Below are 141,305 nucleotides of genomic sequence, written 5' to 3'. Positions count from 1 at the left end.
TGTGCTGAGTCAGTTCCTGGGCGGGGGCCACAAGATCAGATGAGCCATTTAATCGATCTGAGTGGTGCCAGCTGATCCATCAAGTGCAGGGTCTGCAAAATGTCTCAAGCACTGATCTTAGGAGCAGGTTAGGGAGGGTCGGAATCTTGTAGCCTTCAGCTGCATGACTCCTAAACCATAATTTCTAATCTTGTGGCTAACTGGTCATTCCTACAAAGGCAGTCTAGTCCTCAGGCAAGAAGGAAGTTTCTTTTGGGAAAGGGCTGTTATCGTCTTTGTTTTAAACTATAAACTATAATAATCTCCTCCCAAAGTTAGTTCAGCCTGTGCCCGGGAATGAACAAGGACAACTCGGAGGCTAGAAGCAAGATGGAGTTGGTTAGGTCAAATTTCTTTCACTGTCTCAGTTACAATTTTGCGACAGCAGTTTCAACAGGGCCACTCTCCTTTCCTGGCAAGCACAAGGAGCCCAAATTTCCTGGCCCCCTGGGGTTGCCTGGGGTCATGTGACTAGTTCAGACCAATGAGATGTGAAGGAAAGTGACATCACTTCCAGGCTGGAGCATTTGATTGCCTGTTCAACGCCTTCCAGAATTCTCTCCATTTGCTGGTAACTGTGGAAACTCCGAGCTCCCCACTGATCCTCACAGAACATGTAGCATGAGCGGAAACCAAACTTTTGTCAAGCCATTGAGATCTCGGCATTGTTACTGCACCATAATCTAGCTGATCCTGACAACAAGGCGCATATGTGGAAATTGGCCCGTATTCAAATAAAATATCCAGTTCAAACCAGCGATTGGCAGCCATTCAAATGCAAAGATTATATAGAGTTAAAGGAAAACTCACGAAGTTAATTGACATTTTATTGAGTAAAAAACACCAGCAAGCTAAGAAAAACAACAACTTGTTTGTGTAACGTTTGGGTTGTTTATAAATTCAGGAGGCCTGCACAGAGCGTGGGCACAGTGAGTGCCCTTCTTCCCGCGCTGTGTGATAGGGGATTGGCTCTCCCAAAGTCATAGAGGGGCTTTTGTGTCCAACAATAGCATCTTGGGCCCCACGTGCTTTGCTTGTTCATCCACAATAACTTCTTTCTCTAGCAAGTTAGGGCTGGTGACTTTGGGTTTGGAATATGAAAACAAAATTATGAACCAACTAAAGAAGAAAAATTATACTGAATGATTATAAATATAAGGGTGTATTCCTCTTTGAGGAAGAGAAGCGTGAAATTCCAAACTAGATTAACCGGGTAAAGTGACCAGTGGTTGAAGGGAAACTTTTACAAAGAACTCCTTTAGCCCTAATTCCCCTGGTGCCCTGAAGTGTTTACTTACAGGTCCCGAAGTGCCCTCGGTAGTGGTGATGGCCAGAGAAATGTAAAGCTGGGATTCATGATCACTGAAGATCAATCACATGCAAAGATAAAGCCTTTTGTAGATGAATGCACAAGAGAGAAAAGTTAGATTTAACATTAATATAGTTGAAAAGTATCTATGGCTTAAATTTGAAGCCTTAAACAAAAAGTGAGACTGGGTGTGGTGGTTCACGTCTGTAATCCCAACACTTTGGGACGCCAAGGTGGGAGGATTGCTTGAGCCCAGGAGTTTGAGACCAGCCTGGGCAACATAGTGAGACATTGTCTCTAGAAAAATTAAAAAAAAAAATAGTAAAAAAAAAAAAAAAGTGAGGTACACTTCACCAGGAGAACTGTTTGTTAACGTGTTTTTTTTGGAACTGGTTCAGATGGAAACCCCTAGTGTTGATTCCCTTATTGCCCGACTACTAACTACCTGGTAGTTAGGATTAGTTAGGTAGTTAGTACTTTTGGATTCCCTTATTGCCCTTGCTTCTTACTAACTAGCTGGTATAACTGGGCAAAATGCTCACCTCTCTGCCCATTGCCTTGTTTGTAGAATGAGGGGAATAGAAGACCTGTAAGGGTCTTAGCTCTGAAAAATAACTATGATTCTTCAAGAAGCAGCATCCTGGAGAGAAGTATGAGCCCATCTTTTGTATTCAAATGATGCATTTCTGAGACAATCAGCCCCCAAATCTGACATTTTAAAATAAAAAATGACTTTCGCCTGGATAGGTTTGTTGCTGACAAAAGTCAGACTTGGCAGCTCCAAGGGTTCTGGTGCCTTAGAAGTGAATGCCTTGCAGGAAGGACTGATGGAGCCGGCGCTTGCTCTTGAAGACAGCAGCTGGATGGGGAGGTGAAGCAGGTCGAGTTCCCAAGGGCTCACCTGCCTGCGGAGGAGCCTGTCTTCACACACACCAAGGCCAGGCCATGGGCTTGTGAAAGGAAAGTTAAGTCTCGAGATCCCCAAGTCACTAAGCCAAAGGGAAAAGTCAAGCCAGGAAGTGTGTCAGTCAAACTGCCTCCCATTTAATTCCTAAATAAGATAGCTACAAATATTTTTTAAAAAAGCTCCATACTCCCCTCACAATTTGTCCACAGGAAATTCCTTGTGGGCCTCAAGATCTTGACTCTAAAACAGTTCTGTGGAATTTCACCCTGGCAACGTAAATTGATAGCTTATCTTCACAAGTCTGGGACAAAGGACAGAACTCAAAGTCATTCCTTTGCTCACCCAAGACAAACGCATATCCGATTGCTTCCTCTGCCCTGTTGTTGACGTAAAAATGCAGATTCACTGAGCCACATTAACTCATAAGGGACTATTCCTCTATCCCCTCTCACATGTAAATTGTGTATTTGGTGAAAGGCTGATCAAAGACCCCCCAAAATGCAACTTTTTATCTATTACCTACCTATGACCCGGAAGGCTCCCTGCTTTGAGTTGTCCCACCTCTGCAGACAGAACCAATGTACATTTTACACATGTTGATTGATGTCTCACGTATTCCTAAAATGTATAAAAGCAAGCTGTGCCCTGACCACCTGGGGCACGTGTTGTCAGGACCTCCTGAGGCTGTGTCATGGGTACTTCCTTAAACTTGGCTAAATAAACTTTTGAAATTGATTGAGACTTTTGGGTTCCCAGGCTGAACATGGGGCGGTGTGGACACCTGTTGTTATGTCTGCCTGGGACTCTTTTCCCCTTTCTAGAACATAGATGTCCTTGTGTTTAGGAGAAAGACCCCTACGTGGTTCTAGTCAGGGTCTTCTACTTTGGTATCCATCCCTCTGGCTGTGCAAGTGAGCCTGTGATCCAAGCTTGGCCGACCCGTGGGATTTTTCTAGTTGGAACTGGAGGAAGAGGCTCCTCTCCTCTCTGATGGCCAAGTTAGGAAGGAATGAACCCTCGCACTGCAGTGGCCGTGGTTCTAGCCTTCCAGAGAAAGCCCACCTGAGAGAAACAGAAGCAGGAGGGAGAGATGCCCAATGGGGGTTGAGTCATGGTTGGAGCTTTCCCTGCCCCTCCTCTTCTGCAGTTCGTCATGAACCAACAACACCCCCTCTACCCAAGCGAGTTGCACTTAACCATTTACATCTGGTGAGCGTTAAGCCCTTGGCTAGACTTGTGGGAAGAAGGAAGAGAGAGGAAGCCCTGCAAGCTGGTCTGGGAATTCGGCCTGTGGGAATCCAGCTGTGAGCAGGTGAGGGGCCCAGCCGTGGAAGGTGTGGCCAGGCTGAGAGACCACCGGAAAGGGTGGGCAGGATGAGCTACAACCGGCTGCCCCGGGGAAGAGGAATGGTTAAAGGATGGCACATCTCACACAGAAACATAGAGAGGGGAGGGAGAAAGGGAAATGGCCAAGAATCTTGGAAAGTTTAGGAAAAAGAGGATGGGTGGAAAACAATGGTTGAGAGAAAGAGAAAAACAGAGTAAAAGTGCAGAGGTGATATGTCATTGTGTGGAGAGAAATTTCTGAGAATACATTTGAGTTTCAGTGCAAGGCTCTGAGAAGAGGCGAGAACAGGAAACTCTATGCCTTAAGTGCATAGGGGCAGGGCAGTCCCACCCAGGAGAGAGTAAAACACTGTACTGCAGTGTCTGCTACTCCAACAGGAAACTCTCTCGAAAGAAATCCACTCTGGGCCTTCACCACTCTCAGAGCTCTGTATACCTCGAGATGACCCCCCGTGGCTTAAAGACTCCTTCTACCTTATGTTCCATACTCTAGCAAGATTTGGATCAGACTGAGTATTGGTTTTCATGATGTGTGGAGGCAGCTCAGCCCCACTCCTCATCTCCTACCCTCCTCCTTGAGCATTTCAAACCCTCCTGAGGCTGAACCCCTAACTCCTCACTCTGGTTCACAGGCCCTTTCTGATCCAGCCCTGCCCTTCTCTCCCACCTTTTTGTTACTCTGCACAATCAGGGAGGCCTCCCTGCTGAGGTGACCTTTAAGCTGAGCTATGCACGGTAAGAAGGAGCCAGCTATCTGAGGCTGTGGGAAGAGCTTGCCAGTGGAGGCGACCACAGGACAAAGGCCCTATGTCAGGAATGAGCTGGAAAGTTTGAGGAATAGAAGCCAGCTGGTTGGACCAGTGTGCTGCGGAGTGGGCAGGAGGAGTGTCGAAAGAGAGCAGCATAGGACACAACCTCAGCTTCATGGTGAAGAGAAAGTCGGAGCAGGAAGCAGCCTCTCGGGGGGCCCTGCCCCAACTCTATTTTAAAAACAAGAAAACTGCATGCTGGAGAAGATTAGTACCTGTTGGTGGCTCACCTGTAATCCCAGCATCTTAGGAGGCTGAGTTGGGGAGATTGCTTGAGCTCAGGAGTTTGAGACCAGCCTGGACAACATAGTAAAACCCTATCTCTGCAAGAAATACAAAAAAAATTAGTTGAGTGCAGTGGCACACACCTCCCAGCTACTCAGGAGGCTGAGGTGGGAGGATCACTTGAACCCAGGAGGTGGAGGCTGCAGTGAGCCATGATTGTGCCACTACACTCCAGCCTGGGCAACAGAGGGAGATCCTGTCTCAAAAAACAACAAATAAACAATCCCAAAACAACAACAACAACAAACACTGCACAAATAATACATGAAAGTCTTATTGTTAAAAATTTGAAGAATACAGAAAAAGTGAGTCTTCGTCATGGCCTCCACTTGTCCTATCTGTTCCAATCTCCAGTCCCACTGTCCTCTCCAGAGGGAACTCTGGCCAATGGGATGGAGGGGATCCTTCCTGACTTTGGGTGGGCACATACATTTGTATACAAACATTTAGAGATGTATGGCTTTATTTGTGCTTTTCCTTTACATCCATAAGATCATACCATATATATTGTTTTGCAACTTACTTTTTTGCTTTGGAAACCTTTGCATTTTTGCTCACATGACATATGGCATTCTTTCTACCTGCTGCATAGTAGTTCATGGTGAGATACGCTGTATCATTTAACCTTTCCCTGTGGGTGGTCATTTAGGTTGCTCCTGGCTATCACAAATACCCTTGGCTATGCCTCTCTGAATACAAGTGCAAGGATTTGGGGAGGGTGAACACCAAGTTGTGGAATTCCTGGGTCAAGGGGCACACACAGTGAAATGGTAATCCAAACTGCCAAAGTGCTCTCCAAAAAACTTGGTATCAGATGGGTAAACAGTTTTGCCTCTTTGTTGTTTTCTGTTATTGTTATTTATCTTTTCTTTTCTTTTTTAGTAGAGACGAGGTCTCACTATGTTGTCCAGGCTGGGTCTTGAACTCCTGGACTCAAGCAATCCTCCTGCCATGTCCTTCTGAAGTGCTGGGATTTTTTTACAGGTGTGAGCTACCGTGCCTGGCCTACCTTTTCATTTTGAAATAAGTTTAGACTTGCAGAAAAGTTGTAAAGACACAGTGTTCTCACACACCGTTTCCCCAGCTTTTCCTAATGTGAGCATCTTAGGTAACCACAATACAATTGAGAACTGAAGCCAGCTGAACTTCCTAGGTGAGTGGGGACTTGGAGAACTCTTCTGTCTTACAAGAGGATTGTAAAATGCACCAATCAGCACTCTGTAAAACACACCAATCAGCACTCTGTAAAACACACCAATCAGCACTCTGTAAAATGCACCAATCAGCAGGATCCTAAAAGTAACCAATCGCAGGGAGGATTGAAAAAAGGGCATTCTGATAGGACAGAAACAGAACATGGGAGGAGACAAATAAAGGAATAAAAGCTGGCCACCCCCGGCTGCACACCCTCTCCCAGCCAGCAGCGGCAAGCCACTAGGGTTAACTTCCATGCTGTGGAAGTTTTGTTCTTTTGACTTTCACTCTTCATAGTAAATCTTGCTGCTGTTTACTCTGGGTCTGTGTCATCTTTAAGAGCTGTTAACACCCACCGCGAGGGTCTGAGGCTTCATCCTGGAAGTCAGCGAGACCACAAACCCACAGGAAGGAACCGAGTCCCGACACAATGACCAAAACAAAGAAGTTAACACTGGGACGATGTTATTAACTAAACTATGGACTTTATTCACATGTCACTAATTTTTTCACTAGTGTTCTGGTTATTTTAAATTTTACTTCCTTAATGACTAGGAAGATTGAACATCTTTCCATATTTTTTTGACCATCTGTGTTTTTTATGTAAAATGCCTATTTGAATTCTTTGCCCATCATTTTCCGTCTTGGATTATTTGTTTTTTCTAACGATTGGTAGGGGTTCTTTTCGAACCTCTCCAAGCTTGCATAGCTAATTAGTAGCAGATCTGGGAAGATAACCCAGGTCTAACCTATTTACTTATTTCTGCCGTGACGCCCTGTCCTCAATTCTCCTTAACTCTCGGCTGCTTCTCTCTTCCCTGGGCCCATGTATAGCAGTCCCCAGCTGGACCATTCTTATCAGCATCTCTCAGAGAAGCACAGCAGGCCAGGGCTGCTCACCCCTCATTTCCCTCATTGTTGCTGAGCTAATGTTCTGGATGGATCTTGTCTGGACATAGCTTGCTTTCTGGAAAGTCTCATCCTCCTGGCACTGAGACGGGCAGCACAGAATGCTGGCTGCGGGACCCAAGAATGCGCCATTTGGCTGCTCGTCCCCTCCCTAATTGCCATCCTGGCAACCGTAAAACCTCCTGCACTTGCAGAACGGAAGCTGCAGAAGGGTGGTTGTGTGCGTCTCAGGATCACTGAGCGCTCTGCAAGTCCCATCCATCCAGGATGGGATGCTCTCCAGGATGCTCCGGCTCCCCGTGGGCCTTATGTCATCCTCCAGGCACAGCTCCAGAACCTGACAGGAGCTAGTGGGCAGGGGTAGGCACTGCCATAATGGGGTACAAATATGGCACCCCTCTTGGCAGCTCGGCTTCCATTGAACCATGGGTTCCTGGAGAAGAGGGGCCATGCCTTGTTTCTCAGATGTTCTTCTCGCTCTGGCTGTAGTATGGGGATGACCAGAAACCTTGTCCTTTGTAGTTCTGATTAGGATGAAGATGGAGTAAGGATACCATTTGTCCCTAGTCTGGTCCTGTGTGTTTGATGGGGAGGGTGGTGTAAGGGGTTGAATGGTGTGCCCCAACCACCAAATAAATGTCCGCAGAAAGCTGTGAATGTGCCCTTATTTGGAAAAAGGGTCTTGCAGATGTAATTAGTGAAGAGCCTCAAGATGACATCATCCTGGATCTCCAGGCAGGCCCTAAATCCAGAGACAAGTGCACCATGAGAGAAAGGCAGGGGGAGATTTGAAACGCGCTCAGGTGGGGAGAAGGTCACATATCAGTGGAGGTGGATATTGGAGCGATGTTGCCACAAGCCAAGGAGTGCCTGAAGTCGCCAGAGGCTGGGAGAGGAAACACACGACTCCTCCCAGAGCCTTCATGGGGAGTACAGCCCTGCACACACCTAAATTTCAGACTTCTGTGCTCCAGATGGGGAGAAAAGAAATTTCTGTTGTCTTAAGCCACCTGGTTTGTGAAAATTTGTTATACCAACCGTGGGACATGAACACAGGTAGGAACCAACCAGGGCACTGAAACTCATGATTCTTGAAAGGATCCAATCAGTCAACAACCCCAATTTTTCAATAGCTCGCCCTCGACAATCCCCTTAAAGACCTCGCCCAAAACTACTGTGGGAGATGGATTTGAGGGTCTCCATCTCCTCACTCGGTGCCCTGGGATCATTAAACTCTTTGTCTCTGTCAACCCTGCTGTCTCAGTTACTGGGTCTGTTAGCGCACAGTGGGCATACAAACCTGTTGTTCCTACAACACTTCCAACTCATCACCCATGCTTCTGAGCTGTGTTGGCCACCAGGCAGCCATGTGGGAGCTGTGGGCAGACTGGAGAGGTGAGCTCCCAATAAAGACAAGAAGAGCAAGTGTTAGATTCATGAAAGAACAAAGAGTTCTTTGAGGACAAGTCAAGCAGAAACCAAAAGTCCAGAAACTGTGGTCAGCCAAGACATGGCAGCAAAAATCAGGGTCCAGAAAGGGCCCAGACTTGCCTGAGAATCCTGCCTGCCACACGTGCCTGTTCTTTATTATCTATTGTTATGGCTGCTTAGGTGCTATGACAGCAGAGTTGAAGCCACCGAGTCTAAAGTATTTACCATCTAGCCCTTTAGAGGAAAGGCTTGTCAGTCCCTGCTTTAGGGCAATAGTTCTCAAACTTTGGTGCCCATCTGAGTCACCTGGAGGGCTGTGAAAACAAAGGGCTGAGCCCCACCCCTAGAGTTTCAGATTCAGGAGGTTTAAGATAGGGCTTCATAATCTGCATTTTTTTTTTTATTTGTTTCTTTTGTTTTTAGACAGGGTGTCACTCTGTCGCCCAGGCTGGAATGCAGTGGTGTGATCTTGGCTCACTGTAACCTCTGCCCCCCAGGTTCAAGCGATTCTCTTGCCTCAGCCTCCTGAGTAGCTGGGACTATAGGCACACGCCACCATGCCAGGCTGATTTTTTTGTATTTTTAGTAGAGACGGGTTTTCGCCATGTTGGCCAGGCTGGTCTCGAACCCCCGACCTCAGGTGATCCACCTGCCTCGCCCTCCGGAAGTGCTGGGATTAAAGGCATGAGCCATTGCACCCGGCCCATAATCTGCATTTCTAACAAGTTGCCCAGTGATGCAGAGGCTGCTGGATCAGGGACCACTCTTGGAGAACCACAGCTCCACAGCGGCACTTCTTACACTTTATTATTTTTATTTTCACTTATTTATTTATTTCTGAGACAGAGTCTCACTCAGTTGCCCAGAGTAGAGTGAGGTGGCACAATCTCAGCTTACTACAACTTCTGCCTACTGGGTTCAAGTGATTCTCCTGCCTCAGCCTTTCGAGTAGCTGGGATTACAGGCACATACCACCACTCCTGGGTAATTTTTGTATTTTTAGTAGAGACGGGTTTTGCCGTGTTATCCAGTCTGGTCTCGGACTCCTGACCTCAAGTGATCCTCCTGCCTTGGCCCAAAGTGCTGGGATTACAGGCATAAGCCACTGTGCCCAGCCTGCTTCTTACACTTTAATCTGCCCATGATTCACCCAGGGATCCTGATAAAATTCAGACTCTGATCTGGGAGAAGCAATCTCCGGGAAGAACAATCTTGTGCTCCAGCTGCCCCTGCCTTCCTCACCCTCCTTCTCCAGCCACAGCTGATTGGACCTGGAGTGGGCATCTGAGTCAGGGACCCATGGGCTCACCCACAGCCAGTGACAGGATGCCAAACAAATAGGGTCCCTAGCGAGTATGGAAGCCAGGTAGATTCTCTCTTGAGAGTCTGAAATGTGGCTGCATAGACACCATTGCCTATTGGTGGTGACCCCTGGGCTGAGAGGCAATGATGTGGAGTTGGGGGCCATGGACACAACGAGACAAGGGCAAAATGGGTGAACAGAGGCAATCAGCCCAGGGAGGGGAGGAGAGGAAGTGGAGGCCCAGAGATTGTGAATCTCGGCGAGGCAGAAAGCTTTCTAATTCCCAGTTCCCATGAGCCCTGACTGGGCTGTTTGCCCGTCTGTTTTGAGAAATTCCTGTGTCCCTCCAAATATGTTTCTCTTTTCGCTTAAGCTACTTTGAGCAATTTCTTTTTCTTCAAAGCCAAAAGGGTCTTAAAGAGAATGCAGCCATGACCCCCTCCCGCCATCATATCTTGCTTATGTTCATCTCCAGGACCTTGGACAGGGCCTGGCATAGGGGCCCTGGAATGTGGACTGTCTCAGTGAATTCTTGTGTATAGGAATTAGAGGAAGGTGGAAGAAGTTCATTCTAGGTGAGCAGAGGCATGGAGCGAGGGTGAGAAGAGCCACGTGAACAGGATGTATAGGGGCCAGTGGAGGGAAGGCCAGTCAGGAGGGAAGGCTGGATGCAGATGGCCTTAAACACCAGGCTGGGGAGTTGGGGTTGGTTTGACAAGTGGTAGGGAGGTGTCAAGTACTGCAGCTAGATGGACATGACAAAGAATAGTTGTGCCCTTTTCTTTAACAGGGATCCGGATGGCTTGGGTGACAGATGACATCTTGGGACTGAAATGAACAAATAATAAACCTATGCATAGAACTCTTAGAAGAAAACATCATACAAAAGCTCACCAACATCGAATTTGGCAATGATTTCTTAGATATGACACCAAAGGCACAGACAACAGACTTCATAAAAAAGAAAAACTAGACTTCATAAAAGTTAAAAAATTTTGTGCATTCTAAGACACTATCAACAGAGTAAAAAGGCAACCCACAGTATGGAAGAAAATATTTGCAAATTATGTATCTGATAAAGGATTAGTATTTAGAATATGTAGAGAACTTCTAAGACTCAACAAAAAAAAGACAAATAACTTGGTTCAAAAATGGACAAAGGTTTTAAAAAGACATTTCTCCATTTAAAAAGATAAATGGTCAATAACCACATGGAAAAATGCACATTAGAAAAATGCCCATTGAAACTATAATGAGATATTACCTCATACCCATTAAGAAGACTTCTATTAAAAAAAAGAAAAAACAAACAGAAAATTGGCTGGATGTGGTGGCTCATGCCTATAATCCCAGCACTTTGGAAGGCTGAGGTGGATGGATCACCTGAGGTCGGGAGTCTGAGACCAGCCTGGCCAAAATGGTGAAACCTCATCTCTACTAAAAATACAAAAATTAGCCGGGCGTGGTGGTGCACACTTGTAACCACAACTACTCGGGAGGCTGAGGCAGGAGAATGGCTTGGGCCCAGGAAGTGGAAGTTTCATGAGCCGAGATCATGCCACTGCACTCTAGCCTGGGCGACAAGAGTCAAACTCTTGTCAACCAACAAACAACAACAAAAACCCAAAACCAGAAAATAGGTATTGATGAAGATGTAGAGAAATTGGAACACGTGTGCACTGTTGGTGGGAATGTAAAATGCTATAGTCTCTGTGGAAAGAGTATGGCAATCTCTTAAAAAATTAAACGGAGGCTGGGCACTGTGGCTCACACCTGTGATCCCAGCACTTTGAGGGGGTGAGGCTGGAGGATGCATTGAACTCAGGAGCTCAAGACCAGCCTGAGTAACATAGTGAGACCACATCTCTACCAAAAAAAAAAACATTAGCCATGCATAGTGGTGTGCACCTGTGGTTCCAGCTACTTGGGGGACTGAAGTGGGAGGATTGCTTGAGCCTGTGAAGTCGGGGCTACAATGAGCAGTGATCGTGCCACTGCACTCCAGTCTGGATTACTGAGTAAGACCCTGTCTCAAACAAACAAACACCAGAAAGCCAGGTGCTCATGCCTGTAATCCCAGCTACTTGGGAGGTCGAGGGAGGATTGCTTGAGCCCAGGAGTTCAAGACCACCCTGAGCAATGTAGCAAGACCCCATTCCCAATAAATAAATCAATAAATCAATACACAAATAAACAAAAAGTTAAACATAGAATTACCATGTGATTCAGAAATTTCACGTCTGGATATATAACCCAAAGAATTAAAAACAGGGCCTCAGAGATATTGAAAGCAATGGCAAAAACCGCAACAACTTTTGCACCATCTAATATTTGCACACCAATGTTTACAGTAACTCAAGTGTCCACCAACAGAGGAATGAATGGCTAGGCAAAATGTGCTGCATACACACAGTGAATGTTGCCCATCCTTAAAAAGGAAAGGAATCCTGCAGTATGCTGCCACATGGATGAGCCTTAAGGCCATTAAGCTAAATGAAATGAGCCAGTCACAAAAAGACAAATTCTCTGATTCCACTTATATGAGGCACTTAGGGTAGTCAACATCATAGAGACAGGAAGTAGAATGGTGGTTGCCAGGAGCTGGGGAGAAAGGCATGGGAGTTGTTGTTTGTGGGTATGGAATTTTGTTTGACAAGATGAAGAGTTCTAGAAATGGATGGTGGTGCTGGTTGCACAACATCATAAGTGTATTTAATAATATTGCTGAACTGTATACTTTGATGAATTTTGTTATGTGTATTTTACCACAATTAAAAAAATAAAAACAAAACAAAACCCTTATACATGGGGGGAAAAAAATGACTGGATGGAAATAAACCAGAAGTTTATAGTAATTGTGGATTTTTTTTCTACTTTCCTGTGCTTTCCAATTTTCCTCTAGAGTACAATCAATAACAGTGGAAAGAAGTCCCTGGAGCCCAGTGCAGTGGCTGAACTCAGAATACACTCACTGACTGTTGCAACCAAGACTCCAGTTCTTACCTCTCTTTCCCTGACTCCCCATGCCCACCTCTCCCCTGCAGGAAAGAATACCCGGTGGGCTAGGGGGCTTTTGTTGTTGGGTTATGTCTTCATCTTGTCTACTCTGTGAGCCATTTACTTCTCAGGCACAGCTCTGGGTGCAAGGGCAGCCTGTGCCACAGATGTCTGTTGTACAGTGGATTCACATCTGTGGCTGCTGTAATAGATGACCTCACGCTTGATGGCTTCAAACAACAGAAATATATCCTCTCACGGCTCTGCGGGCCAGAAGTCTGGAATCAGGATCATTGGGCCGAAATCAAGGGGTTAGCAGGGCTGGGCTCCCTCCAAAAGTTCTAGGGGAAAATTCATTCCTTACCCCTTCCAACTCATGGTGGCTGCCAGCAGTCCTTGGCTTGTGGCCACGTCACTCCAATCTGCCTCCATCACCACATTGCCTTCTCCTCTTCCATGTGTGTAATCCTGCTCTCTCCTCTGTCTCTCTGTCTCTCTGTCTCTATTTATTTATTTATTTATTTATTTATTTATTTATTTATTTATTTTATTGAGACAGAGTATCGCTCTGTTGCCCAGGCTGGAGTGCAGTGGCACAATCTCAGCTTGCTGCAACCTCCACCTCCAGAGTTCAAGCAATTCTCCTGCCTCAGCCTCCCAAGTAGCTGGGATTACAGGCACCCACCACCACGCTCAGTTAATTTTTGTATTTTTAGTAGAGACGGGGTTTCACTATGGTGTCCAGGCTGGTCTCAAACTCCTGACCTCAGGTTATCCACCTGCCTTGGCTTCCCAAAGTCTGGGATTACAGGCATGAGCCACCGCACCCTGCCCTCTCTCTGTCTTTCTCTCTCTCTTTTTCTTTTTTTTAAATTGAGACGGAGTCTCACTCTGTCACCTGGGCCGGAGTGCAGTGATGCGATCTCCCCTCACTGCAACCTCCACCTCTGGGATTCAAGCGATTCTCTCCTGCCTCAGCCTCCCGAGTAGCTGGGATTACAGACATGCGCCACCATGCCTGGCTAATTTTTGTTTTTAGTAGAGACAGGGTTTCACTGTGTTGGCCAGTTTGGTCTCAAATTCCTGACTTCAAGTGATCTGCCTGCCTCGGGCTCCCAAAGTGCTGGAATTACAGGTGTAAGCCACTGTACCCAGCTTCTTCTCTCTCTCTCTCCCGCTCTCTCTCATAAGGGCCCATGTGTTTGCATTTAGGGCCCACTAGGATGATAGAGGATTATCTCCCCATCTCAGGATCCTTTGCTTAGTCACATCCGCAAAGTCCTTTCTCCTTTGCTCCCTTTCATGGACGGTAATGATCACAAGTTCCAGATTTTTTGGGGGGGACATTATTCAATGTGTCACAGCTGGCTTTAAGGATTAAGCAAGGTAGGTGGAGACCAGACCCCCTTGGCTCATGCTCTGGAGCTGCCCCAGGGGATGACCAGAAAGAGAACCTGGGCTGTGATGGATGAGGGTTCTCAGTTGTGGCCCCTCCTGCCTGAGTTCACTACAGTGTCTGAGTCAAGTCGGGAACTGCAGGCAGGGCCAAGCCTGGGTCCAGGCTGGACAAGGGACTGAGGGTTTCGCTCAGAGAAGTTCTTTTCTCTCTGGACCCAGGGGTCTCCTGCATTAAGAAGACCCAGTACGTGGGGGAATTTGGGGGCTGCACGAAGCAGCCTCTGAAAGGCAAACCAGAAAGTGTCTCCTGTTTACAAAAGGTTTCTGCGTTAGTTCCCAGGTTCTTGGTTGTCTTGGGTTTGTTACTGGGTCTGCTGTGTGACCTTGGGAAGGCTGCTTTCCCTCTCTGTCCTCAGTTCTGGACGGTCACTGGAGGCTTTGCCAACACCATTATTCAGACCTCATTGCCATCCCCCAAACCCCACCAATCTTTGCTGCCATTCAAGTCTTTGAGAGCCTGGGGAATACTACTTAAAGGCATTTCTTAAAACAAGGCTCAGTGGCTCACGCCTGTAATCCCAACACGTTGGGAGGCCAAGGCGGGAGGATTGTTTGAGCCTAGGAGACCAGCTTGGGCAACATGGCAAAACCCGATCTCTACAAAAAATACACAAAGATTAGCTGGGTGTGGTGGCACATGCCTGTAGTTCCAGCTACTGGGGAGGCTGAGGTGGAAGGATCACCTGAGCCTGGGAGGTTGAGGCTGCAGTGGGCTGTGATCATGCCACTGCACACCAGCCTTGGCAACAGAGCAAGACCCTGTCTCAAAAAACAAACAAACAAACCAAACCAAACCAAAAACAAAACCCCAAAACATCTCAAATTTTAGCAGCCCAAAGTTCTCCCAGCAGCAGCCCCAGCCATCTGCTTCCCTTCCAGGCCCCGTTCCAGAGGTGTCTCTGAGAATGCTTCCTGTCACCCTCCCCGGGGCCAGGAGGGAGGTGTTAAACCCGGATCTGACTTCCAGACCTGGAAGGGCTCTAGACAAGGTTCCAGCAGCTGCAAGTTGGGTCTGCAGAAGAGCGACCCCAAAGATAAAACTAAGTATCTGAAAAGTAAAGCAGTGGTGGGCAGGGTTTTGTTTACAAATACAGCGAACAGTGATGGCATTCATGTCCAGAACCTATTCTGTGTGTGTGGATGGGGAGGCAGGGTGCCTGCTGACCCACAGGGACAAGGACTGGGTCTGGACCTGGGGGTGGGGGTGGGGAGGATATGGGGAGTCTCCCCCTCCCTGGTACAAATAGTCCAGGAACTGAGGGGCCTGAGGACACTTATTCGTGGTGGTCTGATTCTATGGGGTGGGGTAAGTGTCAGGGCATGGACCATCTTCAGGCATTAAGGACATTCAGTGATGCTGTTTTGGGCTATTTCATTCCATAAAATATCAAAATACCCTCCTCCAGGGCACCTCACCCTTCTAACAACACAGATTCTAAAGTGTTAGTTACCCTTGAGCACAATAGGGGCTTCAGAACTCTGCTGATTGCTAGTTTATTATACATAATTTAAATATCATTCTAGATTATTCCCAAATTCCGTGTGCTCCGCTTGCTCTTATCTTCCTGGCCAGCAGGTGGCAGCACAGGAGCATTCAAAATTCAGGGTTGCAGGAAAAAAGGCGCAAAACGTTGGTGGTTCAGTTAAACTGCAGGGACCCCTCTTCCTGGCTCTGCGGTGGTGCCCTGCTTACCACCAGGCACCCACCCACATACCACATCCCAGTGAGCGTGGGCAGGGGAGACCAAGGGAAGAGGATGACTCCACCTCTGGGAGCTCATTTGGGGAAGACGGCATTTGGGGGTATGTCGAGTGCTGTCCCGGAAACTTTTTCCCCAAACCTGTGTCACATGTAATGAGATAATGCATTTTTCTGCCCTGCTGTAAGTGCTTAGCCAGTGTTAGCTGTTCATACACATACTTCACTTCATTTAATCCTTACGACAAACCATTAGGTGAGTCTTAGCAGTCCATTTTACAGATGAGAAAATTGAGGCTCAGAAGGTTGGCTTCTGTTGTCCAGCATCACATGACAAGAGAAAGCAATGTGGGGCTTTGAACCCAGGTCTCAAAGTCCGGCTATGTTCTCCTTCTAACTGGCAAGCGGATAGATGCTGAATCACAAACCTTTATCAAACAACACACACAGATACTTCTCAAGGAGAATGTGGGGCTATACCTCCCAAGGGGACACAGGGCACAGGAGTGGGTAGGCCCAGAGTTTTCCTGGGGGAGGTGTGATTTCAGAGGAACATGGATCAGAGACCAGGGTGTGTGGAGGGAGGGGAAGTTGAGGACGAGAGCTGGTCCCAGCTGCTGGGTTGGGAAGCAGGAGACCAGACTTGCATTTCGTTTCTACTGTCCCATTGCTGTGTGACCTTGGGCAGGTCCTGGCCCTCTCTGGGCTTTCCTTTCCTCATCTGTTGAGGACAGCATCTCATAGGTCCTTGCTGGTCCCCACCATCCCAGAAATCCAGAAGCTCCAGTAGCACCCTCTCACGAACAAAAGAGAACCAAGCCCATGCCTCATGAAGCTGGTGCTGGGATTAACCAAGGCCACGGACAGAAATGTCAGTTGGCCTGCGTAAAACAGCTCAGCCCTGAGGCTGGGCCACCTGGGGCCCTGGGGGCAGCCTCAAGGAGGCTATTCCTGCCCTGGTCCCATCTGACGGTTCACCTATCACAGGTGAGGCTGTCCAGGAAGCAGATGCTGTGGTGGTTAGCAGTGGAGTCAGGAAGAAGCAGCTTGCAGCATGGGGAGCCGGCAGCCTGGGACACAGGCCTGTGCTGCCTCTGCCAGCCCATGGGATCAGAGCAAAGACCACTCTGGGTGGAGATGGCCAGGGCCTGGGCCTCTGTCTTGCTCGGCCTCTAGTCGGCCCTTTGTGCCCCCTCCCCTGAAGAGTGTGAGTGAGCCGGGCTAGAAAGCTGAGGTGCCCTCAGGAGGTTGTCCTCGAACCACACTCCTCAGAGCAGCTGGGCAGTGAGTTCTGTCTCGAAGGGGGACCTGTCCCATCAGGAAAGGGGTAGGCCTGTGGGGGGCCTTGACCACCCTGTCTTCAGGGTGGGAAATCCAGGAATCAGCACCCCCACTCCCGTAGGCCCAGGAAAGGCCTGGTGGGGAAAGGCTGAATCTGTAGGGAACCACACGCAGCAGGTCAGAGCCCAGGGGTGTGTGTGTGTGTGTGTGTGTGTGTGCACGTGCTGGGTGTGCACAGGTGTGCACAAGGGCATGTGCACGTGTTCAGTACAGGTGCATGTGTGTGGATGTGCACATGGGTGTATGTGTGTGCAGGTATGGGGTGTGTAGGTGTGTGAAGTATGCAGCATGGGTGTGTGCCCATGTGTATGTGAATGGATGCATATGTGTGTGCATGCGTGTGTGCATACGCACACGTGCAGTATCCTGTGTCCCTCTGGCCTTCAGGCAGGGGCTTCCAGCTTTGGGCACCTCTGGCAGGTGGCAGCGTGGTCAAGCTGCCTGGAGTTGGCCCTGTCCTCTGGGAAGGGAACTGGCAGAGTAAGAGGAGTCTTCTGGGCAGGAGCAGGGACATTGGGCCATCAGAAGGTACAGCAGCAGCAGCAGGGCAAGATCTAGGAGACTTGACTCTGTGCCGGGCACTGGGCTTAGCTCCGCACCCATATGGCTTATTACTTACTGCAACCCCTGGGGCAGGCAGTGTTATTACGCCCACTTTATGGTAAGGAGACTTTTGCATCCTCAAAGTCACACAGTTAGTAAGGGGGACATTCATCCAGCCAGTGCATTCATACAACAGATGTTTTATTGAGTACCTACTATGTGCCGGGTCCAATGCGTGATGAACAAAACAGGACGAAGTCTGCCTCAGAGGACATGCAAGAGATGGGGATCAGGGGTTGAGAAGTGTGGTGGTAAGTGAAGTTTGTTGGTTGGTAAAGTTGCTTCAGTTTTTCCTGCCCCAGACCAGGATTGGCCAGGGGAGCAAGGTAGAGGTTGAGTCTCCGGGTGTAGTCAGGTGGGCCCAGGGCTCAGGGAGCGGAGCCGGCAGGGCCCCCAGCTGAATGTGTGTGTCAAGATTGGAGGCAGGACCTACCTTGGGCCCCCGGCACCTTGAAGCTTTGGTCTCCCTCTTCCCCACCTCCTCCTGGCCCTGCCAAGACAAGAGGCTGAAGCCAGACTCTAAAGGTGTTCAGCCTGGGGTGGGGGTGGGGTCCCTCAAAACGGCAGATGCCTGTTCCCACCTCAAACCTGTCAATTCAGAATCTGTGGGGCCGGGAATCCAGATGTTTGGCAGGTACTGCAGTGATTCTGACCTGCAGCCGTGCTTGGGTAGCTCTTTCTAAACCCTCAAGCTGCCTCTAGACCCAGAGTCCTTGCCCAGCCCCATCTGTGAAACGGGCAGAGTCGCTGCCGAGTGTTCTTGGGAGGAAGAAGAAAGGTCCTGCCCATCACCTGCCTCCAGCCCCATCCCCACACTCCTTTCCTGGGCAGGGCGGAAGAGCTTGGAGGAGGTAGGGGTGTGTGGGGGACTCACATAGTTTTTCCAGTTCACACGTAGAAGGCAGCTGTCCCTGTGTCTTAGCTTGGGCTCCCTGGGAATGAGCCTCAGGAGCATGCTGGGTGGGAGATGCTGGGTGGGAGGTGCTGGGCAGTGGTCTCAGGGGAGATGCCTGACAGGGAGTGAGGGCTGCAGGAGGGTAAGGATGAAGCCGGGCCTCAGGGCCAGTCGGCTGTGGCCCCAGTGAGCCCTCGGGAACTCTGGAGCTGGGGTGTCCTTCATAGACGTCCCCGACACTGGTCAGTCCTGGCTGTGGCCACACTGGGGAACCAGCATGGGGAGGGGGTGGTGAAACTTGGGTGACCAGGATGACTTCCCAGTGAGAAGCAGAGCTGAGAGCTACCTGGGCACCATGATGCCACTGCACCCTGGGCTGCTGTCCACCCCAGGCCTGGTCTTGGACCCTGGGAGCACCTCAGTTCGGCTGCCCAAGCACCGTGCAGCAAGCTGGGGGTTGGGGAAGAGGGGTGGAGGCAGCAGATCCAGGCCCTGTAGGCCCTCACCTCCCCATCAGGTCTGGATGCTGGGAAGGGGGAGGCCTCCCGACCCAGACTCTCCCTGAATCCCCTCTCCTTGGAGGCAGGCATTGGCCTCCCTGCAGGCCTGCGTCCGCAGAGCCCTCAGACTGCGGATTTCTGGGAAAGAGAAGTTTCTTCATCCTGACCTCCTGCCTTGGGGGATGTGGGGGCTGGGGGGCCAGGAGGCCTCGGCTCTGTCCAGCCCTTCCCCTCAGGCCTGGCAGAGGGTGCAGCTGCCCTCGGCAGGCCCTGTGACGCAGGCCAGCAGCAGGGAGGCTGCCCAGGCTGGGGCTGAGCCAGGGCCTGTGGAGGGCCCTCTGTCCAGGCCAGATGGCCTCTGCTCCAGTGGGAGGGGCTGCCAACACCTCCGCAGTGGCCTGGCCAGGTTCTCCAAGCTTCCCTTGTCCAGCGGGGCCTTCAGCTGCTGTGTACCGAGGGGCTGCGCTTCCTCCCCAGCATGTGGGGCTTTGAGATGCCCACCACCTGCACTGCCTCTCTGGGCCTCTCTCCCTACTCCAGAGCCCACCCAGGCCCACCAAGTCTCACATCAACACGGACCAAGGCCCTGCAGGAAGCCTGTGAGGTGGCCTGGGCAGCGGGGCCTTCCCTCATAGCATCCCCTCCTCTGCAGTTCAGGCTGGCCAACTCCTCATTCATTCATTCATCCATCCATTCATTCCTCCAGCAAATAAAGCAAGCACCTGTAACACTTCCGGACCTGTTCTGAGCCCTGAAACTACACAGACGAACAAGATGGGCAAGGCCCCGGCTTCCAAAGCTGACCCTCTACTGGGGAAGACTGGAATACTAAGAAACACGGTGCCTGGTCGTGTGATTGAGACAGGGTTGCTTTAGGCTGCAAAGAGGAAGAGCCAGCCAGGCCAAGTTCATGGGGCGTGGTAAGGAAGGGGCAGAAAGATAGTTCCAAGTAGAGGAAAAAGCACGGGGGGTGTGGTGGGTCTGGCGTGTGCTTGTGGCAGTAGGGGTTTGGAGGGGTGGAAGAGGGCTGTTGGACTGGAACCCCAAGGCCTTGTAGGAACTGGGTTTGATTCTGCAAGGCTTTCACTAGGAGAGCAACACAAACATAGCTCACGTGCAGGGAGCTCTTTGGACAGGCAGGGCATTGTGCCAATCTCCTGACATAGGCCAACTCATTCAAACTTCCCAAAAACCAGATGGTAGGTCCTGTTATCCCATTTCACAGACAAGAACACTGAGGCACTGAACAGGTAAGTCATTTGCTCAGTGAGATACTCCATGTCAGTGGTAGGGCTGGGATTTGTGATAGGCAGCCTGGCTGTAGAGCCCTAACCACTGAACCACACTGCCTCTGGGGATACACTTTCCTTCCCTCCAAAAATGCCTCCTCCAGGAAGCCTTCTCATCCCAGAGTTTGTCTGCTCTGATTAAGCAACACGTCAGCACCCTACCTGGCCTAAAAGCCTGTAGAGTCCCTAGGAGGTCATCTTGTCTATGCCCCTGCCTCCAGATGGACATGGTATTATAAGTCTCATTTTGCAGATGAGACTACAGAGACCAAAAGAGGTTTAAACATTACCTAGAGTCAGTGAGGGAGGCCATGGTCTCCTGAATTCTTCCACCCTGGCCCCAACTTCTCCGACCCCTCCTGCCCTCTTTGAGACAATTCTAAGGTTGTTTCTTGTCTGCCCACCCCTCCCCCAGCTAGACAGAGGCCTTCCCCGTGCCCACCACATGGCGGTGCACACCGTAGGGGCATACTCGATGTCTGAAGATGGAATGGGTGGTGCACACAGGAACGTGCCGGACTTGGTGCTGCTGCCTGGGAGTCTTGAGCAGAGACATTTTACAGAACGGATGCGAGCTGAGGAGGAAAGGATGCTTGGGAGTTTTCCAGTGAGTCGGGGAGCCAGGCTGGAGTGTTTCTGTCTGGAGAGGGAAGTGCATCCCAGCTGGAGGGAACAGCATATGCAGAGAGAGCAGGTGGGGAGGACAAAGAGTTCCGTCTGACCTGAGCATGGAGAGAAGATGGGCAATGAGCCTAGGGTGGGTGTCAGGGATGGCATGGGGGGCTGTGTGCCAGGCTAAGAAGCTGCCACTCTGGATTGGGAAGGGATTGGGCAGGCAGGTAGAGGGGAGTAGCTGCCCAGTGAGCCCTGGATGCAAATCCCAACCTTGCTGCTTGAACTTGTGCAAGTCATAGGCCCTCTTGGAGCCTCAGTTTTCCCCCTTCATTATTTGGGGGTGGTGCCCATTCCTAAGGACCCTCCGAGCCCTGTACACACTTATTCTGTGGTTGCTGCTCTCTTGCACTCCCAACAAACAGAGAGCCTCCTTGGGTAGATATGAAATCTCTTTAATGCCCTGATTTATTGTTGCCATGCATGGCTTTGCTCTGCAATGTTCCACCAGCCCTTTGAGAGGCGTGTGTCTCACGGCCTCCAGTTCACAAGGGAGCCTGGGTCGACATGCTCTTTCTTACTTTCAAACCCTTCCTCTTGTGGAGTCCTGCCCAGGACAGGCCAGTGTCGTGGGCCTGGGCCTGGGCATGGACGTGGCCTAGCTCTGAGGGCGGGGGCATCAGGGGCATGAGTGGGATCAGCATGGCCATTGGCATCAGTGGCATCAGCTCCTCCGAGGCCCCAGGGGGGATGAAGGGCAGCTCATTAGGATCCAGGTGGGCATCACTCCAGCCCTCGGAGCTATCACTGTGGTCCTCTGGATTGGTGGCTTCATTCTCAGACATGGTGACAATCTCAGTGGTGTCTTCTCCAGGGTTGCTGTCTAAGTCCCCTGCTCCTCGGTTGGTGCCTCTCTCAAGTGTGCTGGCTGTGTGGGCATCTGCTGCACCCTCCTGCTTCTGCCTAGAGCCGGCTGAAGGGGCACAGCAGAGCCCAAGCATCTTAGCTCTGCCCTGGCCGGTCCAGAAGAGGCTGAGCTCTTGGCGGCAGGCGGCCACAGCCAGGCTGGTGAGCAGGGTGCTGGACACTAGGTAGAGCAAGGCAGGTTGGCCCATCTGCATGAGGACCATGGCCATGAACGTGACCAGCAGGCCCACGGCATAGGCCACGGTGCAGGCCACGAAGTAGACCAGATGGGAGTGGACCTGCACATCAAAGCGGCAACAGTAAGCAACCAGGAAGCCAGGGACCACGATGTCACCGAAGCCAAGGATGGAGAAGGGCTGGCTGCACAGGGTCAAGGCGGAGACTCTTAGCCGGGGCACTTTGAGCACCATGGGCAGCTTCTCGTGGCTTGAAGACTCTGCAGGGCCTGAAGCGACCTGCGCCATGATGCTCTCACCAGTTTTGGTGAAGAAGGGGGTGACGAAGACAAAGAAGACGTCAAAGGCCAGCAGGGCCAGCAGGAAGGAGGAGCAGTTCTTGAGAGTGGGCAGCCGCACGCGGTGCAGGACGAACAGGCAGTAGGAAATGCCCAGTGCGTCCTGCAGGAGCCATGCCCAGCGGTCCTCGTTGCGGTAGACCACCCAGAAGATGATCACGGTTGCGCACAAGCTTGCCAGCAGCAGCAGGGGCAGCGGCAGAGAGGCCCAGAGGCCGTGTGGAGGGTTCTGGTATTGCCACAGGGGCAGGCGGCGCACCAGGGGTGACAGGCAGCTGTAGAGGCCAATGCCAGCACCCAGGCCAAAGATCCCGATGGTGACATAGACAAAGTGGTCGTAGAAGAAATAGAGCAGCAACATGAGCGAGCAGGACACGGTGACCACCACGCCCGTTATGGCCGGTGTGAAGTCCACTGGGATGTCCTCATTATCTTCCTTCTGGGCTCCCTCAGCTGCTGCTGCTTCCCGTGGCTGACGGTGACCACCAGGCCCCCCTCCTCTTCGGGCACGGCGTCGCTGTAGCCGGTTGGCTTCGGTCAGGCCGGCCCAGTAGCCACCTGCGGCCACCGTGCCCACAGCCAGGATGAAGATGACCAACATGTTGTAGTCGATGATGGGCTCAGGGGGCGCATACATGGCCACACGGACGATGGCCTCCCCATGAGTGTGGCTGAGGATGTCCAGCATGTCAGTGTAGTGGAGCATAGCCACAGGGATGGTGAGGTCTCCCAGGGGCTGGTGGGGATCCTGGGGCACCAGGGTGGTATCTGAGCACTGTTGGTCACTGACCCGGCCCACGATGAGCAGCCCGTGGGCACCTTGGCCCTGAGCCAGCCAGCCTTTCGTGTGGAAACTGCAGTTACCCGTCATGACCATGGCGGTGGTCTGGCGGAGGGGCCGCTGGCTGGGGGAGCTGAGCTGGGCCTGGTGGGGAGAATCCTCGCCTGGGCACCAGGGTGCCTTGGTGCCATCATACAGGGGAAGGAGTGGGGCGTGGTGCAGGTCCCGGGGGAGGGTGACGTAGTCGGAGCTGAACAGGATACAGTAGTCCTTGCTCCAATTCTCTGACACCACGTGGGCCACACCGTACTCTCCGTGGGCCATGGTGCTGATGATCAGGAGGAAGCCCACGGGGAGGAGGAAGCCCAGGCACGCCATCCTCAGCTCCTACTGCAGCATCCCCAGGGGGCAGCCCAATCCCCCTCCTAGGGGCGGGCGTGGCCCTTTGTCACAGAGCAGTCTGGACACCTGTCCTGGAAACCAGGGCCACACCTACTTAGTCATAAAGCTGTGTGGTCCCCAGCTGAGGACGCTGCTGTGGGGCACAGGGTCCCTCTAGAATGATGTCCTGCAACCCTGGGAGACCAGGGGAGAGGTCATCTGGACCCTGCTCTCTGCCCAGACCCTAGTGGGATTAGACCAGGTACTTTGAAATAAAAGGTGTGAGGACGGGGTCTGCAGGCCAGATAGGATTCTGAACCAACTTTTTTCCTTACCCATGGGGAACCCAGCCCAATGTCACTCCGCTCTAGGCCGTTTCTTTAGCTGTAAAGAAATAAGGACGTTGAGCCAGAGAGTTTCTAAGGTCCCTTGGAGCTCTGAGCTCAGTAACATTGAGTACTTTTACTGAGGGCTTACTAGGTGCCAGGTACCCTAGCTGTATCTATTGCACAGCTGCAAGGAGGTGTCATTATAACTGCTCAGCCTGAGGCTGTCCCTCAAAATCGGTCCCCATTTCTACCAGGTGCATGACCAGATTTCATCTCCAACTCCACTTGCAGCTGGGAACAGACAGGTGACTAAGGAAACTGAGCAAAAATGATGTGAACTCTTTACATCAGAGGCTTAGGCTGACAGACTGTGGGGCTCCTGGTTTACCCTCTCTTTCCCTTTTTCAGGAGTCAGAACAAGGACAGGCCTGTGATGTGTCTGTGACAAGGAGGACAATGTCCTAAGGAATGGAGAGGAAGAAAGTGAAGGGAGCCAGGTCCCTGGATGTCCATGTGAAACAGTAGCCCAGGATGTGCTCTGTGGACTGCTACAAGAAAGAGAGAGACTTGATCTTCCTTAAGGCATTGATTTATCATGGGTCTCTTTGTTGTAGCCACTTAACGTTACCTTAATACACCCACTTCATGGATAAGTAAAACTGAGGCTTGGAGAAGCTCACATTGACACAGCAAAGAAGGCTGGGACTCTTGTGCTGGTTAAATGGACCTTGATGTCTCCCAAATGTTTTCATGCTGGATGCTGAGCCACTCTGCTGGCTGCAACTCTGAGGCCGGGCAGACTTCCCGCTGGAAAGAGAACTTGAACACTGGTGAGAGGTGAATTTGAAGTCAGGAGCCCCAGGTTTTGGCTCTGCAGGTTTGCACCCAGCTCCGTGGTGTGTGCTCTCACAGGTCACCCAGGACCTCCTGTCCAGGCTTCTTCAGGCCACCCATGATGGAGTGGAGTTGAGGAATGAGGTTTTCAAAGCAGTTAGCGTGTGGGAGAGTAACCCTGGGGCCTCCAGAACCAGAAGGGAGGGATTTAGGGGCTGGAGCTTGGCAGTCCAGGTTCCATTGTCTTCATGTTCTCCCCACTGGCCTGGCCTGTTACTCCAGCCTCTGCATAGGTTGTCACATGGCATTCTCCCTGTGTGTCTCTGTGTCTCTTCTCTTCTTTATAAGGACATAGTCATAATGGATTAGGGCCCACCCTAATGACACCATCTTAACTTGATTATGTCTGCAAACACCCTACTTCCAAATAAGGTCACATCGACAGGTACTGGGGTTTAGGACTTCAACATGCCTTTTTGGGGGCACAATTATGGACAGCCCCACAACACACACGTAATTTTAACTTCTAAGGAGTCAGCATGCTTTATTTATTTATTTATTTATCTATCTATTTATTTATTTATTTATTGAGACAGGGTCTTGCTGTGTTGCTTAGGCTGGAGTGCAGTGCCATGATCTCAGCTCACTTCAACCTCCACCTCCTGGTTTCAAGCATTTCTCTCCCCTCAGCCTCCCGAGTAGCTGGGATTACAGGCCTGCGCCACCATGCCTGGCTAATTTTTGTATTTTTAGTACAGATGGTGTCTCACCATTTTGCCCAGGCTGGTCTTGAATTCCTGGCCTTAAGTGAATCGCCCACCTCGGCCTCCCAAGGTGCTGGGATTATAGGCATGAGCCACTGTGCCTGGCCAATCACTGGTCTTTCTCAAGGACTCTTCTTCTTCTTCTTCTTCTTCTTCTTCTTCTTCTTCTTCTTCTTCTCCTTCTTCTTCTTCTTCTTCTTCTTCTTCTTCTTCTTCTTCTTCTTCTTCTTCTTCTTCTTCTTCTTCTTCTTCCTCTTCTTCTTCCTCCTTCTTCCTCCTTCTTCCTCCTTCTTCCTCCTTCTTCCTCCTTCTTCTCCTTCTCCCTCCTTCTTCCTCCTTCTTCCTCCTTCTTCCTCTTCTTCTTCTCCCTCTTCCTCCTCTTCCTCTTCCTCCTCTTCTTCTTCTTCTTCTTCGACGGAGTCTCACTGTCCCCTAGGCAGCCTGGAGTACAGTGGCACAATCTTGGCTCGCTGCAACCTCCACCTCCCAAGTTCAAGCGATTCTCCTGCCTCAGCCTCGAAAGTAGCTGAGATTATAGGTGCCCGCCACCCCACCCGGCTAATTTTGTATTTTTAGTAGATATGGGGTTTCACCATGTTGGCCAGGCTGGTCTCAAATTCCTGACCCCAGGTGATCCGGCCACCTTGGTCTCCCAAGGTGCTGGGATTACAGGCGTGAGCCACCGTGCCTGTGAAGGCCTCTCCTTCTATTACAGGTCCGTCTCTTACAGTCCCACACTGCTTTCCTTGGGAAACCCACAGGGATGAAACATCATCTCCAACATCAGCTGTTGATTCTTTGAAGTGGAGGGTGAGTTTAAAGGGCCCTGTGAAGTGGTCAGCAAGTGGAACCCACCTGTGATTCTGACAATTCTCTCCCACCCAGTTATTTACACTCGTCTCACCCACACCTAATTTGCCAATATTTTTGGTGACTCAACTGTAAAGTATCTTTCGAAGCATTAGCCTGAATTTTCATAAGAAACATCTCTCCTTGTTAGTGCACTTCTGATTCATCAGTAATATAACATTTAGTTAGATTACAACAGTAATTACAATGACAAGTGAACTGTCAGAAACATGTTCGGGAACAAATGCAAGTGACTGGCAGACACTCCACCAGCCGGTGTGAGGAGAAGCAGGCAGAGCCCAGGGGAGGAGGCTGCCAGCTGTCCCTTCCGAGTGCTCCCATTTCAAAGGGGAGGTTGGCCAGGAGGGTGGTTAGGAGAGGGAGGCTCGCCCGTAGGGTTCTTATCACAGAGTACAGCAGTGTCTAAACTGGGCACACCTCTCTGAATCCGAGCACATAGATGCTGGGCACAGCAGGGCAGGAGGGCAGGCAGCCCCTGACAGAGGGCTGCGATAGTAAAAGCCTTTCTGGCCCCCCAGCAATGAATGAGCAACCTAGGCTTTCACTGGGGGCCCTGTTCTCCACCCAGGGAGTCGTGGATCTTTTAAAAAACAAGAACCAGCACATCCACTTTGTCACAAAACCCAGACAATCACAAGCTTTGTGGAGGATATAGGGAAGCTGGGACCCTCATACACTGCTGGTGTGTGGAAAATTGTGCCGCCGCTGCAGGAAACGGCTTGGCGGCTCCCAGATAAGTTAAACAAAGAGTTACCATATGACCTCACACTTCTACTCCTGGATATATATCCCAAAGAATTGAAATCAGGCCTTCAAACAAAAGCGTGCACATGCATGCTCACAGCAGGACCATTCATAATAACTTGGAATAGGTGGAGAGAACCCAAACGTCCATCCGCTGACGAATGGAGAAACTGCCGTCTCTCCACACAAGGGAATCGCGTTCAGCCATAGGAAGGAATGACGTTTTGATACCTGCTACCATGTGCATGGACCTTGAAAACATTATGCTAAGTGGAAACACATTATGCTAAATGAAGACGCCAGACACAAAGGGACACATATTGTACAATTAATTCTGCTTACATGAAACAGCCCAAACAGGCAGAGAGCAGATGCGTGGCGGGCAGGGGCTGGGGGAGGGGAGAATGAGGAGTGCCTGAGGGGTGTGGGGTTCCCATTTGGGGTGATGAAGAAGTTCCAGAACTTTTTCTCTCTCAGCGGTGACAGTTGCATGCCATTGTGTATTTAAAGTCACTGAATTGTGCACTAACATGGTTGAAATGGGACTTTTTTTGGGGATGGAATTTCGCTCTTGTCCCTCAGGCTGGAGTGCAGTGGCACAATCTCAGCTCACTGCAACCTCCACCTCCCAGGTTCAAGGGATTCTCCTGCCTCAGCCTCCTGAGTAGCTGGGATTACAGGCACGTGCCACCACGCCCGGCTGATTTTTGTATTTTTAGGAGAGACAGGGTTTCACCATGTAGGCCAGGCTGGTCTCAAACTCCTGACCTCAAGTGATCCACCCACCTTGGCCTCCCAAAGTGCTGGGATTACAGGTGTGAATCACTGTGCCCAGATGAAATGGAGCAACTCCAGTCCCCTCCAGCTGCTCTCTCCTCAGGACGGGTCTCATTTTAGTTCTTCCGGACTCCATCAGACCAGCACATGCCCCAATTTGGGGGTCTGCACAGACACCTCAAGCAGAGCTTGCTCCTGCCCCTTCTCCCAGATCTACCCGTGGATCTACCCAGGGCTCAGATAATTCTCGGAAGGCTCATTCCCTCCGAGACTCTGCCTGGGACTCCGCTCACAGAAGGCTTTCGTGGTATGTTTGATCACTGCTTCCCCAGGTCTCCCATCCCTGTGCCCACCCCCATCCATCAGCCCTGGAATCGCTCCTCTGGTGGCCACTTGGAGCCTTGGTCAGTGCCTTCACATGAGTGGCTGATGCTCCTTGAGGCTATGGCCCACTGCCAGGCTGAAATCCTGCTCCAAGACTTCAGCCCTGCCACCCTCCCCACCCCCACTGACCTCCAGATTCAACTCCTTTCCTGGAGGGCACCCCTTGCGTCTGCGACTTTGTTCCCCACAACTCCCCCTCCCTCCCTGCACCCTACTGCCCCCTCAGCTGTGGACTGGGCTCTCAGGGTGGCTGCCGAGAGCAGGCTGGGATAATGTCTCTGCTTTCTACTTGAGGACCTACGTACACCTGGAACATTTAACTTCACTACACAGGGCAGCAAGGGCAACAAACCCTGGGCAGCGGGTCTCAGGAAGGGTGGAAAAGGGCTTAGTTCACCTGGCCCCTCACCTGCCCCTGCTGCCCTGCCCAGCAGCTTCCCCACTGCATGTTCTAGAGTGGATTGCCGTCCACTCCCTCCCCCTTCCCCTGTATTGAGCGTGAGCCAGGCAGGCCCACTGGCTGCTGCCCCCATGCCCCTCACCCTAGCTGATGCCTGCTATGCCCCCAACCTGGGCTCCTTAGGCACCTAAGAGGCCCCCACCCCTTCTTCTGCCCCACTTGCCTTGGCCCAATGGGCAATGAGGCTGGGCAGCAGGGATCAGTCCAGGACCCCCTGGAGGGACGGAAGCTGGTAGGGCTGCTATCTGGTGGCCAAGGGTGGTCTCTGGCCTTATCTCCAAATAATGGTCTCCGTGTTCCCAACCCACTGAGAGTTTTGATAAATATATACAGCCCAGGTCTCTCTTGAGCCTGGTCTGCCAGCAGGACCTGCAGGGGCTGGTGAGCTGAGGGCAAGGGTGGGAGGTGACGCTCCGAGGTAGAGCTGGGATGGGGCTGGGGACGGGGGACTGGCAGCTGCAACTGGCTTGGAGGCCCGATTTGGGGAGTGGGCTGCCCGAGGCCCACGCTCTGCAGGCTCCAGTTCCTTCAGCTAGCTCATCTCTGAATGCTGTTTGACCACAGACAGGGGATGGAAGGATTTCCCTGGGGAGGGGATTGGAAGGGGCAGTGGGGCTGGGAGGACAGCCTTACTAAGAACTCCCACTGCATAGGGGTTAAGCTTCATGGAGGCCTAGTGTGGCCTCCCTGGCTTTTCATCCATCCGTGGGTGCCATCAGGCAGGTATCTTAACCTCTCTGGGCTTTATTTACCTTATCTGTTAAACAGAGGTAACAGTCCCTGGCTCATAGGGCAGTGTAAAGAGTCAATGGGATAAACATGTGAGGGGCTAAGCAGCACCCGATGCCCGGTAAACAATCAATAATGATCAGTGTGGCTGTTAGCAAATCGTAGAAAGCATTCCCCTCGGTTTGAAGCAAGTGTGGGCAGCTGAGTTTGAAGTCAGTTGGCAGTTTGGATGAGGTGGCTCTGAGATACCCCTGGGCTGGAGGCCAGTGGCACACTCCCTGACTGGTGTGTAGGGAGGCCCACTGTGGTTGATGGTGGCCCCGGCCGCACTGTTTGAAATGAAGCATCATTTTAAGGAGTGGGGGTGTGGAGGATGTCAGGAAGCTGGGGAAGGAGATGCTGGATCCACAGAACTCTTTTTGCTTCCACCCAGCTAGGCTCGGTGGCTGGACACTGGTGGGGCCATCTTTGGGAACGTCCCATCTTCACGTGGGGCACGTCCCAGATCAGTCCGAGACCCTGAGGCCTCCTTGCTGCCCTCTTGCCACAGAGCTCTTCATTGGCTCTGGCCTCCCAGAACCCAGGCCCCAAAGACTTCAGTTCACTGAGGGGTGAAAAAAGCCTTAGACTTGGAACCAGACCTTCAACCTCAGGGGAGCTACCAGGCCTCAGTTTCCCTGGCTGCAAAACAGGCGGGTTACTACCTCTGTGGGCTAGTGGAGGATTAGAAGACAAATGTTATAAGGACATTTGTGGATGGCAAAGTAATCTACAATACCCACAATGAAAGTATTAGTCTATGGATTCAAAACCCACCTCACCCGCTAACACATGGTTTTCCCAGTCTGACTCCCCTCCCAGTCCTGGTCCCAGGAGAGCTGAGCCATCAGTAGCAGGGGGCTAGAGAAGGAGGCCTGGAGGTGAAGCTGAGGACCTCTGGGCAGGGGCTGTGCTGTCACACTAAGGGACGGGGAGGGGGTGGCCTGAACTGGAAAAACAGTGGGGTTTTGCCTCCACTGCTGTTCTGTGCCCATGAGGGAGGATGTCAAGGAGAAATGGGCTTAGGTGGGGGTAGCATTAGGGGACCGCAGCCTTTGGGCATGGTGTGGAGAGAAATTCTTCTAGGCATGAGGTCTTTCGGGTCTTGGAGGGCCCCCAGTAGCTCCCCCAACTCTGTGTAGTCGCATGTGTGTTTTTCGGCTCATCACACCCTACTCACTCCCACAGGGGCCTCGCCACCCCAAGCTGCACCGGAGCGGAATGGCCCAGATGCCCGGTCTCAGGGATGCGTTCTCTGCGCTGAAGCCCAGAGCGCACGTCTGCCACGGGAGACAGAACTCTGGGCCTCTGGGCTGCAGGTTCTGAGGCTCAGATGTTTCTGGCTGTGCCCTGAAGCAGCCCCTTCACCCTCAGAATGGGAGGGGAGCCCCAGGCTCCATCTGCCTGCCCAGGGATTCCGCCTCCAGCTTCTCGGATGACCCCCAGACTTGTCTTGGAGCTGTCCTCTTGGTGGCCTTCCAGAGCCAGAGGCTCTGAGCTTTGTATTTTTTGGGGTACCGGGGGTCCCCCCTGGGGTGGCTGCTCATCTCCCTCTCACCCAAGGCCTAGCACAGTGCTAAGCACACAGTAGGTGCCCAGAAGGTGCCTGGCAGTGAGAGCTGCCAGGAAGCCCACGCAGGAAAGCGGGGTGCGGCCAGGCTGCGCTTACGCACACTTCCTGGTCTGTACCATCCCTTCCCTGTCTCCCCCCCACCCCCACCCTCTCAGCTCCTCCACCCCTGGGGTGCGCCCCCCATCCCATCCCCACCGGCATTGTCTCGGGAAAGCCTTGCCTTCTCATGTCTCTGCCTTCACTGGGTGAAGAGGCAGATTTGGGAAAGCCGTCTCCGTTGTGGCCATCAGAGACTCAGGTCACTTCTGGTCTCTCCAGGCAGCCAGGACCCTTTACTTGGCTTCTCTCCACTTCCCACAATACCCCCAAGTTGCTCCGGAAGCCTCCAGCCTGCCTCTGTCATGGTGCTCCCTGGGTCCTCCACCCCATCTCTCTACTTCAGGGCACAGAGCTTGGAGAATTGGCAGAGCAGAGTACCCCACAGGGCCTTCAAGGATATCCTTAGCTACCCCCGAGCTCAGGCCTTTCCCAGTGAAACCTGCCCTCCCTCAGCAGGTGCTGCGGGGCTCCTGGCACTGCGTTGACTTTGTCTGTTCCTGGTGTCCTGACGCTGCAAGCTCTTGTGTGCGCCTGGGTGCACAAGTGCACATGTGCATACATACGCCCCACCCATGGGCTCTCCTCCCTGGTTAGAGAGACCCAGAGACAAGGCCCGGGCTTCAGTGGGGCCCTGTGTCGAGTTCTGGTGTTCCACCCACACCCTCTGCCCCTCCAATGCAGCACACACTGGCTTCCACCCACCTGCGCGTTTCTGTGCCTGAGAACTCGCTCTGGCCCTCTGTAGCCTGATGTGGGAATGCAGAAGAGTTCATGTCCCCCTGGGAGCAGCCCTCAACCCACAGCTGATGGGAGATGGTGGATAAATACCCCAGCTCCCTCACCTGTTGGGTGGGATGAGGGAGGGCTTCCCCAGCGGAAGGGAGCTCCAGGCACCCGCAACAGTGTTGGAATGTTGGTTCGGCCCCAGAGGCCACCCAGGGCTACAAGCTCCAGCTCAGAGTTGGGGGCACTGAAGCCAGCAGGCAGGGGAGCCCAAGAGCGTGCTGCCCACATCAGAGCGGCACTGGCCAGGGCTGGGACATACCTGTCTCTTGCTCACAGGCTACTGTGTCCCTCTCTAGCCTCCCCCCTTTCCCCTGCCTTCCTTGCCTGGCTTCACTCCCTGTTGCCCTCTCTGTACTCCCCTTCCCTCGAGTTTGCACAAGAAACCTCAGGGTCTCAGGGATGGTCTCTTGTGGTGCCCAAGCGGAGATAGCTGCATTTCTGGCCTATCCGGTGGCCCAGCACCCTAATTCTGCTTCCCATTCCTCAGCTCAGCTCCTGCCCAGGGCTGGGACACACTCCTGTCTCCTTTGTTCCTTCCCCTGACCCATGGTGTCCCTCCTCTGCATCCTTAACCCTGGTCCTCCTCTCCCTCTACTTGACCTCCTCACAACAAGCTGTCCCTAACTAAGGGGGCCCTGGCCAGATCCACCTGTTCCTCGAAGCCCTCCCTTCTGCCCTCACCCCTCTCCTGGCCCTCGGGGGCTCTCCTGGCACCATCCTTGCCGGGGTGAGAGTGGGGTCAGGTTTCCCAGCAACATAGCAGCCCCTGAAAGCTGGGAAATGGCTCCCACTTCTGTGAGACACCCTCTCCATCCAGCCCCCTGTGGAATCCAGGCTTTCACAAATGCTGGTTGAAAAGATAAATATTATTATTTATACCAGCCACCCGCCTCACAGCCGATACCCTCATCTTCTAGTGCCCCCCAAAGCCCTGCTCTGGCTGTCCAGTCCCTCTGGACATGGGCAGGTCAGTGGGGGCTGTAGCCAGTCCACACCTAGAGTGTAAGCAGCATGTTGTCCCAAGAGCCACTTGGGCAGAAGCCTTCTCCTGGCTTGTTTAGCTAGTGGTCCTGCCCCAGAGGCCATCCGGGGCTACAAGCTCTGCCCCAGAGGCCAGGGCTGGGACACCCCTGGCTCTTGCTCACAGGCCACTCTGCCCCCTCCAGCCCCCTCTTCTCACAAAAGAGGAAAAGGGGCAGGAGGTGACTGGTGTGGGGTGAGGGTACTGCCTGTGGTTAAGTGAGGGGAAGCTGGCCTGGCCTGCAGGGTAGTAAATGTTCAGGATGAAGGCAGCGAGGCAGGGCATTGCTGGTGGCAGTGCCACAGTGTCAATGAGGTTCTGGAGGCCTGGGGGGTGACTCTAGTGCTGTGGCCACACGTCTGACGATGACACCTGACTTCTGTCTCCAGGGTTCCTGAGCGAGGGCCCTTGGTTCCCAGTGGTGTCGGAAGGCATCACCGAGGTCCAGAGGCGTCATCGTGGTGAGTCAGAGGCTGTCACGAGTTGCCCATGATGCCCCGGGGCAGCAAACGGCCTCCCCACAGTTGCCGAGGGCAGCCCCAGGTCCCAGTGGGCTGGACTTCTTGTGCTCTGGGAGAAGACAGCCTTGGAGGGACGCGCGTGCTGCTGTGGGTGTCTAGCAGCCCATTTCCATTCATTTCCACGTCCCTTCTCCACGGAGGACTGGGCAGGGAAGCCAGAGGCCCCGGGACTGGCCCAGTCCTGTAGATGACTTTCCACTCATGAGCTACAGTCCTGCACAGCTGCAGGGGGAGAGTGGCCCCCCAGGCTGTCAGTGCCAGCTGCTCCTGGGGGAGTGGGCATGAGACCTAACAGGTCGCCTCCACAGGCAGGGTGGTCAGGGAGCCTGGCCATCATCCCCCCAGCCACAGCTCTTTGGGGGCTGCTCCATGACCTGCCAGCTCAGACTGCTGTGGACTGCTTGATGCTGTGAAAGCTGACACGGGTGGGGGAGGTGGGGATGGACATGGCGCGGGCCACTCGGGCACGGATCGAGTGCTTGTCCTGCCACCGGTGCCATCTCTTCCGGATGGCAGAGCGGACCTGTGGGCACAGGAAGGAGCAGGACATCTGAGCCTGGGGCTCAGGACCCCCTCCCTCCCCTGGGTCGGCACGAGTAGCTGCGCAGGTAAGAGGCTGTGCAGGTCAGCTGAGTACACAGAAGTCCTCAGGAGGCGACGGCACTCAGCCTTAACATGGCTGCTTTGCATATTTGCCGGAACAGATTTCTCAAGTGTCCTGGGGAAGGGGCACCCTTTTCTAATCCACACGAAGGCACCATATGGCCTTTGCCATCAAGGCTTCCTGCTCTCAACCCACACATATCCCCTGCCCAGGGCTCAGCCCTTCCTGGTTGTCACAGGCTCATCAAAGATACTGGAGCTCTGGCTTCCAGCCTGGTGCCAGCGGCCTCTGAGAGCAAAGGAGAGAGCTGTCACTGTGGGAGTGGACAGGTGGGAGGGGCCGGCCTGGGGCTCCCAGCAGCATCCCCCTAGGGACCTAGGAGGAACAGGGAGGGAGAGAGCCAACCCTGGGAGGGGAGGAGAAGGCTCTAGACTATCGCCAGCCCCAACAGGCCTTGCAGCCCTGAGCCCCGCCGCGGGGCCCCCAGGTCCTCACCTCACTGTTGAGGAAACAGTAGAACACAGACACAAAGAAGCCCTGGGGAGGAGAGAGGAGGCGTCAAAGGTCGGTCACAGGTGTTGCCCACCCAGCCTCTGGGCTGCCCCTTGCTTCTCCCTGGCCTCCTACCCTCCAGGCGTCTGCTTGGGAGAATCCCCACCCAAGGAGGTGCCAGTGTGCCCCTCCAGGGCTGTACCTGGAAGGATTCCAGGAAGGAGTTGAAGTAGATGAAGACGACCCGGGAGACCTCATCCTCCCCGGGATTGACGAAGAACAGCATGTAGGTGATGCCCAGGAGGGGCAGCAGCACCAGAGTGGCTTTCACAGCCTTCCTGGGGTGGGGCAGGGGGGGAGGCTTGGAGTCACAGCCCACCCCAGGACTGGCTGCCCGCTGGCTCAGCAGAGGGCCAGGTCGGGGGAGGGAGTGGCAGGTCTCTGGCACGTGAGAGGCATGGGGAGCAGGGTTTCATCAGGGGGAGGCCTGGGGGAGGTGGTACCCGGTTACCTGTACTGAATGGTCTCAGACGTGGTGGATGCCCGGAGCTTGGTCATGAGGATGCGGACGATATTGAAAAGGAAGATGAAATTGATCTGCAATTTGAGCACACCAGCGGGCTGGAGTGTGCAAGAGGCTGGGGACCCAGGCTTCTCAGTTCTGGCCTCTCTGGCCTCAGTGCTCCTGCTGTTCTCCCTCCTCCTCAGGAGCAGCTGCACATCCCTGGCCCATGCCCCCTCCTTGGGTGGCCCCCACCTCTAGGCAGAGGGGTCCTTTCTGTCCACGGTTGGCATTGATCACCCCTCCCCACTGGGCCCTGTCTCCTGCCCCTACCCAGGTTCTTACCAGCAGGACCAGGATCATGGGGCCCTGGTAGATATAGTCAGTGTACACCCCAGGCCTTTTGCCAAACCAGCACCTAGAAGGCCACAGAGGAAAGGGGAGGAGTCATCATCTGCATCTGCCTCGGTGGCATGGGGAGGGACAGTGCTTGGCCAGGACAGGACTGGGGCTGGAAGCCAGGAGGTAGATGTCCCAATTCCAGCCCTGGCAGAAGGTCAAGTCACTTGATCCCACTGCCAAGCCTCAGTTGTCCCATCTGCAGAATGGACAGCATCCTCTGTGATGAGATGCAAAGTTGGAAGCAAGCATCGGGGCAGGAGGCAGACAGTGGGAAAGACTGAGTGGCCGGGAACGGGCGTGGGCTCAATACGCAAGCTGCATCCTTGGCTCCTCCTCATGGTCCCCTGGCTGTGGCTGAGGCCCAGCAAGTCCTCTGGGGGGCTGCTGGTGGGAGTGGCACCACACCTGTCACCCAGTGGGCACCCAGCAGTTCTCAATCTCAGCCTGAACCCGTCCAGTCGCAGCCCGAACGACCTTGAGAGGAACATCTGCACAGGTTCTACCTGCTGCAGGGCGTAATTGCTTTGCATTTTCCTGAGTGTCCCTCCAGCAAACTCCAGGGAGGCCTGGGGAGTGGGTGGGGACCAAACTGGAAGCCCTTATGTCCTCGTGGGTAAGAAGACCCCCAGTGGCTAGATCTCATAAGCCAGAAATTGAGATTTGTATACGAAACCTTTGGATTTTTTAAAGGTTGGCTACAAAATCGAGTTTCAAGAAAACACCCTGCCGGCCACACACAGCTTCTGTGGGCTGGGTCCAGTCCTTGAGCCTCTGGTCTGCAAGTTCGTTTCTGCTTTCTCACACCCAGATCCCCTCTGTTGCAGTGTTGAATTTTCACCACCAGGTGGGGCTTCAGAGCCGCTCAGACTCACTTTCTCCTTTAGCCCAAACAGTTTTTGTTTTGCTTTGTTTTTTGAGGCTTGTGGAGTCTCGCTCTGTTGCCCAGGCTGGAGAGCAGTGGCACGATCTTGGCTCACTGCAACCTCTGCCTCCTGGGTTCAAGAGAGTCTCTTGCCTCAGCCTTCCCAAGTAGCTGGCACTACAGGTGCGCACCACCACACCCAGCTAATTTTTGTATTTTTTTTTAGTAGATATGGGGTTTCACCATGTTGGCCAGCCTGGTCTCAAACTCCTGACCTCAAGTGATCCGCCCGCCTCGGCCTCCCAAGGCCTCAGCTAGCCTGAGTCAGGAGGGAGTCAACCTCATAAACATGCAAGATAATCTTCCAGGCTCCTTCGTCAGCCCAATGAAGCCATGCAGGCCCCCTCCGCTCCGTGGGGTGAGGAGAGGGCTTGTCACTGTGGTGGAGGCCACTTGGACGCCAGGTCAGTCAGATAGGTTCCTGGGAACACCTGTTTGGCAAACAAGGTCCTGGGGCTCCCCTGCCATCCACGTCCACCTTTTCTGCCCCCCTCTCTCTCAGTGGTTCTCAATCTTAGCTGCACATTAGAATCACCTGGGCAGTTTTCAAGAATTCTGGGTGCCAGGCCACACCCCAGACTAATTACACCTGACTCTCTGGCGGTGAAGCCTGGGCACTGGTACTTTTCGAAGCATCCCAGGTGATTCTAATGTGAGCCAAGGCTGAGCACCACTGCAGCAGAAATCAAGTTTCCAGGCACGACTGGAAACACCTGAGTCCGTTTCATAAAGAACCAAAGAACTTCAGAGCTGGAAGAAGCCTCTGGGATCATCTAGGTCCACTTCTGTTAAATTCACGGACTCTTCTATTAAGATGTCTTAATATTACGAGAACACATTTATACAGCATTTGCTCTATGTGCCAGGTCCGATTCTAAATGCTTAATATAGATGGACTGATATCACCCCACAACAGCCCTTTGAGGCAATATGTCCATTTTACAGATGAGGAAAGTGAGGCACGCTGCAGTAATCCGTCCAAGGTCACACAGCTATTTAATGATGGAGCCACGATTCTGAACCTGGGCAGTCTGGCTCCAGGCTGTTTCCTGTGTAAGCTCAAGGCAGATAAAGGAGGCTGGATCCTGCTTGTCCAGTCCCACCCAGGCAGAGCACAGGCAGGGACCCTCTGAATGAGTCCAACCCCCCAGATCCCTCCCTTTATAGATGCAGAAGCCATGGTCCTGAGGGGAAAGCCAGCATGGCCCAAGGCCCTTGGGAGTGTCACCAAGCTAGGCTGGGAGCCTAAACCTTGGGGGCAGGAAGGGAAAGGAGGTGACTTACTTCTCATTGTCGTAGTACAGCTTCCCAATGGCCCAGGCCACAATGATGGGGAAGGGCACACCTGGGGGAGAGATGGGCTGTCACAGAGCCCTCAGTGGGGGCTGGGGGATGTGGGCCTGGAGGACCCCAGTGCAGCCCAGGCTCCAGGCGGTCTAGGGTTACCCAGGGTGGATCTCAAACTCACACACCTCCTTCAAGGTGCTCCTGCTGCCCCCCACCCCCAAGAGGAGCAGAGGGCTATGGCGCACACCCCACTGCCCCAACCCGACCTCCATCCCTCAGGCCCCCCAGCCCTCTGGCCTGAGTCTGGGTGAGGAGACGGCAGCACGGTGGCTGCCACTGCCCAGGCTGGGGAGGTGGCTGCCCAGCTCACCCCAGCCGATGCAGATGAACATCCACTTGCGCAGCCGGTCGGTGGAGTAGGTGAGCACGATGGCTGTGTGCAGGTAGCAGCCCTCACCGAACATCCAGAAGAAGTTGGTCACATGGAAGTAGTTGTAGGCGGCGGTCACCAACCTGCACCAGCCCTGCCACCCCACCCCCAACCAAAGATGATGATGAGGGGCAGGGGCGGCACCAAACCCTGGCCCTGGGCCTCCCCCAGGCAGGACGGGGCACACCCTGGGATCCCACTCCTGTTCTGTGGGCTCCTCCTCTGCAGGACAGGCCCACCTGGGCCCCTTCTCTGACGTGGATTTGGCCTGACCTGCTCCCCGCTCCCCCGCCAGGACGCACCACGTTGCTCTGGTGGACCTCAGGGCTCATGGTTAGCTGCACCACGAACCAGGTGGCGTTGCGCAGGATGAAGGCGGAGATGAGGTTCCAGTGGATGATGTTTCGCAGGCACCGGATGCTCCTGGTGCAGCAGGGCAGGTGGATGATGGGAGCGACAGGAGAGAGAGGATAAGGGGCAGGCCACCCACATCACCCCAACCCAGATGTGTAGATGAGGAAACTGAGGCACAGGGTAGGGCTGACTGGCCAAGTCACACAGGGAAGTGACAGCAAGGCTCTCCTAATGCCCCATGGAGCCCTTCCTGCCTGCAACCCACCCAGACAAAAGCCCCAGGCTCTGCCTGGCACTCCATGGACCAGGGCAGCTGGCTTCCTGGGGATGCCTGCTTCCCCTGGGGGTGCCTTCCACTCCCTGCCATTCCAGGATGGACAGTCACAGGGGTCAGCCTTGCTCCCAGCCTCCAGCCCTGATGCTCGGCTCCTGATCCCAACCATCCCCATCCCTGGCTCTGCCACCTGCATCCTTGGCAGTAGTGCGGGGGCCCAGGTACTTTCGAACCTGAAATGGGGCACCACTCCATGGAGCCCCCACCTCCAGGGCTCCATCTGCCTGGTCACCCCAATGGGTGCAGCCCGTCCTGGGTGTGGGTGACATAAAACAAGCTTTGTCCCTCCCCACCATTCCAGCAGCTACTGGGGAGGGGGCAGAGCGGCTCTGCCAGAGGTTCCCGGAGACCTGAGACTCTCGGATAAGCCAGCCCCTGCCACCCTCTCCCAGCAACCCCCACCCCGACCTCGAGCTGCTCCTCTCACTTCTCCACCCTGCTCCTGCTCTAGGGCCCGGGGACAAGAGGACGAAGTGCTGGGGTCTTCTCACCTGAGCCGCAGGAAGAGGACAAAGGCCACCAGGAGGGCCACCAGGGAGATACAGTGGCCCAGGTAGTTGATGATGACTGCGACATGGTAGTGCACCTTGCTTTTTTTCTGGAGCAGGAGAGAGGGGCAGAGGTGAGCTTTCTGCACAGCCATGCCCTTGCGCCTGCTGGATGGGAGCCGCTCTATGAGGACATTGCCTGGGGGTGGCTGGGACGGAGCAGGTCATGATCTCAAGGGCCACTCCCCCTTCCTGAGTACCTGCTGTGGGTCAGGCCTCGCTGCAGAGCAATGCTGTCCAGTTTGAGGCTCTGTCTGTCCCTGAATCCCATGCTCTGTTCACTGCTCTGTGTTGTGTCTGAGTCTCCACATCACGTGGGATTCCCCACTCCACACGGACGCCCCCTCTGCACGCATAAGCGTGTGTGGCCGGCTCACAGGTGCGCCCTCACAGTCGCATCTGCCCATGCTGCCACCCGGTTGGAACACCAGGTGGACCTCTCAGCTGCAGAGACACCAACCTCCCGGGATTTATCTTCTCCACCCATTTCTGAACTGAGTCACCACCGTCTCGGCCGCCCTTGAATCCCTCCTGCTGCAACGCCGCCTGCTCCTGTGAGCGAGGAGGGGCCGGGCAGCTGCTGGGCTCTGGCATCCACAGAATCAGCCGAAACCATAGAAAAGTCTCCTTAGGCTCCATAACTCACTTTCCAGGGCCTTCCCCATCCCTGGCCCAAGGGGATCTGTGCAAAGTGAGCAGGATCCTCTCCCAGGACTGGAACACATTCCCCGGGTTTATTTCCTAATGAATTTAATATACTGATGGAGGTCACTGCCCTCCTCTTTACAGCAATCTTAAGTTCCAAGAGTGATGAAGCCTTCCCATTTACAGAGGATTTTCATATCTGTTATCGTCTTAAACCATCAGGGCAACCCCATAGGGGGAGCCGGAAGGGCTTCTGGGCTTTAGTTTGTAGGAAAACAGCACAGAGGTTATGTTGACGCACTGGAGGTCGCGCAACTTCAAAACCACCTCTTGCCTGCACGTGCAGATTGGCAAGGTACAAAGGCTGCAAACAGGTCCCCAGCCTATAATAGGGGACTGGCCAGTCCCCATGCCCAGCTCTCTGCAGACTCCTGCCCCAGAGCAAAGCCCCCATCCACACTTTTATAGGTCCCAAGAAGCAGGGCCTAGAAACCAAGAGCTTGACACGCAGTCGAACTCCGAAGCAGTGTGTGAGTGAAGGAAAGAAAGACAGGTGTTGAAAAGCAGGTGGCTTTGGGAAAGGAGGGGTCTCTGGCAGCACCTCCCTCCCTCCCCGTTTCCAGGCTCTGGGGTGGGGCTGAATGATCATGAGGCACAGAAGCGGGTGACATGCAAGCGCCGAGAAGTGGGGAGCTCACAACGGCCCTCATCATCCTCTCAGAGCCACCAAGGAGCTACTCCACAGGCCTTCCTGTTGGAATTACAGAACCTACACAAAACCAGAGGTCAAGTCCAGCCCTATCCACCAGGCATCCCAGGAGGAGCCAAGACCCTATGCCCAGTTCCGCCCGGCCACTAAGGCCCTTCTGAAGGGGCATCCTCATCGGGAACCTCTTAGGTCCAGAGGCTCCTACAGAAGCTCTGTTCTCAGAGCTGGTTTCCAGGCAGAGGCTTTCTGGAACATGGCAGGAAATTACATTAACAACTCCAGCCTCCAAAGGACTGGGATCCAGGGAGGTGTAAACAAAGGCAGGAGAGAGACAGAGGGGAGTGAGGAGAGGGGACCCATCACCCATGCAAGTGGGGGGGTCGCTAAGCGCCTGGCGGCAGATGCCCCAATCGGGAGGCTCCGGAAGAGATGCACGGATCACAGGCTGTCTGGAGCTGGTATTTAATATCCTTTTATTAAATTTTCCACAAATCCATGCTGAGAAGCCCCTGGGTAATGACAGCATGTGTGGAGCCGAGCATGGCATGACACCCCGGCCTTGTTCACAGGCCCAGGCTGGGCGGGAGGGCACAGTGTGCAGGCAGACCATTCACTGCCACCTGCCAGGCCCCACCTCGCTCCTGAGTCAGGCCGCACCAGGCCCTTGGGGTTGGAGTGGGGAGGAGTCATCTATTAAGCACCTGCTGTATGCTGAGCATTGTGCCAAGAGCTCTGCAGATGCCACTGCTTTTCTTTCCCACAGCTGCCCTTGGAGACTGCTCCTCTCATCCCAGTTCTTCCCGTCGAAGAGACTGAATAATTGGCCACGCCATGCAGCCGGCATCTGGAACCTGAGTCTGCCTGGCTTTGAAATCCCTCTCTTCCTGGTTTCCCAGGGACATTTCTTTTTTTGGGTGGGGGAGGGACGGAGTCTCACTCTGTCACCCAGTCTGGAGTTGTGCAGTGGCAGGATCTTGGCTCACTGCAGCCTCTGCTTCCTGGGTTCAAGTGATTCTCCTGCCTCAGCCTCCTGAGTAGCTGGGATCACAGGCATGCGCCACCACGCCCAGCTAATATTTTGTATTTTTTGGTAGAGATGGGGTTTCGCCATGTTGTCCAGGCTGGTCTCGAACTCCTGAGCTCAGGCAATCCACCTGCCTTGGCCTCCCAAAGTGCTGGGATTACAGGCGAGAGCCACCGTCCCCAGCCCCCTGGGAGATTTCTGGGAGGACAAGCAGGAATTGAAAGCAGAGGCACTCTCTGGGGTGGTCTCGCTCCATTTTGGGCCCAGGAGCCTCGGGGGACCTCCTGCCAGGAGGATAGCACCCATGAGGGCTTTTCCCCAAGAGCCTGAGAGGGAGAATCAGGCGAAACCATTCCCGGAGGACAGAGTCTCAGTGTGGCTCCCTGAGCAGTCGGGCCTGGGCCAGGTTCAAGCTCTCTCTCTTATTGGTCACATCAGCATGATGCAACCTGAGAAACAGCTTGAGAAGACAGCTGGAGAGACAGCCTGAGGGATGGCTGCCGATACCCTGAGACAAATACACCCTGCATCACCCAAACAGAAGCCAGTAACACTGTGACATTTCCAATAACAACCAGAGTTCTGGACAGCATTATTTAGAGAGACAGCAAGGCCTTAAAAGGCACCTAGAAACACCCTGAGAGGTGGCCAGTGACACCTGGAGAGGAGAGTCAGCAGCACCCCCAGGGACAGCCAGTCACACACCGACCGACAGCCACGATAACAGCAAAGCAGCTGGGATGTCCAAAGGACAAATGGGCACAGCTACCCCTGGGGCCCTGACCAGCACTCCCTCTCCGTCCAGTCTGGAGACCTGAGACCAGCAGGCACCCCGCCCTAAGGAGGGTGGCACAGCATGGTACTTGGCAGAGGCCACTCCGCTGTACCCTCAGTGACCTGAATTGAATAAGCAATTAGTGCGCGGCTGACTCTGACACTACCTCGTCCCAGGTGCTGCAGTGCCAGACCCGTCCCGATGCCTCTCTGGGATGGTGGCAATGAGACCTCCCTTCCAAGCTCCCGCCGGTGCCCACTCCATTCTGGCACCTCCTCTCCACTGAAGTTGCCAGAGCTACTCCTCTTACCCCACAGCGGGCACTCACTCCAGTCCCTCAGTCCTCAAAGGGCAGCCCCTGGCCCAGCAGCAGCACACAGAGGAGCTCGCAGAGATCTTGAGGAAAGTGGAATGTGTGCCCTACGCTAGGCCCACGGAATCGGAGCTTCGTTTTAGGAAAAAGCACCTATACAGTTCAGAAGCCCTGGTCCAACCATTGCCCACCTCTCCCCAGACGGTGAGCAATGAACCTTGGCCCACAAACCCAGATCCCAGATTCCGTTTCATGTCCCACCAGTGTGCCCTCCCAGACTGCGCTTGAGGCCCAAGCTCTTGTGCTCAGCAGAGTGTGGGGAAAGGGAATAGAGTGTGTGCAAGTGTCAGGTGGGTGGGGGAAGGTCGGACAGTGGGGAAGGGAGTGAACAGTAGTGGAGGGAGGTGGTGGGGGGAGGAGAGGGTGCTGATACGGGGAGCAGGTGTAGGGGTTGTAATGGGGGCTCAGTGCCATCCCCGGGCCAGCCATGCATGCAACAGGCTCCCCAGTTGCGGGCCTGTTCCCTGGTGGTGCTGGCTGCGGGCAGATCTCCTGGGGTGCCTGGCCTTGGGGTGCCCTCGCAAGTCCCATTTCACAGGCGGACTTCTGCGAATCCATTATCTGCAATACCCCAGGGCGCTGGAGCTTAATTAGGGCTTAGCCCAGGCCCAGAGCTGAGAAACCTACCACTCAATTAATTGGATACTTTCCTCTGCAGTTCTGGGAGGGGTCTGGCGAGGCTGGGGGCTGGCAGAAGGGAATGGCATTTTCACTAATTAAATTAATCGATTACCCAGAGTGCTAGGCACCAGGCCAGCAGGGGCTGCAGAGGAAAGAGGCGGCAGAGCCAGGCATGGATGGGCTGGGGGGTGGGGCAGGTCATTCCCCCAGGTGTACATTACAACCTCCCCTGACCTCACAGGGGAGATGAGAGACAGGGGGCGGCAGGTGAATGGAACATCTCCCGTAGGCCAAGACAGGCCAACACCACCCTTCCATCCCCTGAAGGCAGAGATCTGAATTCCTGGCCACCAGTTTCGGGAACTCGGGAACTCGGTGGGGTTAAGTTGCCTCCTCTAGGTCATGCAGCAGGTTCCCGTTGAAACCCAAACCCTAAGGTCTGTGCTATTCCCACTGCAATGCAAAGAGCGGGCTGATGAGACCGGGCTCCTGATCCTCTTCCTTGTCCTAACCCTGCTGGTGGAGAGAGGGAGAGACCCCTGTCCTGGCAGGGGTGGGCGTTGCAGGGCGGGCCAAGGGTGGCTAACCTACTGCCCTTGAGCCTTCGAAGGGTGCTGGGGAAAACGGGGGCTGCCGAGTGTCCCCATCAGCCAACTGAAAGGAAGGGGCTTACATTAGAGCAGGAGAGACAGGTGAAGACCCCGCCCTGATCCTCAGGAGGGTTGAGTGCAGGGCGTGAGGCTGGGACAGACAGTGCGGCCTGCAGCCTGACCTCGTGGCTTAGCTGTACCTCCTCAACACCATCCCTCTCTGGCATGGCGTATGGTCCTGAGTCGCTGACAGCACTGACCCGCTCTTTTGAGCACCAGCCCCGTTTCCTTTCCTCCCACCTCCTCTACTGTGTGCCAGGCTACGGATTCCCCACATCCCTGAACGGTCTTGCCCGCTGCCACTCCCCCAGCCAAGGCCATCTCCTCTGGCCCAACTAAGTCTCCTAACCTGGAACCCCACCTCCTTCCCTCAGTCCAGGAAGAGCCCTCCTCCCAATCCCAGGACTTCCCAGGTGGGCTCTCCGTGTTGGGGCTTAGTAAGCTGGGGGTGAAGGAAAGTGATTCTTTATCCTTAACTTTGTTTCACGCAGATACCTGGCAGTGGGCAAAGCAGAGCCTGAGCTCCGAAGCCCTGGGTTCCAGGCTCTGACTTACTCTGGCCATGTGATCTTGTGTGAATCAGTCCCCAATTCTGGGTCCCAGTCTGCCCATCTGTAATGTGAATGGGTTGCACTAGATTAGAGTTTCTCACTTTTGCCCCATCAGAAGGCTCCCCTGGGGCACTCATGAAAGACAGATTCCCAGGTCCTCCTTGGACGGTGTGATTTCTTAGGTGTTGGGTGTGGCCCTGGGACCTGTATTTGGACAGGTGCTCTGGGCGATTCCATATACTTTTTTTTTTTTTGAGACAGAGTCTTGCTCTGTCACCAGGCTGGAGTGCTGTGGTACAATCTCAGCTCACTGTAACCTCCGCCTCCCTGGTTCAAGTGATTCTCCTGCCTCAGCCTCCTAAGTAGCTGCGATTACAGGGATGCGCCACCATGCTCAGCTAATTTTTGTATTTTTAGCAGAGATGAGGTTTCATCATGTTGGCCAGGATGGTCTTGATCTCCTGACCTTGTGATCTGCCTGCCTTGGCCTCCCAGAGGGCTGGGATTACAGGCATGAGCCACCGCAGCTGGCCACGTTTTTTTGTTTTGTTTTGTTTTTTAATGGAGTTTCCCTCTTTTTGCCCAGGCTGGAGTGCAATGGCATGATCTCGGCTCACTGCAACCTCTGCCTCCTGGGTTCAAGCAATTCTCCTGCCTCAGCCTCCTTAGTACCTGGGATTACAGGTGTGCACCACCACACCCGGCTAATTTTGTATTTTTAGTAGAGATGGGGTTTCACTATGTTGGACAGGCTGGTCTCAAACTCCTGACCCCAGGTGATCTGCCTCTGGACGATTCTTATAACCAGGCGGGTCTGGGAATCTCAAGATGGGAGGGAGAGTCTCCAAGGTTTCTTCCAGCTCTGATCTTTAGGCGATGGGATTCTTGGGACTGCCTAGGTCAGTCCCTCTCTTCCACAATCAGAAGCCCTGGCTCTCAGACAGCCTGGAGTGTCCCCCCTTCTGCTCTTTGACCCCCGCCCTCCTCAGCACTGAGGGAGACAGCATCGGTGGCAAAGGAGACCGAGGGCAACAGCAGTTCCAGGATAGATATATTTGTGCCTCTGCCAAAAATCACCCTTCAAAGATTATTCATTGAAGCACCATTTGTAATAACTGAGGACTGAGAATAAAGACTGGTTTAAATAAATTATGGTTCATTTTGTGATATTATGCAAATGCAAAGAGAATGAAGATGCTCTTTATGTACTGATATGGAACCATCTCTAAGATAGATGATTATATGAAAAAAGCAAGGTGTAGACAGTGTGCGTAATATGCAACATTCAGGTAAAAACAAAAAAGAATACGTATATATAATTACTCATGTATGCAGAGAATGTCTCTGGAAGGACACTTATGAAATTGGCAAAATGGTTGCCTCTGGGAGGGAATCCAGTGGCCAGGGATGGGGTGGGAGGGGACATTGTATTCCCATTTGTACCTTCTGAGTTCTGTGTAAGCAACATCTGCTGAGAAACATTTAACATTTTAAAAGGCTTTCCAAGGGCTTTTTCAAACTACACTGCTACCTCCACCCCATCCCTGGTTCCCATACAGCCCCGTGGCTGGAACTGGATGTATCTGTCAGGCGTGTGTGGTGGAAAAGGGTGGGACTCCTGTGACCGAGTCTGGTCTCCCTTTGCACCTCCAGGACAGTCCCATGCCCAGTGCAAGCAGCTGCCCGATGAGCACAGGGGGAAGGAAGGAAGGAACAAGGACCCATCTCATCACCATCAGAGCTTGCCCAGTGCCCCATTGGTCCAGCCCGCCCTCGAGGGTGCCTGCTCATGGGCCATTTCCAAGTCAACAGCTCCAGCTCCCCAGTCAGCTTCGCTAGGACAGGGCCTTGACATTAGCCTCTGGCTCCCTGACTCCAAGAAGCAGGCACAAAACTCTGCTGGGGACCCTGGACCCCCCTTCACATGGGCAGCCTCATTCGGCTCAGCCTCACCTCCTCATTGAGGATCTCCTGGCACTCGGAGTAATTCACGCGGGCGGCCCAGCTGCCATTGGCCAGGCACTCCCGGTAGCCATTGTCTGGAAAAGGAAGAGAGAGGCAGTGATGGCAGGGCAGCCCGGGCCCCTCTCTGGCCATCCTGGCCCAGATGGATGCATCGATGGATCTGTAGATGGCCAGCACAGGCACCTGCTGGCTGGGGGCTGTGAAGCTGGGGAGAAGGGCTTCCTTACCACCCCCATCTTCCTGCCTCTTTCTGCCCACTGGCCTCCAGCAGGGGTTGGTGGCTCTCCCGATGCCCACCTGTGGACCTGGCTCTGCCCACTCAAGCTGGCACAATCATGCCCACAGGACTGGCCCGTGGACAGGCTTGGCCAGCTCCCTGGGCTGTTTCCTTTCAAGTCCTTATGTGGTGGCAGATGACAGGAAGGTGCTCTTCTGAGAAATCTCCTGTTCAGGGGTCTTGTAAGACAGCAAAAAATGGTGAGACCTCATGAGTCGATTTTCACGAGGCTGGGCATGACACAGTGGAAGGGTATGCGGTGACAGCTCACGTGGCAGGTGGCATGACAGGGCTTCTTGTGGTAGAGCCATCTCACAGAGGCTGCCATGGGAGGTCCTCCCTGGCCGTGCTGCACATGGGGGCTCAGAGTTCACGGGGCAGATCTTGGGGAAGGTCCCCAGGGGGGCACTTCTCCATAGCAGTCCTGTGTTGGAAGGTTGTGCTGGGTGGGTGGGGGGAATATCCATGATGGAGGTCTCTTGGACAGAAAATGACAGGTGACAGGCATGTGTGGAGAGATGTCATCACTCAGGTCTGCCACAGCTGCTCCTAGACTGGCCCATGTCACTCAAGGAAGAAGGCAGCAGAGTGGTCCAGGGACATATGGAGGTTCATGCAGTCACCGGCCTGGATTGTGGCCCAGAACCTGTCACCTTCTAAGGAGATGGGGAGGGGCCCTGTGAGTCGAATTGATGTCTGACTTTAGAGCCCTGGGATGGGCAGAGCTGCCCAACGTGTTCCCCTCGCCCTCCTTCCTGCCTACCAGGCTCGAGCTCCAGAGTCCTGAAACCCAGCTGGGAAGGGACAGCACGAGTTCTAAATTCCATCTCATCTTCTCTGCTGGCAGAGGTCGCCCCACCCCACCCCGTACCCGGCTCTGGCCTCAGTAGCTCTAAACATGCTTCCTTGAGTTAATTCTGGCTCTGACTCCAGGCAGAACTGCCTGGCAGAGAAATGAAGCCCTGAGCATCTCCCCTGGAGTCTCCCTCACTGTAGGCCTTCCTGTGGCTCCCACTGGCCCTTGGGGCTGGAAGAGGGCTGGGAAAGCTGCTGGAGTCCCAGTCCTTGAGTCTGGAGCCCCATGGGGTAGAACCCTGTGAGGGTCTGGAGGCTGGGGCCCTGGGGCCAGCCCAGCTGCTGCTGTGCTGCGTGAGTGACCTCTGGGGACCCCTTCTCATTTATAAAAGGAGGGGCTGGACCAGCTGATCCCCAAGGGACCATCGAGCCTGGGAGTTGCCTCTGCTGGCAGCATCAGGACAAGAGGGTGATGATAGGGAGCCTGTCCTGGCCTCCCGGGCTGAAAGGTAGCCGTGGCCTCTTCTCTCTCGCTCTCCTCCCGTCCATTCCCCTCCTAGGTCCCTCTGCTGAGGAGCTGCTCAGCTACAGCTGGCCAGTGGGAGATCTGGCTAAATGGATTTTTAAGGCTCTTCCATGTCAGTGGACTGCAGTCTCGGGGAGCCTCAGGCCCTTGGGCAGAGTTGGTGAAGAGGCTGCTGATTCTCTCCTAATTGCTAAATGAGGGATGAGTTACCGGAGGGCTGAGGCTCACCCAGCAGGTTTTCAGGGAGGTCTGAGGGGAGGGGCAGGCGAGGAACCACGGCAACCCAGTGTCTCTGCCATGGCTGGGAAGTCCCGGGACCACAGACCGCTCTGAAATACCTCCAAGGAAAGGGGCTTGGGGACAGAGATCTGGTTGGCAGGGGCCCGGGGGTGGTGGGATAGGGTGGGGTGGTTCTTGAGTTAAGAGGCAGCATGGAGTAGTGCTAAGAGTGTGGCCCCTGGACCCAGACAGTCTAGGGTCAAATCTTGGCACTACCTTCCACTAGCTGTGTGACCTTGGGCAAATCCCGCAACTTGTCAGTTTCCTCCTCTGTAAGTTAGAGCCTCTGAACAGCGGCTCCTACTTCAAGAATTGAGTATTTTTAGTTAACATGCACAAGGTGCTTGGAACTGTACCTGGCATGTGATATTGGCTGTTATTTTTATTTTTATTGTCTTGGAGCTATATTTATATAACCTTACACGAGACTCAGAGCGTGTCACTTGTCCCCATCAAAGGGTACTGGTGGATATTGTGGGAGAAACCCCCTTTGCTCAACACCCTTGCCCCCCATGGCATGTGAGGGAGAGCCAGGAGTCCCGCCAGAGGCTGCGTCACCCAGAGAAAGCAGGCTTTGATGGGAGAAAGGAGGTGATCTGAAAGAAAGCAGGCCCAACAAGCAGGGAGCCGCTGCCAGGGAGGATGCGACCTCCTTGTCTTTAATTGCTGAGCTGAGCAGTCCTCCCAAAGAATCACGGGAAAATGGATATTTTTGGAAATGCTTCCCATCCCTTTGAAGATCGGATGCAGCAGGAGGGAGGGCATTAGGGAGAAGGCCTAGACGTCCTGGCAGCAACTCATCAGTAAATGGATTAATTAGTGCTTAATGATGAGGTGCAGCTCTGGGTACCCACTTGTGACTGATTGCATGGGCGTGCTCCACCTCATCTGGCGCTGGAGGCACCTGGAAAGGGGTCTTCCAGCCCTGTCCTGACAGATTGACCCCATGTCGAGGGGCCATCACCCCAGCTCCTTTCCTGGGATCACAGAGGGAAGCGCACGGGAGCCTAGAGAGCACCACACCCAATCCTCCTACCCATTCTGCAGGTGGAGAAACTGAGGCCCAGAGAAGGTCTGTGCCAAGGGCTCCTTAACCAGCTTCACATGCAGCTGGAATGAGAACCTAGGACTCCTGGCTGCCACTTCAGGCAGGGTCAGCAAGTGAAGCGTGTGCCCAGGCACTGAGGGCTGGAAATGTTTATTTGGAGCATGTCAAGTAACCCTTTGCAACGGGAGTAGAGGGAACTCATGGCGGGTGGTCAGGGCTGGCTGCAAAAGGCGACAGGGCCATGACTACAGAAAGCCGGGCAGGTCCCACCCAGGAGCACAGGCCTGACCGTGGAGGCCACAGAAGAGTGGATTCCAAGTGAAGGAGTGACCGATGCAGATCTGAAACCTGAGACTGGGCAGTGGCGCTGGGGAGTGGGGGCAGGTAGGGCCAGACACGAGAATCACTCTGGAAGTGGACATGACAGGATCTGGTGCCTCCTCCCGGAAGCCCCTCTGATGTGCAGATGCTGCCTCCTTCCTAGGGGCTCCAGAAGGACTCAGCCCCCAGCATCGTAAGAGTTCTCGTCCCTGGGCTGTGACCCTGCCTCCAGGCTCTGAGACCTCTGATAGATTATTAGCCTCTCCGTGCCTCAATTTCCTTATTATAAGATGGGCCTGACTATATTGGGGGCTGGCCAACTGTGCACCCCTTGGACTGACCTGGCCAAGAGGCCCTTCTTCCTTTCTGCACTTCCTCCCCTTGGTCCCCAAGCCCCTCCCAGTGTGTCTTCTCCCTCTCCCAGGTCCCTCCCACGGCCAGGACATGGTACAGACACACGAGGTTACTGGATCTGGCTGCCCCAGCCTCCTGCCCGGCCCTGGCCTCCCAGGTCATTCCCTGGGGAGCCACTCTCTGGCTGGGTCTTCCCACTCCTCTCCTGTAGCCCCTAACTCTAAACCCCCAAATCCATCTGGTAGAGGAAAGAGGGGCAGAAAAAGGAATTCTGGAGTTTTTGAGCTGGGAGACATCTTAGAAGCCAAGCCATCTGGCCCTCTCCATCCTCAGGTGAGGGGCCGAGGGCCAGACAGTGTGCTGCGAGGTCACACAGTGAGTCTTGGAGTAAACTACATGGTGTCTGGGCTCACCCCTGTGCCCTCTTGGGGCTCTGAGTTCAAGACCACCAGGACCCAAGGGTACACACAGGAGGCCCCAGTTGCAGGGATCAGGCCCCCAGCATACCCTCAGGTAGGTTAGGGCCCCTGGCCCACAGCTGTTGCTCTCTTGATAAGCAGGGACCTGGGTCATTGACAGGAGAGGGCAAATTAATTCTGAGAGTGGCAGGCGGAATAGCAGGGAGCTGCAAAGCCCGGCCATGGGGGTTCTGGGCCTCCGGGGAGCCAGGTGTTTACATGAGGATCAAGTATCCGATGGAGCCTGGGTCAATCCCGTCCTGTCCCCACTCCACCTATGAATCCAGGATGCAAGTTGAGCCCCTGCCTGTGCATCTAAAACTCTGGGTCCCCCGCCTCCTGGCTGGAGGGCCGGGGTAGGCCTCAGAACCTCTCGACTCAGGGCTCTTATCCACACAGCTGGGGCTCGGACGATTCCTGCCCTGCTTCACGGTATTACAGCAGGCTCAAACAGACTAACCTGAAGTTTAATGGCAGAAGGAAGTGCTAGGCAGACGTGGATGCAAATTCCAGCTTCACCCCTTACCAGCTGCCAATGGGGCAAGTTCCCTAACCTCCCTGAGCCTCAGGGGCCTTAGTTATAGGAGGCGTGATAGTGTCTTGCAAGGGTATTGTGAGAATCACCAGTAATGAGCACAGGACACTTGGGAGAATACAGCGCTGACCTTTGGAAAACAGGGGCGATCCCCACAAGAGGTATTACTGTTACTGGCATCACCATTCTTACTTCCCCCACCTCCAAGCTCTCCCCATCCTGTCCCACCTCCCAGCAGATGGTCCACCCTCCACTTCTTCCTTACTTGTGGTGTTGTAGCGGACACCATAGAAAAAGGCAGGGCAGGGCCGAACAACTAGCTGCCCTGCAGGGCTGCGGGGCCAGCAGGTGCCAATGAGGTCCACGGATGCGTTGCACTGCAGTCCTGGGGGCAGAGATGACTGGTAAGGCACAGCAAGATATCCGGCCAAGGCCCCAAGCAGGCAGAGGACATTCCAGAGTTCTGCCCACCTCCCCACTGGTTCCCACTCACACCAACTAGGGACAGGATGACAACAATGACCAGTGCAGAAATGAGCTCATCCTATGCAAAGAAGACACAAGGGGAAGAAATCTGAATCTGATGCTATGGTACTAGGGAGCCAGCATGGGTTCCAGAGCAGAGGAGGAACAGAAATGGCTGGAGGTGGTGTTAAAAGCTAAGGTCCTGGCATTTAGAAGAAGCTTGGGCATGCTTCTGGTCCCCTGCTCCGTAGCCTGAGGACACTTCCTTGGCCCCTCACATGGTGAGAGCCTGGAGCTCTGAGATATCACAGGAACACCCTGGAACAGACCCATCCAACCACTGATCCAGCCCCTCACGTGTCTCTGCAATCAAACCACATCTACCCTGGCCCTGCAGGGAAGAACCAGCTGAATAAAGTTGGCCCTTCTTCCGGCTGGCCTGTTTCTCCTTCCAGCTGGCCTGTTCCTTCTTCCGGCTGGCCTGTTCACCACACTTACTGACCATACATTGTGTGTACTTTGTTCTGTGCAGAGCCCTAGGACAGGACTGACGGAGAAGTGAGCTATGGAGAGGAAAGGGAGGGAGACACCATCTGGGGGAGTGGAAAGGGCACTGAACTGGGAGTCTGGGCCCACGGCTTCAGAATGGGCTGTGCCACTAATTTGCTGTGGGACCATAGGCAAGTCACTTGCCCTCTCTGGGTCCTAGTGTCTTGTCTTCATCTACAATAAAATAAAGTGGTTGAACCAGATCAGAAATTCTTAATCTCAGCCCACTGGAAACTTCAACAGTTCGCAGAGACCCTGAATATAATGAAAATATTGGTGTATACATGCATTTTAATGGGGAAAGCAGCCCATGGCTTTCATTAGATTCTCAAAGGGGTCTATGACTCAAAGAGAGATAAACACCCGTACTAGAAAGAGGATGTCAAAAGCCCCTTCCAAATATTTGCTTTTTGGAGGGGAGAGACAGAGAGAGAGAGAGAGAGAGAGAGAGGATGCTGGGGCAGAGTTGAGGCGCCAGTGACACTTCAGGAGGGGAGGGCGGGTATGGCCTCCAAAGGGTGGGGACTGGCACAGTCCTGGCACCCCCTTGAGGCTGCCCCTTCTTTCTCTGCCTTTTAGTGCCTCCCTCTGAGTGAGGCTGGCACAGCAGTCCTCTTCAGCCCTAGTGTCTCCAGGTTAATAACCTAGAATTGGCACAAGCGTGGACGGACAAGCCAGGGAGGGCCAGGAACCATGAACCAGTGCGGGTGGGGGCAGCCTCTTCGGGCTTGGGCCGAGGCCCTAGCAGCTGCCAAGCCCTGGCTGGGGCCCGCCTGCCATCTCCTCCCCAAATTAGCTTGTCCCCAATCTCTCAGGAAACAGCGCTGGGTTAAATTGGCTTCCTTTCCCTGTTGGACTCAGGGCAGTGCCGAGCAGCACTTGTACCAAATGCTGGTTTTTCTTTCTAATCAAAGCTATTCATAGGGCATTTGTGCAAATCAGGACTCAAGGGGCAGAGGTCTTCAGGCCAAGTGGCTTAATTGAAAGAGAAAGAAATCTGGATTGGGGCTTAATGGACACGAGGTGACTGCGGGCCAGGCGGCTGGAGTGGGCCAAGCCCAGGTGCTGTGCCACAGCGGAGTCTCTGTGAATGTCATCACGGAGTGGCAGTGGAAACACGGGAGTGATGAAGCAGGGCCATCCGAGGCAAGGGCGTGCCAGGCTGGGATTTTAACCTGTCCTAGATCCTGCTGACAGTGTTGAGCCCGGGGACAGGGACTTGGGTAGAGAGCTGGGAGCATGTGGTCGTGGGGAGGGGAGGATTGTATAGGGGCCACGCCCTGCTGTTTCAAAGCTCTTCTTCATCTATTTCGTTTGATCTTCATACATCCAGCAATGTCATTATTTCCTTTTCACAAAGGAAGAAATTGAGGCCCAGGGAAGTTAGGTGACTTTTCCAAGGTCATGGGTCAATGGGTGAAAGAACCAAGTCTCATAGGCAGGTATTTTGGACTCTAAATCTAGTGCTCTTTCCATTATGCCACATTGTGAGTCAGTCATGGAGGTGATGGACAGTTAAGGGGGCAGCAGGAAGGCAGCAGCGTTTGTCGAGGGCTGACTGTGTGCCAGGCACATGTCAGCTGCATGACATATGCCATCTCATTTAATGGCACCATTGTACCTTCCTCAGTAGCTTGCTCATTCACTCCTCACTCATTCATACACACTATCTAGTGAGCTAGGCTTAAATGTAATGTTCCATGTGGCAGCGTCTGGAAGGAACACACGGAATACACCCTCTCTGTCAGTGTGGCACCTGCCCTCCCTTCTTCCCTTCCACGGCCAGTCTTCTCGCGACTTGCTTTCGCAAGGCACGAAGAGCAGGAAAGGACTGGGCACCCGCCACAACCAGGACCAGGCCAGAGCCGAGGCAGAAGCCAGCCACTCAGGATGGGCCTTCTGGCCTAGAGAACCTGCACCGGCCACTGCTGGGAGCTCTAAGGGCTCTAACCAAAGGCCTGACTCCGTCCACAGCTGGCCAGGGACGTGCAGACCTTCAAGGGGCAGGCAGGTCAGAAGCCATTTGCCCCTCCTCTGTAGTACGGTTCCCAGCCACCTAGTATGCCACCGTGGGTGCTAATTCTCTCTTGTTTTACAGATAAGAAAACTGAGGCCAAGGTGGTCAAATGGCTTATTCCAGGACAATCAGTAAGCAAAGAAACTGAGACAGGAGTGGATTTTCAATGCTCATCTTTTGATGCCAGCTCAGGGTGCTGCCCACAGCTGCACAGCTGGCCCTGATCTGGGCAGCTGCCCATCGAGTGTAGAGCTGCACCCCAGTCTCGGCCACTACAGTTCCCCAGCAGCGCCGCGCCTCCCCCTCCCTCCTGACCCCCGCAGCTCAGAAGGATGCGTAGAGAGGGCGCCCGGGACACAGCATCGGTCGCGATCTTTACATTAAGAGCCCAAAAAATCCTGGAAGGAATTGAAAGTCTGTGTGAGACGGCAAGAAAGGGAGAGAGAGGCTGCAAGAACGGGGAGGAGAAGTCAAATGAAAAGGGATGAGGAGACAAAGTTCCCCCTTCTCCAGTGAAAGGTCAGCGCTCCCACGGGGGTCAGGTGCTGGGGGGCGGGTCGGGGAGGGGGCGTGGCCAGAGGCGCGAGGGCCTCAGCCGTGAGTGGAGTTAGAGGGGAGGGGACCTAGAGGTCAAGGGCAGGGAGCAGGCAGCAGGAAAGGCCTCAGCCGCAGAGTGGAGTTAGAGGGGAGGGGACCTAGACATCAAGGGCAGGGACCAGGCAGCAGGACAGGGCTTCAGGCGCCACGCTCCTGGCCAGTTGGCATTGTCCACTGGACTTCCCGGCCTGGGACGGCCTTGTGGGCTCGGTGCCTTCCCACAATGCCTCGGGGTCCTGCCCTCTCTGGGCCTTAGTGTCTCTGTGTCTGAAATCCCCACAAGGGATTTCAGATCGCCGTCCTGTGGACACCTGGTCCGGGGAGGAGAGTGGTTGGGGGTGGGGGGTCCCTGGGATCCGGTAGGGACAAGGCCTCAGAAGGGAAATGGTGTATAGGACTTGAGGGAGAACATTAGTTGGACACTGCTATAATATATACCAGGCACTGTGAAGGGTGCTTTGCATGACGCAATCCATGTCACTCATTTAAGCCACCTGACTACACCGAGGAGGAGAAAACAGACAGAGAGGCAGGGAGGTGGGAGGCCAAGTGGGCCAGGAGAGAGGTGGAGAGAGAGAGGAAAGACGAGGGAGAAGACACTAAGGAAGAAATAGGGAGAGGCAGGTGGAAAGTCAGGAGAAGGAGGCACAGAGAAAGATCATTTCACAGGTGCTGGGGACAGAGAGGGTGTTCATGCCCTAGTTGGGAAGGGGAGAAGGCAGGAAGTCAGTTTCTGGGTCACTCAGCTTGATGGCTATAAGGACCTCAAGGACCTTCTGATTCTTGGGCCAATGTCCCCTCCCTCCAGTCCCAGTGCCACAAAAGCCTGACCTCTTCTGCTCTCCTGGCAGGTGGAGGTATTTTCCCACTCAGCTGTCATAGTCCTGGGATGAGGAGGAATTTGGACCACAGTAATCCAACCTTGCAAATAGCCAAGCCAGTTTACCAGCCAGCTGCACAAAGGCAGAGGTGCTGTTAGATGCCAATGCCCCCTGACAGCTCCCTGTCCTGCAGTGCCTCTCCTGGTCAATTAAGGAATAGTGGCTTTGCTCTTTATTTAACAAGTATAGTTGTTTCTCCATATCCATAGGTTTTGGGGAAAAGTACTGAACATGTACAGACATTTTTTCTTGTCATTATTCCCTAAACAGTACAGTATAGTAACTGTTTATTTTTATATAACGTTTATATTGTATTAGGTATTAGAAATAATCTAGAGATGATCTGAAGTATACAGGAGGATGTGCATAGGTTACATGCAAATACTACTCCATTTTATACCAGTGACTTGGACATCCCTGCATTTTGATATCCATGGGGAGTTCTGGAACCAGTCTCCCATGGATACCAAGAGACAGCTGTTATTTACTGACTACCTAAGAAATGTTCAAGGGGCTTGGGATATAATAATGAATAAAATAAATGCCCTGTCCTCATGGTGCTTACATTCTAGTGGGGAGGCAGCAAACACACACACACACACACACACACACACACAGTCACACACACATTTCTGTTAACCAATGAGAAATACTATGGAGAAAAACTAAGCAGTGCAAAGAGATAAAGGCTGACAAAGGTGCTCTTTTAGTGTGGTGTCTTCTAAATTACTACCAATTAAGCAGATAACTAAAGGAAGTGAGGGAGAAAACCTGGGGGGAAAGTGTTCTCGGCAGAGGCAACTGTGAGTAGGAGGGCCCTGGAAGAGGTGTGAGCTTGGTGTGTCTGAGGTGTCAATGTCCCTCTTGCTCTGTGGCTCACTCCCTCATTTACAGGGCAGGTAGATGCATTCAGGGTCTTTCCTGGCTGGGGATGTGGGAGTAGAACCAACCCACTCACCAGCCCTGGTCACCACAGGCCTTCAGGTTGGGGGTGAGCTGGAGGGAGTCAAGTGGGCTAAAGTAATGCAAAAACCGGTTCTATATCTTTCTCCTTCCCCACACATGCACAGAACAAATGCATGGGAACCGCATTCTGCTCAGACTGCCTCAAATCCCTGCAAAGCGAGAGCAGAGGAGAGGGGGCAGTGTGGAGGGCTCCACCTGCCAGGGAAGAAACCCTGCCGGGTCAGGGTCCTAGGAGGGCTGCTTTAATGAACAGGTAAGAATCCTTTGAAGGTGGCCTATTTAATGCTGTGCACAATCGGGCACTGGCTTCTTCCCCCAAGTAGGTTACACAGTTTGCCTCCCATCAGGCTCAGGGTCCCCATGTGCTTGGCAGATCCGCCCATGGTGGATAACTTCAGAGGAAGCTGGAACCTGGCTCTGTCTCAGTTATGTCGGGTCTCCCATCAGCGGCTTCTGGATGTGGGCACTTGGCAGCAGCCCTGTGGCTGGGAAGCCCTTCCCCCTATTTGGCTTAAAATCAGGAGGGGGACTCAGCCCAGGCTGTCCAGAGGGGGAGCAGCCAGGTGGCCCAAGGGCAGCCTGTGAAACACACATTCTTGCCCAGTCAGAGGAATGTGCTATGGGATGAATGGGCAGGGCCTCTGCCTGGGTCCCCTGGCATGGAGAGGGTGGCAGAAACCTTGTCTTTGCTCAGCCATCTCATGGCTGAGCTGCCTTCTCTTTGGCTGGGCAGAGAAGAAAGATGCCTGTGTAGGGTGTGTGATCCATCAGGACAAGAGGATGGCCCTCCTGTCCTGCGGGTTTGTGGGCTCTTCACTTTTGCCTTCCCAGCAGCTAGTACAATGCCAGGCATACAGGAGGCATGGAGGAGAATATGGGGCCATGTGCACACCTAGTGTGGGTGTGGGTGGCACTGCAGGGGTGGCACTGCACCCCTAGATGGCTGACTACACCGGGCCCTGGGCACTCTGGCTCTGAGTGGCCACATAACGCGGTGCTGGTGGCAAAATCTGAAATGAGACCCACATGGTTTATATCCTGCAGCCACTGCTTAGTAGAAGCTTAGTGTGTTTGGGCAACTTGTTTAACTTATCTGAGCCTTAGGTTCCTCTACTATAAAATGTGGATAAAAATATTTCCTGACTACAGTATTATAATGATTGAATGAGATTAAAGCACTTGGAATGGTTTCCAACACATAGTGGCCACTAAATAAATATTAGCTATTATTATTGTTATTCTTATTTGAGACAGAGTCTCGCTCTGTTGCCCAGATTAGAGTGCAGTGGCGTGATCTCGGCTCACTGCAACCCTGGCCTCTCAGGCTTAAGCGATTCTCATGCCTCAGCCTCCTGAGTAGCTGGGATTATAGGCGCCCACCACCACGCCTGGCTAATTTTTTATTTCTATTTTTAGTAGAGACGGGGTTTCACCATGTTGGCCAGGCTGGTCTCGAACACCTGACCTCAAGTGATACTCCGGCCTCGGCCCCCCAAAGTGCTGGGATTACAGGCGTGAGCCACCACGCCTGGCCTAGCTATTATTAATTATCATTCACTACCTTAAGACCAGAGATGATAACTGATGACCCCAGGTAATTGTCAACTCAGATTCTATTTGTCTGTGATGTCATTAGTAAATAATTCTATTACTTCCTGGCATTGTCATACTCATGCCATGATTTTATGAGTCGCCAAGTCTGTGGTCTGCCACATGATAGGCCTCAGCCCTGGGGATCCACTCTCTCCCGGTTCCTGGCATGAGGCATGTGAAAGGCCCCCCCAAAGGCCCTGGCTCAGTGCCAGCTGCCCCAGCCAGACACCCATCCATCTGTCTCGGCCCCTCTGCCCCACCCTCACCATCTGTCTCTACCAGTGCCCATCAGTCTGGGTAGGTCTCCGAGTCAGAAGACAAATGGCCCATTATCAGAGGCCATTGTGGAGGGTGATGGATCGCGTGCCATGCAGCCAAGCAGGCTGGGCTGGGCTGGGGGCACCGGCACGGAGTACAAATCGCCAGGGAATGAACGCTATTCATCATGGCCTGCTGGTTCCAAGGACAGGTGACACCTTCGTGGGCTCAGGGATGTCTCTCCTCCTGAGCATAACGAACAAGTTGATAGAGCCTGACCTGGCCCCAGAGCATGGGGGGCTGGGGATAGGGCCTTTCCTCTCAGGCCTAGCCTCTGAGCAGCTCTCCTCCCTCCCCATCTCTCTCTCCTAGAACTCCAGACTCACGCTCAAGAACTTACTTCCCCATTCCCCAAGCACAGCTTAACCAACTTTGCAGCCAGATGCTCTGGGCTCCCAGTACCTTCCCGGTTTCCCACTCCTCTCTCCTCACTTCTCCCCGGTCCTTCCGCCAAACTCACCTACTGGTCCTTGCTCACCTCCTGCTGTAGCTCACAGCACTGGCTCTTTTCTGCCAGTTCACACTGACAGTGTCTCTTAATATTCACCTTGAAACTTCCTCCTTCAGGAAGCCTCCCTGGATTTGCACCACCCCTGCCTAGCCTCCCTGCTCCCTCCCTTATTATGAGCAATTACTGGCAAGTACCTTCCCTTCATTCCAGCTATACAGTAAGCCCTTTAAAAGCCTGCTGAGGCTGAGACAGGAGGATCACCTGAGCCCAGATCTGGCCTGCAGTGAGCTATGATTGTGCCACTGCACTCCAGCCTGGGCAATCTCTACAAAACAATTTTTAAAAAATTAGGCCAGGTGTGGTGGTGTGCACATAGTCCTAGCTTCTTAGGAGGCTGAGATAGGAGGATTCCTTGAGCCCAGAAGATCGAGGTTGCACTAAGCTATGATTGTGACACTGCACTTCAGCCAAGGTGATAGACTGAGACCCCATCTCTAAAACCAAACCAAACCAAACCTAGTACTGGCATGACACTCTACAGTTTACAGTTTGTGAAATATTGCCATAAAACTTAGCACACTGAATCTCATAAGAGATCCTTGGGGCAGGTAACAGCCCCCTATCCCTCTACACTTAGACAAGGTGAGGTTCAAGGGGGTTGAGGGTAAGGTCATCCCTGTGGCTACCAGTACCCGCCCCTAGCCAGGACATGACCTGGCACCTTCTGGGAGCCAGCACAGGAACCCAGTGTGCCTTCTCCAAGTCCAAGTCTTGTTCCTCTGTCCCCAGGCTCTCCCTAGTGAAGGAACAGCTAGCCAGGAAGCAGATGCCCTGAGTTATGGAGGCCTCCTGTCCCCACAGAGCCAGCTTCAGAAATGAAGGCCTCCTGCCTGCCTGCAGACACTTGTGTCTGTTTCTTCACTAGCATGCGTCTTGCACTCTGCCTCCTTGCACATGCATTTGTGGATTCGACTTTCACTAGCATGCGTCTTGCACTCTGCCTCATTGCACATGCATTTGTGGATTCGACTCCCAGACTAGACTGTGAGCCCCTCTTGTTTCCCCAGTACCCTGCGTGGGGCCTGCTGTGTAGTAGGTGCTTCATGAAAGAGTTGGTGTGAATCAAGGAGAGGCTTGAAGACTTAAACAGAAGGTCCACAAGCCTCCCAAAGACACTCAGGGGCAGGGAACCCTCTCCATTTTTGCCCCAGCAGCAGCCATGGCCAGGACCACACCCAGAGTTTTAAAACATGCCCTTGACAGCCCAAAGACCTAGATTTGGATCCCAGTCACTGCCATGTACTGACCACGCTGTGCCATGGGGGTTATGTAACTCTTCTGTGCCTCCGTTTCCTCAACTGTACAAATGTTGGGCTTTAAACTCTTGTGAGGATAAAATAAGGTGATTATGCAAAAGCACTCTGTAAATGGTAAAGTGACGCAGGTATTAATAATATTTGCAGCCATGCTGTCTTTTCTGTTGGAGAGGTACAGAGCACGGCGCTGGAGACCACAACAAGAAGTTGGGCTGCCCGTGCTCCACTCAGGGCTCTGGCGCTCACTAGTTCTCTGTACCTCAGTTTTCTTATGTGTAAAATGGGGACAACAGCACCTACCTCAGAGGGACGTTGAGCAAATTGGTTTAGTACAGCTCCAGTCCTCGATCAGTGCCTGGCATGTGTTAGCACTATGGAGTATTACACTCTGGGCATTTTTAGCTGCAGACTGTGGCAGCCTTTCTTCCTCCCTTGAAGCCTCCCTGAGTCACAACTCAGCAACAAGGGCTGGGATGACCTCCCCGTGCCCACCCTTAAGCAGGGAAGATAACTACTCAGAATCCTTGCTGCAAACTCCAGGTGCCACCAACCAACTGCAGCTCTTCTCTACCAACCTTACACCCAACTTCAGGATCCTTCTCAACACGGCACTCCATGGAGACGAGAAGAATTGCTTGCAGCCCTGGAGAGGAAATGACTCTGCGAATCCTGCCTTAGGGCATGGTTCTGTGTGCAGGCTCTGGCAGACCTGGGGTGGGGGGCATTGTGGTGACCAGGAATCTTGCAGCAGGGGGTTGAGGGAACTCACCTGAGATGTTGCTGGCCAGGGACAGGCTCTCGCAATGCTGGTCCTGGAGGGAGGCGGAGACGGGGTTCAGCCCCAGAAGGAGAAGGGCCTGCAGGCACAGGAGGCGAAGGACACATTAGGCAGGTGCCATGAGCCATGAGCCTATCGCTCCATTGCCCAGGAAAACTGCAGGGGTTACACTGCACCTGCCTGCTTTCCCTCCAACCCTGTCACACATCAAGTTGCTTCCCAGACATCCACCCCCTGTCTCCTTTCTCCTCCCTCTGGGTCCTCTCTGCCTGGAGGGCCTGGAGTTGCCCTGCTCATGGAGGGGCCTGGCAGGGAGGCTGACAGGAGCAGGAGCCCAGGCTCCTAGGGAAGACGTGAATTTTACCCCTAGGGGCTGGGGTGCTACCAGAGGAAGCTACCTCCATCCCCATGGGATCCTGAGCATGGTCCAGCAGTGTCCCACCACGTGCACACACACACCCACCCGCCACTCCCACCGGCCCGCTGACCACCGCGGCTTCACAGATCCCCATACGTGCACCCCCTTCCCTCCCTCCCTCCAGAGCTGGCCTCTTGTTCTGTGAACTGTTTCCCGGGCCCTCATCCCTGCCTGCCTAATTATCCATCATCACAAATTGTGCCTCACCATTTATCAAGCTCTTGTACATCTGCCGTGGCACACAGTTTTCCCTGGGGCTGGTGTGGTTGTGCCTATTTGCAGATGAGGAAACTGAGGCACAGAGAGGTAAGGGATAAATGTGTCTGGAAAGATGGGCACCCTATTCTAGGGCAGACCTTTGCCCTTTAACCTCCCTGAAGGCTCCGTGTCACTCTGATTCCAGAATTTTAGCCCAGTTGGGAAGGGAGTGGCATAGGCCCTATACCTGGAGGACTGACCCTTCTTCAACTAAACCCACCCACACAACCATCACGTTACCCCCCTCCCGACAGGGTTAGAGTCAAGAGAGAGGCCGAGTGTCCAGCCCCCCATTTTGCTGTGTTGTCATGGGCAGGTGACTTGACCTGTGTGTGCCTCAGTGTCCTCACCTGTAAAACTGGGCATAATGGTCCCACCCCCTTTAAGCTTACATGATGTATGTATGTAGAAGTCCTTCAAATAGCCCTGCATACTCTGTGGGGGCAGGGGTTTTGTTCATTGCACTCAATTTTGCTGAAGAAATGAATGAATGACATTGTGTTTCTGGTATACAATAGGCACTCAAGAAGGATATGTTGACAGATCTGAACTTGGTGGGTTTTTTTGAGTTGTTGGAGGAGAAGTGGCTGTTTCCCCTGGGATTCTATTCCAAAGGGATTAAGAAGCATGAGTGAGGGGCAGGGAGAGGGGAGCATTGTAACCGGCCCTTGCCTCTGGCTGTGGGGCGCTGGGTGCCCGGCCACCAGCAGAGTTCCCAGACAGGGTGGTGAGCCCGAAGCCCGAGAGGCCTCATGGGAGGCTGCTCTCCTCATCACTGCTCTGCTGTTTCTTCTTGGGGTCCCCGACCTCATGGCCAGGTGTCTCAGCCCCAGACCATTTCCGTACCAACTGCAAATTTCACTAAGGAACCTCAGACACAGACCCTTAGCTCTGGAAGCCAACTTAGGATTTCACAGCAGGAAGATGAGATTGGGAGAGAGAGAGGGGCTTGTCAAGTCCCTTAGTGAGCAAAGCTGCTAGGTTAGGGTGTAGGCTAGAGGCAAGTCGGTGGTCAGCCCAGGCAGCACGCAGCCTTCTCGCAAGGGGCCGGGACTCCACGTGGTGAGTGTAAAAGTGAAGGGAGCATCGAAAAACTTAGTCGTCAAGATACAGAATATTTTAACATATTTTTTTAAAATAAAAATTAACACCAAAAAATCCATGATGAGCAAAATATCAAAAACTCTTTAAAGGAAAATAGGCTCAGTAACAGTGCCGGGCCATGTTGGAGCTTGGGGCAAAAAGGGAAAAAGTCAGGAATGATATTAAAATATTATCTATCACGGCCGGGTACAGTGGCTCACGCCTGTAATCCCAGCACTTTGGGAGGCTGAGGCAGGTGGATCACCTGAGGTCGGGAGTTGAGACCAGCCTGGTCAACATGGTGAAGCCCCGTCTCTACTAAAAATACAAAAATTAGCCAGGCATGGTGGCAGGCACCTGTAATCCCAGCTACTCTGGAGGCTAAGGCAGGAGAATTGCTTGAACCCGGGAGGTTGAGGTTGTAGTGAGCTGAGATTGCACCACTGCACTCCAGTCTGGGCGATGGAATAATACTCCATCTCAAAAAAAAAAAAAATTATCTGTTGTGATTACTGAGGTTGCTGGCACCTCCTTCTGGGGTGAGCTTGAGGAAATGCCTCACTTGCTTTACTCCAGTCGGGTCCTGCTCATGCGTCGTCTTCCCAAGCCAGACTCCATTCCTCCTTCCCTGCCCGCCCCATACCCTCCAGGGCTATCAATCCTCTCTTCCCTGGACTCCTCTCCATTCACCCTTTTCAGATCTCAGGACCTTCCCCCTATCCTTACAAGCAAACTGATCTGCCTTTTCCATGTTCACCTGCTGGGAATGTTCTCCCTTACCTCACACCACCCCACTCCACGAGGGCCAACCCCTTTCACGGTACCCACTCCCTCCCACTCCTGTCCTGATGATGAAGGCAGACTCTGCTCCCCTCTCTCCCACTCACATTACAAGGTCCAGGGGAACAGTGGCCATTCATCGTCACAGCCTGGTTCCCACTACCCATCACTCACCCACATGGTCCCCTGAGTCTGTAGTGCCTGAGTTTGTAGTGGCTTTGTTCACTCCATTCCCTCGCTGGCACTCTCACAGGGGACTCTCTGCCCTGCACCAAGCTCCAGGTTCTGAAGCACAACCCCAGCTCCACACCCCCACCCTGTGCTCTGCACACGGGACACTCAGCAAGATGGCACTGGGGTTAGCCAACTCGCTCCTGCGACTCAGGAATGATGATAACAAACCCATTCATCTCTCTGGCCTCAAGGAACTTCCAACACTTTATTAATCAGTAATTAAACTTCACCGTCTCCAAAGAGATGGAGAACTATCTTTATCCTCATTTTCCAAGTGAAAATGCAGAAGTAGAGAGAGGAGGAGGCCACCAGGCCAGCCGGTGGCTCTTGCCAGCTAAGCAGAAAGCAAAGTGTTCTCATGACAAAGCTGCACTGCCCGCTCAGCAATCAGCAGGGACCCAGACTCGGCCCTGTCCCCAGAGAGGGGCAGCTCAGATGCTAGGGCCAGAGACCCCTTCTATTCTAGAAGGGGACTAGAAATCTTTGCTCCTCATTTCCCACCCTACATCTGCCCACGCCACCTCCCAACACACACACACACACACACACACACACACACACACACACACTCTCTCTCTCTCTCTCTCTCTCTCTTTCTCTCTCTCTATCAAACTAGGGCTCCCAGAGCCAGCTAAGCCGCAGGCAAATTAAAGAAACTGGAGACACTGGCCAGGCATGGTAGCTCATGCCTGTAATCCCAGCACTTTGGGAGGCTGAGGCAAGTGGATCACCTGAGGTCGGGAGTTCAAGACCAGCCTGGCCAACACGGTGAAACTCCCGTCTCTACTAAAAATACAAAAATTAGCTGGGCGTGGTGGCACGTAACTGTAGTCCCAGCTACCCAGGAGGCTGAGGCAGGAGAATCACTTGAATCCAGGAGGTGGAGGTTGCAGTGAGCCGAGATCGTACCACTGCACTCCAGCCTGGGCAACAGAGCAAGATTCCGTCTCAATAAATAAATAAATAAAATATATAAAAAAGAAAGAAAAGAAACTGAAGACATCCTATTTGACAATATCAGCCCCATTGCCTGACATTCCATTTATCCATCTAATCCTTAAGCTGTGCTTCGTGCTCTGGTCTTTCAGATCCCCCACCGCGAAGGCACATCATGTTCTATTTCCATCCAATTACTTATCATCTCCCAGTATCTGGGATCCTTCTCAGGTCTGCAACCCTCTGCCCATGCAGTCCGTGCCACCCTCCTGGTCACCTGTCTACTCTCCATTCTTCAGACGCCAGTTCCAGGGCCCCTCCGCTTAGCAGTACCTGCCCAACCCTCCAAAGCAAAGCAGCTCAGTTCTCCCTCCAATGTACCCCTTTTCCTAGTGCACTCTGTACACCCACTGGACCCTGTGCTCGTGAGGCTCACGAGTAGAGCCCTTGGACCAGCCCAAGTGCACTAAAACCACCTCGGCACAAAGCACTTAGGACCCAAGACACTAATTAGATGGCAAATATACAGGCTGTAAGTTCTTATTCTTGCATCTTAATGTCCTGGCATGCACAGAGGAGCAGAGCAAATCTTTATGTGTCAGAAAACGAAGCCAAATACCAGGCAAAGGGCTAGTCTGCCCTTGGCTGCCTAGAACCCTGACACTTGGGTCTCTTTCTTGAATGTGATGGTTCACACAGCCATTTTTGACACACAGAGGACTGGTGTTGCATTATGCAAAGAAAAATGCTTCTTAAAATTCCCAAACCAACCTTTTCCTCTCCAGAAAGGTCTGCTCTGTAGCAGAATCTGTGCCTGTGCCACCTCTTGCTCTGGGGAAGGTTTGTGAGGGCTTATGCCTTATTCCTGAATCACACTTCTCTGAAAAGTCCCAAGATTTCCTGCATATTTCCTTCCACCATCTGCTGATCTCCTCTTCAAGCTTCACTGTGGTTTTCTATCTCCATCAACAGGCAATTACTGCACTGGCAGGAACAGGCTCCCAAAGTTTCAAGGATATTGTTTGTTTCCCCTTAAAACAGAGAATTCTGTTGTTTGTTTGCTTTTTGAGATGGAGTCTCGCTCTGTCGCCCAGGCTAGAGTGCAGTGGTGCAATCTCGGCTCACCGCAACCTCTGTCTCATGGGTTCAAGCAATTCTCCTGCCTCAGCCTCCCTAGTAGCTGGGATTACAGGCCTGCACCACCACGCCCGGCTAAATTTTGTGTGTTTAGTAGAGATGAGGTTTCACCATGTTGGCCAGGCTGGTCTCAAACTCCTGACCTTAGGTGATCCGCCCGCCTCGGCCTCCCAAAGTGCTGGGATTACAGGCGTGAGCCACCGCACCCGGACAAAAACAACAATAACAAAAAAACGGAGATTCTGAACCTGGGGAACAGGCAGTATGAAGATCTGCAGATAAATGCGGTCGGTGTGTGTGATGAAAACCATTTTCCTGGGGAGGGTTCTGGGCTTCCTCCACTTCTCACCAACAACTAGCACCCCCCAAACAGTGGTAACTACAGTTGAAGCATATGGTAAATGGGGTGAACTGAACATGTCATCTTCTCTGAAATCAAACCAAAGTGCTTTTGGCCTTTCTTGGATGCCTCTTGCTCTTCCACTCCATCACCAGCCCCAGCCACTGGCGCTCCTTTCAGAAACAAGTTTTCAAGACTTCATGTGATTTACTATCTTCCAACTAGTAGAGAAAATCAAAACGGCACTGAAGCTGAAGCTGGCAGAGCACAAGGTTCACTCACCGGCTAATGCCTTGCTTCCGTGCACCAGCCTGGCAGCTCCAAGGCCCCAAATAAAACTTGCATCTCAGCTACAAATCTCTCCACTCACCAAAGAGCCAAACCTTCAAGGTTAAAATCTGAGGCCAAGGGTGTGTGCAGCTCAATTATAGCATCTCGTAAAAGGATTTGCCAAAGATCTAGAGGGTCCCTGCCATGGAAGGGAAAGCAGACCAGGCGGGTATCATGCTCCCATTTTAAGTCTGGGGTAGTTGATGTGCCCAGTGTCACAGAACTGTTTTTAGGAGCTGGGATTCAGCAAGCAGGTGCTCCTGCCTGTCTTTCAAGGAGATGAAGCATGAGGAGAGTCGCGCCTTCTGGCTGGCCAGGAGCAGGTCAAGACAGGGCTCTGGCAGAAGGGATGGGCAGGGGAGAAGGAGGTGGTGCAGGAGCCTGTGGAGCGGGTGGAGGGCCGGGCTCTGACATGGCCTGCTCCAGTCTGCTGCAGCTGCTACTCACACCCCCACCCCCAGGGCCAGCACAGAATGGGGCTGGAATGAAGCTGCCATCCCAATTCCCAGTGTGATTTTGGCATAAAGGTTAATCACACCCAGAAAATGCTTATTAGAGACCATAAATAACCGTGTTGCTGAAGCTCAGTTTGGTCTTTAAGGCACAAAAGTGCAATTTCCTTTGATGTGATGATTCGGTAATTAACCTTTTGGGGAGGGTCCTGAAGGGCCACTGGAGGGAGGGAAGGGTGGCCTGGAGGCAGCTGAGGCATCTCAGGCCTAGTTCCTACAAGTTCCTGGGGAACAGGGAAAAGGGAGCCTGTTTTCCCTCTCCTTTCACAGCTAGCACTGATGCTCAGCTTGGGGGAGCCCCCAGAGCCCCCAGGGGTCAGGGACCGGCTGGCCTTTGGCAGAGCCACAGCTGGAGAGCCATCCTTCAACACAGTTCCTCATCCTTCTGCTGAGCCCCAAGGCAGTCCTGCCACTGCCTGTGTGGCTTTCGGTGAGTCACCTGACTCTTCTGAGGCTGAACTTCCTCATCTGCGCAGTGGGGGCAATGTGGTCTTTCTTACCCCCTTCACTGGGAGATGGGCTACTTGGCAGGAACCAGGAGAGCTGCTTCTGCCATGTAAAGTCCCTACAAGCATCAGCAGGCTCATCAGCACGGCTTGGCTGTTCTGGGCCCCAGAATGCGCCTCCATTGCAGACGGCTGGCCTGGAGCAGCTTTCCTGATGTCCCTTCCGGGCCCTGGGGGAGGCCTCGCAGGCAGGACATGGCCTCTCCTCATTTTCTGCCAGGTCCTTCTGCCTTCTCAGGAAGCCTTCCTTTGGGAAGGAGTTTTTCCTGCTTTTTAGGTTTGAAATCCACTGGATCGAGTGGTGTCTCCAACCCCCTTGGTGGTCTAGGATCCTTCATTCAAAGAGTACAGGACTACATATACGTGATTTGGAAAAAAGGAAAGGAACTCCGAAGAGATGGGGAAGGACAGACAGACACACACGTACATGATGATGGCAAGATGAGGTGCAGACTGAGGGCAGGGGACCATGGAGTTTCTGATGGGTCAGCACCATGGCCGTGAGGGCAGGCTTCCTGGGGGAGGTGAGCTGGAGGATGGGGCAGAGTGGATGTGGCTGTCACAGGGAGGGAGAGGGCCTTCCTGGCAAGGGGAGGGTCCTGAGCTTGTGGGGGTGTAGCAGGCTGCCTGTGGAGGGCCTCAGATACTGGGCTGAGATGGATCCAGTCGGCCTGGAGTGCCATGGCAGGTTCCTGAGCAGTGAATTATGCCAGCTTGTCACCCTCATCATCGCAGCGAGACAGCCGACAGCCACCTGTTCCACAGAGGCAGTTCAGCAGGTCAGGGCGAAACCAGGCCTTGTTGCCTTCCCTGGCCTGGGAGACTCTGTCAGACCCTGACTCGGGGCCCAGAGAAGCCCTTGACTCTCCAGTGTGTGGCCAAGATTGAAGCTCTCCCTGGTGACCCCAGAGGCAAGGGCCCCAGCCCACACTTTCCATCTGCTGGCCAAGGTCCTGGGTCCTGGGGTCCTGCAGGCTCCACAATCCCAATATCCGACCCTTCTGACTCTGCTTTGCTTTGCATTGTCTTCAGGTGGAGCCTATTTTAAGCAAAGGCAAGAGAAGAAACTCTAAATGCCGAAAAAGAAATGAGGTCATAAATGAAGAGTTCTCTAAAAAGCTGGGTCCCCCGTTGCATTTAAATGCTGGGATCTGGTTTGCAGAAATAAAGCATCTGTGCAATCAACTCTTCAGAAATGTCTCTGTACCTACGGGGGATATATCTGTAGTTATGGACTAATTGAATATAAGAGCAGGGCAGGCCCCACATGCAATTGTGTGGTTTCTGCAGCATTTCTTGCTATAGAAGTGCCAAGCGGACGGGTCAGTGGGGGATAGACTTGCAAGATGTGTACCAGCAGAGGGGCACCCTCATGGGGTACCTTCTTCCCATCCACCCAGAGGTGGAGACCAGCCAGAGTAAAACTAGACTATGGACAGAGGACAGCGATGCCAGGGGTCCTTTCTCAGCCCTCTTGACTGCCCAGGCTTCTCCCCATCCTGCCTTGGGCCTGGGCCTCCTCCCACAGCCTCTTTCTGTGACAGCCACAACCGGTCCCCATCTCAAGGCAAAGAGCCAGTGCTTCCCCTCAAAGTGCGTGAGCACTGAAAGATTTATTCCAGGCAGCTGAGAAATAATTTATTGTTACATTTAATTAACTTAAATTGCTGTTGTACAGAGAAGAAAAAATGGAAAGGAAAATCTCCTGCCTACAGTTAAGGGAGGGGGGGATGCCTGGGTGTCCCCGCCCCCGGCCTTCTCCCTGGGGCCCCGGCTCAGGGTGTCCCCTGCCCGCCCTCCCTGCTACTTCACGCCTCTGCTCCCCTAAGAAAGCCTTGCAGCAGGGCTAGAAATAGTGGGTCACCTGCCTCCCACACCCTAGGGCAGCGAGGGCCGTGAGACCCCAGCTTCAGAGTCACACACGCCCTTCCAAGGTTCCAGATGCACTATTATAAGCTTGGGTTACAAGCTCCCTGCAGGCAAGGTCTGTGTTTGGCATTTTTTTTTTTTTTTAACCATTTTTTTTTGAGATGGAGTCTCGCCTTGTTGCCCAGGCTGGAGTGCAATGGCGTGATGTCAGCTCACTGCAACCTCTACCTCCTGGGTTCAAGAGATTCTCATGCCTCAGCCTCCCAAGTAGCTGGGATTACAGGCACCCACCACGACACCTGGTTAATTTTTACATTTTTATTAGAGATGGGGTTTTGCCATGTTGGCCAGTCTGGTCTCGAACCCCTGACCTCAGATGATCCACCTACCTTGGCCTCCCAAAGTGCTGGGATTACAGGCGTGAGCCACCGTGCTCAGCCCCTGTTTGGCTATTTTTGTATCCTCAGTGGGGCCCGACAGAGAGCAGGCCCTAACATGTTTGTTGAATGAATAAATGACTTACATGTTTGTTGAATGAATAAATGACTGAATAAGTGAACAGACGGGTTTTCACTTTCTGCCCCCTCTGACCATGGAGTCTCATGATGATTCCCAGTAGGAGATTGTGAGGGGCCTGTTTCCTTTTTCTCATTTTCCTCTCTGTTCCTCCCGCTCAGCAGGAGCTCCCTCTCCTCTCCTTGCTCCCGGCATAGCCCCGCGCCTTGGAGTCCAGAAGGGTGTGCTAGAGGGAAAAGCACTCTGGGTGGGAAGCACAGAGCTGGGACCGCGTTCTGACTCTGCTGAACTTGCTCCATGATGGTAGAGAAGTCACTTCCCCGCCTCAGTTTCCTCATCTGTAGAATGGGGAGGTCACTGTGTTCTCTACATTCCTTTCCAGGTCGGAATATGCCCTGGCTCCAGGATGTACAGGAGAGTAGAAATTCAAATCTCTAAACTTGGGGCTAGAGAGATGCTTGTTGGAATCTTTTATCCACCCCTTCCTACCTGTGTGACCTTGGGAGAATCACTAAACTTTTCCGAGCCTCATTTTCCTCATCTGTAAACGGGGCTGACAGGGATAAAATATTCACATCCCAAAGCTCCTGGAGAGATTCAACAATGTGGTGCATATAAAACAGCATGGGGCTGGTGCTCAGGCAGCACCAATGGACGCCACTCTGTTATTCAACCTTGCACATTCTTCCTTCCTGACTGGGCCTTTCTCCCCAGAAGTGCCCCTTGCCCAGCCCCTTGCCCACTCAGGGCATGCACCCCACTTTCCAGCACCACTCTTTCCCAGAAGCCAGCAGCGGTCACCTACAGAAGTGGAGTGTACATCCGGATCAATGATACAGATTTGCTGGGCATGGGAGCAGGGGGTGCCCGGAGCATGGCTGACCTACCATCCTCCTTGTCTTCCCTCCGTTTCTGCCTCTCATGCATTCGCTTGCTCCCCATCTTAGTACGATTTGCTCTCAGATTCACTCATGGATATATTCTTGTAGCCCGTGCCTTCTCGGCCTCCTGCCTCTCTCCTCCCCATCTTCCTCTCTCCCTGTCTTAACCACCCTATCTTTCTCGGTCTTCCCTGGCTTCCATTTTCCTCCCTCCCTTCTTTCCTTCCTTTCTTCTTTCTTTCTTCAGCTTTTACTGAAGGCTTGCACAGTGCCAGGCCCTGTGAATTTCTTCATTTAATCCTTCTCGACCCCTGCAAGCCAGAGCCTTTACTATCTCCCCACTGTTCAGACGAGAGACTGGTGCACCCAGAGATGGTAACTTACCCAGGGTTTTGACTGCAGTAACTAGAGGGATGGAGGGACTGGGATTGCAGCCATGCTCCTGTCCCTGGGCAGTACAGCCTGTTTCCCTGCCTGCCCTGCCTGCCTTCCCTTCCCTCCTCCTCCTCGTCACAAGCCTGGATCCGCCAAAAGACACATGAGTACAGGTTTCCTTTGCCTTTCAAACTCTGGCTCCTGGCTGCAGCCCAGCTCCCCCAGAGCTGGAAGTAGGAACGGGGGGAGGGGGTAGACACCAGTAGGACCCTGCCAATGGATGGGACTCAGGAAGGGCTCCGTTTGGCTCTCACAAAAGAGGGGAGCCCAGCCCGGGGTTCTGATCCAGTGCCTGCCCCTGGGAGCTGTTAGCTGTAAGTGGCTCCCAGACACTGGGAAATCGTCCCTGAGGGGGTGGGAGGCAGAGCTGAGGTGTGGGGACAGCCGTAGAGACACCAGCTACGCAGGTGACACTATCAGCTGTGCTCTCAGCTCAGCCGCTCTCTGACAAGTGTAAAGTGAGGGGGATTTCAGTGTCGGCAGAGAAAAGATGTCCTCTATGGAGCTGCGTTTTAAAAGGGATTTACAGAGGGCCAGGAAGGAAGAGTGAAGCTGGTGGCTGGAAATTAGGTTCTATTTTATTTAAAAATGCTAAAGGCTTTGGGGCTGTTTTTCCTGGAGAAATGACTGCCTTCCAAGGCCAGAGGTCAGTTTAAAGGGGGCTGCTGGACCACCAAGCCCCACCGAACAGGGATATTTAGGGCAGAAATTAGGACTAACCAGACAGTCGTCCATAAAACAGGCAACGGCCCCGTCCTCTGATTCTCTGCTTGTACAGGCAGTGACTTAGACAAAATCAGAATCTCCAGACAGTGCTTAACACCTGACCTGCGAGACGGAAAATCCCATTTCTCACACCTCACCCCCAAAACGGGGGTTCAGTAGGCCTGTGGGGAGCTCAGGGACCCTCATATTTCTAAAATGCTCTCCAGTGATTCTGAAGCATCAACAGAAGTGAAGATAACTCAGCCAGCTCAGAGATTCTCACCTGGAGGCCATTTTGCCTCCCGGGGGACGCTTGGCAATGTCTGAAGATATTCTTGGTTGCTATAATCAGGAAGGGGGAGGTGCTACTGGCATTTAATGGGTAAAGGCCAGGAATGCTGATAAACATCCTAAAATGCACAGGCCAGCCCCCACAGTGAAGGATTATCCAGCCCCAAATGTCAATAGTGCTGAGGTTGGGAAGTCCTGGGTTGGAGGGTTGCAATGCTCCGTCTCAGCTTTGAAGACACTTGCCTGCCTGCCCATTATGGGGGTGGGGCGGGGGAGGAAGGTGGCTGTAGGGGGGACCTTGGGAAGAGTGTGTGGGGTTACAAGAGGGAGGCACCTTCAAGGCAGGAAGAGGACCTGGATTGTACTCGGTGAATTCCCTGTGAGACCTTGGATCAGTCGGTCTCCCACCTCCTGGCCTCAGTCTGAAGGCAGGGGGCTGGTGGAAATGACCTTTCCTGGCCAGCTGGGCAGATGGGAACTCCTTCCCCCTCACTCACTCTGTCCTGGCCCTGCTGCCAGCTCCTCCAGATCTCCTCCTGTATGGGGTTCACGGGAGATGCAGGAAGGTCTGCCTGCTGATGCAGCCAAAGTTGAGGAATGAGGCAGCCCAGAAAGAGCTCAAACAGCAGCCTCTTCCCAGAGTCAGCAAGCTGAGCTCACCCAGCCAAAGCTCCACCAGAGCCTCCCCAGGGCCGGCACCTCAGAGGCAGGAGGCAGAGCCAGGTCCTGGGCCCTGGGGAAGTTGGGTTCCTTTCCCTTGGATGAATGCGGGGACAAAGGGTAGAACCAGTGTGGGGCTAAGTCCTGTGAGCTTCGGGGAACCCACACACAGCAAGGCTGCCCTTGCCCCACTAGGGGCTGCGACCACTCATCATGGCTCCTCAGCTCACCTTGGTGACAAGTGCAGATTGATGAGTGTGACAAGGAGGGGGAAGGGGCCTGCTCAGAACCCGCCATTGGGTAAAGGGTCTGAGTAAACCAAAGAGTTTCCTCCTCCCAGACAAGGGTTCTTCCTTCTTCCGTCACCCAGCCTTGGCTGCCAGAAAGAGCCACTACATCACTCACATCCATGCAATGGAGACGCACAAGCGCAAGAAGCATGGCAGGAGGGCCAGGCTGTGTGAAGGGTGAACCAGAGATCTGGGCCAGGCAGTGAATTCTGGCCCCAAAGGAGGGCTTTAGGCCCACACTATTCAAAGGGTGGTGAGGACTGGTCCAATTGGTCAAGTTTGCCAACCAACCAATGATTGGTTCCTGGTCTACAACTTGAGAAGTACAAAACTGGAAAGTAAGCATTTGATGTGAATCCGTCCCTGCGGTGACATCCGAGGATGTAGTCAGGACTCATCTCATCAAACAGGGTCTAGACCAATTCAGATGCTGTCAGACTTGCCAGGTGAATCACGTGGTGCAGGCTGCACAGCAGGACAACATGCCAGTCTGCCACGGATTGGAAAAATCCATGTGGTCCTTCCGCACAGCTGGTTTGAGAGCCCTGCTTTAGCTGGAGGACACAGTGTGATGCCTGGCTCACCGGGGAAGGCCTCACGGAGGAGGCGGGTCTTGAGTGACAGTTGGGTTAAGTTTTGGGGGGAGTCCTGGGGTGGGACTCCCACCCACGAAAACAGCAGGTCTCACTGACCTTCAGTGGGAGCAGGCCCCTTGCCGCAGCACAGGCATTTTCTCTTTCATTCTGCATTGTGGTCGGTACAGTAAAGAGGACACAAAGGTCCAGAGGGATCGTGTGATTTGCCAAAGGTCACCCACCCAGGAAGGGGCAGAGCCAGCTCCAACCCCAGGCCTCCTGTCCTGTTAGCTTTAGGGACAGTGGTCCTTCCTCCAGGGTGCATGTGAGCCCCCACCACTCCTAGCCCCTGCCATTTCACAGCCTTGCAGCAGCTTCCAGTCAGGCCATGAGGCCCTTGCCATCAGAAGAGAAAGACGCCCCAGGCTGCCCCTCAACACCGACTCACAGGGAGCTGGAGGGCTGGGATGCCAACGGACAGGATCTCACGAAGGTACCAGGAACGCCGGTGCTCTTGGCACCCCTGCCTTGCCTGGCTATTCCTGTCTCATGACCAGCAGAACCAGGACAGCACCAGGGAGGGAACCCCAGGATGCCACCAAGGCCGCCTCCCCAGGCCCCACTCGGGGGCTACAGCGCCCTGGCCCTGCTCTCTGGAGGCCCCAGCTTCTGAGACCTTCTTGTCCCTTCGTTTCTAAGCCCAGCGCCACAATTCCCTCTAGCAACATCTCCCACCATCCCTGTCCAGAACTGCTCATGAAGCAAAATGCTGCCCTTGCATGCACGTGGACAACGCCCTCGGTGCTGTGGGGACCGGAGGCGGAACACAAGGCAGTGCTGGAATCTTTTAATGTTACTAAGCCGCGCCGCAGTGTAGCCCTTGATAAGCCATTGAGTCACAAATCCACACGCGGAGGCAGAGAGGGACCTATCTGTCTGGCTTGTCACTTGTGTCTTCTATCGCCATAGCACTTCCACACTCAGACAGACGTTCATTGGGGAGCGGGAGCAGAGAGAGGCCCTCCATTTAGTTTAGCATTTATTGTGTACCTACTGTGTGCACAGTTCTGGACTAAGTTCTGGGCACACAGAGGTTTTGTTGTTTTGTTTCATAAGAGAATCTTTCTAGTCTAGGCAGACCTCGTAATCTACGGTGGGAACAAGGGCTCAGGTTAGATGTGGGTCACCAGGGATCCATGTGGAATCCGGTTAGTAGGTGTTTTTGAACCCCCTGAGGGGGGACACATCAAAGAGGTGTAAGACCTCATGTTGTGGGACAGCCCAGGATCCACCATGAGCTAGAGGCTCACACCAGGGGATAGGACGAGGTGAGAACAGAAGAACAACCAGTGAGAGACAGATTTAGACTGGAGGGCTTCTTGGAGGAGGAGGTGGGGACAGTTCAGGAAGGCTGTGGTGGACATGACAGATGAAGATTGGCACAGAGAGACCTGGGGGCAGAAGCTCCTGTAAGAGAAGTGTCAGATATGAATATTCTGTTGAGTGGCGGTTGGCAGGGAAGGAAGGAGAACAGTGCAACTCAGGCAGAGGGCCAAGAGATTTGGGGAGAGTCAGGTTCTTTCCCCTCTAGAAGGGGATGGGAGGACTCAGTGGGGTCACTTGTGTGGGCCTTAGTGCAAGAGCAGCTCAGTAAATGGTGCACCTGGCCAGTAAACAGTGTACCTGGTTAAAAGAACCTGGGTGGCGTGGGCAAGGGACAGGAGCAGAGTCGGGGGCAGAAAGAGGAAGGGGAAGGGCGTGGCTCAGGCCAAGACCAAACCCAGGACACAAGGACCAGCCTCACTCCAAGGACTAGCCTTGCCCTGCCTGTCTGGGAAGATGAAGGAGTGGCTGAGCCTCTTGGGCTCCCAGCCAGGCACGGGCAGCCAAGGGATGCCATGGAGGCTGTCTAACCTGTTAGCCACTCACCTGGCTAAGCCTGTGGTCCCCGGGTGCTCAGCTGCTCCTCTGGAAGTCAGCCTCCAACCCTGGCCTTGAGGTGGCATTGCACACCTGCCATGCAGGTCTGGCTGTGCTTAGAGGAGAGGTGAGGTGGTGACCACACAGTGGCCTCTGAGGGGGGTGGCAGGTGCGGGTGTTATGAACACTGCAAAGTAGCTCACTCGCCAGGGTCCCAGCATGTGTGTGTGTGTGTGTGTGTGTGTATGTGTGTGTGTGTGTGAGAGAGAGAGAGAGACAGAGAGATTGAGAATGCCCACTGAGAAACACATAGGCCCACAGAGGCAACAGATTCTATACCTTCTGCACCCTACTTCTGGGGAGGAGGAGCAGCCCTGGGGACGGTGGGAGGGATTGGGATCGTGGGGAGAGCTCCTTCAGGGCATCCCTATGCCCAAGGCTCTCCTGACAGCTGAGGACGGCTTCGGGCACCCAGGCACCAGGATAGGGATAGGTGGAGGAATTCTTTTGAGAAACAGAGAGGAAGTTTCCAGGAGATGCCACCGCTGGCCTCAGAACCCGGGCACAGGCTCTCTTGGCTGCTAGGGAGAAGGAAAAAAGCAAGAATGACCGAGACAGGCAGGTACGTCTTTTTCTTCTCCCTCCCCTTCTGCTTCTCTCACTGTCTGTCTGTCTGTCTCTCCGTATCTTCTGTAAGAACGAAATCATCCACCCTGAGCGGACTCTTGGACACCCTCCTAGACCCGTGCTCTGACAGTGTAGTCAGGGTCCCCAGTGCAGGGGGCCTGGACCTGTAAGGACTGTGCCTCAGATGGCCTTAGCCTCTCCTGCAGCCCTTCCCCCAGGGTAAAACCCCTGCTGGACCCGGTTTGCTTTTCCAGCCCACACAGCCCAGCCCCTTGTCCCCCAACCACACTCCTTTTCCCTGTCTCTGTGCACAGGCTCCCCGCCCAGCCTGGTACCTCTGGCCTCTGCGGAGCTAGGAAGGGCTTTCTAGAAATGAGCCCTTCACACACCTTGCCAAAGAGGCTGGGAAAACAGGCAGGGAGAGATGGATGGATCCCAGAAGGAGAACACTCTCCACTGGAAATGGCAATGCTGCAGCCATCACTTGTCCCAGCCTTTCACCCCGGGCAGGTGCCTTTCAGCTCTGTGGGCTTTGGTACTGACCGGGGATGATGACCAATATATTGTCCCAATTCTCCTAAAGCCCCTGACATCCCAGCACTCAAAGCTTCAACTAAGGTTCCCGCTGTGCTTCCTGATAGCCCCCACTACCTCCTAACACTCCAGTGGGTGCACTCTGAAGTCTAGCGGTCGGTCTAGAACAAGCCCTGCCTCCCTGGTTCTGCAGCCATGAAGTGACTGGACCCGTCTAGCTGGTTTTTTTCTGGGCTCTGACCTAGGCGCACTGGCTCCCAACCAGACTGGCTGGGGCTTGGAAACCAGCTGACATGTGGAGGTGGCAGGTGTACACCCCACACACCCCATCTCAAAGCACCTCGCTGAGGCTGCTCTCTGGGCCCAGCAATGCCAGGCAGGTGAGACAGACAAACTGCCTGTGCTCATAGGGCAGAAAGAACAGCCACAAACATCTTCATTTGTCCCAGAAACAGTTTTATGGCTGCTGGGTGGACAGTCGCCAAAGAACATGTTTGGCTAAAGCATTTGAATCCGCAGTTCGACGTGAAGGGGACCCGTCTTCCATAGCCAGATTCTGACATGCCCGTTTCATGAGGTCCGCCTCCCTCCCTTCCTGCTATCCTTTCAATTTTGTTGAAGCGGATGCCACGTACTCAGAAAACAAGTGATTAAGAATCTGTTGTCTAATAGAATCCAGCTAGTTATTTTCAAAATGATTGTTTGCATCAGTGAGTGAATCATTTTGTATTATCCTCCCTACATATCTACTTTTATTGTCAGGTTTTTCCGTATCAGAGATGTTCAGGTCTGTCCATGACCTTCAAGCTCAGCTGATGGCTGGTAGCTGATCCCTTTTCCCCAGGGACTGTGAAAAGTGCTCTGAGGCAGCAGGAGATTCTGTACACCAAGTACCCTTCCTCTACCCCCATCCCTCACCACTCCTCCTTTTCATGGCCTTTCTTAGACTGAGGAAGTTGGTAAGATTTATTAAGTGATTACTATAGCTAATATTTATTACGCACTTACTGTGTGCCAGACACTGCAACTGTGCGTAATTTCACACCTGGCATCTCGTGGTCATTATGATTATCCCATAAAGTAGGTATTATTTCCCCCGCTTTAGACAGACGAAGAAATTGAGGTGCAGAGTGATAACTTGCCCACTGCTTCAGGGCAGAGTAAAGATTCAGGCACACATTGGCTTCATCTGCTGTTCCCACCCATACAAGAAGATGTTGACTGCCACACTGGGTGGGGTGTGGAATGGCTGGCCGAGAGCAGCAAGTCCAAAGACAAGCATTTTAAAACAATGCAGGCTGGGCACGGTGGCTCACACCTGTAACCCAACACTTTGGGAGGCTGAGGTGGGAGGATTGCTTGAGCCCAGGAGTTCGAGACCAGCCTGGGTAATATGACAAGACCCTGTCTCTACAAAAAATTTTAAAATTAGCTAGGTGTGGGGATGCATGCCTATAGTCCTAGATACTGGGGAGGCTGAGGTGGGAGGGAGGATCACTTGAGCCCACGAGGTTGAGGCTGCAGTGAGCTGTGTTCGCACCACTGCACTCCAGCCTGGACAACAGAGTGAGACCCTGTCTCAAAAAAAAAAAAAAAAAAAAAATTCCTAGGGACTCTGCTGACAGGGACCTCCCTGAATTTAGGTAGACAAGAATCATTTGTAGTTAACGAATTCATTCTTTGACTATTAAAACTGCAGCTGAAATCTCGACCTGGCTTTACCTTCAAAATGGGCTCACCCTTCTTTGGTTGATACTGTGAGTGGTTAGGATAGAATCAGAGCTGGGAGAGATCACCCTACTCCCTCTTTTCACTGAGGAAGAAACGGCCCAGATCACTGTTAGCGACCTGCCCTCCTCCAGACAGCAAAAGCGCTGGAGTTTCACTGGCTGAGGCTCTACCCTCAAGGGATGCTCCAGATCACCGGGGTGCTGCACTGGCTGGCTGTCGTTTTCTCTTTTTTAATAACCACAGTGGGCTTAAGGGGGAGTTCCAGTCCTTTCTGCATCAGAGATGGCTTTTCTGCTAGGGTGGTTTGAACATCTCTCAGCCTTCTGTTTTGACATGACATCTGCATCCTGTGGGAACAGAAACGAGTTCTTTCCAATTGTACAATACCAAACAGAAGAAGCAACAACAAAACCATCCATGAAGTCGACAAACATTTGTTAAACACCTACTATGTGCAATGGATTATGAGGCCCAGTGCCGTGAAGGGTAAAAGATGCAGAAAATGTATAATATATTGCATGTCCAAGAGCTGCTAGTTGCTGTTCCTGCATTAACTTATTTCCACTGAGAGTAGCCACCTTGCAGATTTTTCTGAAAGCAGACTGTGCCAGGAACGGTTCCAGGCACTTTCCATGTATTAATTCCTTTTGTCCTCACCTCAACCTCCTGAGTTAGGCATTTCCCTCATTTTATAGCTGGGGACAAGGAAGCCCAGAGAGAGTACTTAGGTTCAAGTACCATGTTCCAAGGTCCCTCAGCTTGAGCAGAGCTGGGAAGGGGGAGAGCTGGGAATCCAATCGGTGGCACCTGCCTCTTTCTATGTGAGGTCATGTCCCTAAGGAGTATTTGAAAACACAGACCTTTCACAGAGACATGAGACGTAACAGAGAATCCAGTCCAATATCCCTGTTTACAGACAGATAAGCTGTGACTCAGAGAGGGAAAGTGACCAACCTGTCATCACACAGCTGATTGGAGGCAGAGCTGGGACCAGAGTCAGGTTCACTGACTCCCAGCCTGATGGCCTTTCCCCTTCAATGGCTGCTGAAATTATCAGCCCAGCACCTAACCGCTTGCTTCTAGGCCACATGGGCACTTGGGTTGGTGGCACCTTTGACCCCCAAACTCCTTATATGTGGCTGAACTCAGCTGCAGGCCGATGCTGTCTGAGGAGCCAATGTTAGGGTGAGAAATGGATTTTCCACTTGAGCTCGTCCTCACTGGCTCTGGGTGAGTGTTCTACTTTTCCATAACCTACACATTCCTCTCTATGGCTGGTCATTTCAAATCTAAGGGGCTTGGCCTGGCTTTCGCCACTCCCCATTTTGGCCCCCAGTCTGTGGCCAGGCCAGCAGTCCCGTATGCCACAGCAGCTCACTGGCCCACCCTGGGCTCACTGTTTCGCGTTCCTCATGCCTCCTGCCAACGCTCCCCTCGAAAACCTGGCTCCATATCGTTTAATCAAAGAAACAACTTGGAAATGGCCCAGATATGCACCGATATAGGGATGGCAAAGTCCATTCACTCACAGGCAACACGCAGACATTGACAGTCTCCTGCGGAGGCTCGGGAATAACGTGAAACAGACTTGGGCTGTGACACTGGGGACAGGGCTGCCCAACGGCCACAGCTGTGCCCAGACAGGTGCTTGAGAAGGGGACCTGTGGGGGTTATTTTTTAAATGAATTATATAGCAGCCGGATTAAGAGAGTGAGGTTGCAATCATTTTCCATTCTGGTTTTCAAACTTTGCCTATTGCTGCTAAATTGCTTATGTAAGAATAACAATAGCAATAAAACCAGCTCCCTCCTGGGAGCTCACTCTCCTGTTAGAACCCACCGAGAGGCCTTGCCTTCTGTACCCCTCACAGACACGGGGGTCCATGTTTAGAGCCACACTCCATCTCCCTACAAAGAGCTGCAGTGGGTGTGTGGTTGACTCCGAGGTGCTCAGGCCCCTGCCCCTCCCTGGGGATAGAGACAATGTCTTCTCTGTCTTCTCCCGACTCACGGCCACTTGCACACACATTGTCTCTCCCCACTCACACGCACACTTTCACACACCTTGTCTCTCCCCATTCACACGCATTTCCCCCAGGACTCTATAAGCGGTATAGTGTGAGGCCCACAATACAGGCCCCAGAGGGAACCCTTTCCCAACCCCAGCTGACTTGTTGGGGACAGAGCTGGATTTGGGATTAACCCTAAATCCCCTAGATTCATACTCTCATGCTGACAAAACTACCTGAGCGCTCATCTGGCTGAGCTCTACAGTGAAACTTAAGTGGCTTAGAATATTTTCTGGTAATGGCCAGGCACAGTGGCTCATGCCTGTAATCCTAGCACTTTGGGAGGCTGAGGCTGGCTGATCGTTTGAGCCCAGGAGTTCGAGACCAGCCAGGGCAATATGGGGAAACCCCATCTCTACAAAAAATACAAAGATTAGCTGGGTGTGGTGGTGCATGCCTGTGGTCCCCGCTATTCTGGAGGCTGGGGTGGGAGGATCACCAGAGCCTAGGGAAGTTGAGGCTTCAGTGAGCCATGATCACACCATTGTGCTCCAACCTGACCAACAGAGTTCGACCCTGTCTCAAAAAAAAAAAAGAAAAAAGAAAAAAAAAGAGGATATTTTCTGGTAAAAGCAAACAAAACAAAGCCTTTTATCAGAGTGTCTGGGTTTGAATTCTGACTACTCACTGGTTGTGTGACCTTGAACCAGTTACTTAGCCTCTCCGTGTCTCACGAATAATTCCTACTTCCTAGGGCTGTTAGGAGGACTAAATGACTTAATATTTGCAAAGCAAATAAGCAACATTAGAATAATGCTCAGGGAATTGTACATGCTACATAAATAAAAGAAGAAAAGCAACTATTTAATTGTAACCAACATTTGAAACCAGTATTTGCTGGCCATTCACTCACTGCCCCACATTCATCTGGTGTTTATTGAATGCCTACTGAGTTTATTAGGCCAGGCATAAAGGGCAAATACCTACCATCTAGTAGGAGCAACGGAAATAAAAATACTTTTTAAAAAGGAAAACATCATCATTCTAAACAGAGATTTGCACACAATTCTAAGAAAGGCCAGAAAAAGAACATTGATCTATTTCCGTGTAAACCTGGAAAAAAAAGAAAGAAAGAAAGAAAGAAAACATCCACAGTTCAATCCTTTGAATCCATTTAAAAGACTGACTATTTGGTCTAACTGGTTTGTGCATTTAGACCTGGCTTCGGTACACACGAGACTTTTGGAAAATATTACCATTCAGTGCCATCTATTCGGCCTCTCTGGATGTTTTTCTTCTACCTTCCTCACCTGTCTGTCACCTCAAACGCCCGGAAAATAATCTGTGAGTTCATCCCTAGCCCTCAGATAACGGATGAGGGAGGGGATGTGGGTTCAATGAGACCATCCTCGGTCATTTTAAGAATCAATTTATAAATATTTGGGGAGGGGCAGGATTAGAGAAAAATCTCAGTAACTTGTAACGTCTCAACTAAGGAAGCAGCAGCTGCTGCATTTAAAAATCTTGGTGGCTTAACTCAAACCAGTTGGTTTAATAACTGATGGAAAAATGAAATTCCGCCAATCTGCACCCCTCCCCCAAATCCACCGAAGTCTCTCGAATGTAATCGCTCTGAATGCCCTGAGCCGGGTCAAGCTGGTGTCTATGTTTGGCTGGAGCGGACCCTGCGGAGTCCCGAGCCCCGGGTGAGGCGATGCCCAGACTGGCGCGGCGCGGGGTTTCCTGGCAGCGGCGCAGAGGCCCACCCGCCTCTCCGGCCGACTGCAGCGGGCGCGCCTGTACTCTACAAGACCAAAACGCTTTGGAAAGCGCTCGGGGCTGCAAGTGACGCCTGGCACGGGCGGCGGGCCGGACTGCCGGCCTCCCAGCCCTTCCCGGGCTCACACAACCCGCGGGCCGCCCCCGCCGCCCACGAACTTCAGCGGGCAGACGCTGGACGTGCGGTCTGGCGACTTTCCTAAACTCCAGCGCCCGATCCGCGTCGCAGGGTAGGCTGCGCAGCGCGGAGATCGCGGGTGCCCAGGCTTGCAGAGCGAGCGTCGCGCTCCCGGCCGCGGTGGGGGAACAGGAACCGCCGCCGGAGGCACCGTCTCCTCCCCTGAGACTGCGATATTGATCAAGGGCTCGCAGGCGCGGGCGGCATTCATCTCTCCGGGCTCGCAGCTTGCCGCGGAGGGGAAAGGGCAGGACGCGCTCCCAGGACTAGGGCGGGGGCGTGCGGAGTCGGGGAGCTGTGCGGGGGCTCTGGGGTGAGGTGGGGAGCCCCGCTTCAGAGCCTCCCGTCCCGGGGCCGGGGTCTGCAGGGGGGCGTGGGAGGTGGAACCTCCCCTCCCCTAGGCGTCTGCCCCAAAGCCTAGAGCGATTCTTGGCGCGGAGCCGGCTACCCGGGTGGGCGGACCCCCTCCTCCGCCAACATCCCGGCGGCTTCGCCACGATTTCTTGTCTCAGGTACCTGAGTCTCCCCCTGCCTACCCAACCCTGGCTCCAAAGGTCCCGAGAGTTAGGCTGCCCCGGAGCCCAGCCTTCCCGGACCTGAGCACGGCTCTCCCAGCGCCCCCGCCCCCATCGCACCCACAGCCCAGCCCCGTCCCGCGTCCGCCAGGGGCCCGGGACGCCAGCGCTCGAGGACTGGCCGGCGGGCTCTTACCTTAACGAGCCGGAGCTGTGGATGCCGTCCCATCCTCGGGCTCGCTCGGCTACCGTCCTGAATGCCCGGGTCCCGCGGACATCCCAGAGGGGCCAGCGGGCGGCTGTGGGCTCGGGCGGCACGGGGTGGGCGGCCGGGCTCCTCGGTCGCTGCCTGGTGCGGAGGTGCCCGGCTCGGCGGTCCCCGGCCCCGCGGCCCGGCCTGGCCTGGCTCTCGCTCGCCCCTTCCCGGGGAAGTCTGGCCGCCGTTTCCCGACTCAGCCTGGCCCGCGGCCGCCTCTTGCCGGCCTCGCCCCCGCCGCCTCCCCCACGGTCCGCGCCGCTCCTTGCCTCGGCTCCCCGCCCCCTCGCCCAGCTCGTCCCCTCCCCTTCCTCCCCCTCCCTCTCCCCTCCGCTCCCCTTCGGTCCCTCCCCCGCGCCTCGCCCCTCGGCTCCCTCCCCGCTCCTCGCCTCCTCGGTTCCCTCCCCTTCCCCCGGCCAGCTCCCTGCGCCCCGCCGCCAGGATCCCCTTTCCTTGCGCCCGCGTTTGCGGCAGTCCTCGGGGCGCGCTGGCAGCGGTGGCGGCCGCCGCAGCCCGGGGAGAAGCCGGGGATGGGGGAAGGGGGCCGCGGTAGAGGGTCAGCCTTCCGCCCGGCCGAGGTCGGGGCCTGGGAAGTCCAAGGATTCTAGGGGGACTTGGGCAGGGGTGCTCAGGTGAATTTATGAGGGCGAGGCTACTGGGGGCTAGAGAACAGGGCGGTCCCTACTGAGCGGAGCCGCCGCGGAACCCGGTGAAGCTGCGACCTGCGTTTGGGCAGTTCCCGCCCTGCGGCTGGCTAGGAGGAGCTCCTCGCCGCCCCCATTCCAGCCGCGCCGGGCGCTGGGCCCGACCCCCAGCACCTTTGGCACTGATGTGCCTGGTGCGCGCTGAGACGCGAACGCTCTGCAGGATGAGCCCTTATTCATTCCTTGGTTTCTTCCTTCATTCGTTCATCTTACAAACTGAGTGCCTGGCCACTTTGGCTCAGGCAAGAGGCTGGATCTGGGAACCCTTTGGACCTGGGAGCCCCAAGATGAAAGGGAGACGGCGGTGCCCTGCAGGACAAGCGGGCACTGAACGCTGCCCAGGGGAAAGCCGGGCGCGCATTGCGCTGCAGCACCGCGAACGCCGCTAGGAGCCCGCGGGCAGGGCGTGGGGAGGACACAGCGCCCCCTCCCGGCCGAGCCCTCAGGGCAGCGGTGGGCCTCCCCGCCAGACTCCGGGGCCGTCTTTTGGATTGGCTCCGGAGCTCCCCATCCCAGGAAGCAACTCCCAGCCCTTCCAGATGAACAGAACTTTTGACTTCCTCTTCGCTCTTCCTCTCTCCTACCAGAGCTGAAAAGGGAGAACAGGAGAAGAGGAGTCACTGGGAGGTAGAGAAAAATTCACTCCGCCAGCAAAGCCTCGGCCGCCTGGCCAATGCAGCCCCTGTGGGCTACACCAGAGCACCTGGAGCGGCGGGCAGCCGGCTTTGAAATCAAACTGAACCCACCTGCCCTGCACCCTGTGCCCTGCCGTACCCACCCTACTCCTCTCTCCTGCCGACTTCTCAGCACACTGGGCAAGAGCCAGCGTGTTCATGGGTCCACTGGCCTTCATTTGGAGCTGGAGTTATTTTAAGAGATCATAAGATGCAACACACACAGTTTACTGGTGAGAAAATGGAGGCACACAGAGGGTAAGCCTAGTCCCTTCCTCTCCTGATTCCCAGCTCACAGTGCCTGGAGGGCTGGGCCCTAAGGGGGCCTGGGACATTGACGTGGGGAGGGGCATTGCCCAGGAAGCCAGCTGCTCACATGGCTTATCCACACACCTGGCACTTTCTAGGTGAAGCACACAGTCCTGAGTCGCAAAACCCGCATTAGGTTAGTGCTCCGGAGCTGTTTGTGCCGAGGTGGGCACTGACTTGCCCCAGTCAACCCCAGAAGGGATGGACATGCTAAGCAGATCGACAACTAACTGTTCCCAACAACAGTTAAGTGCGGTGCAGTCTGATGTCCTGCAGGTTCTGGAGTCAGACGGCCTGAGTTGGAATCTTGGCTTTTCCACTTACAAGCTGTATAAACTTGGATAATTATTTAACAATACCTCAATTTTCTCATCTATAAAGTCGGGGTAGAAACGCTACTTCTGAGGGTGGTTGGGGAGTTTGAAGGAGTTGATATTTGTAAAGCGCTCGGAACGGAGCCTGGCACATAGCAAGAGCTTAATGAGGGTTAGCTGTAGTCACCAATACTATCATCATCATCATCATCACGATGGAGTGGACTGGATGCTCAAGTGTGAGGGGCAGCTTGGTCCCACCCTCTAGGCAATTCTTTGTGGGGAGCAGAATTCTTGATCAGAAATTCACCAGCAGCAGTAGGCTGTGGAATCAGAGGAGAGGAGGCCGGTTGGTCCTCTGGCAGCTTTGCCCAGGCCCAGCCAAGGCCTCGCTCCCTCCCTGGCCCCACCTTGGAGCACGCTCTCTAGGGACTAGATGGCTCCAGCTTCTCTCTGCTTAATAAACACCATCAAATTTTGCCTCTCTGAGCCCCATTATCCTCCCCTTGACATGATCTTTAAATATGCTAATGCCATCGATTGGACTGCAATCAAGTCTTGCTCTTCCTGACTTTTTTGCCCAGGAGTCAGACCTTCTCGCTTTCTGAAGTGGCATCTACAGATAGCTCATTTCATCCTGTCTGTGTTGATTTCACTGACTTAACCTCCACCCCACCACTTTCCGCCGACTGACAGGTGAGGGGAGGGAGGCTTCTGCCTCATTCCTCGACCTACTTATTTATAGTTTGGGCCTTGGCAGCCTCAGGGGGGTTATGAGAGTTTGGCGTTCAACATTCCCTCTGTAAAAAGGTTCAATATCCCCTTTTCATTTGTCCTGAAACTACCTCCTTTCACCTTCAAGGGCCTGGCTGTCATCTGCTGGGCTTGGTGAAGATGCTAGTGTCTGCCCTGTCCCTCCCTCCTACACCCTTCCTCCCCTCTCAGCCCCAGCCAAAGCAGCCTCTGCACACCCTCCTCAGGATAGGCTCCTACTCCATCCCAGCATTCTTTTCCCAGCATGGCCTTTTCCAAACTCTCTTCTCATCCCATCCCTCCCTTGCCCTCTCCCCTTCCTGTCCAGGCTGGCAGCGGAATCGGCTTTCATTCATTTAATCTGCCAGATTTGGAAGAAACGAGAAATGTGAGGATTCCAAACAGGAATAAAAGACAATCACATGTCCTTCCAAACAGTAGGAGAGACAGATTTGATGTAATGATGGGTGAGACCCAGGGAGGCACGGCTGAGTAGGCACCTCCTGCCTGTGGGGTTCCACTGGCTTAACCATCCTGGGAAGGTTGCTGGTCTGGAACCATACTTCTCAGACAACTGTGGCAAATAACTGGTTCCGTATTTTAAAATGTCTAATCTGTCACAGGCCAATATGATTGCAAAACACTGCGGGAATGAATTATTAGAAAAATGCAATAAAAGGCCAGATGTGGTGGCTCACACCTGTAATCCCAGTACTTTGGGAAGCCAAGGCAGGTGGATCACTTGAGGTCAGGAGTTCAAGACTAGCCTGGCCAACATGGTAAAACCCTATCCCTACTAAAAATACAAAAACTAGCTGGGCGTGGTGGCATGAGCCTGTAATCCCAGCTACTTGGGAAGCTGAGGCAGGAGAATCGCTGGAACCTGGGAGGCGGAGGTTGCAGTGAACCCAGATCTTGCCATGGCATTCCAGCCTGGGCAAGAGAGTGAGACTCAGTCAAAGAGAGAAGAAAGAGGCCGGGCGCGGTGGCTCAAACCTGTAATCCCAGCACTTTGGGAGGCCGAGACGGGCGGATCACCAGGTCAGGAGATCGAGACCATCCTGGCTAACACGGTGAAACCCCGTCTCTACTAAAAAATACAAAAAACTAGCCGGGTGACGTGGTGGGCGCCTGTAGTCCCAGCTACTCGGGAGGCTGAGGCAGGAGAATGGCGTAAACCCAGGAGGCGGAGCTTGCAGTGAGCTGAGATCCGGCCACTGCATTCTAGCCTGGGCGGCAGAGCGAGACTCCGACTCAAAAAAGAAAAAAAAAAAAAAGAGAGAAGAAAGAGAGAAAGAGAGGAAGGAAGGAAGGAAGGAACGAAGGAACGAAGGAAGGAGAGAAAGCAATTTAAAAAAAAGACAAAACGAAAGCCCAGTTTAAACACTAGCACATCAAATGGACATAAAGCTATTCTGTCTAATGGCTTAAAAATGTCAAAATGTAGCCAGGAGCAGTAGTTCACATCTGTAATCCCAGCCTTTGGGAGGCCGAGGCGGGTGGATCACCTGAAGTCAGGAGTTCAAGACCAGCCACCACACCCAGCCCAACCTCACCAGACTGCCCTCACGCCGTTGTCTCCTGTGTGCCTCTGCCCTGGAATGCCCCTCCCCATTATGCCTTCTTCAAGGCTCAGAACAAACATCACTTCCCGCATAGAGCTTTCCAGAACCTGCCAAGTTAGCATGAATGTTCCTGTTGAGTCCCTTGACACTCTGCCAGTGATGTGGCTGAGGCATGAGCTGTGGATCCAACTGCTTGGGTCACCACCTCCACCCTACCACTGCCCTCTAGGACCTTGGGGAGTTGCTGAACTTCAATAAGCCTCAGTTCCCCCTGAAAAAAAGGATGATAACAATAGTTGTGGAGATTAAATATGAGCCATGGGCCGGTGCCATGGCTCACACCTATAATCCCAGCACTTTGGGGGGTCCGGGAGGGCTGATCACCTGAGGTTGGGAGTTCAAGACCAGCCTGACCAACATGGAGAAACCTCGTCTCTATGAAAAATACAAAATTAGCCGGGCGTGGTGGCGCATGCCTGTAATCCCAGCTACTCAGGAGGCTGAGGCAGGAGAATTGCCTGAACCTGTAGGAGGCGCAGGTTGCAGTGAGCTGAGATCATGCCATTGCACACCAGCCTGGGCGACAAGAGCAAAATTCCCTCTCCAAAAAAAAAAAAAAAAAATTGCTAAATGCTTATTCTCAATTTCTGCACTTACCTGGTCATAAACTGGCAACACACAGTTTGCAGACAGGTGCCGATCTGTAGATCATGCTTGGAGTAGCACTGGTCTGGAATGTTTGTGAAGTATGAGGCTAGGAAAGTGGCCTCTTTAAAATCCCATGAACATCGGGGGATATTGTGTTAATTACTCCATTCATCTGTGCATTCATTCAACAAACATTTAATGAGGAGCAACTACGTACCAGTCACTGTTGGAGACTGAAGCTAATAAAGATAAATATAACAGGGTCCTGGCCCTCAGGATGTTCACAGCCTGGAATGGGAAGCAGCCACTTTGATAAATAATGAAGAGCTGGTGAAATTAGGTCAACAATAGACCAGGCACTGTGGGTGTGGAGGCAGGAATATTAATTCTGCCTGAGACCAATGGGGAAGACTCTACCAGGGAGGTGATGCTTGTGCTAGGGTTTGGAGGCAGAGAGGCAGGTGTTTAATCCCACATGGCTAGCCGGCATTCGACAGAGGAATTAAAATATGTAAAGTGCTTAGCACAGTACCTAGCACATAGTAAATGCTTCAAATGTTTGCTATTTTTATTATTCAATATTATGAATGATCGTCATTGTCATTGTTACTATTCACCTAGATCTGCCTGGCACTGTGCTTAGTTTGGCATGGGGTTGTGGAGGTCACAATAGGTAATTCAGCTGGGGAAAGAGGTGATCTAACTGAACCTGCAGGAACCGTTATGGAAAGGTAGGTTAAGGGCTGGTATTAAGAAATAGGTATGGATATGAAGAGAACTTTCGTAAGGAGGTCGCTCTCGTAAAGGTGAGGCTGAATCTAATCGAACAGGAGATCAGGATAAAGGCTAGAATTAAAGGGGCAGATCTAATCCGGAGATTTCACGAAGTCGGATAAAGGCTAGAATTACGAGGGCGATCAATCCGGAATTTCAGAAGTCGGATCAAGGCTAAAGGGAAAATAGGAAAGGGGCAGATCCTGAAGGGGGAAAGGGAGGGAGTCAGGATGAGGCGGGGAGCTGCAAGGGGAGGGGCTGGTCTGATGGGGAAGAGGAGGTGGGATGAGGCTGGGGGCTGCAGGGGAGGGTGCTGGTCTGATGGGAACAGGAGAATGGGATGAGGCTGGGGGCTGCAGGGGAGGGGCCGGTCTGATGGGAAGAAGAGATGGGATGAGGCTGGGGGCTGCAGGGGAGGGCCTGTAGGTTTTCCAGGCCTTTGGATAAGGGGTGTGATGTTCTTCATTCTCTCACTTAGAACAAGAGATAATAATAATAGTGCGTTTGTCTTTGCAATTTGCACTGTGGCTCACAGGCATTTTTTCCATTTTGAATTTTTAGCACAGAAGGAGGTATTAACAGCCTCACTTTACAGATGAGAAGGCTGAGCTCAGAGGTCAATACCTCTGAGTCCGAGGTGACACAGCTGGCTTTGGCATAGACAGGATCGGAGCCCATGTCCCCAAGTCCCACTCCGGATATTTTTCAGTGTACCATGGAGAGGTGACCTGAGCCTAGTCCTCTGGGGAGCTGGGGTATCACCTTTATCACCTTCAGGAGGCCCCAGCTCCAGGAAAATGATGCTCTGGGGCTAGTCTTCCCTTTTTGCTTTTCCCAGTGGATGGGCTAAAGTGGGGAGTGGAGACAAGCCATGGGATAGAGGTTGGCAGTGACAATAGGTGAGGGCCACAGAGGGCTCCTCCTCCTCCCTCCAAGTCTGACTTGTACCACTCAAGGGCGAGTGAACTTACCCTGGGCACAATTACCATATTTTGCATTTATTAAGTGTGGCCAAGAGGGCCATTGAAGTTTGTTGCTTTTTTGTTGTTGTTGTTAAGAACACTTTTTGGCCGGGTGTGGTGCCTCACGCCTGTAATCTCAGCACTTCGGGAGGCCGAGGCGGGCAGATCATGAGGTCAGGAGATTGAGACCATCCTGGCTAACATGATGAAACCCCGTCTCTACTAAAAATACAAAAAATTAGCTGGGCGTGGTGGTGGGTGCCTGTAGTCCCAGCTACTCGGGAGGCTGAGGCAGGAGAATTGCCTGAACTTGGGAGGTGGAGGCTGCAGTGAGCTGAGATTTCACCACTGCACTCCAACCTGGACGACGGAGCAAGACTCCGTCTCAAAAAACAAACAAACAAGAAAACAAAAAAACACTTTTTAAAGGTGAATTTGAAATAAGAAGAGTTGGGCGAATGAGAAGGCGTCTTGGAAGTGAAAACACATCAGAGATGTCAGCCGGAAGATCAGCATGGAAAGGACCTACACACATCCGCTTATCTTTACAGAGAAGTTGCATCCCACCAGCCCAGACCAGTGGCTCTCTCCAGGGGGGACGTTTCACAACATCCAAAGACATTTTGGGTTGTCATAGTTGACGGAGTTCTACCGTCATTTGGTGGGTAGAAGCTGTGGTCCAGCTAAACATCCTACAGTGCACAAGACAGCCCTCACGACACAGAATTATCTGGCCCAAAATATCCATGTGCTGAGGCTGAGGAAATCTGGCCTTGACAGCAGTGTGGCACCATGGACAGCAGAAATGCAGCTCCTCCGTGAGGCTGTGATCCACACCCATTCTGTCTGAAGAGGCTAGGGTCTGCCACTCTGCATTTCCTGAACTCCATCATTTCCAGAGCACTGGGGCCATGGGAAGGCACTGGGGTGAAAGCCGTGGTGGAGCATCAGCAGGTAGTCAGGCAAGCCAGGGCCTGAGACTCTGGGCTTTTGGTGGGAATGTTCCTCACCCTGCCCTCCCCTCATCTCTACTACAGGTATAGGTTGTCCCTTGTTTTCCTCTTCATAAAATCCCACTTTAGAGCCAGAAAGGACTTTGGTCGACACCAGCCGCTCTAATAGGTGAGGTGCTATTTTTCCATTTTACAGATAGGTATACTGAAATCTAGAGGTTAAATACACAGGGTATGTGCTTAGCTGATTCCCCCAAGAGCTTCGAGCTCCCAGAGGGCAGAGACAGCTTTCCAATCATCGCTGCAGTCCCAGCCTCTGGCAAAGTCGTGTCTCAGCAGATGCCAAATGAAATGTCTTCAGTTAATGGTCACTTTTATCAGTGACTTAGGCCCCACGCTCCTGCCTGCAGGAGAGCGCACTCTCTGAGCACCCATCCTCTTCTGCATCCTGCTCACTACAGCGAGGCACCCCCCTTTTCTGGGGTTCAAGGCCACCCAGTCCTGGATGGGAACAGCCCCCCACCCGACCCCAGGCAGGCAGCTTCAGCCTCCTGGTGGGAAGATGTAGTGGCAGCTTCACCAGCCCTTCACTCTTTCCCTCCCCTCCTTTCCCCTCTGGCCTTACAAAGGGCTCAGGGCAGGACAAATCCCCCCTCCAGGCTCTTGGAAATGTCTTCACTGCGCCCAAGGAAGCCCACACAAATGGCCACCCTGACCTTCAGCGGCCACTTCTAACTCACAGAGCAAGACCAAGAGAGACTAAAGAGACCTATCAACCAGCAGCAATATGTTATGTGGACCTCACTGGGACTCTGACTCTTTAACAGATTTTTAAAAACAAGCAAAAACCTATAAATAGACAATTGGAAATATGAACCCTGATTAGCTATTTGACAATTTCAGGAATGGTTGTTAATTTTTAAAGTGTAATAATGGCATTGTGGTTATGTATTTAAAATGAGTCATTATCTTTTAGAGATACAGACTGAAATATTTATAGATGAAATGACATGATGTCCAGAATTTGCTGAATAATACAGGAAAGGAGGAAGCAGGTGAGGATATTGATGAAATAAGGTTGGCTGTGAGTTGTTAATTGTGGAATCCAAGTGATGGGTACATGGGGAGTTTATAACATTTTGCCTATTTTTATATGCATTTAAAAATCTTACAGCCTGTGAGAGCTGCCTGGGACCACTCAGGGAGCATGCAGACCATGGTGTCCAAACCATTTTCTGTGGAACCCAAGATTCCAAAAAGATGTCTCAGGACTGGTGCTGAAGGTTGGGTGCAGGGAGGGGGTAGTGAAGGGGAGCCCAGGGAGGGGGCTGTGGGGGTGCACTTCTGTTTCAGTTTTATATAGTGGAGTTCTGTAGGAGATCTCATTTTGGGAGAAAGGTTCTGCTCAGAGGAGGAAGCAGTTTTCCAAAGACCATGTGTGTGGGGGCAGCGCAGAGCCGAGCCCGGGCTCCCAGCTCTCAGCCTCCCTGGCTCTGTACCACACCGCCTTCCCAGGGCATGGCTGCCACCCCAGGGCCCCTGCCAGGCTCAGTGGACCTGCAGTCTAAGTCTGGTGAGCCACAGCAGGATGGGGCTTGGCCACCTGGGGCTCTGCCCTAGGTGGCTAAGGGCATCTGCCTCCCTTGGGCCACCCATTGCTCAATTTTCACAGCCAAGCCTGTGGCTCAGAGCCAGCTTTAGCATTGCTGCCTGCCATCTGGCCAGGCCCCAGTGGCTCAACTGGATGGGGGCCAGCACCTCCCAGGCATGCCTGAGCCAGGGAAGTGCTGACCAGGGTTCAGTCCACTGGCTACACAGCAGGAGCTCATTCCAGAAGAGGAAGGCCTCATGCCCACCCCTTCCCGAGTCCCTCCTGCATGAGAGGACTTGTCTGAGGCTGGCCAGATGGTTCTGTCACCATGGGGTTGGGGCAAGGGAGTGATAATGGCTCAGGTTATGGTTCCCACCTGCAGGCCAGCTGCAGGAGGAGCACAGAGGGCTCCTAAGTCATGTGGCAAGGAGAGGAGGGAAAAGAGGTGTTACCTGTGAGATGGGTATCCATTAGCTGCAAAGAGCCTGGTAGGACTTGTGAGGACATGGAAGGAGGATGGACATCAGTCCATGGTGAAGGAAACAGGTGGCTATGCCAGGGATCTCCCATTGCCCCTCCACATCCACCCTCCACCCTCCCCATCTGCTCTGTGTTCAGGGCTGTCTAAGTCCTCCGTCACCTTCCCACTCTGGCTGGGCTCAGTCAATAAGGAAGTCCATGCTGGAGCAAGGACGGTGAGGTCGGGTACTTATCCCTCCAACTCTCTCCCTGTAGGTTGGCCATGGGCTGGCTGTGTCCCTTGACTGAGGTCCTTGCAGGTCCAGTGGCAGCCTCTCTCCATGGCTCTTCTACAGTGTCTGGGAACTTCTCCCTCTCCTTTTCCTTTTGGACCTAACAAAGGTCACAGCTGAGTTCTCACTGGCCTCAAGATGTTGCATGTCCCCTTGAGGTCTCCCCACCCTGTGCACATATTTGTAAATAGTCCCTGTAACAAGACCTTCTCAAATTATCCAGATACTAGTGGGCTTGGGCCATCCCTTCCTGCTAAGACCTTGGCGACTGCAGGCTGCTTGGGAGCTGAGTTTGCAAATGCTAGTGCATGATGAGGCTTTCCTTGCCTGTGATTCCAGCAAATTGGAGGGATGGGGAGGCCACCCCAGGGGTCCTGATGGGACAGTCCCAAGGCTAGGGGGTGAAGGCAGTATGGGAGTCGCCCCAAATAAACGAGCAGAGACCCCCATGGAGGAAATCCAGGTGGAGGACTTATTGATAGGGGTGTCACAGAGGTGACCTGGGAGTCTCCCCTCACAGGAAGGATGTTGTTATGGGGCGAAAGAGGCAGGAGGTGGAGAGGGTCAAGGAAGAAAAGCAGCGAAGGTGAAGCTCTGGCCATGCCTCTCCAGCTGTGCCAACTGTGCAGAGGGGGCACGGTGTGGTGCAGACTCCAGATGTGCGCCCATGCAGGCTGCAGAAGGAACATGTTCTCTGGAGTCTGGCAGCACCGGGGTCCCTAAATCTCTGACTGCTGTATTCCCACGGTGACTCCCCCTGGCTGGACCAGAATCTCTGCCCACCCCTCCTTTCCAGCCTTGCTCCAGGTCCTCTGCTGTGAACATCCTGCTGGGAGTCAGAGTGAATCCTGCGCACTCCCAAGCCCCCTGCCCTGGGGCTTTTCCTCAAGGTCTGCCTGGAGTAGCCTTCCTTCCCTCTCTCCCAGATTGTAACACACTCCAGGCCCCCCACTCTCATGCATCACTTCCCACCTTTCTTAGGGTTGTGTCCCCAAATCTGCCTGCCAGACCTGACCCAGCCATCCCCTTGCTGTGTGGCCTTGGGCACATCATGTCTTCTCTCTGGATCTCGGTTTCTTGGTCTGTGAAATAGTAGTGGTGCTGAGAGGTACATTAGGGGAACTCTCCTATTCCTTTTGGACTTGGATGAATCCACGGACCTAAGTCCTTTGTCCTACTAATAAAAGATGAAAGATGCATGCTTCTCTCATTCATCTTTGTGTTCTCCACAGCACCTAGTAGAGGTCCCCACCAGAAGGACTGGATGGATGATAAATTTCTCTAGAGTGACCAGGGGCCATTCATTCCTTGGCCCTAATTGCCCAGAGTTTGTTCCTTCCAGTGGGTTCATGGTCTCGCTGACTTCAAGAATGAAGCCGCAGACCTTCACGGTGAGGGTTACAGCTCTTAACGGTGGCACAGATCCAAAAATAGTGAGCAGCAGCAAGATTTATCGTGAAGAGCGAAAGAGCTAAAGAAGGAAGCTTCCACAGCGTGGAAGGAGACCTGAGCGGGTTGCCACTACTGGCTGGTGGAGTGGGGGGTGGGGGAGTTGGGGGCAGGGGGAGGTGGCCAGCTTTTATTCCCTTATTTTTCCCCGCCCATGTCCTGCTGATTGGTCCATTTTACAAACCTCTAGCTAGCTACAGAGTGCTGATTGGTGCATTTTTACAGAGCACAGATTGGTGCATTTTACAAACCTCTAGCTAGCTACAGAGTGCTGATTGGTGCGTTTTTACAGAGCTCTGATTGGGGCATTTTACAAACCTCTTATAAGACAGAGAAGTTCTCCAAGTCCCCACTGGATCCGGGAAGTCCAGCTGGCTTCACCTCTCACTAAGTTGATAAAAATATCCCTTGGGAACTTGACATCATTTCCGCCTATTTCCTGGCAAATCCAGCATGTTCTCATTTATAATCTGGTCTCCTGAGTAGACTGTCCCCTGAGAGATATATCCACGACTAGCAATAATAGTTATCCTTTAAACAAAAGACCGCCCCACAGTTACCTCTGGGGTGGGAGCCTGGAAGGAATAAAAGGTGTTCACTGTATTCTTTTTGGATTTCTGCATACAACAAGTTATTATTGTAATATAAAAGAGACTTTTTAGAAAAAAAGTTATACACAAAGACTGATAATTTGGGTTGCTTCCAAAGAGGGGAACTGGGTAGCTAATGATTGAGGCAGGGTGAGAACCAGGGAGGAGACTCCCTGGTCAACTTATGTCGTTTGGTACCTTTGGAATTTGTACCATGTGCAATCATCTACCAAAAAATAAATGCAGGCTGGGCACGGTGGCGCATGCCTGTGGTCCCAGCACTTTGGGAAGCCGAGGTGGGCAGATCGCTTGAGCACAGGAGTTTGAGACCAGCCTGGGCAACATAGTAAGACCCTGCCTCAAAAAAAAAATTATCCAGTCATGGGGGTGCACACCTGTGGTCCCAGCTACTTGGGAGGCTGAGGTCAGAGGATTACTTGAGCCTGAGAGATCAAGGCTGCAGTGAGCCAAGATCATGCCACTGCACTCCAGCCTGGGTGACACAGACCCTGTCTCAAAATGGTAAATAAATAAAAATAAATAAATGCAAATTTATGAAATCACCAGCCTGTGTATAGTCCTTCTGTAGAGATGAGGTACTTTGACACGTAATAGCTCACTTAATCCTCCTCATGCCCCTAGGTAAGTGCGATGATTAACCCTATTTTCAGATGAGGAAACTGAAGCTCACAGAAGATGAAAGGTTTGCCCAGAGTTTCTAAGTTGGTGTGATGTTGCATTGAGGCTCACACTCTGGGTTTGTGATCCTGAAGCAGGTTGCTGATAAGGTTTAGCTAGTCAAATATATTTCCATTAAAAAAAAAATGAATTGACATTTTGATGTATGACTCAGTCTTTGGAAGGTTTGTTTATTATGAGTCGAATTCCCATTAAAGGCAACTGAAAAACAGAGTTCCCCATGCTGCAAAGCTGAGGCCCAGACACAGGGTGGAGGAGGCCCCATCAAACTACATATATGAGGGGTCTCCTCAGCTACCCATCCCATCTCAACTCCTCACCTGGGTTCTAGGCTCCTCAACTTCTTTGGAAATTTTGCCTTAAACCTCACTGCCTCTAGGAAGGCTTCACCAGCGCCTCCTGTGGGCCTCTCCCTTGCTCCAAGCAAGGTCTAAAGCCTGTTTTCTCTGCTACATTCTCTTTTTTTTTTCCTTTGAGACGGAGTCTCGCTCTGTCGCCCAGGCTGGAGTGCAGTGGCACGATCTTGGCTCGCTGCAAGCTCTGCCTCCCGGGCTTATGCCATTCTCCTGCCTCAGCCTCCCGAGTAGCTGGGACTACAGGCGCCCACCACGATGCCCGGCTAATTGTTTGTATTTTTAGTAGAGATGGGGATTCACCATGTTAGCCAGGATGGTCTTGATCTCCTGACCTCATGATCCACCTGCCTCGGCCTCCCAAAGTGCTGGGATTACAGGCGTGAGCCACTGTGCCCGGCCTTCTCTGCTACATTCTAAACTGTCTTGTTCACAGCTACACTTCTGCACATCTCACACTGGGCCTGGCACACAGCAGGAGCTTAATGGATACTCACCAAATGAATGAGTAAACCAATGGCCAGTCCTCTACTCCTGCCAGGCCACCCTAGTTGTCTCCTTTCTCTGTGATTTGTGCCAATCACACCCCTCATTGGGAAGCAGAGGGGCAGTCACAGGGGATGGCCTAGCACTCCCAGCCCCTGAGGAGTCTGTGCCTGCCAGCAACAAGTCTTTCTCCACCCAAGGATGGGTGTGGGGAACCAGCTGCCTGTCTCATTAACAGATGAGTGTCCTGAGCTCTGATGGGTGGAAGGGGGGAGTGTCACAGGAAGGAGGGGGCTGTAAAGGCCTCAAGTGGCTCTTTGGCCATCTCTGAGCAGCGCAGCCTCTGATATTAACTCAGCAGAGCTGTGTCGAAATTACTCACTTCTGCATCTCTGCCGCCCCTTATTTCTCTGTGCTCATCAGCACATGGCCTCGCCGACCTCCCCTGCCACTTCTCAGAGGAAGACAGGAGGAGCTAGAGGGAGACTGAGTTCCATCCTCTTTGGAGCTTGTTCAGATTTTTAATGAGCTGTAGCCCCCCTCATATCCCATCATATCCTGCCACCCACTGTCACCATCACAGCCACCCTGACCACCTTCCTTCCCCAAAATGTCCCCTCCCTGCTGATCGATCGCCACCTCTCTTCCAGCCTCCCTTCCTCCCTGTCTCTGCCCCGCCCCCTCAGCTCAGCAGCAGGATTTCTGCTCCACCGTGAATTTCAGAATTCCTAAGCCCTGGGAAAGCCCAGCCCCACTAATGAGCTAAAGCTGACCTTGTCTCCAGGCCGCAGCAGCTGAATGTATTAACCCCTCACTCCAGCACAGCCCTCATTGACTTCCAAACCACTTTTGCATCATTGTGCAGTCAGTCCAATGGAGCCGTTTATTGGGCACCTGGGGGCAGGGTTGGGGGTGCTGGGGACAAGGTCCTTTCACTTGTGGAGCTGCAACCTCGCAGGAGTAGCTGTAGCATCAGCGGCTCCACGACAGAGGAGAGGTCACTGCTGTGAATCAAGGACACTGGACTCTGGTCTGAGTCTGGCCACCAACTGGTTGCATGACCTTGATCCAGTCCCTTCCTCCCTCTGGACCTTGGTGCTTCTATCTGCAAATAAGGGGTTGAACTTGTTCAGTATTTTCCAAACTGCAGTTTGCAACCCATTACAGGATGGGGAAATAAATTTAGTGTCAGAACCAACATTCGAAGAAAGAAAAAAACGTAAAGCAACTGCATCAGAGCACGGCACACAATAGAGGTAAGTATTACACAAAGAAACTTACTGGGCCAGCATGGTGGCTCATGCCTGTTTGGAAGGCCGAGGTGGGCAGATCGCTTGAGCTCAGGAGTTCAAGACCAGCCTGGGTAATGTTGTGAAATCCTGTCTCTACAAAAAATATAAAAATTAGCCAGTCATGGTGGTGCATGACTGTAGTCCGAGCTACTCGAGAGGCTGAGGCAGGAAGATCGCTTGAGCTCAGGAGGTTGAGGCTGCAGTGAGTTGAGATTGTGCCACTGCACTCCAGCCTGGGTGACAGAGTGAGGCCCTGTCTCAAAAAAAAAAAAACAAAACGGCCGGGCGCGGTGGCTCAAGCCTGTAATCCCAGCACTTTGGGAGGCCGAGACGGGCAGGTCACGAGGTCAGGAGATCGAGACCATCCTGGCTAACACGGTGAAACCCCGTCTGTACTAAAAAGTACAAAAAACTAGCCGGGAGAGGTGGCAGGCGCCTGTAGTCCCAGCTACTCGGGAGGCTGAGGCAGGAGAATGACGTAAACCTGGGAGGCGGAGCTTGCAGTGAGCCGCGATTGCGCCACTGCACTCCAGCCTGGGTGACGGAGCGAGACTCCATCTCAAAACAAACAAACAAACAAAAAAACCACTTCTTTTGGCTGCGCATGTGTGCACGTGTTTCCACAGGTACCTGCATGTATGTGTAAGTGTGTCTATTTGTGTCTATGGTTGAGTGTGGACTATATGCGTATGCACGTGTGTTTTATGCACTTGTGTGTCTGTGTGTCTGTGCTGGGTCACAACACAGAGTGGATTTCTTACGATGAGTCACAGTCAAAATATCTTGGGAAATGCTGGTGAACATGGTCCCTAAGATTCTTCTGATTCCGACACTACATCGTTTCCAATGCTGTTAGAAGAGGGGCCCTGAGGGGCTCATTCTAGCCACAGGATAGGAAAACTTCATCAAAGACTTGGTGACATTTGTACTTTCAAAGATGAGTAGGATTTCTACCAACAGAGAAATGTAGGGGACAGAGGGCAGAGAGACAGGGGAGAAGGGACAACAGCATTCCAGGTGGAGGCACCATTGTGAGCAAAAGCCGGGAGGTGGGATTGTGCTCCGTCTGTTTGGGGAACAGTGAGGAGTCCTAGGACCCCAGGACAGGGGATGACGTTCTGAGGTTGGAAAGCTGGGCTGGGGCCACGTCTTGTGGCGGCCCATGGTTTCCACTTAGGGGCTCTGCACAGGGATGGTGGGAAGCCAGGTAAGGCTTTTGATATCCCAACAGCCCCAGGAGGGACCCCAAGACTCCATGCTTCCCCCTGTCTTCCAGGAAAGGACTTTTAGATTCATTTAGACTAAGGGATGACTGACTGACAAGACTTCATGAACCACCTGTTTCATAGGGGTGGTGGGTGACTTATTGGCAAGTGGTTCTAAGGCAGAGGGTCTGACGTAGGGCTGCTTCTCTGTCCATGCTGACCACTGCTCTGTGAGGGGGTCACACACCCATGTGTTGGCATTTCAGAGACTTTGATGCATGTGAGCATACTTGGGACAGAGTATTTGCCATTGTGAGGGCTCACCATGCCTAAGGATCTAGACAGAAACAGATCAACTTATTTAATCCTTCGTTTGCAGACGAGGAAGCTGAAACCCAGAGATGTGACTGGCCCAAGGTGTCACAGTGGGTGAGAACTTATTCCTTAGGCCATTAGACTCCCTAAAGCTGCATCTTCGGGCCCCTTTGTGCTGTTGCTGGGCGGGTGGGGATGCGAGAGGGTGGAGAGGGTGCTGAAGAGGTGGGATTGGGAGGCCTCAGGAGGTGGCTGTCTACTCAAAAAGCCTCTTACTTGCTTTAAAACAGCTCAGGCCGGCTCCTGTCCCCCACAGAAGGTCCCCACTCCCTACTCTGCAGGGCAATTCCTTGACAGTCACATTAGTGAATGTGAGCATCTTCCCTTGATGCTCTGCCCTTCAGCACCAGGGCAGGACCTGGACACCAGGGTCATTCCCTCCCTGGTACCTGTGGTGACTGGATGCTGAGGAGGGAAAGGTGAAGCCACAGCCAACTATTTTTAGTTCAAGAATTGGTTGCCAGGAACACTGAGCCAACTCTCTGCTGTATATTAGGGATGCGACAGCAGTGTTTTTCGCAGGGTCTAATTGTGAGGATTTATTGTAACACGCAACTTGTCAGCCACTGCTCTGCCTGGGGCCCAGTCTCCTTGTCATCGGAATCTGAGCTATTTCCCAACTCCTTGGGTGCAGGGGAAGGGAATGGGCAGAGAAGGAGCAGGAGTGTGCCCTGGGACCCTGGACAGCTCACAGCCGACCCTGCACCAAGAGTCCCTCTGCCCAGTAGCGGGCAGACGGGAGAAAAGTGATGGAGTGGATTGGAAGCAAAGAGAGAGGGCCTGGGGCTGCCCACAGTTGGGCCCACAAGACTCAACCTTGACTTTCCTTGGAGCTTCAGATCTGGAAGAGGCTCAGTGGGAACAAGCTGACAGCTTTTTCTCTTGTGCATGATAGTAGCATAGGAGGGCACGGGCCTGGGTAACAGCAGAGAGTTTTCAGTTAGATGGAACAAGGACCTCCTTGATGTGAGGGTGATGGAGACAAAGAGGGGACAGTGTCTGGTCTCAGCAGTGGCAGTGGTCATCCTTCTGCCAAGGGAGGGGGAGAGATATACAGACACCTAGCAAAGCCTACTATGTGCTGGGCACACTTTGCAGCACCCCGATGGGACCTTATTTAATCCCCTGCAGAGGGGGCACACCCCAGTGCATGGACAGCCTGTGAAGGGGGCTGCCCACCCCACGGCCCTCCCCATTGCATAGATGAGGAAACTGAGGCTCGGGTAGATATTCACCTAAGGTCTCATAGCAGTAAGGAGGCTACAGCTGGGATTTTTACCCAAATGGGTCCAACTTCAGAGCTCTACTCACCAACCATCATTGACTAGGACCTCAGGAACTGGAAGGAGGGGTCCTCTTTTCCCTTGTTCCTGCATACCTGGAATTCCAGGACAAAAAGACATTCAGCCAGCCAGCCAACCAGCCAACAAATGCACCAGGTACTGCGCCAGGCCCCTGGAATACAGGTACCCACCCAGGAAGAGCTGATGTGAAAAGATCATTTCATCCAGCCTCCTGCCTCACCTCTTCCTCTTCAAAAACAGTGGTCTGCATTTCAAAACACTCGAGAAAGGAAGGGCTGCAACCGTCCTTCTTCCCTTAAATAGTCAGGACTATTTAAGAAGCTTCTGATGTCTCAGGCAGGGGATAGGGGAAGGACGGCTTGGACTCTCAGCATCTTGGGGGAAGGCTGGACTCAGGCCTACTTTCCTTATTTAGAAACCCTGGAGTAATGATGCAGAACCACCTTATGGGAATGCTAAATGAGAAAGAGAAGGTTGAATGCCGCTGGCCATGGGTTCAACTTTCCCGAGACAAGCTAAAATTGGACTTATCATTACAGCAGGCACCAGGTATATGTTTATTCTTCATAATTATTTTTAGTTGTATAGACTACGTTTTTAATAGGTAATGCAAACTTGCACATGATGCAAAAATCAAAAGGTGCACAGGAAATATCCTGAACATCTCCCTCCCTTCCCTACTTCCAGTCACCTAATTCCTCTCTCCACAGGCTCCAAGGTTATCAGTTTCTTGGCAGATTTGCAGAGATTGTCGCTCCAATAAATAAGCAATTACAGCTATATATTCTTTTTGTTTTATACAAATGTGCTCTTCTATACCTTGCTTTTTTTCCCACTTAGCAATTTATCTTGGAGATTGTTACAAATCAGTCCATAAAGTGTAGCCCCCTCCATTCCTTTTTAATGACTGCATAATATTCTGCCAGTTGAATGAACTCTGATCTGCCAAACTCATCCCCAGTGATGGACGTTTAGGTGTTTCCAATCTTTGGCTCTTATAAGTAGTGCTGCAATAAATAACCTCATTCATAGATCGTATGGCATAGGAAAGGTTATATTTATGGCATAAATTCCCAGAAGTGGAGCTGCTGGTCCGTGAACATGTACATTTATAATTTTGGTACTTACTGCTAAATCTTTCTCCAAATAGATTGCACCAATTTACACTGTCTTGAGTTTCCCCAGAAGCAGGACCTGAGAAAAAGATTCAAGGGCAGGTTGTTTATTTGGGAGGTAATCCCAGGAAGTCCCAGGAGGGAGGTGGGGAAGGGGGACAGGGGAGGGAAGAAAGCCTGGTGACTGGAGCTTAATCCCATTGAGGAACTCAGGGAGGCATGTGGGACCCCCAGCTCAGAGTCATCCCAGTGGAGGGCACCAGGGTAGGGCACTGGCAGCATCCGCCATCCCCTCCTCTGGAAACGCAGGGGTCTCTGTTGCCCCACACTTTCACTCTGGGAAAATCTGGTCATCCTTCCCCTCACACCTCTCCCTGGGCCCCATCTCACCCCAGTGCATGGACAGCCTGTGAAGGGGGCTGCCCACCCCACGGCCCTGCCCCAGGTTGGCACTGATCACTCTGCCCCTGCAGGGTCCCTCCTAGCTACCAAGCCCTGGGGAAGGTACAGAGGCACATCTGGGGTCACAAAACCCTAAACGCCCTAAAAGGAAACTACCTGTGGTACAACCTTTGTGCCCGTCCCCACCCACCCTCCAGCCATCGCACAAAACATGCCCACTCCAGAATTGTTTAACCGATCGAGTGTTAAGATTCCGCCCTTGTGCCCCGGAAGCCACACCGTGCCTGTGAACTCCATGTAGGGACAAGGCCACACTCACTGGGGCACAGACATAGATGCTAGGAAGCAGCCCAGGCTGGGGTGAAGGCTCCGCAGGTGGGCAGGACCAGGTCTGGGGGTGGTGGTGGCCCTCGGGGCTCCAGGACCCTCTTCCAGCTCCCTACATCTGCTTTCCTAACCCTGTCCCCACCAGGCTGGTTCAGAGCTCCAGGCTCCCCCTCCCCAAGGTCCGTGAGGAAGACTTGGGAGAAGTGGGTCCTATAGGGGTCAGCCCTGGCCTCCTAGCCCAGGGAGTTGCTTACTAGGTTCTCTGTGGCCTCCTCTCATCTTCAAGATGCTATCCCCCAACCTAACTTATTTAATGGAGGGCTACTGTCTTCACTAGGGCACTAGCAGTCAGCTTATTTAACTGAGGGCTACTGTCTTCACTAAGGCACTAGCAGTCAGCTTATTTAACTGAGGGCTACTGTCCTCACTAGGGAACTAGCAGTCAGCTTATTTAACTGAGGGCTACTGTCTTCAGTAGGGCACTAGCAGTCAGCTTATTTAACTGAGGGCTACCGTCCTCACTAGGGCACTAGCAGTCAGAGACACAGAATAATAAGAGAAAGCACAATCCTCTACCCAACCAGGCTCAGGGCAGGACCCTAGTCAAGGCCGATTAGCCCTTAAAGCAAACCTGCAGCTTCCAGTAACATAAACGTGGTGTTAATATAGGAACAGAAATGGCCACCCTGACATCTGCTTAACCAAGGTGAGGTATTAGCTACAGTCTATCCTCACCTGAGTCCTTTCTTTACTTGACTGTTAGCAGAAATGCTGAGAGAAAACCCAGCAATTGTGGCAGCCAGCTCAGAGTCAGGGAGCTGGAACCTAGGCTGGCACACATCCCTGCCAAGCTTAGCTGGCTAACACTGGGGCCAGGCCTGGTGGCTGCCTAGGTCTTAGTTTACTTCTTTATAAAATAAAGATCTTGGACTAATTCAGTTGATAAATATGCAAAGCTCAAAAGCACCTATTACATGCCAGATGCTAGGGAAACAGCTGAGCAGCACACAATTCCTGCCCTTGAAGAGTTTTCTGTCTGGCAGGGACGGGCACAACCAGCCAACTCCACGTGAAAGAAACAGAATAAATGGTGTATAAGGGTCACGGAGGCACAAATAAAGACACTGGTTAATTCTCCCTGGGGGAAAAGTAGGGGAACACCACTTAGTGTCAAGGGCATTTGAAGTGGGCTTCAAAGGGTGAGTAGGAGTTTTCAAGAGAGACCTCAGTGACCCCTTCAATCTTCCAGAGTGAAAATTCTATTCTCTAGTCCCCAGCAACATTTTTAAACTGCACTCTACAAAACTTTAGTATCTTCAAGATATAAAGTGCTCTTAATTAAAAAAAAAAAAAAGTTACATGATGATAGAAGTTTGGGAAGCAGTGAGTCAAAATCAAACTGGAGTCCTTGCTACAGGACTCCTCAGAGCAGCTCTTACCCGGAAGCCCCATCTGCCCTCAAGGGAGAGCAGAGCTGGACAGGAAGGGCAGCCCAGACTGGGAGAACACAGACTAGCTCCACCTTTTCTCCCTCCCTCCCCCTTCCCTCTTCCTTCCTTTCCTCCTTGTCTTCTTTCCGTCCATTTAACCATATACCCATCCATCCATCCACCCATCCATCCATCCATCCATCTATCCATCATCTGTTGCTACAAATGGCCTTGAGTCCCTCCTCTGTACCAGTCACTGTATAATTAACAAGATGTCTGCTGCTAATGAAAGATTCCTTCCGGCCAGGCGTGGTGGCTCACGCCTGTAATCCTGACACTTTGGGAGGCCGAGGCGGGAGGATCACTTGAGCCCAGGAGTTGGAGACCAGCCTGGGCAACATAGTAAGACCCTGTCTCTTAAAGAAAAAAAAAAAAAAAAGATTTTTTCCTTTCCTTCCTGCTGCCGTGATTTCTTTCTTTCTCCTCCCTTTATTCATTCCTTCTCCCCTTCACCTTCTCTAACTTTCTGGTCCCTGTCTCTCGTTGGCATGCTCTGAGTGCTCGTTACATCCAGATTCCAGCCCTGTCCCTCCTAAGGGGACTCTGGGCACAAGGATTTTCATGGGGAGGTTGACGCCCACTGCACTTGGTACACCAAGGAGAGCAGACAGGGGTAGGCTGCTCTGTTCTGAGGATAAACCCTCTGGCAATTCAGTGCTCAGAGAGGTGGAATGAAGGAGCAGGGACACAGGTGGACCCCGAGAAGGCAGTTAAACACTATCAAGTGCTTACTATGTGCTGAGCACAGGTTAGGGCTGCTACATATACCAGGTAATTTCCTTGGTTCCAAAATGCAGGTCAAGGAGTGTTATTTTCTAGATTATTACCTATGAGGAACCTGAGGCTCAGAGAGGTTATGCAATGGATCCAAGGTCACACAGGAGTGAATGGAGACCAGAGGCTATTGACCCCAAAGTGCCTGCTTCTTGGAGGAGTGACACTGATGCAGTGATGAAGGGAGGTGGCGATGGGCTGGCCTGTTGGGGAGGCCCTTGACCAGAGGCCAAAGACAAGAGCGAGTCTGCAGGCGGCTGGTCTGGCTGGGGTTGGGGATAGCCACCAGGATGGAGCACAGAGCTGAGACGGGAGATGGGAAGGGGCTGCTGAACAAGACTGCTGGCAAGAGGAGCGGAGAGGCTGGCTTCCCAGAAGTGGTTCATCAGAGACCCACAGACAAAGGCTAAGGGAGTGGATGGGACACCTGGGGAAAGGTACCGAGACGGCAGCGAAAGTTTCTCTGCTTTATCTGCTGCAGGTTATGTTGTGTGTATTGATTTTCTCTTAATAAAATCCATTCCAATATTTTTTTAAAAAAGAATAATGACAGTGGATGCCTGTGGAGACAAGAAGCTTGGCAGAAATTGTTTAGTATTGGGCACAGGCCCCGGGAGGAAGGGGCGGCCCCTCCCCACTGGGGAAGGAGGACACTGCGGGTGGGTGAACAGGCATGAGAAAGACACAGGGGCCAGAAAGACAGAGCGGAGGTCCTCAGACTTCAGTCTCTGCCACTCCTTCGCTCCCACGAGCCCCCCTGAGTGGGAGCAGAGGCTGCTGCCCTTGGCCATGCCTCTGCTGGGACGTCTGCACAGGCTCCAGGTTTCCCTCGTGTGACCCACCTTCCCCCGCCTGGTGCTGGGCCTTTCCTGCACTGCCTGGCAGCTGTTAGACCTGGGGAAGCCACATCACCTGTCTGATGCTTACCTTTCTTGCAAACCAGGAATAATACCACTTTGCGGATGCCTCTGCCTACTCCACAGGAAGTTGTGATAACAGTTTAATTTTGCTTGTTTTTAAAAAAGCATTATGCAGAATCTAAAAGTCTCCCCAAGAGGCAAGGGAGGAGGATGAAAGGGCGTTGATACCCACCCCTCTGCAGAGCAGGCCTTCTCCCCAGTCAGATGCCCCCTCACTCACACGCACCTCCTCCCTCTCCTTCGCGCTGGTCCTCATCCCACCCATGTCCCGTTCTGGAAGCGGAGGTGGAATTTGCAAGGTGGGACAGTGCCCTAGAGGGGCTGGCCACTTTCTCTTTGGCCACCTGTTTGTAAATCAAGTAGCTACCACCACAGAGCCTGAGCCAGGGGAGAGTCGATTCTTCAGGAACAGGTAACTGAACCGTGACAACTTACCCGCTGCTATTCTTAAACAGATTTTTTTTTCTCATAAAGCAGAGACTTGTTAAAATAATGATACAAATACTTATCTAACTCCTCTCTTTTGCCCATTAAATTTAAGACAAGATCTCATTGGAAGTGAGATTTAATGTAACCCAGATCTCTGAGTACAGATGGGGGCTTTCCGTCCAATAGAAACTGTTATAAATCTCTGCTTAACTCAATTCTGGCTTCTCCCTCAGCCTCTCTGGAAATCCTTTAGTTGTCAAAATTCATGGTTCTGGACCTATCCATAAACATTTGCAAACCGTTTGCAATTTTTCTTTTTTAAAGACCTTTTTGCAGGCCTCTCCCCTGCCATGCCGACGGAGTCAGTGACTTCTAACGATCTAAGCAGGACCTCACCTGCCTCCCCTACACCTTGCCGATTCTTTCTTCCCAGGAAGAATTTGGCCTTTTTAAGAAAACATTTAAATAATCATGTGTGTGAAAGATCCATCATCCCAGGTGTACAGTCTCCTTTTAATCAGGAACACTCTCAGGCCCGTGTGACGGCTTCCTGTAAACAAGCCCCAGACAGCTTGTGCAGGGGTGGAGTGTTGTGCTTTGCCAGGTCTCTCGCACCACACTTTTTCTTTTTGAGACAGACTCTCACTCTGTCGCCCAGGCTGAAGTGCAGTGATGCTGTGGCGCGATCTCGGCTCACTGCAACATCTGCCTCCCATTCAAGCGATTCTCCTGCCTCAGCCTCCAGAGTAGCTGGGACTACAAGCGCGCACCCACTTGCTTGGCTAATTTTTGTATTTTTAGTAGAGATGGGGTTTCGCCATGTTGTCCAGGCTGGTCTTGAACTCCCAGCCTCAGGTGATCCACCCACCTCAGCCTCCCAAAGTGCTGGGATTATAGGGGTGAGCCGCCGCCGGCCCAGCCTCACCAGACTCCCCAGCCTCACCAGACCCCCCTCACGCTGTTGCCTCTTGTGTGCCTCTGCCTTGGAATGCCCCTTCCCATTATGCCTTCTTCAAGGCTCAGAACAAATGTCACCTCCTGCATAGAGCTTTCCAGAACCCGCCAAGTTAGCATGAACGTTCCTGTTGAGTCCCTTGACACTCTGCCAGTGATGTGGCTGAGGCATGAGCTGTGGATCCAACTGCTTGGGTCACCACTTCCGCCCTACCACTGCCCTCTAGGACCTTGGGGAGTTGCTTAACCTCAATAAGCCTCAGTTTCCCCCTGAAAAATAGGATGAAAACAATAGTTGTGGAGATTAAATATGAGCCATGGGCCAGGTGTGGTGGCTTACACCTGTAATCCCAGCACTTTGGGAGGCCCAGGCAGGCAGATCACCTGAGGTTGGGAGTTCGAGACCAGCCTGATCACCATGGAGAAATTCCATCTCTACTAAAAATACAAAATTAGCCGGGTGTGGTGGCACATGCCTGAAATCCCAGCTACTTGGGAGGCTGAGGCAGGAGAATTGCTTGAACCCAGGAGACAGAGGTTGCAGTGATCCGAGATCCCACCATTGCATTCCAGCCTGGGCAACAAGAGTGAAACTCTGTCTCAAAAAAATAAAGATAAAGGCTGAGCGTGGTGGCTCACGCCTGCAATCCCAGCACTTTGGGTGGCCGAGGCAGGCAGGTCACAAGGTCAGGAGATCGAGACCATTCTGGCTAATACGGTGAAGCCCTGTTTCTACTAAAAATACAAAAAAATTTAGCTGGGCATGGTAGCGGGCTCCTGTAGTCCCAGCTACTTGGGAGGCTGAGGCAGGAGAATTGCTTGAACCCGGGAGGCAGAGCTTGCAGTGAGCCGAGATCACGCCACTGCACTCCAGCCTGGACAACAGAGCGAGACTCTGTCTCAAAAAATAAAATAAAATAAAAATAAAATAAATATGAACCATGTAATCAGCCTGGTGGATGCCAAGGGCTGCCCATATGTCAGCTAATTGCAATGGCCCTGGCTATAGATATTTGTCTTCCTGTGTTTCTCCCACTAGACCCTGGGCCCTTCAAAGACATGGGCCATGCCTCATTCATCTTGCAGCACATCATCCATCAGGACAGCTCAGGGCTGACCTTAGCCATGTAGCCTTCTTTGAATGTTCCAATCCTCCTGGTCCTTTCTGTTTCTTGAAACCCCACTAGCATTCATTCTACCCCTCTGTATTCATTAGGATTATGTTTAGGTACACATAATAGAAAATCAAAATAGTGTGGCATGGAGGAGATCACAGTTTGTTTCTCTTTCATGCGTCCCAGCAGGTAATTAAGAGAGAATAGGGTGTGTCAGCTTTAGGATCTCACATCTTATTGCTCTGCCAAGTGTGACTCCAACTTCAGGATCCAAAATGGCAGCACCCATGCTCTTGGCAGCCAATGGAGGAATAGACAGACACTATCACTTAAGGAAGGTTCTGGAGGCTCTCACAGGACCTTACCACTTATAGCCATTGGTCAGAACTTAGCCATATGGCCATACCTACCTGCAAAGGATGTTGGGAAATGTAGTATCTAATCTGGGCAGCCATGTATTCAGCTAAAAGGAGAGAGCTGGGTACAGTGGCTCATGCCTGCAATCCCAGCTACTTCAGGGCTGAGGCAGGAGGATCGCTTGAGGCCAGGAGTTTGAGATCAGCCTGGGTAACACAGCAATCTCTAAAAATAAGTAAATAAAAAGGGGGGAGAATGAATACTGGGGAACAATGTCTACCATCCCCACACAATTTAACACTTAGTTTACCTCTTCCTTTTTAAACAATTTTTAAAAAATTATTAGGATAACATACAATTTACCATCTTAACAATTTTCAGGCGTACAGTTCAGTGGCATCAAGTACATTCACATTGTTTGCAACCACCTCCAGAACGCTTTGTATTTTTTTGAAATAGGGTTTTACTCCATCGCCCAGGCTGCAGCCTTGACCTCCTAGCCTCAAGCAATCCTTCCACCTCAGCCTCCCAAGTAGCTGGGACTATAGGCACAAGCTACCAAGCCCAGCCAATTTTTGTTGTTGTTGTTGTTTGTTTGTTTGTGTTTTGAGACAGAGCCTTGCCCTGTCACCCAGTCTGGAGTGCAGTGGCATGGTCTTGGCTCACTGCAACCTCTGCCTCCTGGCTTCAAGCGATTCTCCTGCCTCAGCCTCCCTAGTAGCTGGAATTATAGGCATGTGCCACCACACCCAGCTATCTTTTTTGTGTTTTTAGTAGAGATGGGGTTTCACCATGTTGTCCAGGCTGGTCTCAAACTCCTGACCTCAGGTCATCCACCCACCTTGGCCTCCCAAAGTGCTAGGATTACAGGCCTTTTTTGTATTTTTTGTAGAGGCAGGGTTTCACCATGTTGCCCAGGCTGGTCTCAAACTCCTGAGCTCAAGCAATCCTCTCACCTTGGCTTCCCAAAGTGCTAGGATTACAGGCATGAGCCACCTCGCCCAGCCTCCAGAAAGCATTTTATCTTGCAAAACTGAAACTCTACACTCTATAAAAGTAACTCCCCATTCCCCACTCCCCCAACCTCTGGCACCCACCATTCTACTTCTTTCTCTATGAATATGACTACTCTAGGTACCTCATCTAAGTGGAATCATACGGTATTTGTCTTTTGTATTTGTCTTTAGCATAACGTCCTCCCATAATGTTCTCCCAGGTTATTGCGCGTGTTAACAATTAATTTCATATAGTCACGATAGTGATTTCTGCTGTTCCTTGACATTGGACTTGCCTTCCTACTAGAATTGAAGATCTTCACTCCTTTGACAAAATTGCGTTGAAGGATTAATATGTACCAACTGGAATGCCAGGTGCTGGGATGGAGGCTTGGGGTAAAGGCAATGTGTCATGCTCCTCTCTGCCCTGCAGCACCTTTCCAGGGTGGTATTGGTTCATATTGCTGCTTCATAAATATTTATTCCATGATTGGAAAGTCATGCTAGTCTATGATCTCGGTGGTTCTTCAGTGTTTTACGTTGGGGACACTCAACCAGGGACCCCACAGATCATTTGACTCACTTTCTCTCATGCATTCTCTCTGGCTGGCTTTCAACTTTAGACCTCCTGTCTCTAGTCCCCTCCTATGTTCCCTGAAAGCCTTTTCACTCATCTGTGCTCCACTGCAAGGAGAGAGGCCAGACTTCACGTCTGCTCTCCAGTGGGGCAGAGGAAATGTCAGAGAGGCAGATGTGTCCTTTGGGGAGACCTCCCTCCCCCAGCCCATCTCCTTTCTCTGCCTTCCACTCCCAAAAGAGGAGTGTATACTTCCAGGAGGTAAATGTACCTGGCCTTGCACCCAAATACGTCTGGCCCTATATCTGAATCCCATGAGGGAACCTGTTAAAATAGAAACAAACAAACAAAAACAGGAAAAACAAGATTCCTGGGCCCTACTCCAAACCTACGGAGTCAAAATTTCTGAGGATGAGGGACCAGAAATCTTACTTTTCAAACAGTTCCCCTGCTGATTCCACTGCAGTCAGCCCTACACCAGGAACCACTAGAATACAGAGGAAGGAGTCTGTGGACCTGAACAACCCTAGCTCTAACGTCAATTCTAGCACGTATTTGCCGTGAAACCTTGGCCAAGTTACTTAACCTCTCCGAGCCTCATACCAATATCTGCCTTATAATGTAGTAGTGAGAATTACATAAAATGATGCATAGAAACTTTTTAGCACAGGGTCTGGCATGCCCAGATCCTAATAAATAGGGAGCTGATGTTGCAGTTATTATTACATCAATAATAATTATTACATCAATAATAATTATTATTATATAAATATTAATATCAATAACTATTACATCAATAATTATTATTACATCAATAATGATATCAATAAGAATTATTACATCAAAAATTACATCAATAATTTACATAAATATATAGATATTATAATTGTATATATTATTATAGCAATAATAATTATTATTATTACTCAAACGCCTGGCACAGCCCACTCTGAGGACTGTAGTTCTGATGGTTCTGGTGCTGCTATCAGGCAAGGCCCTTAGAGAGAGTGTCTCAAGTTGAAAGCCAGCTAGATAAAAGACAGCAATGAGGCTATTTGCTAGATGCTGGGCTCAGTGATAGTAAAAGCTCCAGGGAGACCAGGGAGATGAAAGAAAGGGACTCGCCATGTAAGTGCCATTACCCCACCGCAGCAACATCTGCCAGAAGCACTTATCCTGAGTACTCCAGCCACCGCCACCCATTAGCTGTCTGTAGCAGCAGAGGCTGACAGAAACTTCAGGGCAGGGAAGTCATATGGAGGAGTCCCTCTGGGCTGGAGCAGGGTCCAGCTGGCACCGCCCCAGAGCCCTGCTCCTGGCTGGGAGGGAGAGGAAGTCAGTCCCTGGAGCAATGTCCGAAGTGATGGCAAGAAGGAAGGCCATGCTGGACCTAAGAGATATTCCATGCAGGCTTAGGGATATTCCATGCAATCTTAGGTCTCGGCGCCAATGTTGCCTCCTTTGGGCTGAGTTCCAGGCTTCCCTGCACATTCTACCTCCATGGCAGCACTGGCCTTTCTGCTCTGATAGTCCTGGTCTGCCATCCCCACTGGAGGACAGTGGTTTAACCAACCTCCGCTTGCACCGCTTCGCGCTCGGTCTTATACATCTGCTTTACTGGCCTCCTTTCAGTTCCTCAAACCTATGGAGCTGTTCCCAGCCCTGGGGCCTTTGCACTTGCTGTGCTCTCTCCTGGCTCCTGGCTCTTTCTCTTTACTTTTCAGGTCCTAGAGAGCCCTCCCTGCATTGCCCCCTTTCAAAGGAAGCCGCCCACCTGCTCTTCATCACGGCATCCTGTGTATTTCCTTTATGGCACCTGCACAATCCAGAACCATCTTGCTTGTTGATCTATTTACCTGCTTATTGTCTGTCTCCCATGGAGAGGAACGTGTGAGCTCTGTAGAGGTAGGAATATCTGTCCTGTTCATCTCTGTCTCCAGAATCCAGCACAGTGCCTGATGTGGAGCAGGAACTCAATGCTTCCTGTTGAACAGTTTGATTTTCTAGTCATCTCAGTCCTTGGCACCTGGCACGGTGTCAGGAACCTAAGAGCTGCCTAAGAAATGTTTATTAAATGAAGAAATGATACCATCAGCCACTCCTGCATTGGATCATTACCAGGAATAATCTTTTTCTTTTTCTTTCTTTTTTTTTTTTTTTTTTTTTTTGAGACAGAGTCTCACTCTGTTGCCCGGGCTGGAGCGCAGTGGCGCGATCTAGGTTCACTACAAGCTCCGCCTCCTGGGTTCACGCCATTCTCCTGCCTCAACCTCCCAAGTAGCTGGGACTACAGGCACCCACCACCATGCCCGGCTAATTTTTTGTATTTCTAGTAGAGACGGGGTTTCACCATGTTAGCCAGGATGGTATCGATCTCCTGACCTCGTGATCCGCCCGCCTTGGCCTCCCAAAGTGCTGGAATTACAGGCGTGAGCCACCGCACCTGGCCCAGGAATCTTCTTAGAGTGATCCTAGAGCTAGAAATCCATTTGTTCAACAATATGTATAGAAATTCTCTATGCCAGGCCCTGAGCTAGGCTCAGAGGATGCAGCAGATATCGGGACTGAAGCAGAGTCCATTCATGGTCCACATTACAGAGGCGAGGGGGTCAGGTGGAGAGAGGGATTCTCAGGGAGGTGAGTGTAGACACTCTCAACACCTTTTTTCCTCCCATCCTTTCCCTGAATTCAGAGATGCTCCCTATGCCATCATCCTCCCGGGTTGTGTTTGTGGGTTTGCTGGCAGGGGGTTGAATGTTGGACGAGAAGTCAGAGGAAATTGCTCTTCGCTGGCAGATCAAAGCCGTGAAACTCAGAAACAAAGCCTCTCCTCTCTCCCCATCCCTGTCCCTCTGCTTCTGCCCACCGACAGCCCAGACAGCCTGCAATCAGGCACCTTCATTATGAAGACTGATGTTAGCAGACAGGGACCTGTGCAAGCTTTTGCTGTGTCTGATTTTGACAGTAGGAATTTAGAGCTCTTGGTAACCAGATCAACACAGCCCCATTACTCCCCACCAATCACCAGGCTGCAGCAAAAGGTTTCTGGGAGGGCCTGGAATTCACTGGTCCTGGAGACCTGGGACTACCAGCTGAATGAGATGGCCAGAGTCCAGGAGTGGGCTCCCCAGCCAACATGGGGACACGGAGAAGCAGACCCAGAAATGAGGCCAGGTCCAGGGTGGCAGGGAGGCTGAGGGGGCAGTGCCGGACAAGTCCACAAGTGGTAAATGCTTATTGGTATAAGAAGGCAGGAGACCTGGGAACTGCCCAAACACCGATACTGGCCGTGGAGATGGCAAGGAACCAGAAAGAGCTTCCAGAGACCCTCCAGCCCTGGAGGGTGGGAGACTCCAAGACACAGCCTCCAAAATACGAATTTCAGAGTGTGCTGATTGGCCTGATTCCCCACATCTCTGCGACATAACCAATCCCACAAACACCCACTTGAGCCAACTCAAATCTGCTCTCAAACTGCTCCCTTCTGAAAGGGAGGCACGATGGAACTTTTCCTCTATATTCTAGGGCCACCCCATTCCTGTCAGTCGGGACCTCAGCCGTGGGCGTTAGTGATGTCCATGGTCCTGGGGTCCTCCTCGGTTTCCTTCTTCACCCCAAGCAGCCCCTGGAGTCCAGGAGAGGGCCTCTCTCTGCCTGGAAAATAAGCCCCAGGCCCTGAAGTGCCAGAGCTAGGAGGGGCCTTGAGCTCTGTGGTTCAACACCCTCATTAACAGAGAGAAACTGAGGCCTGGAGAGGCCAGAGACCTGGCCAGGGTTGGGTGCTGGAATCTGTTATCTCATCCCACGGTTCTTTCTATTCGACAAGCTGCCCAGCACAGAGGAGGCACTCTGTATATATGGGTTAAATAACTGAATGACCCAACGGATGAATGGATACATGGCTGGGTGGCCTGGCGGATGGGTGGATGGGTAGGTTGCCTCCTATCTTTAGAACAGGAACAAGTACCTCCTCCTGATTTCCTGTGGTGTGGTTAGCTCTGCAGACCATACCTTGGAAATTTAGGAATAAACCAAATGATCAATTAGATGCCACCCAGAAGTATATAACACACTACACAGTGGCGACCAAATTGGCTTTAGGAACAGCAAACTCTGCCAGACCAATTTAATTTTCTCTCCCGTGATAGAGTGACGGGCCTCATCAGTGAGGGATGAGAAGGGAGCTGTCATTGATCTTGATTTCGGGGCGGCTGTGGGTTCTGTCCTACATGACATTCTCATCAACTTGCCAAGGAAACACTGTTCCAGTCTCCCCTGGGGATGAATGACTGGCCCCAAGGCTTTATGCCTGAGGCCCTGTCCCCATGTCAACTCCTCATGGGCACCGGCTCCCATTCAGACGCCGCCTGTACACACCTTCCAGCAGGGGCCGGCCCGAGCGTACTCACACACAGAGAACAGGATAACATCTGGATGCAGATGTGTGCACATGAGCATGTGGATAGAGGCAGGTGTGCACATGACACACAGATACACACATGTATTTGCAAACGTGTGTGTTATACCAAGGTCAGCACCCAAGTATCAGCCATACGTGAGCCCAAGGGAGCTGGCGATTGAGCCTGAGGAAGTGGTGGAGGTGCGAAAGGGTTAGCCAGGGACAGCGCAGGGCTGAATTGTTGATGGAGTACAGATCCATGGTCTAGAGAAGTGCTGTCCGATAGAAACAGAACTCCAGCCATGTATATAATTTAAATTTTTTAGTAGCCACATTAAAAAGTAATCAGAAAACAGATGAAATTAATTTTAAGACATATTTTTGCTCATTATATTAGCTCAATAGATCCTAAATATGATAATTTCAACATGTAAGCAATAAAATTAATGAGAATGTTATTCTTTTTTTACTATCTTTTATACACACAGCACATCTCAATGGGGACACTAATTCAGACACAAGGATTTCATTGGATAAGCTAGATCTGCAGTTAGATTTTGTTAAATTTACAGTCGTGAAGGTAGGTTCACATACCAATGTTGTTCCAAACATATTTAAAAGGGTTTTTGTTGTGGTTGTTTGAGACAGGTTCTTGCTCTATCACCCAGGCTAGAGTGCAGTGGCAAAATCAGGGCTCACTGCAGCCTCAAACTCTTGATCTCAAGAGATCCTCCCACCTCAGTCTCCCAAGTAGCTAGGACTACATGCATGCACCACCATGCCTGGCTCATTTTTTTTATTTTTTGTAGGAACGAGATCACGCTATGTTGCCCAGGCTGGTCTGAAACTCCTGGCCTCAAGCTTCCACACCCAGCCTAAAAGTTTTTCAGTAACTGAATTAATTATCAGTTTTAAAATCTAGATTAATGCAAATCAAATTAAAAGTGTAGTCCCCCAGTGGCACCAGCCCCATTCCCAGTGCCCCCAGCCACGGCAGCAGCTGGCTCCCACAGTGGGCAGCGGGTCGGCAACCTTGAGGGGAAGGCGGGAAGAGAAAGGGTCATATGGGTGTGGAGGTCGTGGGACACTGGGTTTAGGGGAGGTGGGGGCGGGTGATGGCTGGAGTGGAAGGGGAAGGAGGGGAATGAGGGCCCCACAGAGCTGGAAGCCGCAGTGTTTCCTGATGGCTGCTCCAGGAGCAGAAGGGGGTGGCAAAGAGGCAGAGAGGATGCTGAGGCTGGATGAGCTATTGGTAGCCTCCTGTGGGCATCTCCAGCCTCCAGGACACAGCCCAAAGCCCCTTACCTCTCCAGGAGGAATCCTAAGACTGCCTAAGACCTTGGCCAGACTCTTCCCACTCCAGTCCCTACCCACAGGTCCCCCTACCTCCACCTGCCACGTGGGCAAGCTCTTGCTGCTCCAGCTCCACTGGAGGGTTGGCTGCCCACACCTGAATGGGCCCTGGTGACTTCGGCACCCTGGGCAGAAATAGGAATGACAGGGAATTGCCTTGGGGGTGGGTTTAGAGAAGGTTCTGGTTTGGGATGTGCTGGATTTGGGGGACCTGTGGGAGGTTCTGAGGAGAGGCCAGCAGGCGGCTGGAAACGCTGGACCTGAGTTCTGGAAGGGAGGCATGAGGGAGCTCTTCCATGGAGGAAGGCACACAGCCATGAGCACACAGCTCACTCCTTCCCATGTCCATGCACACATGGCTCACTCCTTCCCCCGTGCGGCCACTTCCTTGCCCTGGCCAGTCTCCCCACACCTGCCCCAGAGGTGGTCACCCAGAATCTTTGCCCTGTCCCGGGGTTCCCCTAGTTCCCCCCCTACCTCAGCAGCAAATCTTCTTTCAAATTGGGGTTCAAAGGGGAAGTGCACAGGCATTGGGATTGGTCCCAGGGATGGGAGTGTCAGCACTTAGGGAGGCCATGGTGGAGGAGTCTGGGGCTAGAGAGGGTAGGTGTGGTCTCAAGGAGAAAGCATTGGGTCAACAGAGTCCCTGACCCTGGCATATGTCCCCCGACCCAGTTCTGGTTATCTGTGGATGTATGGTGCACACAACCCCAATCTTAGTGCCTTAAAACAATACTTTGTTTTTATCATGTCTCACGATTCTGTGAGTCAGGAACCTGGACAGGGCACAGAGGGAATGGCTCCTCTCTGCCCCTGATGTTTATGGCTGAAGCTCAGATGGCTCAAATGGCTGGGAACTGGAACGGAGGGCCAGACAGGTGTCCACCCTCTTCCCTCTACGGTCTCTCCTCGTGACCATCCTAGGCTTCCTCACTGCATGGAGATCTCTGGGTGCCAACAGTCTCTAGTGTTCCAGGCAGAAGCTGCAAGGTTCTTAGGACATTGCCTTAGAAATCCTGAACATCACTTCTGCCACATTTTATAGGTCGAGCAAATCACTAGGGAGAAGCCCTGATTCAAGCAGAGGGGAGGCACAGATTCCACCCCTTAATGGGAGGAGTGACAAGTGACACTGAAAAGGAGAGAATGGAAGGCAGCCATGCTGGGGTCGCGCCACCCTCCGCCACCTGCCACTCACCTGAGGGCAGCAGCTGTGTGTTTTATCCCCTCTCCCATGTTAGTCAACCTGACAACCTTCCTGTCACTGTCACTGCCTTCTGCATGGAGGCCATAGCCTCAGTAATATGTCAAAATGCTTGTCTCACCTACTTAGCTGGAAACATAAACCCCTCAAGGTTGAGACGGTCTCTTACGCCTTGCTGTCCTGGCGTTGACATTCTGGGTGTTTTGTTTCCTGAATTAGCTCTCCTCGACTGGTCTCATCGGTCTTCTGCACCAGATACCCTCAGCTCCCCAGAACATCCTTATTGAGTATCTTTGTCCCCGACCCTCTAGAGTGGAAAGAGGTCTTAGCGCCTCACCACCAGAGCCCAGGTGCTGGCCCAGATGGAGATGGAGGATGGAGATGGAGGATGGAGACAAGCACACCCCGGGGCTTGCGGCCATGGCAGGCCTTGGAGCCCTTGGTGCTGGTGGCCACCTGGATTTATGCCTCTCTTGGGAATATGTGCCCTCTCTGTCTACCGGGCCCCCACTGCTGCATTTCAACGTTGTGCTGGCCTTACAATGCAAACTGTGTTAGAGGATTACAGTTTCTGGGAGAAAATTTAAAAGAAATGATAAACAGCAAAAAGCAGGGAGGAGACTCATAGTACCTTAAATAAACTACTTTGTGAATTTTTTTTTTTTTTTTTTTTTGAGACGGAGTCTCGCTCTGTTGCCCAGGCTGGAGTGCAGTGGCCAGATCTCGGCTCACTGCAAGCTCCGCCTCCCGGGTTTACGCCATTCTCCTGCCTCAGCCTCCCAAGTAGCTGGGACTACAGGCGCCCGCCACCGCGCCCAGCTAATTTTTTGTATTTTTAGTAGAGACGGGGTTTCACTGTGTTAGCCAGGATAGTCTTGATCTCCTGACCTCATGATCCACCCGTCTCGGCCTCCCAAAGTGCTGGGATTACAGGTGTGAGCCACCGCACCTGGCCGAAAATATTTCTAAATAACGATGACTAGGATAGATCTACATTCAAGTCCTTGCACAGAAATCCAGGCAGTCGTGTGCTGAGAAGGCAAGGCATCCCGGTGTATTCTTGCCCCCGGCGGAATGCTGCAGAACAATGAGGCTGGGCGGTGCAGAGCAGAAACTGCTGATGGAAAAGATGATTTCTGCTCGGGAGGGCAGGGGCTTGCCTCTATCTGGATCCTTTTCACTGCTCTACAAAGAATTCTTTCTTCCTCCCAGGCCGCACTAGATAATAACAACTGGGGACTTTTCTCACACCAACTTCTGAGCCGCTTCAAATGTCACCTGGTTACCTGTAAAATTCATACCTGGAATAGTGTCTTTGACCTTGGGCAAGTCTGCCCGTTGCCTGGCCCTTTCGCGGGATTCTGGGAGAAATCTCTTGGAGAGATGACGTTGAAATGTTGGCAGCTCATGTGCATACTGTGGATTTTGTAGAGTACATAGTTTTCCCTTTTGGCCACTGTTAGACTGGGGAAACCGTGTGTTTTTCAGAAGGAAGAGCACAGGCCTCCCTCCCTCTGCATTCCTGGGCACACTGGCCTGGCTTCTCCAGCATTTCCCTGCACTACAGTGAGCACCGTGTCCTGCGGGTGCTGCTGTACCTGGGTCTCCACCCACCAGTCTTCCGTCCCTGCAGGTCTGGGTTCCCTGGGGTCATTTGCCTAGTGCCCCTCTGGGTTTCTGTGTTCATCTGAGCATGCTTTGCTGCCCTAGCTTTGACGATTTGAGGACTTTGCCTTCAGAATAGGTGCTCTTCACCTGGTCAGCCCTGAGTGTCACTGTGTCTTACTGAGTGGGACAGTGGCAAGGGCCCAGCGGGCTTGGGAATTGGGACTGGATCTGAATTCAGTCTCCAGCACTCACTAGCTATGGGACCCAGGCAGGGTATTCAAGAAGCCTGGGCTCCTGTTTGCTTATCTTTAAAAAGGGGCTCATAAAACCCTCCTTACAGGGTTGGTGCAAGGATGATGATGCCTGCATGCCAATGGTCTGGCCCTCTGAAAGTGTCCAATAAATGACAGCTCTTGTTCCTCCCCTCACCTTTACTGCTGAAGGTGGCAGTGGGCAGTCACTCCACATACCCTAACTATGAACTGCCTGACCTGGTCCTCTGGAGACAAGCACAACCCAAAGAGGCTAATTGAGAGGGGTGAGGGAGAAGTGATCTAACAATCATGGAACCCCTATGTCTGGGTATTTTGCTGGGAGCTCCAGTTATCTCATTTAATCCTCAAAGATCCCTAAGAGAGAAGCACTACTACCATGATCATTTAAAAAGAAGGGGGACTTGGGGCTCACGGCAGAAGGTAGGTGTAGACGTAGATGGCTGCAGAGCTGGGATCCAAACCCAAGACTGGAATTGGGACCAAGGTGAAGGTTGGGTTTCAAAGGAACTAAGAAGATAACAGGTGACTGGATACAGAATCTACCAACCCCCAGAAATGCCCTCGATCTGGAAATAGGATTGAGGTGGGCTGATCCTACAGATGGAAGCAGATCGACCCCCACTGTCGGGTGGGGCAGGGAGGTAGGCAGGCCTCTGGAGGCCTGTGGGGTCTATGGCACTGTGGCTGGCACAAGTTCTACACATAAAGACTTGTTCAGCCACCTGCTATCTCTGCACGGTCTCTCAGAGCAGGGCATCTGTACCAGGAGGCAGAAGCAGGAGGCAGGAGCAGGAGGCAGGAGTAGGAGGCAGTGGGGCCAATGGAGAGAGGCCCTTCAGCCTCCGGGACAGCACACTTCGGCCTGTTCAATCCTCGCCTGCTAGCTGCTTCCCAGTCCCCTGTCCTTCTCCCTTCCATCTTGCAGATACCTCCCCAGCGTCTCTTCTCTCACCAACTCTCTGTACTTCTGACATCATTCCCTCCTTCTTCCCACTGGGATCTGAGGCTCAGAGAGGTGCCTCACTGGCCCGGGCACACAGCGAGTCTATTGCCTTGACCTGCCTTTGGACATGATGCGATTCCATCCCCTGTCCTGTGTCCTAGCTGGGCTGCTGCCTCATCCTCCCCCAGAGGCGAGATGGCACAGCCCCTTCAATGACAATGTCTGTCTTCCCATTACTGGAAACGGCCTCACTGACTGGCTCTCACAGAACCTTTGCAGCCTCAGGGGAACATGAGCTATCTCCTATCTCCCCAAGCCGTGAAACTGAAATACAGAAATAAAAGCCTTTCCTCAGGGGCCCTTCATCTCTTGGCAAATCATAGTCAAGGAGCCCTCTTCCCTTGTCACACCGGCCTGGCTCAGGTTTAAAGCTGAGGGCACAGCAGACAAAGAGGGCAGAACGGGCACAGACCAAGCCACCATTGGCCTGCTGAGTCCTGCAGTTCCAGCCTGACCTGTGATGGGGTAGGGAGGCAGGCAGGCATTTGGAGGCCTGCGGGGTCTACGGCACTGTGGTTGGCACAAATTCTATACATGAAGACTTGTTCACCTGCCTGCCAGCTCAGCATAGGGCTCCTGGGCTAGGGGCACCCATGCTAAGAGGCTGGATTGAGAGATGGTGGCAGAGAGAATGAAACGTAACAGAGGGATAAACACTGGGCTTTAACATCAGGTAATACTCTCCCCGTCAGATCCTGGTGGAGCTAGGGGATGGAGAGGACAGCCGCTGCAGCCTGGACTCCCTTAGAGAGCAGACCCCAAGCCCTGGCTGTCCCACCCCACTGTCCCATGACTGGGCCAGCTGCTCCCAGTCCCCTGGGAGTTCCCAAGCGAGCACCCGGGCCTCCTGCTTTGGGATTAGGCATTCCACTCATTGCATTTGCTCTTAAGAAGGAAGTCACATCCAGAGACCCATCTCTGATGCTGAGTAGCTCTCAGACTTGATGACAGTCATTCGCCACTCTCATTAACAGGGCGAGGCTGCCCAGTCATGCAGCTGTATGTGATGAACAGAGCTGGGCACACCCACCCCAAACCCTGGACCAGGAGCTTCCCACAAGGCTGGAGGAGAAGCTCCAGGAGAAGTCTTGGAGTTTGAAGAGGCAAGACTTTCAGCTGGACGAGTTCCATCCAGTCCTGCTCTTAGCTAGCACCTGCTGTTAGAGGATATGTAGGGAGCCAATATGACTGAGGGGTTAACACTGGGCTTTGGTATCAAGTGACTTTGGGTTCAAATCCTGGCTCTGCTACTTCCTGTAGGTAACCTGACTTTTCTGAGCTGCTTCGTCCTTATCAGTGTGGAGGTGAGAATAATAGCAGTTTCACAGTTTCCATGCAGATCACGTGAGGTCCAGCTGTAAAGTCCCCGGTGCACAGGCCATCAGTGCACAAAACTGGGCATTTATTACTAAGATGTTGCACAGGGCAGAGCACAGGATGTGTCGGACAAATTTGCCTCATGAGGGTGAGAAAAATCTGGGCTCAGGCTTCTCCACAACCAGGGCAGCTTCTGCCTCCATCATCGTCCTTGGGAAGACCCCCAGGGCATCTTTGGAATTCAGAGGTGCCTCATCTCCCAGCAGATAAAAGACAGGAATTGCACTTGGGAACTTAGGCCCCCCACAGACTCCCCCAGCAGTAGCAGGGGCAGGCCCCTCACATGCCCAGGGCAGGACCCAGAGACATGGACAGACGCTCCTTGGAGGAGCTGGAAACTGCCGGGTTCCTCTCACACAGACTCCGCAATGATGTCTGGAGCAGATGGCAGGGGCGGGTGCTCCTGGCTGGGTTGACAGAGTCTCATTTGCCTGGAAATTCCCCCAGTTCCGGGGGATCCCTTCCAGATGTTCCCACCCACAGCCTGGCTGAGGAGGAACAGTGGGGAGCTAAGAAGCCAGGGCTGGAAAGCAGAGCCAGCCTTCTCCATAGACAGGCAGGCAGCCACCCCGGAGGCCAGTCCAGAGTCCCCAGTGTCCTCAACACTCACCCACCTCCACCAACACCTCCCTAGGGCTCCATATTAGAGAGCCATTCCTTCGAACATGTCATTGCTCTCTCAGGGAGTTCTCTTTAAGACTTTAATCCCCCTGGGAGGGGTATCACATAAGAGCCCTTGCCACTCAAACTGTGGCCCAGCGACATTAGGCATCACTTGTTGGAATCTCAGTCCCATCCCTGATCTCCTGAATGAGAATGTGCATTTTAACGAGATGCCCAAGTGATCCCATATACAGCTCTAGGTTGGAGAAGTGCTGCGCTAAGCACTATTGTCCACTCACTTTCTGAAATGCAAGCTCCACAAGGATATGGATCCTTCTTTGTTTTGTTTACTACATCACACCCAAAGAGTCCCTTAAACAGAACTCATTAAATGTTTTTTGAGTCCAGGTGTGATGGCTCACACCTGTAATCCCAGCACTTTGGAAAACCAAGGTGGGAGGAGTGGTTGAGGCCAAAAGTTTGAGACCAGCCTGGTCAACAGTTCCTATAAATTTTTTTTTTTTTAATTAGCTGGGCGTGGCAGCACTTGCCTGTAGTTCCAGCTACTTGGGGGTCCGAGGAAGGAGGATTGCTTGAGCTTAGGAGTTGGAGGCCTCAGTGACCTATGATCGTGCCACTTCACTCCAACCTGGGTGACTGAGATCCTGTCTCTAAGAAAAAAAAAAAGCGCTTTTTGAATAAAATGAATTATATAGATTATTTAGGGTTTAGTTTCCCATAACACAGACAGGCAGGTATACAGCATAGATAAGGTTTTTTTTGTTTTTGTTTTTTTGTTTTGTTTTGTTTTGGTTTGGTTTTGGTTTTTTTTGGAGACAGAGTCTCACTCTGTCACCCAGGCTAGAGTGTAGTGGCACAATCTCGGCTCAGTGCAACCTCCACCTCCCAGATTCAAGCAATTCTCCTGCCTCAGCCCCCTGAGTAGCTGGGATTACAGGTGCCCGCCACTACGCTGAGCTAACTTTTGTATTTTTAGTAGAGACGGGGTTTTGCCATATTGGCCAGGCTGGTCTCGAACTCCTGACCTCAGGTGATCTGCCCACCTCGGCCTCTCAAAGTGCTGGGATTACAGGTGTAAGCCACCGCACCCGGCCAGCAAAGGTAAGTTTTAATACGAGAGGAAGGAGAAAAAATTAGAAGGGGTCATTCCAGGGTCCAAAGCACTCCTGGGGTGAGGGGTAGGAAAGGAGGAGAAGGGCAAGGAAAGTGTGGTGGCCCCAAATCAGCTGTATAATGAATGACTCCCAGCATTAGAAGTGCAAATGGCACTTGGGAGGAAATAGGACAAACCCCTTCTCCTAGAGATCTTCTTCCTCTGTCTCCAGCTTCATCAGGCCCCTTGGAGCCCTGTCCCTAGTGGCCCCTCTTACAACCCCTCAGAACCTCCGATATCTGCCGAGATCCTGAGTACACTGCACGCTTCTCCTCAGAAGGCATGTTCAGCGGCTGTGCCCTCTGCCTCCCCATGAGGAGGTTTGGCGGATGTGGGAGGGTCCTTGGAGGTGGCAGGCCCCAGTACTGACCCTGGCCCATTTCCGAGATGTCGGCTTCTTCCCACCTCACTCCCAGCAGAGCCTTTGGGCCAGGCAGGTCAGCTGTCTCTGAGGCTCAGGTCACCTGGAGCTACAGATGATCCCTCCACAGTTGTGCCCCAGCCTCAGCCCAGGAGCTCAGCAGGAGAATCACCTAGTGGTTGGCAAGCCGAGTCCTCCATCTGCAGTGGGGAAAGCTGAGGCCCAGGGCGATGAAACCACATGGCCGAGTTCACACAGCTGGAATGGTAGGAATGCCCAGGGCCCTGCCTCTTGGATGGGTGCACTCTCTGGCTCACCTTTGGATAGCTCAGGTGTTCCTCCTCTGGGCATCCTAGCATCTAGAGCGCGACAGTGAGTAGGTGCTCAGTTATTGTGGAATGAATGAGAGAGAAGCAAAGAACCCCACTGGGAGCCAAGAGAATGACAATGGCAGTAAAGGCCCCTGTTTATCTGTGCTCAGCACTTTACACAGGCTGTTTCTTTGAAGCTTTATAACAACCCTCTGGGAGAGGCGCTGTTATCATTCCCAACTACATATAAAGAAACCAAAGCTCACAGCGATTAAGACATGAACCTCGATCGTGCCTGAGCTGGGATTTCAACACGTTTCTGCCTAGAACTCTAAAGCCCTGGTCCTCATCAGGATGCCGTACCGCTTTCTTGTTGGCGAACTCTTTTCTTTGAAAGAGGCCACTGCAGCCCAGATGGCTCTGGCGCAGGCTCTGAGCTGGATGAGTTTGTAATTCACTTTGATGGCAAGCAGAGTGTGTCCCCACTGGCTCACCAAGGAGCCTGGGATGTCAAGGAATTCTTTCTGAATCCCACTCCTCCCCTGGGATGCCCCCAAATCCTCCCTATTTGTTCTCAGCGGTGGCTTCCATTTAAATCGAAGCTCTTCCGCAGGACCTCGCTGACCTTTCAATTTGAAATAGCACTCCACGCACCCCACTCTCTCCATCCCCGTGCCCCCCACAACCCGCCACTTCATCTTTCTCAGCACAAAGCATCACCTGACAATATCGTGCAGCTGTGTTTGCATTTTAACTGTCTCCTCACTTGGATGGGACCTCCATGCAGGCAGGGATATCGTCTCCTTTACTGCTCTGTCCCCAGGGCCTGGCGCATAGTGAGTGCTCAGTATACACTGTCTGCATGAATGAACCCTCATGGCACGACACATAAAATAGCAATTTTCTAAATCGGCACCCCTTGTAGTAATCCTGTGAAACATGGGCCTCTAGGAATTTGCTAATAAAGGGCCAGTATCTGCCAGATGCTGATGATCTTCTTCTTTTTCTTCTTCTTTCTTCTTCCTCTTCTTCCCCTTCCCCTTCCCCTTCTCCTTCTCCTCCTTCTTCTCACTGCAACCTCTGCCTCCCGGGCTCAAGTGATTCTCCTGCCTCAGCCTCTCTAGTAACTTAGATTCCAGGTGTGCACCACCACACCTGGCTAATTTTTGTATTTTTTGTGGTGACAGGGTTTTAGCATGTTGGCCAGGCTGATTTCAAACTCTTGACCTCAGGTTATCCACCCACCTCAGCCTCCCAAAGTGCTAGGATTACAGTCATGAGCCACCATGCCTGGGCCAGAGGTTGACTTTCAATAAATCCCAGTGGAGCCAGGCGTGGTGGCTCACCCCTGTAATCTCAACACTTTGGGAGGCCAAGGCAGGAGGAGCACTTGAGCCCAGGAGTGCAAGACTCCTAGGCTCCATCTCTACAAAAAGTCAAAAATTAGCTGGGTGTGGTGGCACACCCCTGTGGTCTTAGCTACCTGGGAGGCTGAGGTGGGAGATTGTTTGAGCCCAGGAGGTTAGGGCTGCAGAGAGCCGTGATTGTGCCACTGCACTTCAGCCTGGGTGGCAGAGTGAGACCCTGTCTCAAAACATAAATAAATAAATACATTTTAAAAAATAAATAAATCACAGCAGATCCATGTGCTCGCACACTGAATGTGTACTGAGCACCTGCATCTACCAGGCAGTGTGTTAGGCTCTGGGCATATTTCCGTGAACAAGTCATGCCCCCACACCACCCAAAGAGTTTATTTTAGTAGAGGAGATGGACATTCAATAATCCCCCCAAATAGATATTGATTCTGCATTGTGCTAGTGCTGGAGCTGAGCAGGGGCCTGTAGGAAGGGGACAGGTTTGAAGCTTGCTCCCTGACAAGGACACTGGCACCGAATGGCACTCACGTGTGTCTTCCTGAGTGGCAGTAAAGGGGCCAGGGCAGCAGCTGGCATGCCCAGAGCTGTGTTCACCCCAGAGTGTGGGTTTGGCAGAGGAGCAACATCCCTCATGCCAGCTGCTGGGTGAGAGGCTTGGTAAGTGCTGGGGGAAAGTTTTTCTCCAGGAAAGGCTGACCCCCAAAGGGTTGCAGGGTCTGGGGCTCTGCCTCACCACATTAGGGGGTCTCACAAGTTACCTATTGGAACCTCACTCCACCCTCAGTCCAGGTTCCAGGAGCCTGCTTCTCTAGCTGGAAAACAAGATATGTAACAAGATCTGCTTCCCTACAGGCACTGAGAGTATTAGACAGATCTGAGGGGCCGAGCTCTGTGCCTGGCTGGCAGGAGTGACCCACGTGGTGTCTAAATGCAGGAGAGGTGGAGATTCCTGGGACAGGCAGTGGGCAGGGGTCACAGGGAAGTGAAAGGCCAATGCAAGGGCATATTAAAGGGACTGGGGTTGTTCCGTCTGGAGAGCAGATGGTTCTCAATGTGCCTCAGTTTCTGAGTCTATAAAATGGGCCACCAACCTATTGTTTTCACACAAAAGCAGAAAAAGAAGTGGATTTTAACTAATGAGAAAGATTTACAGTCAGATAAGAGGAGAAATTTCTTAAACCTCAGAGAAAATAAATGCCGGTGATACGGTTTGGCTGTGTCCGCACCCAAATCTCATCTTGAATTGTAACTCTCACAATTCCCACATGTCATGGGAGGAACCCGGTGGGAGGCGATTGAATTATGGGGGGTGGGTCTTTCCTGTGCTGTTCTCATGATAGTGAATGATGCTCATGAGATCTGACGGTTTTAAAAAACTGGAGTTTGCCTGCATAAGCTCACACTGTTTGCCTGCCACCATCCATGTACGATGTGACTTGCTCCTCCTTGCCTTCCACCATGATTGTGAGGCTTCCCCAGCCACGTAGAACTGTAAGTCCAATTAAACATCTTTCTTTTGTAAATTGCCCAGTCTCAACTATTTCTTTATCAGCAGCATGAAAACAGACTAATACACTGGGATAAGCCAATGAGAAGAACAGGTGGAATTCCTTGGAAACAGAATTATAAAGCTGGAAGGAAAGTCATACCTCACCCCCGCCTTTAAATTTTAGAAATGAGACTGTGAGGGCGAGACCGACCTGCCTTGGTAAGCAGGTGGTTAGTAGCTGAGAACCCAACACTCCTGACTCTAGATTCATCTTCGCCCTCTACCTTTCCCCATTATATTCTCCTAGGAAAGAAACCAAAGTGCACAGAAAGGATATCTAACATCAGCCAAGACTATCGAGCACTGCGTGACAGGAAAAGGGACTGGGTTCCTCAGTGTCTCCATAGTTTTAGGGTTAATCCTCTAAGCAATCCTGTGAAGAGAGCACGTTATCTCAATAAGGAAACTGAGGCACAGAGAAGCTAAGCAACAAACTCATGGTCATTCTGCTCATCAGGGACAGAGGGAGGATTTGCACCCTGGCCTTTGGAGTTACCTGCTGGCTCTGCAGCCTCTCCAGTCCTTAGCTCCCACCCTAGAGGGGACAAATCAGAGCTTCTCAACCTGTCTGGAACTGTGATGACCTCCATGGTTCAGCTTGAGTGCACTAAAAGATCCTGATGGCTTCCAAAATGACAGCTATTTCCCTTTGCAGAGCTTTGCACACTTTCTCCCACACCTTAACAGGACTCCCCTGGAGGACAGTTTCAGGCCAGACCAGCTTCATGGGAATGCCACATGTGCAGTCAGGCAGAGCCACATGCTTACAAGGAGTCTGCCTTTGGCCTAACGCATTCTTAATATTTCTTGAACAAGTGCCCTGCATTTTTATTTGCACTGGGCTCTGCAAATTATGTAGCCCATCCTGATTTCAAAGTTTGCAACCTTCACCTGAAGCAGGGGGTTGCTGGTGGTGCTACTGCACTAGAAGGATGGACACCCAAGGTCTTCTTGGCAGCAGGGCACCCTGGGATGATGGGGATGCCACCCGCTTCTTCCCATTCCACTTTCTCCAGACAGAGGTGTGAGGTGAGCTTGGAGCAGGGCAGTGTTCTCATATTCACATTTATTCATTCTCTCTCTCTCTCTCTCTGTCTCTCTCTCTCTCTCCCTCCTTCCCTCCCTCCTCTCTTCCTCTCCCTCTCTCCCTCTGTCCCTCTCCCTCTCTCTCTCTCTTCCTCTCCCCTCTCTTCATCTCCCCTCTCTTCCTCTCTCCCTTTTCCCCTCTTCCCCCCTCTCCCCCCCTCTTCCTGCAGGCTGTAGATGAACCAGACAAGGCCAGGTGGAGGTGATGCTCCTTCTGGGCCCAGAGTTGAAGACCCACCTTCAAGCTTCCTTGACAGCCTCAGGTTTCTTTCTGACTCTTCCAGGCTTGCAACCAACGGCAGTCCATCTGGCTGTGCCTGGGGTAAGAAAAGACATGATTTAGTGCCATAACAATTTTAACATCAGGCAAAACAGATGACATGTGAGAGAGACTCAAGGTAGAACAGTACATGGCACATAAAAGAAATGACCTAATTAGATTTTAAACATACAACCTGAGTTTAAAAAAAGCGTTTTGCTGTGTGATATGTAACTGCGCCACCCTCTGTGTAAAACAAGCCACACATACACACACACATGCTGACACACAATATATATTTCCCATGAGCCCACGCATATATGTGAAAAAAATTTTTTAAGTGTGAAAAGATCACACCAAATTCTTATAGTACCTGTTGCCTCTGAAACTGAGGTGGGTTGTCAGAGGGAAGATTATCTGTGACGGTCTAACAATTTATAAAAGATAATCACTCGAGTGGTTTTCTTTTAAGCACAGATGCTCCAACTGTGGGACAAGGGAGGGTTGTCCATCCATCCCTTCTTCCCTGGGGTTCTGGTAGTGCTTAGCCCCAAAGGATTGCACAGCACGCTGCAGGTGATGGAGCACCATCGCCTCCCTTGTCTTAGGTGATGCCCAGAGCAATGCCTTGCGGGGGTGGGGCAGGTGTGATTATTATTCCCATTTTACAGAGGAGGCAACAGAGTCAGAAAGGTTGAGTGACTCGCTCACACACGCAAAGCCAGTAAGCAGCAGACGGGGACTCTTTTGTCCTCCAAGCTGAGTCAGACACAGAGGGGGTGGACTGGCCGGGGCCCAAGTGCTATTTATTCCCCATGGCTATTTAGGGTTTGCAGGATATGTTTTCCCTCTAGGCAGACATAGTTTCTCCTAGACCCACTTTGAGCCTCCAAACAGACAAGGGATGTGCTAACCCTTCTCCTGACCACCAAGGTGATGCCCTCTCTACCTGCCTTATGGTGCTGGGAGACACACTCAGACAGCAGCGGCCAAAGTAGAGACTTCTTTTCCTCCGATACCAGTCCAGCTCGCTGCCTGCCCAGACTAAAGCTTCAGTTTCCCTTGCAAGAACAATCCCAGCCTGCTGCATCCTCTTTTCCTGATTGGTTCTCCCTCTCTGGCTCCTCTTCCTCCTTTCAGGCCACTGAGTGGCGCCTCCTCCCACCTTCCTGGCCACTGATTGGCTCCCTTTCTCTGGTTCCGCCCCCCCTTTCTGGCCACTAATTGGCTCCCCTTCTCTGGCTCCTCCCACCTTCCTGGACCTGCCTTCTGTCTTCCAGAGGTTGCCCTGGGCTGCTGGACTTAGTGTAACTTTTAGGTAAGTGGGTCTGGAGATATCAGTGACACGCTGGCCATACAAAAACCGGCTGGAGCCCGTTACACAGTCAGAAGCCAGGACCCCAGGCCCACAGATGCTGATTCAATAGGTTTGTGGTGGAGCCCAGGGATCTGTAGTTTATAAAAACAAGCCCCAAGTAATGTTGACATTCAATGCAATTGAGAAATCACCCAACTAGTCCAAATCTTTAAGTCAAAAACAGGCAAACCCAGGCCTAAAAAGGCTAAATTACTTGTCCAAGGACATACAGCTAATCAACTGAAACTCAATATTGGGCAGCTCCTGGTCCCCACATGACACCTCTCCCCACCCGCAGACATACACACATACCTCACGCACCTCCTCCTGATTTGACTGGCTCGGCTTCTGTCCTGAGGCCTGACTAAAATCTGGTCCCTTTACTTCTAGGCCACAGGACCCAAAGTCCAGGCCAGAGCAGTCCCTGTGGAACAGGAGCGGGACAGCAATTTCTTGGTGAAAGGTGTTACACCTCAGGGGCTAAGGCCTGGCATTATTCTGCAGCCTGGGTGGAGCCCAGGTCACACACCAAGCAGTGATGAAACCTGAGCTGCCCCTCTCTGTCCCCAGCTGTCCCAGGAGGCCCCAGGGGCCTGGTCCCACAGCCACTCTCCCCAAGATTCAGGTGTCATATAACTGGGCCCTAAGCCAGGCCTCTGGTTCTGAGGCCACTCTCTCCCTCCCTGGGGCCTGCAGGAATCTCAAGAGATTGCAGTTTGCTCTGTTAGAAATGGCTGGAAACCTTAGGAGGGCATAGGGACAGTGCTGAGGCAGCAGGGCCCCCTCCTGGGCCCCAAGTGATCCTTTCCCACTACCAACAAGCCCTGAGCAGATGAAGTCTTCCAGGTTCTGCCACTGTGGACTGCTGCCACCCAGACCCTTCACTGCCAACTCTATGCCCCCACTACTCCTTCTGCCTTAGCCCTTGTCCTAATTCTGCTCAACACACTTGTCACACCTTCCTAAAAGCTGCAGTTCTGAAGTTCGTAATATGCAGGGGAATTATGAGAGCCAACCCTTCTGCTTCTGGAAAATTGCTATTGTGACGATACCCACTCTTCTCTGGCACTCAGGGAGGGGAGAGAGCAGAGACAGAAAGAAGGGCTCTGAAAGTCTGAGGCTTACACCAAATAGAACAGCTAAAATAACAACACTAACAATAATAACCTGACAATATCAAGTACTGGCTGAAAAGCTGGAACTCACATACATTGCTTGGTAATGCAAAATGACACACAGTTTTGAAAATAATTTGGCAGTTTCTTATAAAGTTAAACATGTACTCACCATACAACCTACCAATGCTACTCATAGGTACTTGAGTAGCATTTCGTTTCCCAAGGGAAACGAAAACCATGTACATACAAAGACCTGTTTGTGAATGTTTATACAGACTTTATTTATAATCACCAAAAACTGGGAACTCCTCAAATGTTCTTCAGCTGGTAAACGGGTAAACAAACTGGTACATCCATACAATGTATAAATGACTGTTCAGTTTGTTTATCCATTTACCCATTGTCCACCACATTAACATGATTATGTCAATTGATGCTGAAAAGTCAACACCATTAAACAGCAATTCAATACTCATCCATTATAAAATTCAAAGAAAAATAGGAATAGAAGAGAATTTCCTCAACTTGATAAAAAGCATCAACAAGAGCCCTACAGCTAACATTATACTTAATGGTAAAAGACTGAATGCTTTCCCCTTAGATGAAAAAAAGGCAAGAATGTCTGCTGTCACCACTTTTATACGACATAGTGCTGTGAAAGTTTTAGCCAGTGCAATAAGGCAAGAAATTAAAAGGCATATAGATTAAAAAGAAAGAAATAAGAACTGTTCCTATTTGAAAATAACATGATTGTTTTTGTAGAAGTTCCTAAGGGATATACAAAGTATTAGCACTAATAAGTGAATTTGGCAAGGTCACAGAATACGAGATAAACATACAAAAATCTATTGTATTCCTATGTACTAGAAATGAACACTGGATACCAAAATTAAAAATACAATACCATGTGCAACTACAAAAAGAGAAAGAAGTGACACTTAAGTGTAAATCTACAGGATTTGTATGCTGAAAACTACAAAAAGAAGATGAAGCAAGTCAAAGAACAGCTAAATAAATGGAGAGATGTACTATGTTCATGGATTGAAAGATTCAACATAGTAAAGATGTCAATTCTCCCCAAAAGGATATATGAGTTTAATGCAATTCCTTTTAAAATCTTGCAAAAATTTTTGTAGCTATAGACAATATTATTCTAAAATTTATGTGGAAAGACAAAGAAACTACAATAGCTATCTTAGTCTGTTTTGTGTTGCTATAAAGAAATACTAGAGGTTGGGTAATTTATAAAGAAAAATGGTTTATTTGGCTAATGATCCTCATGGCTAGAAGTTCAAGATTGGGCATCTGCATCTGATGAGGGCCTCAGGCTTCTTCTGCTCATAGCAGAAGGCAAAATGGAGGCAGAGTGTGCAGAGATGGCACTGTGAGAGAGAGAAGGAAAAGGAGGGTGTGCTAGGCTCTTTTAACAACCAGCTCTCACAGGAATTAATTAATAGAGTGAAAGGAGGGTGTGCTAGGCTCTTTTAACAACCAGCTCTCACAGGAATTAATTAATAGAGTGAGAACTCACTCACTCCAGAGAAGGCCATTAACCTATTCATGAGAGATCCACCCCTATGACCCAAACACCCATTAGGCCCCACCTCCAACATTGAGAATTAAATTTCAACATGAGGTTTAGATGAGACAAACATCCAAACCATACGAATAGCAATTTTGGAAAAAAAAAGAATAAATTGGGAGGAATCAGTCCATCTCATATCAAGCTACAGTAATCACTGTATAGCTACAGTAAGACTGTATGTTACTGGCATACAAGATACAAGATAACATACAAGACTGTATGTTATTGGCAGAGAGACATACATCAATGGAACAGAATGGAGAAACCAGAAATAGACCCACACAAATATGCTCAACTAATTTTTGACAAAGGTACAAAACCAATTCAATGGAGGAAAATAGCCTTTTCAACAAATGGTGCTAAAAGAAAAAAGCCTCTAAGTCTTACGCCTTATACTAAAATTAACTCAAAATGGATCATTAACTTAAATGCAGAACATAAAACTATAAAACATCTAGAAAAAAACAGGAGGCAGTCTTCAGGATGTAGTCTATGCAAAGATTTCTTAGGTTCAGCACCCAAAGCATCACCCATAAAAGGAAAAACTAATAAATTGGATTTCATCACAATGTAAAACTTCTGTTTTGTTAAAGGCCCATTAAAAAGCATTAAAAAGATGAAAGAAAGCTACATACTGGGAAAAAATATTTGCAAACCATGTATCCAACAAAGAACTAGTATGTAGAATATATAAAGAATGCTTAAAACTCAGCAGTCAGAAAACAAACAATCCAATTAGAAAATAGGTAAGAGACATAAAGAGATATTTCACCAAAGAAGACATCATATGGCAAATAGCACATGAAAAGATGCTCACTGCTCATCATTAAGGGAATGCAAATTACAATCACATTGAGAATCACTGCATACCTATCATGGCTAAAATAAAACAGTGATAATACTAAATGCTGACAAGGATTCAGAGAAACTGAGTCACTCATACATTGCTGGTGGGAATTTAAAATGGCACAGGCACAGTGGAAAACAGTTTGGCAGTTTCTTTCAAAAACTAAACATACAACTACTGTACAACCCAGCAATTGTACTTCTGGGCATTTATCCCAGATAAATGAAGACTTGTATATAAATGTTTATAGATGCTTTATTTATTTGTATTAGCCCCAGACTGAAAATGATCCACTTGTCCTTCAACAGGGAAATGATTAAATAAACTGGGGTATATCTTACCATGATCTATTACTCGGTGATACTGTTAGAGTTTGTGTCCCCATCCAAATCTCATCTTAAATTGTAATCCCGAGGTATTGAGGAAGAGAACTGGTAGGAGGTGATTGGATCACAGGGATAGTTTCCCCTATGCTTCTCTCATGATAGTGAGTTCTCATGAGATCTGATGGTTTTATACGATAGTTTTTCCTGCTGTTGCTCACTGTCTCTCGCCTGCTGCCATGTAAGATTTGCCTGCTTTTTCTTCTGCCAAGAGTGTAAGTTTCCTGAGGCCTCCCCAGCCATGTGGAACTGTGAGTCAATTAAACCTCATTTGTTTATAAATTACCCAGTTTCGGGTAGTAGCTTTATAGCAGTGTGAGAATGGACTAATACACTCAGAAAGAACTATTGATACACACAACAATCTGGATGAATCTCCGGAGAATTATGCTGAGTGAGAAAAGCCAATCCCCCAAAGTTACATAAATATGATTCCATTTATATAACATTCTGGAAATGACAACATTATGGAAATGGGTAACAGATTAGTGGTCGCCATCAGTTAAGGAGAAGATAGGGATGGGAGGGAAGTAGATATGGCTATAAAAGGGCAACATGAAGCTCCTCATGGTGATAGACGTTCTGTAGCCTGACTGTGTTAACATCAATATCTTGGTTGTAATATTATAGTTTTGCAAGATGCTTCCATGGGAAACTGAGTAGAGGACACATGGGATTCCTCAATTATCTCAAAATTTAAAATTTTAGATAAGAAAATTTAAACTTTGAAGAGAGGAAAAAGAGAAAACAGCTGCTGCTTCTCCAAAGTAAAATAAGAATGGCCATGGCTTCCAGACAATCACCTGGACTTACTTGAAACAGACTCATTGGATCAGGAGAATTGGCTTCCATGTTCTACAGCCTCCCTTCCTCCCTCCAACACGAGTAAGCCTTCTGTAACCTCTCCTCCTTTCCCCTACCAAAATGTAAAAAAGCTGATAAAGCACTAATACTAAATCATAAATAATTGTTCAGGCAGTGTGTGCATGCTCACAAAGAGATGTGCATTTTAATGGGAACAAGTGCTGTTAAGCTAAAAAATGAACCACCAATAGTGAAATTGCTGATACAGCAGGCAGAGGTAGGAAGACATTTAAGATAGTTGGAAAAGTAAGAACTTCCTTGAACTCTGAAAACCCATCAGACCTGCAAGCTGGGTTGATTGATCAGGCCAGCTGTGCCCAATAGGTAGAGAGGAAAGATTTAAGCACCAGGGTAGGGGACTGATTAGAAAGAAATCATTGGACGGGAATTGGATGGGAATGATTAGAAAGAAAGAGAATTGAGATTTGAAAGGTAAAAGATATTTATTCATTTGCCCAGAACGTTTCGCCACTTTAAAAATTAATTAAATTTGTTAGAGATGGCATCTTACTATGCTGCTGTATTCGTCTGTTTTCATATGCTATAAAGAACTGCCCAACACTGGGTAATTTATAAAAGAAAGAGGTTTAATTGACTCACGGTTCTGCACAACTGGGGAAGCCTCAGCAAACTTACAATCATGGTGGAAGGCAAAGGGGAAGCAAGGCACCTTCTTCACAAGCCAGCAGGAAGGAGAAGTGCCAAGCGAAGGGGGAAGAGGCCCTTATATAACCATCAGATCTTGTGCAAGCTCACTCACTATCATGAGAACAGCATGGGGGAACTGCCCCCACGATTTAATTATCTCCACCTAGTCTCTCCCTCGACATGTGGGGATTACGGAGATTATAATTCAAGATGAGATTTGGGTGGGGACACAAAGCCTAACCATATCAGTTGCCCAGGCTGGTCATGAACTTTCACCACTGTTTTCTGCAAAGCACTGTCCATTCCCATTCTAGCTAGGTGATCTGAATGTAAAGTGGCCATTTTTGAACATTATTGGCCTAAGTGGGATCACCTAATTCAGCCCTGACCAATCATAGTACTTTTCTACCCCCGAGTTTCAATAATTGGTTGAGAAGGGGATGGGTAATTCAAGCCTAGCCAATTGGAGTCTTCTCCTATTGGTTGGTTGGTTGGTTGGTAACTGGAATTGGAGTTTTGTCTACAGTGATGAAACTGAGAGTATTAGGCCTTGGACCAGCAGCATTGGAGAAGCTATCTAAGCAGGGAGCTGACACCCAGAGAACCAGATAGTAGGAGGGAGGCCTGGTGGCCCCACGGTCCCTGGTTTGAGTCATGCCTGAGGCTGGCTGCTTTCTTGTCCAGCCAGTGGTTTGGATACTGGAGTCAATAAGTAATCCCTATACTCCCCTTTCCCAGAAGTCCGAGCAAAGCTGGCTCTGTACAGAATGAGGGGAGGCTTGTGTGTGTGTATGTGTGTGCTGTGGGTTCCTGATCAGAAAGTTCTACCCCATCTCATGAGCCCTGGCAAAAAAGTCATCAGGGATGGTACTGAGGCTCTGAAAGCCTACGTGCTGGGGAAGAAGATCCTAAGGAAGCAATAAGGCAGGAACCATCTTTTCATTTATGGAGAACCTAGCTGCACTGGATAGCACACTCCAGTGTAGATGCTATTCGTCCATTTTTCAGAGGAGAAAATTGAGGCTCACACAAGTAAAGTCATTTGCTCGAGGTAACACGGTAGTAAGAGGCAGGCTTGGTATGGGACCCAGTCATTTCTTACTTCCAAGCTAGTTTCTTTCTTTTTTTTTTTGAGATGGAGTCTCTCTCTGTCGCCCAGGCTGGAGTGCAGTGGTGCAATTTCGGCTCACTGCAAGCTCCACCTCCCAGGTTCATGCCATTCTCCTGCCTCAGCCTTCCGAGTAGCTGAGACTACAGGCGCCCGCCACCACACCCAGCTAATTTTTTGTATTTTTAGTAGAGATGGGGTTTCGCCATGTTAGCCAGGATGGTCTCGATCTCCTGACCTCGTGATCCACCGGCCTCAGCCTCCCAAAGTGCTGGATTACAGGCGTGAGCCACCGTGCCCAGCCCAAGCTAGTTTCTTTCTAGTTGGCCACTCTGTTCTCCAGGAGCCTCCCATTCTCTTAGCAAGGCTCAGCTGCTTATTTAAAGATTACCCAAAGCTTTTGACCAGCTCAGACATCTCAGGACTCTGAATCTCAAAACTACAGGGGTCCTGGGAGGCAAGTGCCAATCCAATGAGCCTGACAGGCTACTATTTAGAGCCAGATATGAGACAGTGTCCAGGCTGAATATGAGACCCTGGGAAATTACTTAACCTCCCTGAACCTCGGTTTCCCTATTTCCATCTGAGTTAATAATAGTAACTGCCCCCTATGGTTGTTGGTGAGACAGTGAATGAAAGGTGCTTAGCATGTATGAGCAGCCTCTGGCCCTTATGAAAGAGAAACCCAGAGCCCCCTTTCTCCAAGTCAACCCTCAGATGTCCCTAACCCCCAGCCTCTGACCTTCTCCCTCCTCCCAAGTTCAGCCCTGGCCAGGCCATTCTTGTCTAAACTTTTCCAAATGTCACTCTGATTTTTTTTTTCTTTTTTATGCTTTGTGTCTTTATCTAGGTGACATTTTTCTTTCCTTCCACAGGGATTATTATCAGAACAGGAGTGAAAATAACAACAGAGTCTCTGGCCAGGCCCCTCCTGAACGGTGGGAGGATATTTTGATCTAGAGATAGCCACAGAGAGTCCCAAGGGGGTGGGGATCAGAGGAGGGATTGACCTTAAGGAATACTGGGGCAATTCTACAGCTAGGTCAAAGGGCAGGCCTCCCTCTCCAGAAAGAACTCCACTGACATAATCACAAGTATGATGTGTCAATAAAATCCAGCTCTGGAATTCTTGGCAAAGCTGAAGCCTTCCCTGTCCACATGAGACTGTGTTGGGTGGCTCAGTTTGGTCAGTCCTGATCATCTCACATCTGGGTGGAGAGACCAAGAGGCAGAGCCGGCAGCGACAGACCCCCCACAGTCAGGCTTTCCCAGGGCTCCAGGCCCCTACACCTTGCATGGCTGTGCTTGGTGAACTCACTCGTCTTCACAGGGGTGTGAGGACTGTCTTCATCTCAGAATCCTTCACAGAGGCCGGTACCTGTGAGACATCAATTAGAGCCTCAGTGAGGGTTGAATCAAGTGACAGAAAACCCTGCTGTCTGAAAAAAGGGAGAGGAGGACTTTCTGAGAGGAGATGTGAGTCACTGGTGGAAGACTCCATTCACAAACGTGACACCTCATTGTCTGCCCTGCACACAGTGCCCTCTCCCATTCTCCAGGAACTGGCCATCCTCAACCATGGGTCCCAGCTAAAACCCCGGGGCTTAGCTCACTGGACCAAAGAGCATCTGACTGAAGTTTGCCAGTCAGATTCTTTTCTCCTAGGAATGTGAACTTTTAACTTGAGAGACATAGCAGGTGAGAGGCATAAATGGTGACCCTTGGAAGGAAGGTCCATGGGCACAGGGCAAAACCACCTTTACAAAAAGTGCATCAGTGAGAGAAATCTAAACTAACTGACTCCACCTTGCTTCCAACCTCACAAGCTAACTGCTGTTGTTAACTTGAAAACAGAGATGATACCAATCCCTTCCCAAAACTAACCCCTCATTGCTTGATGACCAAAACTGCCTTTGTAAGGCTGGGCATGGTGGCTCATGCCTGTAATCCCAGCACTTTGGGAGGCTGAGGCAGGTGGATTGCTTGAGGTCAGGAGTTCAAGACTAGTCTGGCCAACATGGTGAAACCCTGTCTCTACTAAAAATACAAAAATTAGCTGGACATGGTGGTGCATGCCTGTAATTCTAGCTACTCTGGAGGCTGAGGCAGAAGAATCACTTGAACCCAGGAGGCAGAGGTTGCAGTGAACCGAGATCGTGCCACTGCACTGTAGCCTGGGCAACAGAGTAAGACGTTATCTCAAAAAACAAAATAAAACAAAACAAAACTGCCTTTTTAAGACTAATGAAAGGCCACAAGATTAGGATCATAGGAGAGGCCTGAATTCTGCTCAGACACAGGTGTAGTTAAATGATAACTAGTCATTGTTCCCTAGTTTGAATTTCTATAATCATTTACTGCTCCAGAGATCACAATATTTGTAACTTCCCCAATTGCTCTGATAGATGACATCACTATTGCAAAAATGAAAGATTGGTCTTTGAGATATTTTTCAGACTTTTGCATTCTGGTAACAGACTGACTTCACCTGGGCCCATAACTCATATCAAGGAACCAATTCAACTGGTCCTGTGACCTCCGCCCAGGAACTGACTTAACACAAGAAGGCAGCTTCAAACCTCTGTAATTTCATCCCTGACCCAACCAATCAGCATCCCCCATTCCCTAGTCCCTTGAAAGCCAAACTGTCTTTGAAAAACCCTAACCTTTGAGCTTTTGGGGAGGCTGATTTGAGTAATAAACTCCCATCCTTCCACTTAACTAGCCCTGTGACTATTAAACTCTTTCTCTACTGCAGTACTGCTGTCTCAGTGAATTGGTTTTATCTGTGCAGTGGGCAAAGAAGGATCCATCAGGTGATTACAAGAGCACCACGGTTTCTGGAGCTGCTTCTGTTGCTCTTCCTCCCAAGGCCTATGTTGTTAGCTAAACACTATAGTATCTCCCTGATATAGTTTGAATATATGTCCCTGCCAAGTCTCATGTTGAATTGTAATTCCCAGTGTTGAAGGAGGGGTCTTGTGAGAGGTGTTTGGGTCATGGGGGCAGATTGCTCATGGCTTGATGTTGTCCTTGTGATAGTGAGTGAGTTCTCATTAGATCTGGTTGTTTAAATGTGTGGCACACCCTACAATCCACTCTCTCTCTTGCTCCTGCTTTTGCCCTATGACATGCCTACTTCTGCTTTGCCTTCTGCCATGAATGAAAGCTCCCTGAGGCCTCCCCAGAAGCTGAGCAGATGCTGGGGCTATGCTTGTACAGGCGGAAGAACACGAGTCAACCAAACCTCTTTTCTTTATAAATTACTCAGCCTCAGGTATTTCTTTATAGCAACACAAAGAATGGTCTATAATACACTCTCCAGTTCATCCCCTCTTGTGGTTTGAACTGGCTAAAGTTTATCTGTGCTGTTTTCAAGCAAAAAAAGCCCCTAACTTTCATTCCCATGTACCCTTCAGGGGCCAGCCTGTAGCCCATTGTGATGCAGATGTGTCCCTGTCATCCAGATGTGAAAACAGAGTGGTAGCTAGAGATAATTAGGGTCCCAAGAACCACAGGCCATGTGCTTGCTTCTTTCTACAATCCCAGGGAGCTTGACAGAAAGGACATTCAGCCATGGACCTTCTGGAGGAAGTGAGCTCAGAGGAAAGAGCACTGGATTCCAAGTTACTTGCTGTGTGACCTGGGATTCTTCTCACTGCATATCTAGGCCTCTTGCTCTTTTATCCTTTCTAACTCTCCTCTCCAGTGGGTTCTTGGGCACCTCTTTTCCTGGCCCAGTCTTCCCTTCAAATTTGTCCCTTTCTTCTCTTCCATTCTGCCCCAGTGTGCACACACACATGCACACACACATGCACATGTGCACACTCACAAATGTGCTCTGTCTCTTCTGTCTCCTTCCTTCCTTCCTTCCTTCCTTCCTTCCTTCCTTCCTTCCTTCCTTCCTTCCTTCCCATAAGATGCCTTAAATTAGACACATCATTCTTGTGTTTGGTGAGAAGCCAGGGGCTGTGTCAGTCAGGGTGGGTGAGGTTAGGCTGTAGTAACAGGCAGCACCCAAATTTCAATGGGTTTCTGACTCATGCCACCTGCCCATGATGAGTCCACCAGCTTTTACTTATCCTTACCCCAAGGTCTGGAATGACAGAGTAGCCACCCCCAGGGAAATTGCCAGTTGGTTGGCCAATGGACTGTCATGGCAGCAGGAAAGAGGAAGATGGCTGATCCAGAAACAAGGGTGTGAGTGCAATCATTTATTTAGGAGTTACAGGAAACACTGGTATCAAGTAGAAAAGTGCAACTGGGAAGGGAACGCAGCTAATAAAAGATGCATATGAAGCCAGCTACCTCTGTGGGTGAATGAATCCCATGGGAGACCCCAGGGAGTGAGGAGCACATACTGCAGGGTGAGCCCACCTGCAGCATGGGGCGAGGGAACCTGGGTATTTATGTCTCAATTCCCCAGGGTCACTGACTGAGAGTTGATGAAGGTGATGATGTGTAATTCCCCTGCACTTCTGGCTGGTAGTGCATGTAGGCTGAGCTGTCTTTTTTGGGCCTGGAGAAATCCCTCAGGCACAGAGATGCAGACACTGGCAGGTAGAATTCAGCAGGAAGGGCCCAAGGGACACTGACAAAATCAGCCTCAAAGATGAATCAGGCACTGGCTTTTCAAGCTTCCACCCAGAAGTGACATGTACCACTTCCACTCACATCATTTGTTAAAGCAAGTCACATGGGCAGGCAGAACTTCAAAGGCATGGAGGATGCAATTCTACCATGTACCTAGATGGAGATGCAACCAGAATGT

General features: G+C 51.9%; 2 protein-coding genes and 2 long non-coding RNA genes across 10 annotated transcripts; 1 reads left to right on the top strand and 3 right to left on the bottom strand.

Annotated features, from left to right (window-relative positions):
* Positions 1 to 21,361: 21,361 nt before the first annotated feature.
* SPPL2C (signal peptide peptidase like 2C) lies at positions 21,362 to 23,807 on the bottom strand. Its single transcript, XM_003913233.5, has one exon. The coding sequence runs from the start codon at positions 23,525 to 23,527 to the stop codon at positions 21,473 to 21,475; it is 2,055 nt and encodes a 684-aa protein (XP_003913282.2). The 5' UTR covers positions 23,528 to 23,807; the 3' UTR covers positions 21,362 to 21,472.
* An 8,956-nt stretch (positions 23,808 to 32,763) lies between these two features.
* CRHR1 (corticotropin releasing hormone receptor 1) lies at positions 32,764 to 83,742 on the bottom strand. Of its 5 annotated transcripts, XM_003913227.3 has the most exons (14): positions 83,417 to 83,742; positions 61,164 to 61,251; positions 51,507 to 51,626; positions 46,637 to 46,722; positions 39,279 to 39,385; positions 38,953 to 39,039; positions 38,402 to 38,522; positions 38,040 to 38,193; positions 37,667 to 37,727; positions 35,404 to 35,476; positions 35,068 to 35,153; positions 34,759 to 34,894; positions 34,560 to 34,601; positions 32,764 to 33,983 (listed from the first exon to the last, which is right to left on the bottom strand). In XM_003913227.3, the coding sequence occupies exons 1-14, from the start codon at positions 83,447 to 83,449 to the stop codon at positions 33,843 to 33,845; spliced, it is 1,335 nt and encodes a 444-aa protein (XP_003913276.1). In that variant the 5' UTR covers positions 83,450 to 83,742; the 3' UTR covers positions 32,764 to 33,842. The 5 variants fall into 5 exon arrangements, with proteins under 5 accessions (XP_003913276.1, XP_003913274.1, XP_021784068.1 ...); XM_003913225.3 differs by lacking the exon at positions 38,953 to 39,039; XM_021928376.2 differs by lacking the exons at positions 38,953 to 39,039; positions 83,417 to 83,742 and adding an exon at positions 75,858 to 78,359.
* On the top strand, positions 58,527 to 59,976 carry LOC103878892. The gene is made up of 2 exons (XR_002517899.2): positions 58,527 to 58,606; positions 59,868 to 59,976. It is a non-coding gene; the product is annotated as an uncharacterized LOC103878892 (long non-coding RNA).
* Positions 83,743 to 84,650: 908 nt separating the features above from the next.
* On the bottom strand, positions 84,651 to 132,294 carry LOC116271067. 3 transcript variants are annotated; one of them, XR_004179470.1, is made up of 6 exons: positions 130,294 to 132,294; positions 128,604 to 128,682; positions 112,540 to 112,666; positions 102,357 to 102,422; positions 101,236 to 101,302; positions 97,917 to 98,437 (listed from the first exon to the last, which is right to left on the bottom strand). It is a non-coding gene; the product is annotated as an uncharacterized LOC116271067 (long non-coding RNA). The 3 variants fall into 3 exon arrangements; XR_004179471.1 differs by lacking the exons at positions 97,917 to 98,437; positions 112,540 to 112,666 and adding an exon at positions 84,651 to 84,769; XR_004179469.1 differs by lacking the exon at positions 112,540 to 112,666.
* Between the last annotated feature and the right edge of the window lie 9,011 nt (positions 132,295 to 141,305).

This window comes from Papio anubis, chromosome 17 (genome assembly GCF_008728515.1).
Source record: "Papio anubis isolate 15944 chromosome 17, Panubis1.0, whole genome shotgun sequence".
Classification (NCBI taxonomy): domain Eukaryota; kingdom Metazoa; phylum Chordata; class Mammalia; order Primates; family Cercopithecidae; genus Papio; species Papio anubis.
Note: the sequence above shows the minus strand (reverse complement) of the source record. Positions and strands in the feature narration are given on the sequence as shown.

What these genes read in the sequence shown, in the direction of transcription:
- SPPL2C (XM_003913233.5), bottom strand. Translation starts at nt 23,527, where the DNA reads ATGGCGTGCCTGGGCTTCCTCCTCCCCGTGGGCTTCCTCCTGATCATC.
- CRHR1 (XM_003913227.3), bottom strand. Translation starts at nt 83,449, where the DNA reads ATGGGACGGCATCCACAGCTCCGGCTCGTTAAG. An exon ending in GCCCCATTTCAGGTTCGAAA is followed by an intron (nt 38,523 to 38,952) that starts GTACCTGGGCCC and finishes CTGCTGCACCAG; the next exon opens with GAGCATCCGGTGCCTGCGAA. An exon ending in CCATGATCCTGGTCCTGCTG is followed by an intron (nt 35,154 to 35,403) that starts GTAAGAACCTGG and finishes CTCAAATTGCAG; the next exon opens with ATCAATTTCATCTTCCTTTT.